Below are 133844 nucleotides of genomic sequence, written 5' to 3' on the forward strand. Positions count from 1 at the left end.
GTTTGCATTAGTATGGAAAGCTGATGACTTGTTGTGCACTGCTGTGAATACATGAATAAATAATGAGGATATGGAGCACTGTATAAGCTGGTGTGGAAATTAGCTTCTGCACTCTGTTATGAGCTCAATCTCAAACAGACTAAATCCCCCATAGAGCAGAGGCAATAAGAAGATGGGTTTGAGAATAAAGAGCTTCAGTGATGTAGACAGCCTGTGTGTTACAGTGCTGCCAAATCGAAAGGTGCAGCAAACATTGAAACCGTGGCGAAGCAAACCTGCCAAAAGACTTGACAGCCGTGACTTTTAGCTGGAGTTCTGACGTCTAATATTTTAAGGTTTGAACAGTTGTCACCTGAGCATGTGTGTGGGAGTGTATGTGTGGGAGTGTATGTGCATGTGTGTGTGTGTGTGTGTGTGAGAGAGAGAGAGATTAAAATCCCAGGCTCCTGACATCAGCCGTCTCACAGGTGGGAAGCTTGACAGGGTGTAACGGCTGAGGTCTGTCTGATCTGAAAGAAACCAAAACGAAAAATACTTGGGGGGAGAAAAAAAAAAAAAAAAAAACATTTTTCTTAATCGCTTTACTTAGGGTCTGAAAAACAGCTCAGCCTTTATAAATGTAATCTACTTGACATTTCAGACGACATGAAAGCACAAAACCACGTCTCATTACAAGCTCGCGTTAAATTAATATAATGTCACAATGAAGCAGAAACATACAGACGCTAAAACTACAACAGAACTTTAAAAAACTGTCAACTTCACTAAGAACTTGGCTGGCTGCAGTGTTCACCGCATGCCGTGCATCAGCTGCATATATAGACATATCATGGGATCACCGCACAAAGCCACAAACAATAACCCACACAATTGAATGGCTTGTCATGTAAAAACTCGTTTTAGCAACACTAACTGCATATATGCGCATGTAATCTACTTATTTACTTACATATGGATTCATTAACGTTAAAATAAGATTTTTTTTTAAAAGAGCAATGAAATGTCGTGGTGTGGCTTTTTAGCTTGTCAGACTGAAACAGGATTAAGCTAGCTGACGTTAGTTCCTCGTAGGACAGAATGAAAGTCAAAGCTGCCACTTACAACAATGACACACCGACTTTGTGCGAATTATTCCTCAAACTGTCGCCAGTGAAACACCGTCGACAGCTCCACCAGCGGGTTCAGCAACTACACTTTAAGCGAAATGTATTGTTTCTGCAGTATTTTATCGCCGTTGTTCGCCAGGCGTCGGTGCAGCTTTTCGCCTTCTTTCCTGGAGGAAGTCCTTTGAAATTTGGCGCGCCAGTCCTGGGGCTTCGCTGCGCGAGAATCTACGTCATGTCCTGCTCCGCCCCGATTGGCTCAGGGCCAGGGCGCCTTCAGCGGGAGCAGGACAGGCGGGCCTGTGTGAGGGACAGTGGGACACACAAAAGGCTACATCCATGGGCACAAGTGTCAGAGAGCTGCACACAGCTGCTGCTAATGCTGCTGGAATTGATGTAGCAGGCTGGTTCAGTGAAGGCAGTATCACACAAACAGTTTCACGCTGAAAATGCTCAGATTTGGAATAAATGTTTGTAAATTGATAGTTTAAAAAGTCTTAAAATTACATCTACTCGTTGAAGAATCTGGAACCTATCCACATGCAAATGGCAGGACACTGAACCCCAAGTTGGTCTTGCATGGCAGCTCCGTCACAATCTGGAATCATATGCATTACTCTTAAAAAAACGGCCTTCTTGGGTCAAACTTGTTATTGTTCACAGTAAAGCTCTAATTTCCAAATGAATTAACAAGCAAAACACATTTTTGAGTGGAGTGGGACCTCAATATTTGGATTCCAATAAAAAAAAAAAAAAAAAATACTTTTTTTATATGATATGAGCAGAGTAGCAGCATGCAAGTTCATGCTGACATTATAAACTATATTTGACAAGTCCTTTTAAGTTATATGTATTATTTTTTACTTTACTGTATTTTAAATGTGCTCTGGATTGGCTACAGACGGTGGATTGTGCACATAACAATACTGGCATTACTAACTTGTTATAGTGTATTTGAGGAGGGGCGTTTATTATCATTTCATTGTTTGTTTATTATTTTATCATGTATATTAGTTGTGTTTTTATTATGAGAGGGGAAAGCGTACATTGATGTTTCTCTTAAAATATACTGTTTGGTTATTGTTCCTATTGGTGTCTGTTTGCGCTCTGTTTATCATTCACTGGCAGGGGTGCCACTCTCTGGGCAACATGTCTGAAAACTTCCTCTTCACTATCACCAACTGTCTATACACTAAAGTAAAAGCACTAAGGCAATGTTAGGTTCGCTGCAATCCCTCACTTTGGCCACAGACAGGGGAGTTTATACTCTACAAATCTATTCTCTACTTGTGAAAAAAATGCTACTAGCTAGCACATCTGGGCATACAGTACTTACAGAGCTGAAATTTGTCTTAAAAATGGTTGAAGACTGAGATCTTCTCTTGACTATTTATTAATTTTAAAAAGGCAGTCCTGGCATGCTTGCTAATCCGTCAGTGAAATTCAAATGAAAAATACTTGAGTTTGTATTAATGAAATGGAAAGAGCATCAAAAGCAGATACACACAAAATAACAATAAACCTTTCGATCCACACTCTGTTGAAAATCCTTTTAATTGGAATTACTCATTCATTACAGAAAAAAAGACAAGCTTTATAAAATTCTTTGTAGGATGCCAAAAGGTCTTATATAGTACCGGTATATAAATAATCATTGATTTATTCTTCAAGCAAACAAGGGGGTGTGGCTATTTGTTCATGGCAGTGCAGTGAAGTATCGTTAAAGTCAATGATTACCTGGAAACATGTCAAATGAGACCTGATATCTTAGATATGAAGCATTCATGTAATTTCTTTCAAATTGAAAGCAACAACCAGTAACAACATGCAGACAAACCAATGCCCAGAATTTCTAATATCAAAAACATATACTGTAATGTCTCCTTTCAACTTTTCTTTTTTCAATTACAGCCTAAACTTGCACTTGCACATCCTGAGACATTCACACTTCAATGTTTTCATATGTAATGTACTTGTTTGATCAATGATGAAATATAAACTGAATTAATCTGGATTTCACTAAGTCAATCAAACCTCAAACACAACACAGAAGACTGATCTTTTATCCAAGCATGCAGAATACTAGCTAAATAAAGAGTTATGTTGGGCTGAAAATCAACCACAGAAATGAATGGGGGAAAAAATGGAAAAGTTGTTTATGTTGCCTTTTTTGCATAAGCAACAGCTGTAATATTGACAGTGATAATACTTCTCCTGCCTGAGTTATGGGCTAAAACAACTAATAGGATCTAGTTTAGCCTCAAGAGCCATCCTGACTCTGGGGTTTCCCAAAATTATTTTACAACTACGAGAGTTGTATGTTCTGTGGAGAAAGATTATGTAAAGTGTAAATCACTATAGATGCAAATAGCATGGCATTCAACATGTGAACGTAATACCAAATACGCATAAAATAAACCTGCAATGCAAATTTTAATGCCCCTTAGAATGATAAATGTTTGTTGAAATTATTGAATAAACATCAATGTCAAGTCTGTGCATATTATACCAGAAGTGATGTTAAAGGAGAGTAGGCCTACAATACATGCCATCTGATTGGTCTTACAGTAAAGATTAGTTTGTCCCAGCAAAGATGCCTTTGATGGAAAAAACAAAACATGAATGATGCGATATAGTGAGCCAAAATGTTTACAGTGATTATTTTTTAGGTGGAGATTTTTATTTCCTCCAGAATTATGTGAGTACCATAAAACACTAAGAGCAATACTCAGATACAATGCAATAAAACTAAAAGCCAAATGGAGACTTCAAGTCAAATCATATTTTTTTTTATTGCAAAATATGAATGGCAGCAAATACTGTAGCTTCTACTGAAGCAGAACAAGCTTTCTTATTTTGTGCTTACACTAACAAGACATAAAGATCCACTCTATGGATAATTGGCAGCGAAATCAAAAATAAAAAAAAAAACACACCACTATTCTCCTTTAACTATCACTTTGAGAGGTGATATTAAGTGAGTCAGGAGGCTCATGGGAAACCAGGACCAGACCTCAGTGACAAAATCAGGATGGACTCAGGAGGCCAGCATAAAAATGCAATTCATATTATTATTATTATTATATACCATATTATGACTAATATCAATATTAGCTATCGGCATCACGGGTGCTGTCCCACAAGCAATCTACAGGTCAGCATGCTGCAGTTACACTAACTCTTAGGTATACACTGGGAGCGCAGATATAGGCTATAATATCATTTCATCACATCATCACATTAGTAGCGAGAGTCGTCTTTATGGTGCTAGGGTGATGCTACAAAAAGCTCTGACAAAGACATGTATTCAAGCGTGTTCATTCAAAAGAGGTGCCTTTTTTTCCTCTCCAGTAAATGCACGAGTTTAGGATGAGCTACGTTTGTCCCAAAGTAAACACAATGACTATATGAAAATTATTTTTAGGAATGTGTTTTGTTTTTTCTTGTAAAAAAAACATGTGTTGGGAGTATCACAGTGGCAACAGGCGTGTGACTACAAAATAATTTTCAAGCAGACAGCGTGCAATGCATTTCTGATTAATTCTCCATGTAGCCCAGAGGAGGAGTGCTGCTGTGTGTTTCTTACTGTATTTCAGCTTAAGAGTGCCAAACATCAGTGCCTTTTTCAGTTATTTTCTCCAATTATCTGTCACGAATCAAAGATAAGACTAAATTCAATTACGGCAGGAGCCACTGAGCTGCACTGGAGTGAATTCAAATGAATTGTTCTCAGTGTCAGAAATTGCAGTTGACAGTACTTCTGATATTTTTGCGCTAAAGCAAATTTCTATTATGATCAGAGGTATCAGCAAACTGCGACACTGCAGACATCATTTCATGCTTTTTCATTACATTCTTTGGAATTACAGAGAATAGTAGATTAACAGAAGATTGAATCCACCAGAATTGAAAGGATGTTTTATTAAATCTCGCCCTACCCACACACGGATCAGCACTTCTGTTCTGACAGGCTTTGTGAATAGCGGCTCTGATGTGTAATGAAACAGAAAACCACAGACAAGGTTGAATGACGGAAAGTGAAATCCTTTCATTAAGCCTTCATCAGCTGTTATTATTCCAACAGGCACATGCTGAAATCCAAAGAAGGCTCGTGCCCCTTCACCCTGCACAATGCTTAAGTGTCCTCCAACAGAGGCTTTGCAATGTATATTAAGAATGAAACATTTCGTCTTCGCTCAAAACAGCTTGATATATTCACAAAAGATCTGAGACAAGCAGCGTCGCCAGTTTCTAAAATACAGTATCAGTGTATTTAAATGTGAAAACTTCACATTCCACTGAAATCATGAATTCATTTATCAAAGTTGTTCTGTTGACCTCTTTTCTAGGCAGATTAAAGCCAACACCATAAGCATTTTTGTGGATATTATTTGACTTATGTGTGATATCTGGCTTTACAGAGGCCTGAATGTCTTAAATTTCTTGGTTGCTCCATGCATCTCAATGGGTGTAAACCAGTGAAATGTGGATCTAAATCTTTTCACCCATGCGACATGTTGGTTTTCAGCACTTTTGTCTGTCTTGGTCCTGCTATACGACAACCTGGTTTTAAATGCAACAACACTCTTACGGTGTCAAACAGTGCACCCCTGAGGCGACTACAGATACTCCAACACTGCTGAAGCAGGTGTTGATGAAAGGATTTCACACAGCCTCACTGTGACCAAAATGTGTAAACATGACAAACATGAGTTAGACTAAGAGTCTTCCCAGCTGAAAGCGTCTCCAGCACTATGGGTTTGTTTTTTTGTTAAAGGATCAAAGCAGCGTTTTGATAGTGTAAAATCTTGCATAAGCCTTGCAATAGAAAACCTAATATGTTCACACTATTTTTTTTTTTTTTCTTTTTTATACATGCATATCTTTATATTTACAACAGTGGAAAAAAAACTGTTAGGAGTGACTGATTCCTCTTTCCGGTGGATGTTAGTGATATCTCAGTGCCATTATAATGAATATTGCTTAGATTTAATTGAAAATCAGTCAATCCTTTGACTATCAATTTGTCATTAGTCCACCTAACCTTCTTCTCAGAGCATACTTGAATCAACCACAAAGTCAGTTTTGGGAGCCTTACTGTTGCCTCTTTGCATTCATATACTGTATATACCTAATCAATATATATATATATATATATATATATATATATATATATATATATATATATATATATATATATATACATTTTACTTCTGCAGTCAATAAAGACTCCAACCAAACTACATTGTCCTAATAAGAAGGGAACTATAGTCATTTTGATCAGATCCATATATTGCATTTACAATTGCTGCTACTTATTTTTTTTTATCCTTTTTTTAATTACAATGTGAACCTTTTTCTTGTTTCAAAAGGATCACATGTTAAATGTTGTGCTTTTCTTGTCCAGACACCAAACACCTGTGTCTGTCTGTCTGACTGCTTGCTGAGGTAGCCATACTGCTGACAGCTGTCAATGGCAACAATATGAGGGACATCTAAATGGGATTTTAGGGACAGTAAGCCCTGTAATGATGAGACTGTCCTCCCCTGAAAATTGACTCCATAAGTTGTTTGTACAATCGCAATTACAACCCTTATTTACTTTTTATTGTTAGGCGGCGTCACCCTCTAGTGGCCATAGTAATTGCGACGGGAGCTAAGCAGGAAATATAAGAGCACCAAATTCCCCATAAGAAGAAAGGTTGGGGTGGTGGTTTCCAGTAAGTGAGAATGCATTTGACATGGACAATCTCCTGCTGTGTGCAACATGTGTGAAAGGGATACTGACTATAAACATACCTGACTATGTTTGGACCTGATATCTCAGACACTGTCTGGAGTTTATATATGAAAATGGCAATTTTTGTTGCTTCAAATAACCAAATTGTTACGTTTAGATACGAGGACGGAAAACGCTCCTATGTGTCGTATTAGAAGGTAGGAATGAACAACCTTTATGGTCGTATTGTTTGGAGGACTTGCTGGTTGTGATAAAGACAACTGTGTTTTTGGTGTGTTTCAGTAGGTGAAGTATGTGATTGATCCCCCAAAGGTGTAAAAGTGCTGCACTTCGGTGTGCAGCTAGCACAGATTGTTTCGGCCCGTGGAGGGGAGGACATGTTTGGTTTGGACAAAGTTTCCTCAGCAGTGTGAGATGTCTCGCTCTCATTCTGTGAAATGTCTTTCATGTAAATTAATTTCCTGTGACCTGAATTAGCCCACAGGCTTCTTCCACAGCAAGGAAAGGGAACCAATTAGTCAAAAGCAGTTGTAATGGCTGCGAGAGTTTAATTTAATTCACTGTTCATGCTTCTCTTTAAGTATCTTTTAACTTATGCCACTGTTTCCACTCTCTCTCATCTGTATTTTTGTGGCATTACTCATCTTGTCTTTCTTTGACCGAATGTGTTTATTGTTGTTAAGTGTGTAATTAAAGATGAACAAAAACCGTGACTACAGATATTATCCAAGGATGACATTTAAGAGCTACCTGTGGTACATCTGCACCACCATCCTCTGTCCTTTTTAAAACCCACACATGCTTTAGAGCTCTTTACAGCAAGAAACATACAGTAAGAACTAGAAGTTATTGGGATTTGAATGCCCTTGACTCAATAAAAGGCATAACCTGGTCACAGAATATAATGAATACTATACTAATACTATTTAAACTGGAGTGGTTGTAAACATTTGACCTTCCTATACCATACATACTACACACTATTACTGGTACAGTCAATAGTAGCATGACTGAATTGTATGTTGCACAGTTGGTGGGGTTGAAGTCATAGAGCACAAGCAGCAAATGTAAGGACTTACCATTTTTGTACGTTATTGATATTAACCGTTCATTCAGAATTTTTTTATACTCTTTCTCATTTCCTATTTTTCCTGAGCTGGAAGGAATCACGTCTCCATGCAGAGCATTGACTGTCTAATAGTGTTGGTTGCTTGTATGAACCCCGCCACACACACACCCACACACCCACACACCCCTTTCATAATCACTGTTATTCAGTCTCATCCCGTTGGGGCTGTAGGCTGCATCGTTATCTTAGATTGATCCGACTGCTTTCCAGTCACTTCATTTTGGCAAAACAACTGGGCTACAATAATCAGAGCTCCGTCCGACGGATGGGAGCTGAGAGGAAAATAGGACGCTTTAAATCATGCAAGTCATTTATCTGTTCCCCGAATAGTCGCCTGTTCAATCTCTGTCGTCTCTTTTATCACCGCTCCTCACTCTATGGTGTCCGTGAATTGGTCCTTCTGAAAAGAGACCAAGAATCCAATTATGTTCTCGGGAGTTGTTCCAAAAGTCCCAGGAGTGATGCACAGTCTTCTCCTAATTTTATTTTGCACTGTTTGCTTGTGACAACTCCACTCGGGGAAAAAAAAAAACAAAAAAAAAAAAAACAGATGAGGATAGTTTCTACAGTTAGCCATCGTTCTTGTGGGTGTTTTATCTAGAATTTATCATTAGTGTATGAGTGACATGAGGCGGACGTTTCCACAGGTTTCTTTAGATTACGCCTTCAAATGTGGGAGACGTGACACAAAATATATGACAGAAAGGAAAACAACCACTGGAGATGAAGTGGTGTTATTCAATCTACAGAGCTTGCAGGTTTTTCAGCAAGAATACGTTAAGGGTTTTCTCATGGATATCAGAGTGAATAAGTGCTGAGACAAGGAATTGTGTCTGGGAGGCGGAGACGCCTTCTGACAAACTCGTATTGTTAATAGAGTCTGTGTGTGGGTGGGATGAAATGCAATCATCGCAGTGTTTGTCTGATGCTGTGAGAGCAGACAAAAGTGCTGTCAGAGGCAACGCACTGAGATTCGACTTCATACAGGAGAAGCTCTTAGCTGTTGCTGTAAGTAGCCTCGGTCTTAGAAATTATTGTCTGATTACTTGGAGCGTGCTGACTCCACCTGCCAAAACTGTCAGGCTCCTGTAATTATTTTTGACAACGTTCAACAGGTGGTGAAATAATTTGATCCCATTTAGGTGTTTTCCTGAAAGTGCTGAGAGCATTTTCCCTTTTCACATGATCATAACTTCCCTTTGAGCCGGTGCGTCTTCGGCCCGTTGAAGCTTGCATGCAGTCAGTCTACTCTAACGTCAGCATCTTCCTGTAGATTTGAACTATATCTACTTTAATGTTTAATTTAAATGCATGCATTTTCCATATGCACAGAATGACTTTGTTCTTCTTTTGATAGAGCTAAAGGTTGACCTTTCGCATCCATTTTTTTCAGTGCTAAGTGCATTACATTTTGTATTGTGCATTTTGTGCAACTGCCTTTTTTATTTTTATTTTCTTTTAGGCTAAACTGACATCTGAATCCAGGCATGAATATTTTGTCTATGATGTTGTTTTAAATGCAGTGTTCAAGGACTTGGTGGTGTTTGGATATGATAGACAGAGCCAGATTATTGTGGATGTCATTACTGTATGAGGACCATGAGTTAAAAAAAAAATACACCCTGGTGCATCCTCTCAGGTGCTCTGAGCCAATTCCTCCTTCTGCCCAGCTTCTTCGCTCTCAGCCCCTCCCTCCGTTTTGGCTAAATCCGACCCAGCTGTGCCCCCGGAGGCCGCTCCTGGCGAGACAGCACCGTGCAGGCTGCCATCGGGGGTGGCAGCTGCAAGTGAGCGAGGATTGGAGGCAGGGCTGGCACTCATGGCGGAGACAGGGGTCTGGCTGGCGCTGAGGTCGCTGTGGGGGGCCACGGTGGCCTCCGGGCTGTCGATGTGAACTTCTTCGGTCATGGCTGTAGGAAAGACGGCATTCAGGAGGGGCTTGTGGGAGGCGTAGGTCATCGCATCAGTGTCACTGTCCAGTGGGAGGCCAGAGTGTGTGAACTCCACTCCTGAGTCACTCATCTCCAGAAAATTGTCTGAGGAGAGAGTGTGGTAGCGGCCCGGTTTGGACACCTCGAGGCCCTACGGAGAAAAGGGGGAGGGGGAAACACAGGAGAGGAGAGATGTAAGGGGAGAAGACAGGAGAAGGAGTGAGGGTCAAAGGAGATGAAAGGCGCAGGGAATATGAGATTACCAAAGACAAGGACAAGAGGAAGGAGAAAAGGAAGAAAAGAAGAGAGTAGAGGAGGTATAAACACAGAAAAAAAGATAACAAAAGGGGTGCAGAAAGAAAGAGAAGCCAGGACAAGTACAAAAAGGAGGCGGGAGGAGGTGGAAAGTGAGGGGAGGCCCAAGAAAAGAGAGAGGGATGGGACAAGACGAGTACAAAACAGATTCCCCCAACAGAGTGGAAGAGGTGGAGAAGGATGGAGGAAGGGAAGTTAAAGACATGGTAAAAATTGAGGTCAGGAAAAAGCAATGTGAATAATTAATGCACGTTTCTAGGACCATATTTATAGATTTACCTTCCACTCGCATGTAACCAGCACTACTTATGTTCCTTGTTACATGGAGACACGATGCATTGCATCAGTGAATTTTTCATGGAGCTATTTTGTTGCGCTGGTTTTCTTTTGCACATTACCATACCATTATCTTTGCACTACCCTCATTCCCACCAACACCTAGTCTTTTTTTCAATCTGGCTTCCGACAGAAACACTCAACAGAAACCGCTCTTCTTAGAGTGTCCAACGATTTATTAATGTCCTCTGACATGGGTGAATGCTCGGTTTTGGTGCTGCTAAACCTTAGTGCAGCTTTTGATACAGTGGATCACAAAATCTTGCTTGAAAGACTTAAACACTGGGTTGGTATCTCAGGGAGCGACCTGGATTGGTTCACCTCCTATCTTTCAGAAAGATTATTTGCACTTTAACTTGCATATTACATTGATATTGCACATATTCAATATATTTTCTGTGTGTATATGTATATATACGTCACTGTATATCTTCCCATTTATACATTTTCTGTGTGTGTGTGTGTGTGTGTGTGTGTAGCATGTAGGGGGCTACGACTGCATTTCATTGCGCTACACTGTAAAATGACAATAAAGCTGAACATTGACAACAAAACTGTACAGTACAAATCTGCAGGAATTAACTTGAAAGGATAAAAATCGGATTTGTACTAAAGATACAGACTCTAAAATGTATACCAGACTTCTCCATTAAATATGGACACCACATGTCATTAGTGAGACAGAATGGATAGTAGGCCTAATTTAAAACCTGCTAAAACATGTAAATAAAATGTGTCCAATTATAACCAACCTAGATGTCTGGACATGTTTAAATCAACAAATCTGGGGGAGCTTCTGTAGTTTCATTCTGGTCTTCCTTGTCAGAGTGCACATGATGCCTGCTGAATATCTAATCAAACAGCTCAAACAACTCCCTGAACCTTGACCACTTTACTTTCATTACTCCTCTTTATTTCAGTTACACAAAAGCTCCTTCCTATAAACTTTAATCTAATCTGTTCCACTACTGAGTCTAGAGTCTAAGGTTGATTGCCTTTTAATTACACTTGGCATTGATGTGGTGTGTGTGTGTGTGTATATATATATATATATATATATATATATATATATATATATATATATATATATAGTTTTTTTTTAATTAGGTTAGACATTATTCCAGAATAAGACTTATTGTATCCTGTACGTTATCAAAATAGTCATGCAACTTAAAAACCCTGCTTGTTTTGTTGACCTATTAGCCTGATTTCCACTTCCAAACAATCTGATATAGTTGGAGCTTGGGTTGTTGAGTGATCTGTGTCAAAGTAAAAAAAAAAAAGTACATTTTGCTGCTGTTTTTTTTTACCAAAGTGGCACTTTAAGTTGTATTTTTTTTAATTGTTGTGGTACGTTTAATACGATAATGTATTTGAATGTAATTTTAATCCCTCTGTGAAAAAAACATCTTCTTGGTTCCACCACTGACCTTTATGGTTACCTCGGTGCTCTCCGTGGGCTTCTCACTCACAGACTGCATCAGAGATTCCTCGGTGAACCTGTTGTAAGCCTCATGGACTACCTGCAGACCCACACACAGGAGACATGTCAAAATTTGGCCACAACAATGTAATGTCCCAGCAGCTGAGCTTTTGCAAACAACTAGTCATGAGAAATACATCATACACTGCTAGAGAGGACATAAACACACACACACACACACACACACACACACACACACACACACACAGAGAAAAGGCACATGTAACTGCACAGAAAGCTACTATAAGATATTGAAGGGGAAGCTTGTGTGACATGACTGAGAGGCTGAATTATTTGTCTGGGGCTAGAGGTTGAGAGGACACAGAGCCAAAGGGGCTGTAATCTTTAAAAAAAGTTGGTTCCATTGAACTGCAAAAAAGACGGCACGAGGGAAGGTAAAAGATAGATGGAGAAAAGATGCACTCGGTTGGAAGAGTAAAAGTTAGAGAGGAGCAGAGGGAAGACCAAGATGGATATGTTGAAGAAGAGGTAGAGCAAGTCGGAGGAAAAATGGGAGTGAATAGAGACAGGTTTGAGAGAATGAGGGTAAGAGATAAAGTGAGGAAGCTGGGAAGGGAAGGTGTTTAACACTCCAATACATTCAGGAGGAACTGACATTTAGTCAGCTGCATGTCTGGTGATCAATGCCAACACTTTACCATTTTTAGTGATCTCCATTTATTAGCTATACCCGCTTTCTTTTCATTTTTTTAGAGGGTCATGGGGGACTCAGCCCATACCAGCTGCCACTGGGCGAGAGGTACACCCTGGAGACAGGTCGACATGTTCTCCCCGGGTGCTCCGGTTTCCCAGCCCACGGAAAGAACATGCAAACGCCACACAGACCTTCTCGCTGTGAGGCGACAGTACTAACTCTGGATGTAAAATACTCTAATTCATTTGAAAGTGAAAAAATGCACATACTGTACCAGCTCAATAAGTTGTGAAATCCTATAGACCTAAATCTTGCAGGGTTTTTTGTACAGGTTACATTTGACACAAAATATACAATAAAGAATGTGCTGTTGTGAACTAGAAGGGCATTCTGTGTCATGTGATGTGTAATAGGTAAATGACTGAATTAATTCATGCTTTGTCCCCAGAAACGGTTCCAAAATAAAACCTGGACAGATCTATAAACTGTGTTTATGTATCTGATTTTTAATATACATCTATAGCCACACAAAAAAAACTATTAAAGGGTTGTTGACTATATTCTGTCTGGTAAACATATACTGTGCATTATGTTACGTGAATAAAAGCAATATAAGTTAGCAGGAAGCACCAGATTGGCGAGAGAAAAAGAGGAGGTAGGAGAAGTGTAAGTTTGATAAAAGTCCTAAATTGAGCAACACAGAGACTTTCAATGAAAGAATTAGAAGGAGAGGAAAGGAAAGAAAAGCAAGATAAAAAAGAAAGTAAGATGATGAAAGACGTAAATTGGGGCAGCAATGGAAAGGTGGATGGAAAGTTAGACTAATGGAAGAAAATAAGTAGGATGAGAAAATGGAAGACACGGAGAAAGAGCAAGGGACTCAGGAGCAGAGAGAGAGAGATTCAGGTGGAGAGGTATGATTGATTTGAGTTTGATGTTTCTTGGGGTTAAGTCCCTACAGGTCGCTGACATCATCTCACACATGTTCTCTGTTCTCAGATCCACGAGGAAATCCATAACAACATCCGTCAGAGTGACCGACATCAAGGGCAGCTGCTGTCATCTCAACCTCCACTGTCGACACACAAACACGCATAAGAAGTTCCCATACACACATGAAAATTTAGACGCACATTATAAGCATTTGCGCACACACACACACACACATACACACACACACACACACATTGTTATGTAAGCATATACAGGAACACACAAGGATACAGAAACACACACACAAACAATACATGTACAGTACACATACAGTAAATGAGATAAACGAGGGATTATGAGCTGCTGATTTTACATTTATTGTATACTGTTCACTAGTACGTATTTATAGTGACTCCAGTAGGTGAAATAGTTTAAAATCTTAACGGGCACCTGGGTAGCTCACCTGGTAGAGCAGGCGCCCATATGCAGAGGCTCAATCCTCGATGCAGCGGCTCATGGTTCGGGTCCGACCTGCGGCCATTTGCCGCATGTCTTCCCCCCCTCTCTCCCCCCTTTCCTGTCTACAGCTGTCCTGTCTAATACAGGCTAAAATAATAATAATAAAAAAAATATCTTAAGAATTTCACTCTCACTGGTATCATTTTTAACTTTTAAAGAAACACTAATACTATTCAAATTAAGTCTTATTTTAATGTTTTCATTTTAATATAGTGTAAAATAGAAACTACTACTAGTCTTGGCAGGGAATAAAGAGTACATTTTATTTAAATACTAGTCTGTCACTATTCATTAGCTAATAGTAAAGTAATGATATGAAAGAAAGAAATGGTCTTTTTTGTGTTAAATAACAGCTACTAGTGAGTACTAAAAAGCTAATAACTAAAAGGTGTTGGCCTATTTATATGTAATAGTAAAAATGTACTTTTTTAGCCATGCAGCATGGCTCTAAAGATGACATTTTATACAGACATTTATGGTTTACAGAAGATGAATCCTACTGACTTGTGATCCCTTGAAAAATAGTAAATACCTTACTAATGTAAAAAAAAAGAAAAAGTAGCCCAACTAATAACCTGAAGAATAGTTATTAGTCACTAAAAGTTAAGTAATGGTGTCTTTGGTTTCTGACATTTGGGAATAAATGTAAAAACAGCACGCCACAGGGGAATAGTCTCAATGTCATGTCACATGTGAATCTGTTGCTTCAAAACTAGAATATGAACACATAACTTCTAAGAAACTAGACAGACACAAAAAAAACCATGACAGCACACAAAAACACTTTCTGGGCAAGTAGGTGATTACGCAGTAACAATTCTCCAGAAGAACACAGCTACTGTGCATCAATGACGGTTTAATAAAGCCTACTCATACAGGTTAATCACTACTGCCCTTAACACATACAACACACGCAAAAAACCAGCACAGACACCCACATATACACATAGGATATTTACCTTATAATCAGCCTACACAATGAAACATCGAAGTAAGAAATATGTGCATGTGTGTGCGTTGCTAGCTGAATCGCCACATACTGTATGTTAAATACAGCAGTGACGCTACATGTCGGCACTTATAACTAGATTGTTTATGAGTAACTGCAGGTCTACATCTGAGCCGTTTATCAGCGAAGAGAAAAAGAAAGAAAGAAAGAAAGAAAGAAAGAAAGAGAAACAAGAAGGGAAAGCAAGAAAGGCAAAGCAGAGGTGGCACACATGCCATTAGTGTGACTTTCTCTAATACCATTGCTCAGCTGCAGTTACACACACCAATACATAAAGGAGAGCTAAACCATCTCAACAGGTCATTTAGTCTCTACACTTAAGTTTAAAATCTAATTTTCTTAAAGCAAGTGAAAAGCTCTGGTCTCCCTTCTCTAGTTTCACAAACTGACAGGGAGCCAAACAGATTATCACTTGTTTTGAGAAACACAAGATTTTAGTAGTAAATTATTGGATTGAATTACTTGTTAAAATGGACATTTTTGCAGTGTGCACCCCGACCTGGTTCAAAGCCATATCTAAAATCCTGGAAGACAGATTGCACTGTTGACCGAGCTTGTCAAACCAACACAGTTTTGTCGAATTAAGTACTGACATATAACTGGCCTCCTATGCTCTTTACCATTGATATGGATCTTTACATCTAACCTCCGTTCAGAAAGCGCGTTTGCCAAGATGTTGATTTTTTTCCTTCTTACACAGGCTACTGCCAATCATTTTCAAAGTATAGTATATATTTTTAGATTGATTTTATACGTTTCTGGCCGCTCTTGGTTTCTAGTTCCACACTGTTTACATGATATCTACTTCATGAAAGAAATAGAGCTATCTGACCCTCACATACTTTATACTAAAATATACTAATACATACTTATAGTCTACATAAAAATCATTTGAATATTGAAAATTCTGTAAGGATTCCAGAGACAGCTTGTCCCAAGTTGTGGTGCCAGATCCACTTCAGGTAATTCATTGAGTTTTTGTCAAATTAGGTCTTCAATCAACTTCAGCCTGTTCATTAAGATTGATAGCAGTTTCTCCTCAGTGTCCAGGATTTATTTAGTGTGACGGTGCTCAATCTCCTTTAATGGATTTGTATAATCTCAAGAGCACCACGATTTACAAAATACTGAACACACATTTCTGAAACTGTCACCAATAATCTTCTCACACAACAGCAAGTTGATCAAGGAACTTGTTTGCCAAAAGAGCAAAGTACATTTCGCTAGACACCAAAGGTAGAGCAGAAAAAGATAAAGAGGCCAGAACACAATTCTCTCACCAAGAAGAGGCTCCGTTTGAGGTTCCTTAAAGTAAGAGGGAGAAACGTAACGCACAGGCAACAGCGTTAGCTGGGCCACCCAATCAGAGACATCCAGCTGTGAGCTTAAAAGGCCTCATTTCCAACAGCTATATTTTCAATTCACTCAAACTGAACCAAGATGCACATCATAAAAACATCACACAGTTATCAAATATAATATTAAAAACAAATACCACACAACCCTGGATGAGGTAGATAGCTGTATGGATAATTAAATAAATAAAAAAGGTTAAACATGTATCCTACAAATTCAGCAAATTGTCTTTGTGTTGCAATGAACTGTAGTTACCCACCCAACATGTAATGCAATCTTACATTTCATGCAATCATGAGAATAAGGAATATTGTATCTAGCTGTATCCTGCAAAATATCTGAATGTGTTTCTATTCCCTGAATGTGTTTTTATATAGGATAGAAAACTGAATCCTGGGCGACATTACAAATACATGGCAACACACATACAGTGACAGGGAAGAGGGAGAAGAGGGAGAGAGACAAACATAAGTAACATTAATGTGACATCACACACAGATTTTACATCACACAAACTTGTTCAAAACCGTAAAGTTACAATCACGACGATCTCTGTTTTGTCTACTTTGGCAGCACCTGTGACGATAAGCGATAAGTGCAGGTGTGTTTTTTGTCGTTTGCGGTCGTCGCCCTTTCTTTGTTTAGTCGGCCATAGTGACTGTTAACTTGCAACGCTAGCAGACAACGGAAAGAAACAATACGCCGCTTTACACACACAAGTGGGTTGAAGAGCAAGTCTGTTGCGTTAGCTCCGCCTACCCTCTCTGGCGGACCAACCACTGCTGGGTGAAAGAAAACACGTCACTACTTGTGATTTTTTTCCCCCGGAATGTCGCCACAGACACCCAGGTTGTAATACTGCGAATGGTCTTTCAACAACTTTGGACTCAAAGAGAGCTTTAATATTCTAAGTTAGTAACATGACATATTGTCTAAACACTTTGAGTCTCTGCAATGAAATCAGTCTCTGGCTCATTTATCTGTAGTGGGTTTTTCATTAAACTGGTTTTAAAGATTATTTACTGTGGATGCTGGCGAGAAAGGGGGTTATCTGTCAGCTATTTTAAAGGATCCAATAATTCATCAAGTCATTCATTTGGGAAATAATGCTCTGATTATTAGTTTAGCGAAAGCAATATAAAGATAATGGAGTTTGTTTAAACTGATTCCAAATTAAAGAAGTCTAAAATAACCATTGATTAATCAGTCCCACCATTTAATTACATCAAAATGATTTCTTTCATAAGATAAGACAGACCTGACAGACGGTATTATTATTAAACCGTCATGCAATTGATCTGGACATATTTCTTACACCATTTGGTGCTTGTATTAAATAACTATCCCTGGGTGAAGCGATCCATTTCTGAGCCTGATGTTTAGGTGTTTTCTATAGGTGAGTCATCTGTTTGTAATGTTTTTTTAATTGGTCCATAAATTCAGTTGGTTAACAAACCCCAACTGGGGACGCAGAGTGGAGGGTTGTGTTGACAGTCAACTCCTCTAAATCATCCACGCGACCAGTTAATCAGCCGGTATTGAGCAGGTGAATAGAGGGAGAGCATTGATTTTAAATTGCAAATTAGAAAATGATTTTTCATTTTTCTTCTTATGCTCACAACAACCTTTGAGGGCAGTCACAATTCATTCTTAATGAAGAGTATTACAAATTGACATTGTAAGAATGAGAGAAATGGTAATGATGGCACATCAAAAGGCTTTTGTAGTAAATCAACCATTTTAAAAAAAGACACCCACTCTAAAAGCCAACATTACAATAAATCATGAGTCTTTGTGTGACAACACAGGGTGCTGCTCTATATTCTAGAAACATTCAGTGATTTGTATTACACAAATTGATAAGATGCATTTTCATTTGTCAACTACTAATGAGTTGCCTGTGTAAAGGCACGCTGCAATGTCAGTCTCAAAAATATCTGGTACCAAAATCTTGTTATTGTCTGCGACAGATATTATCCCTCACTGCCGGGCTTGAGACTGAAAACTTGCGCTTATACTTTATTAAAAAATGAAAAATGTGACAATGTCAAAATGTGTGAAAATTGCTTACTGTAGCTCAAAGCTTCCACACTTGTGGCCTTATGTTTCAGGCTTATGTATCCAGCATACAGTCACGTATAGTCACGTTAATGAGCAGTGCCAGAGTTATAGTGGTTTACTTTAATCAGGCTGTTCTCATTCACTGTTTGTACGTAATGCACTCCTAGTATTTGTATATAAACCACGTCATTGTGAGCCAGGACGAGCAGGGCTGCCTCTAAGGAAAAAAGTCAGGCGACGATAAAGAGCAACAAAGATCTGTGAGGGAGGAGGGATGGGTCAAACAAAACCAGCCTGTTCTCATGAACCATTCGTTCAAAAAGCTACGAAAAGTTAAGCACTGTAATCATCATATCATACGGACCCGTTCGTGAGAATGCGTTGACCCAGGAGGCCGCTGTTCGTGTCCCGTCTGAAAGCAAAAGTTAACTTTGACTAACGCAATGTAGGGCTTAGCGATGGGGTATGTATTTTTCTTTTTAGTTTTTATTGCAATGTCGAAAAACTAGCGACAGAACTGCGTTACGGCAATATTTACATCATTTGGAGAACGCTTCACATTCTGATCCTTGCATGTTGTGTTCATTTTGCTTAATAAAATGAAAAAATTATCTTAATACTATTTCATTTGTCAAGTATTTCATTCACACATGCATGTGGTAATTTTATATAGACTATATAGTGAATTACCAGAAAACACGCTATATTGTGATATACAGTATATATCGTTATCCAGACATGAAATGATCTATATCGGGATAGAAGATTTTGGCCATAACACCACGCAGAATAATATAATAACAAAAATAATGATCCTCTGCCATGTTGCTCTCTTTATTTTGGCTCTAACTATGTGTGTCAGGTCCAGCACTGTAAGGGAGGAAGTGGAGCAGATGACCACAGCAGGAACATAACCCTCCTCGCCCTTTTGATCATTTCCAAGCCACCAAACACACACCTCACTCTTCCCACGAGTCACAACTACTAATTTTGCCTGCAGGCCCACTGTTCCACCAGAGCCTTTTCCTATTCCTAGCACAGTGACCCTACAATATTCCCCCATCACAGAGAAATGAAAAATGATGGCAATGTCCTATAAATGGATGTTACCTGTCTGAAAGCTTCGCCGTCTCCCTTGCCGGCCTGCTGAGCAATGAGGATCAGCTTCTTGTTCTTCTCGTTCCTTTTGTGCATTCTATAGACACAGGACAGCAGGCACACCAGCAGCATGAAGGCGATCACGCTCAGCAGGGAGAGGATGGCTACTGTCAGGGGAGGCAGCTTATAGGCTGAGACGGAGACAAACAGAGAAAAATAATAAGCCTTCTGTGACTGCAGAACCCATGTTTTATCTACGTTTCTTGTTAAGACTGAATCTTGTTTAAATTAGTAGTTTCAAAGTTAATGTTAATTTGCATTAAAATGTTGGTTATTATCTAGTTAAAGACTATGTTTTTTTCCCCCCGTACAGCTCTTAGGATATCTATAGCATGGCAATCTTATATTAGACTGATTCCATTGTCTAAGTCAGTGGTTCCCAAAGTGGGGTTCAGGGACCCTTAAGGGTTCCTAAGGGGTTGAGGGGGTTCCAGGGGTCCCCAGCAAAAAGGGGAATAATATATTTTAACTATAATACCATCCATAAGTAAAACAATGACAGAATGTATGGCTATGTTGGTCATGGGTTTCATACACTTTCTTTTTCACAAATAATCCCATCATATGGGGGACCATGGGATGAAATCTTATTACATTTTTGTGTCAGTTTAAGGTTCCTTGACATGAAAGAGTTTGGGAACCACTGGTTTAAGTCCCTTTTATTTTGTTATCACTCATTCATTGGCAGCCTGATGCCGACCATTTAAAATATAAAGCAGAACTATGGCTTTTACTTGTGTGTATTTCTAAGGTTGGGTATATATTTTTTTGTATTTAAATGAGTAAATACAGAAAAAACAGATCTATGGCACACAGCACATATGTGTCAACATCTCATGGTGTTGCACATCCTTCAGTGTGTTATTGCTATCATGGCACAGTTTCATTATTTTCATTTATGACTACCGTAAAGTTTAGTTCAAATAAATCGCTCTATAAAAAAGGCAATATCATAAAGCACTAAACTGTGTACATTGCTCCATCTTTTGTTACATATTATATAAAGTAATTGCCACTAAGTTGTATAAAGCCTTTGGTTGGGTGTGGAGTTAAAAGTTAAAAGACAATATATCTGGTTCTGCTGCATTGATTTTAATACCGTCTATCGTCCAACAATTTTATATGAGTGAAAAGCTAAATCAGTGGAGTACCATTTTAAAAGATGATCATGATCTTATTTGCCTCAGAAAGGCTCTGAATGTACATAAGCTCTGGTTGGCACTCACATAGGATGTTCCAGCCTGCATGTAGCTGTACTTTATTACATGCTTTATTGCAGTTGCACTACTCTGACTAGCACCAAATGTTCCCTATGATATAAACGCCTTTATTAAACAATCTACAGCTGATTAGAGGCTCTTTACATGAGAAATGCAGCTGATGTAGGTTAGTTTGTGTAGCAGTTGTTAGACGGTTGTTGGGTTAAAAAGCATGAGAACATAGAATGCATTAGCTCATAATAAAGCAAGATCAGAACTAAATACAGTATGTTGATCAATTAAATGTGAATTTGATTCATACCTTCTACCTCTACGTAGACATGAGCCACGGGAAACCCAGCCTGGTCTGTCACTTTGAAGACACCCGAGTCTGCCACTTGGACCTTCTTTATGCTGAGCTCTGATCCCTCCACAGTCAGCCTGCCCTCCAGCAGAGGGTCCAGCGGCGTCACCAGAACCCCCTGGTCCAGGATGACCCGGTCCTGATTGCCTGATTTGGGCCTGTAGACAATGTTAACATTGGCATAGTGCCGGTAGAGTTTCACCTTCAGGTTTTCTCCATGGGAGGGATGCAGGAAGTTCTGGTGTTCTGTGGAGAGAAATAGAAACAGATGTACACAGTATACAATAGCTAGCCTAGCAATGTGGTTATGCTAATGTTGACATGTTTCTAGGGTTTCCATTGATTCAAGCCTTTTTGAACCCTTATTTCCCAGAGTGTGGCACATGTGTAACGGTTACAGTACACATGTCAGCTAATAGCAAAAGATGCGAGTTTTTGCGACAATAGCATAAATTGCTAGAAAAATGCACGTAAAGTTGCACCGCCACCTTAATATTGTGGACAGGCCAATATGCGCATTTCCACACCTTGCAGATGTATTATTAATTAGGTCCATATGTTCCATTTTTAGGCATGTTAGTTGTATTGAATATAGCATTTAGTTTAAACCACCGCCATGAGCCTAAGTCTTGTTTAAAGCCAAGTTATTTTTTAGCTTACAGAAACCATTGTATCTCAGTTATCAGTATTAGTGTTAATATTGTGTTGCCTAACCTCCATTAAAGTAAATGTGTTCTTGATATATTTTTATCTTTTCTGCTGCAGCGGCCAAGTATCCCTGCAGGCAGGTTTAACCTCATTTTAAATACATGAAATAAAGTCGTATGACCTTCTCTGAGATTAAAGCATTAAGATATTTAAAAGGTAATACACTCAAGAATCAATAATGTAGGCAGTAACACTAGGCCAAGATAAAAAATGTGCAATGTGAGAAACACAAAAAGCCTAAAGCCGTTTGCATTTTGATGATAAAGGTATAGACAACTAATACTTAGTGAGAACTGTGTAGGCTTATATCAAAGGGACATTTTCTTTCTAATTTAAGTACATCAACACTGCACATAAATCAGTCACCCTGCGATGCATCAAACACCAGCATACACAGACAATTCAGTCAATTAAAGTGGAGAGGAGGCAGCAAAGCTCAATACCCCCTTTACACATACATGGTTATTTTGAAAAACGGAGACATTTCCCTTCGTTTGTGCCCTTCGTTTACATGCAAATGGAGAATTCGCCTCTGAAAACGGTTCTTTCTAAAAACTCCGGCCAGAGTGGGGATTTTGGAAAACTTTGTTTGCACGTTTGCATGTAAACTGAGACAGACGGAGGTTTAGGCAGCCAAGGAAGTGAGGAAGAGAAGAGAGAGGAAGCTATTCGTTGCTGTTGTTGCTATTTTTGGGATTCTGATTGGCTAACGTGGGCTTGAGCTTCTCATTACACTGCCTCCTACAGGTTTGGCATGCTCTTGACGGCATTGAGGGCATACATACACGGGTACATGTAAACGTACACTTTTCTGAAAACTGACAGCTGTGCATAATGTTATTTTTGAAAACGGAGTGGTTGAAATGTCCGTTTATGAAAATAGCCGGCCACGTGTAAATGTAGCACAAATCTCTCATCACCTCTGACATTCAGACAGTTCCTCCTCTTGACTTTGCCCTCATGGTCCAGCACTGTAAAGCTCCCCTCGTCCGTCATCCTGACCGAGTGCAGCGTCACCTGCTTCTCTGACACGCTGAGACGGCCCACATAATCTGGCAGCACCGCCGTCTGGTTGTACAGCACCACGGGCGGAGGCTCTGTTGTACCATGTACACTCTGATTGGCCTGAACCAGACCGGGCCTTAGAATACAAGAGAAGAGAATAAAATGTTACTTAAACTAACACATTAGCAGAGAGTGTAAATCCTATTAAACCCAATCAGTGACAGTGACAGTGAGTCACAGCAAGTGTTTTACCTCTAATTGCTGATTGAAAACACCTGTTGTGACATCACTGATTGGGGTGTGGTCAGAGGTTTGAATAATCAGCAGAGCAACAGCATTTTTCTGTCCTATTTATTCATTTTAAGACCATACATGAAAATATTGTTACATTACAATGCAACAGATGTATTGAATATAGGGCGTCTTGGCTTTAAATTTCAATTAAAACAGCTAAATAAGCTGTAATAAAAATGACTCCATATTGAATATTGATTATATTTAATATAATAATGAATAAAGATTACTTTTTCTGTTTAACTGACCGTACCTGAACTCCAGAGTGATGGGGCCTTCCACCTGGTTGAGATGGATGTAGTAAGTATCTCCGTACTTCACCACTTGCTCCAAAGAGCAATCTGATCAACAACACCAGAGGAAATAAGCGGGACATTTGTCAAAGAGCCTGCAACTTTGTTATCATTGTGTGTGTGTGTGTGTGTGTGTGTGTGTGTGTGCGCGTGTGTGCACGTGTGTGTGTGTGTGTGTGTGTGTGTGTGTGTGTGTGTGTGTGTGTGTGTGTGTGTGTGTGTGTGTGCGTGTGTGTGTGTGTGTGTGTGTGTGTGTGTGTGTGCGTGTGTGTGCGTGTGTGTGTGTGTGTGTGTGTGTGCGCGTGTGTGTGTGTGTGTGTGTGTGTGTGTGTGTGTGTGTGTGTGTGTGTGTGTGTGTGGGAGTGTATGTCAGAGTGAGGTTGTTTGAAAATGCTCTCCCTGTGTAAGTGTGTATATGGGTATGTGTGTGTTAGGTGGATGAAAGGGAGGGAATGGCATATGGAATATTTATTTTTATTTATGTCACTATTTATATTTGTATCTGTTTTTATGACTGTTTTGTGTTTTTGCACCTTGACCGCCCGAATTTCCCTATTTTGGGATAATAAAGTTTACCTTGACTCTGTTGTTGAGCAGAGTATCAATGGTGAAATGGTTTTTATGGTTGGTTGTTTTGTTCCTTATCTTCAGACTTTAACATAATCTAATCTTTCATAACTTGTGTGATAGAAATACTAACCTTAAGCAACATACGATTTGCTCAATTATACGTGACTTTTGTGATAAAGCAAATAGATAACTTTTTTTAATGACCATATACAGTAACACGTTATTTAACATTCTTGTAGTCCTTTGTGTGTCCTAAATATTCCATTTGATACAGCATATTTGCTAAGCATTCAGTTGCTATAGCTACGCTAAGTAGACTTCATGCTGTTGATCAGTGTTGTAATGTAACGAAGTACAAATACTTCACTACTGTACTTAAGTAGAATTTTCACGTATCTGTACTTTACTTTGTTATTTATATTTCCGGAAACTTTTACTTTTACTCCACTACAGTTTCTAAATAAAATTTATACTTTTACTCCACTACATTTCCTCTAAGCATCTTAGTTACTCGTTACTACAAAATAAAATCAGAAGTAATTTGTTACACTGGAAAAAAAAGCAGGTTTGGCGAATCATTGCTCCTAAATTGCCAAGATACTGCACACTCGATTCCAATTGGTGACCTAATGCCTGTTTGTTGCCAAGTGGCAAAAAAAAAAAAAAACATAGGCCAAAACTAAAGAAGAAGAGGAGGAAGCAGACTGACTGATAGTGTCATGGAAGCACCTGGTGCAGGCTCTGCCGCCATGGTAACAGACGATGATCACCCCGACGACAGCGGTGATGATAACGTTACACACCTTTGGCGATAAAGTTCATAATCAAAGTTTTTTTTATTTTTACTTTTACTTCTAATACTTAAGTACATTTAATATCATAAAATTACTTTTGATACTTAAGTACAGTAAAAATTAGATACTTTAAGACTTTTATTCAAGTAATATTCTAAAAGGAGACTTTTACTTCTACCAAAGTCATTTTCTGGTAAGATACTTGTACTTTTACTCAAGTATTGCTTTCAAGTACTTTATACAAGACTGCTGTTGATCCAGAACAGAATTAAGCTAGCTTACTAACTAGCATGTTACTGTATTTTCCATAGCTAAGATTAGGGCCACTGTTCATCTAATTAGTACATACAAAATTTATGATGAAATAGGTTTGTACAGTAATTCTTTCCACAGTTCTGTATACCTTTATTTTCGGTATTTCTCCAGAGAAGACACCAACGTCTTTGTATAAGTTGTTCCTCTCACACTAGAGCAGTTTGTTTTTAAAGCTGTACTACTATCCAGTGCCAAAACTGTGACTGTGAATTGTTGAGTCTCTGTAAATTATAAAGTGTGGTCTAGACCTACTCTATCAGTTAACCCTTGTGTTGTCTTCCCGTCTACTTTTTTTGGGCCTTTTTTTATTCATGGTCAATAAACCTAATTTAAAAATTGAATGAAAGTAATCATTAATGTTACCTGCGAAGAATGTGAAACGTATTTGCATGCATCCATGTACTTTGTTGGGCCATTTGGCTGAAAGAAACCAAATTTTCTGATACAAAAAAACTGTTGAAGTGAGGGTTAGGGGTCCTGAGATAACTTCTGTTATGATATGACACTATAAATAAAATGGGATTAAATTGAACTGACAGACAACCGCTAGGTGGGGAAAACACTTTCGGTAACACTTTACTTGAAGGTATCTACATAACACAGTTATGACACTAACCCTAACTCTAACCCTAACCCTGACCATAACTTGTCATGACGAAAACCGAATGACACTTACTAAAAAAATGTTTATGACTTGTTTATAATGTTTATGACACGTTTATGACAGTGTCATGTCACTCTTATGTAGATACCTTCAAGTAAAGTGTAACCACACTTTCTAACGCTCGCCCCACCTCTGGATAAAAGTACAGCAGACATCTTACCCCTGACAAAGAGGTTGAGGTGCTTGGCTGTGTTGTTGTTGTTGGTGTTCTTAATGATGTACTCCCCCTCGTCCTTCTCCTGCATGTCCTCCAGCACCAGGTGGCCCCGAGAGTTGAGATGGCCCCGCTCGGTCACCACCACACCTGCTCGCAGCAGAACCACCTCAGACGACTGGTTGGTCCTGGGTTTGAACACTACCTCACTGAGGTTCCCAGGCGGGACGTCGATGTGAATGTCCTCTCCAAAGAAGGCTGTCTTGTCTTCCTTTTTAACTGATAAAAATGTTTTATTAGATACGATAGACAGCCTGCTATTCCTTATTCGTTTTCTCTGCCCGGATTTGTACCTGATCACATTATCACTATCTTTCTGCATGCATATACTCTATCTATTAATCTGTTAATTCTCAAAAAGCATTCCTAGACATGCACTGAAATCCAAACAAGCATGCCATTTTACCTTTCAAAGATGTTGACACAACTGTGGAATAAAAGATAGAAGTTTATTTTAAAAGACATCTTTTTGTACGTGTCAGCTGATTTGTAAAAAAACAAAGATCTTAATAAGTCAGTTACTTTGTTCTTATTAAAAACCACTTCCCCAAAAAAAGCGTTTGAAATGTAAATGCAGCTAAAAACAGACCATATGTAAATACAATCTGACTTTCTCATAAGACACAGAAAGAAAAGCAAATTAGTGGAAATTAATAGATCACAAAATAATTTAAGCAGCTTCCTTTGGTGTGGTTTTCACAGGATCTGTGCGAATCATTCAGTTGAAACAAGCTTTGAAGGAAGTTTTTTTCAGCCATTCATTTATCCAAACCCACTCCCCCAAGTGACTGATTAAGTATGTGCTTACCGGTGCAGAACAGGGCGCTAAGCACTGCAGCGCTGATTACTTTCATCTTGAATGCTCGGTCTCTGGAAGAAAAAAAGGAACCCACACACATTACAGATCAAACTAAAAAAGCATTTCATAGCATGATTATGGCATGATCACGACTTTCTAGAAAGAGATATATCTGCCATAATAATTATTATTTTTATTTGACATAAGAATAGATTAACTTACTTAAGGTAAAGATGTGTTGCTAATTTGGGTGTTTAATTGAAAAACACCTCTGCTAAGTAGGAATATGCCAATGTCAATCTGTGTCCAAAAAATGGAAGAGAAGTCCCCGCCAGCCTCCTGCTCTGCACCACCTGGCTACACTTTATAGCATTTCACAAATGAACTACCTACTTAGGGCTGGGCAATATGTCGATATTATATCGATATCGATATATGACGCTAGATATCGTCTTCAATTTTGGATATCGTAATATCATGACATGACACAAGTGTTGTCTTTTCCTGGTTTTCTGCATTACAGTAAAGTGATGTCATTTTCTGAACTTACCAGGCTGTTATAGCTGTTCTATTATTTGCCTTTATACACTTAGTCATTGTATCCACATTATTGATGATTACTTATCAAAACTTTCATTGTGTAAATATTTTTGTGAAAGCACCAATAGTCAACTCTACAATATCGCCACAATATCGACATTGATGTATTTGGTAAAAAATATCGGCATATTTGATTTTTTCCATATCGCCCAGCTCTATACCTACTACAAATGAAATACCTAAGGGAGAGCACTGTAAAAAGTCCATGACAAGAAAAGCTATAGCGCTGCTTTAAAGTAAAATAAAACTATTAAGCCAAGTTTTATAAAGTCTCTTCAAAGCAAAGAGAGTCGTGTGTGTGAGTCAGAGACATGGCCCTGTGTGTGTGAGCTGAAGAGCAGCTTTCTTCATCTCCTGTCGATCAGATCTCCACTCTCGATACATGACCACAAACCAGAGAGAGACATAAAGCAGGAAGAGGAGCGGTAAAGAGAGGAAAGAAGAAAACAGAAACAGTGATGGAAGAGACTGTGCACCAGAGAGTACAAGAGAGAGTAGGAGCAGGAGCGTAGCACAAAATTCTGGGCCCTGTAGAGAGGCATTCTCTTTGGGCCCCTCTCCGCATCGACAGCTATTCATTCTGGCATTCATTCTCATTTGTCTGGGTCCTCCTCACATGAGGGCCCTGGGTACTCAGTCTGCTTTTAACCCCCAGTCCGACATGTCCGATATGCATGTAGCTCCGTCCGTAGGGATTTGGGTTGGGAACCGGAGGGTGGGGACCATGTTACGGAGTGTGGACTGGTAGCTGGAGTGGTGCCAGTTCACCTCGTGGGCACTGCCAAGGGGGCTTTGAGCAAGGCACTGAAGCCCCAACTGCTTGGAGCGCAGACTACAGCAGTCCAATCACTCTGGTATCTCTCCAATGCATGTGCATGTGTGTTTTGTATTAACGGAATGAAAACATTGAATTTCCCCAAGAAGAATTAATAAAGTACTTCTTCCTAGGAGTACACGGTAATCCCACTGGGACGATGAGATGGACAGCGGCCAGCTGACATGAGGTGACTCTGACCTTTCACGTCTACTGCACAGGATTAGACTAAGCAGCAGTAGCACGGAGTTATTAAGGTGGGATAATTAGATGGATAGATAGTGGGAGAGACAGAAAGAAACAGCTGGAAAGAGAAGATTTGAATGGGAAACAGCATTACTAACAACATCCTTGCCAAACATGGTCAACTAGTTCTGAAAGTGTGAAATTACAGAGCAGAAACTATGGATTATGGACAATGGAAGCATTTCCCAATACAACGAGACCACGACAAAATGACTATTTACCACAAGAGTGACATTCCTACATTTCCACTATTGTATCTTTTGCAAGTAGATACTTTTCTCTTCTACAAAACTTGTTTTTCATGTACCTATATAATACTGTACAATACTCACATGTAGCCTACTGTATCTTACAAAGTTACAATCTTTTAAGTATGATTTTGGCTCTTCATATTTCCACTGTGTTAGCTTGGTCAGGGCCCCGTTGTGAAATCAAACAAAACAAACATTACTTAGGTTTTAAGCAACAAAACGACTTGGTTAGGTTTAGTAAAAGACGTGATTTGGGTTGAAGTGCTAACATTTGTGTAGTGAAGAATGTTATGTTAGGGACGTTAAGTAAGAAAGTTAACTTATGTAGCCTACGAAACTTTTAAAAAACTTGACAAAATGTTGACATTTGGTTTCGCACGTGACACAAACTACAGTCTCCAGGGTTAAAGTCCTGTTTGTTTGACTTATCCACCACTCAGAACCCTCATGCAGAGTTTTTTTCTTTTAATACTAAGATGTTGTATAACTAAAGATAGCGCATTGCACGCTGCCCCAACGGTATGAAACGGTATGAAACAGTACACACTTCCTGTCTCCTAAGTGGGCGCGGCCTTATTTGTAAGTGTAGTGAACATCATGTAGATGGATGAATAGTTATATTTGCATAATGTGTTTCACATTTTCTTTTACTACATTATTTACACAGCTAAAAGCCATATTTAGTATGACAAATGATTATGTTCTAAACCGTCTCTGATACTGCTCTTAGTATAAGACCGTCACTTAGGTGAAAACTAACAAATCAGAGTTTTCCGACATCACTGCAGTCTCAACAACAACTATACGGCTGATTTGAGATATATATATATATACATATATATATATATATATATATATAAAAGGTTCCGAAAATCTAAACATTAAAATGGGGTGTTGCTCATGACTGCTCCCTAAATTGCTTAACAGGCTTTTTGAATTGAGTCGAATAATATATATATATATAAAATATATTATTCGACTCAATTCAAAAAGCCTGTTAAGCAATTTAGGGAGCAAAGGCCTGTTGAGTATATGTTTTCACTAAAATGAGATCACCGCCATCTTAATATGTGCTGTATTACAGATTTCATCCTGCAAAAAAGTTAGCAAATGAATATGAGTTATTTTCCTGATTGTATTCACTGCAGCATTATAGAATAGAGTGAATCACTGCATCTTTAGACTCTGAAAGAGAGAACAATATCAAAAAGCCATTGAATTTCTGCCAGCTTCTTCAGATGGGGGATTAGAGTGCTATTTAAAGAAGAAAGCCCATCTACTCCCATGCAAAGTGACTTTCCAAACGACGCCCTAGCATTAAAGTTGGCAGAAAAACTGCTCCAGAGACTTCCAATCCCTTAGCAGAACACAGTAATCACAGCATATTTTCTAATTGGTGCCCTGTGACGCTGGTTAGAATCCTCTCCTACAGAGCCATTAGCATATTGCATGTGTGAGTGCTCGTGCCGGAGTGCTAGGAAGAAATAAATCACAGGTTGGATTCACTGATGGAGTGAACTATACATCTGATGAGAAAATTAGAGGTTGCTGCTGATTATATACAGGAAAGGTCATACTGCACTCATGCACATATATTCAAAAACTGACATGTGAAAAATTTATTGAGCGAAGTGCAGTCAGAGTAGTGGTTATGTATTTAAATAATACAAAAGAAAGCCATGAAGAGGCCTATCATTACCAACCCCATTACAACCCAAGAAGAAAAAGTCTGCTGTCCCTAAGGGAAACTTTAAAAAACTTATAATGTTGATATTTGGTTTCGCACGTGACACAAACTAAAGTCCCCAGGGTTAAAGTCCTGTTTCTTTGACTTATCCACCACTCAGAACCCTCATGCAGAGTTTTTTTCTTTTAATACTAAGAACTATACTGTACATCGGATGAGAAAATTAGAGGTTGCTGCTGATTATATACAGGAAAGGTCATACTGCACATATATATTCAAAAACTGACATATGAAAAATGTATTGAGCAAAGTGCAGTCAGAGTAGCGGTTATGTATTTAAAGAATACAACCGAAAGCCATGAAGAGGCCTATTATTGACAAACTTTCCCCCATTACAACCCAAGAAGAAAAATTCTGCTGTCCCTATGGGGGGGGCGTTAGGAGTAAACACAACACAAATTAAGACATGATTTGATTATTTGAATTTGATCAAAACTGAAGCGATGATGAGGATTACGTGTTTTCATATTCATAAACATTACACAGGCTGTAATTAAAGGAGACCATTCTGAATCACTAATGTTACACCACTGGGTGTCCTAACTGAAAGCGTCAGCTAGGACGCCCGAGATAAGGATGTAAACATTGTCCTTTGTCTGAGGGTGTGATGTCCATTTTAAAAGTCTGACTCTAAATGGGGTCACTGCTCTCCTGTCACCTGTTATAACCAGTTAGATCAATCTTCCTGTAGGAGTCACAGCGCTGACTGAACTGTGTGTGACTCATCCAGCAGCCTCCCCGTAGTGAGAGGCGCGGAGGTTACATCTTTCAGGCTGATGAGATCAGCCTGACATCCATCCTGCCTGACGGACTTTAAAGAGCCTTTTTTTGCCCTCATCTCTCCTCTCCCACACAAGCCAGGAAGGCGGTAGCATCGTGCCTCCATCCTCCTCTTGTTACAGTATTGTCTCTCTTATCTTTCTGCTTCCCTGTGTCTCTCTCTTTTTTAAAACATATTTTATTGAAAACAGAATCAAGTTTTGAAAATAGACATTTTGTACAGTTTAGATTTTAAACAGAAAATGACAACAAATATACGAATGAAAAAACCACACAACCCACCCACCTCACCTTGGCTTAGTTGGAATCATACGCATACATACAAAATATAACAGAAGTTAGTCTGGTAAGACTTGCAAGTCTGCGAAATATGATAGAAAAGACCGCCATATATGAAAAAACTTGTCAGTGTTTGCTCTCATCGTGTACTTCATTTTCTCAAGTTTCAAGAAAGTGTCTGTGCTCTCCTGTCTCTCCTTTGAAACACTTCTGTCTTGTTCTGCCTTGTCTTCCCTTTATTATCTTCTCCTTAAATATCCTTCAAATTGATATGATGGTTCCTCCTTGTTCTTGAACTTGTATTATTCAAAAGCTCTCTCCACCATTGCTGCTATCGTCTAATTTCATTAGCCAGAATTTAAGTCTAGTTAAAAACGCTAATTCAGAGAATCTCTCGTGGGTCTATTTATCCATTTTTAACATGAAAATAGTCAAATTAACTTAGGCTATTTCAATAGAACCTAATCTAAATAGCCTATACTGAGATCAATGCACCTTAAAAGTGGGTCCCCTCCCTAGACCTGCTTGTCCCCTGCCCCTTCCTCTTCTGCCCCCTCCACCCACACCATGCAGCTCTACCCCCACTCCCCCTCCCCACCTTTTACGCAGCCCATAAAGCCAGGAGCAGCTGCTGGTGCAGCCCAGGGTGTGTCACGACTGGCATGAACGGGGGCTGTCCCAGTACGGGGATGTCCGGATGATAGATGGGGAGGGGAAATGAGAGTGAATTAATGAAGAATGAAAGAGAAGTTGGCTGTGGATTTATAACCACAGTCCGACAATCTAATGCCACAGTCTGAACATAACATACTTGGTATGTGTTCTCTCTGTCTTTGTTTCATGCTTTCACATACATCAGTTGTGACGGTTTGGACACTTGCCATACCACCAGTGAGCCTACAAAATGCAGTTTTAGCTGAAGATGAAGCAAAAAACATTACATATCGAGGTGGACGAGATATGTTACAAAACAAATGGCATCTTATCTTACCTATCTTTCCCTCTGAGATGACTTGGTTTATTAATTTGTCATAAGATACCAGGAACTGTCCTCATTCAATACTCTCTAAAGACTCTTAGGTGACAAATACTTAGTCAGCAGCTCGAATGTGTGCCAGTACATTGCATAACCATTTCCATCGGGATGGACCAGAAAATAGCCCTCAAGTCAGACGGGTATATCCCGAACACAAGACGTGATAATGCACCACAGCCTGGGCAACATACAGTACATGCACTCATGTCTATATCGTGCTTTAAAACCACTTGGTGATCCGATTAACAGCATCAGAGTGTACATACTGTGTTAATGTGAGTAGTCTCCTACATAGCAGCAGAAAGATGAATGCATTAACGGAATTAACACAACTGGTAGAAGGAAGGAGGCCATGCAGTCCACAAATACCTTATTAACTAATAATGTCTCGTCTGAGCAATGCTTGGATTCCTGTCTGAAAACTGTGAATTGCGTCATTTTTGCCGAGCAATTCAGGAATGTTACCCCTCTGTTAAATGTCTGGAACCCGTTAATTGTTTTATTCTTGTGTGATTGCTGCCATCCTGCATGCCTTCGTTTCGTTGCTGTTGGTTACACGCCCTAAATCAGCCGTTACTGCCGTTTATGGGACCGCTCAACACAAGCACAAATAGTCAAACAGCGAAGGGAAAACTGCAGAACTTAACCCACTACCTTCCCCGTTTGAACAAAATATTGAAAAAAGATCAATTGTTGTAATATATAATTATAATTGGATGATGGTAATTACCTTCGTCAGTCCTCGAATCCGAAAATCACAGAACTGGGAGGGGCTCAGGAGTGATGGCTTTCTGGAAATCTCCTTTTTTTTCTCTTTATTTCGCTAATCTCGTCCACCCCATCACCCCCTACCCGACAACAACAGACTTCAATAGGGGCCAAATCGGGAGTAGCTGAAGAGTTTCGGTTAATGTCGGGTATGTGGACCATTTGAGCTCGGCGGTCCTCGGGAAGCTCCGGTAAGAATCGTCATTTCTGGCGCGGAGCCACAAGCAGCCGCTCTGCAGTTTAAACTCAAACGAGCATTACATATGCACGACTTCTCCATTCTGTTGTACATTTATCCGGTGAAACAGAGGGGTGTGGGGGGGGGTGTGTAAGTCTTACTCCTCTAGACTTACACACAGACGTCATCAGTCTGTGATCATCCCAAAGTTATGTCATCATCAATTGTGAGTTGTAGTTTTTGTAACTTTTTTTGTGTAAGTGGATGAGGGAAAGTGGGGTCGACCAGTCAGTTGTTTTGCACCATTACATATTATTACATTCGCAGTGTATGATGGCAATATCAGCAGGTAGTTTTCCTACTTATATCATACAAGTATACACTGGTATTATCCTTGCGAGATTAATTAAACGAATTGGAAGTGAACATTTGGAAAAAACATGGAAGAAAATCGGTCACCTTCTTCAAATGTCTTTATAGTGCCCCCTGTTGAAGAGAAAACTCTTTTCTTCTTTCCACTGCCTTCTCCAAAACAAGGGCAGATATTTCATCTTACTTTTGGGGAGGGACTTTCTCAAAAGCAATTCCTGAGAGAGACAGCGAAGGTGCAGCCAAAGGTAGTTATCTCTATCTCGCACAAAAAGGAGTCTTAGACTTATTATTATTATTACTCATTCAATTCAAGCAGTGCAATGCCTGTTCGAAATGTGTCTGTTCAGAACGGGCCGACTGCTTGGCCTCAGGTGTTGCTGCTTGCAGCTTTCTAGAGAATGATGATTCTGCTGATCCAAACAACTTCACACTCGACGCTGCACTTCCTCAGGTTCTCAGCAATACACTCGCCAAGTGTTAAGTCGATTGGATAAACGGTTGCCAAGAAAATCAAAAGACAGACAGACAGATACTTCTTCCATTATAGTTAGACTTGCCGTAAAATGACAGAGACTCAATATCAATAAATGTTGGTGTTTAAAATGATAAACAGATTCATCAGTAATGAAAATAATCCTTAGTTACAGCTCTAAAGTTTTAGAGACGGTAAAGATGTCAGAAAAATCTTCTGCTTGCTTTCAGACCTCTCACTCCATTTGTTGATATCATAAGAAGTTTAACGACTTCTTTGGAAGCTCATACTAAAAAAACAAACACCCCACAAACACACTTAAAGCTGTTATCAATAACAACAGTACACATGTATTTTTTTTCGACAAATGCCATTTTATTTTTTGCAAATGTTTCATAGTCACAAGGATCGCACAGGAATTAAAAAAGGTACTAACACTAACAACAATAAAGCACACACACAAAATGACAAAATGGTTGAGGATCACATACTAAACAAATGACTTCGGTTTGATTTGAATACATACTGTAGTGGCTCAGTGTGTGTAAACATTTCTCAGACTGTCAAATTGTGCACTTATAAAACTGCAAATTGGAAAGAATAAAAGCACCCAGCATTTTTAATTTTGGAATGTGTTTCAAAAAGCCTTAATAATTAAAATGTTTAAAATGACTTCCAGACACCACAAGGTCCAACGATAGAAAAGATGCTTCTAGTTAAGATGAGCTCATCAGGCCTTTTTGAGTCGAACATATCGGGGAACGGACAACAGATCAAGACCTGATCTGGGCTCAGGACATTTGCAGTGTGCGATCCTCCTCATGACGTTGGCTGGCGTCTGAGAATAATCCTTCTACTGCTGCTGTTGTGATAAAACAGTGACAATGAATCTCGGTAAAGTTGATTTGTCTGTCAGGAGTTCAATGAAACACACCTCTGAAAACTTTACAGAATTTGAAATTACGGTTACGTGATGTTGAATTGGTTGCAGGCTCTGCAACAAAAAAACTTGTCTTAATTATATCTATAACACAGATAATGGGAAGTTGTAAGTGAAGTTGTAAGTGATAGGTGCCTTCAGCTGATTGAGACACGTTTTCTTCTCCATAAACAGTTAATATCATGAATGAACTATTTCCGTGTGTCTAACAGAAATGCAAAGAGGGTCTTTTACTTGGATGTTGACTTAGAAAAACCCTGATCTCTGGAATTAAATTACTCTGCCAGCAAAAGACTGAATCGCACCAGAATGTGTTCTCTTATCTCACCCACAGTCTTCAGAAAGACGTGACAAAGTCAGTCAGAATGTATTTCTGATCAATCTACTTTGAGTATGGAAACAGTCCCACCTACTACCAAAACAAGTCACATTTATCTATGAGAGAGGCTCTTCAAAGCTGATAAAAATGGCAATAAACACTGAAAAAAACAATAAACACTGATAATGGCATGGTTTGAAAAATGACTACAGCCACAGTTATAGGGATTCTAACACTTGACTTTCTTTGACTTCACCTTAAATGCTTTAATCCTGGAATAGCTGCTAACTTACTACATCACTCACTCTATTATCAGTGAAGAAGCACATTGATTACATTTTCTGTCTGCAAAATACTGTTTCTCGTGCAAGATGTAATGTCAATAATACTGTATTTGGCAAAAAATGACAAGCTTGTTTGCATTTCGGTGTGAATGAATGTAAGTGTAATATTGCATGTCCTTTAACCATTTAACACTTTTGTTCAAGGTGGAATTAATGCTACAATAAAAAGCCGCCGCCATGATTACTTCATTGATTCTGTCCCTCGTAGAAGTTTGTTTTCGAGTCAAATATAACCCTACGTGATGAAAGGGAAGTGTAAGAAGTGCTTCTGTTTTGTGCATTTGCTGCAAGACAAGATCTTAGTGTAAAAAAAATTGAAAAGATTTTGTGAGGCTAGTCTTGGTGAAACCGCCCAACATGGCGTCACAATAAACTGTAAACCATGGCACATTAGTTTGGTCTTGTCATTTTGATCCTGTTACTCTTTCACTTCTCTGCCTACATTCATCTTTTATTATTTTGTCTTCACATAGTTTCCATCCTCCATTAACCAATTCAGACTCCCATACTTCTCTAACCAGCCTTACTTATCCAATCTGCCAAATTCCTTCATTTCATATCACAATATTGTTTCTTTTTTTCTAGATTTTTTTTTTCTTATTGGTTATTATATTCTCCTTATTCTCCAGCTCATGTTACATCATTTTCTTGTTACTTCTTTAGGCATCCTCTTCCACGTCTTCCTCAAACTCTCCCTCCTCCTCGGCCGTGGCGTCCTGGTACTGCTGGTACTCGGAGACCAGGTCGTTCATGTTGCTCTCCGCCTCGGTGAACTCCATCTCGTCCATGCCCTCGCCGGTGTACCAGTGGAGGAAGGCCTTGCGGCGGAACATGGCGGTGAACTGCTCAGAGATGCGTTTGAACAGCTCCTGGATGGCGGTGCTGTTGCCGATGAAGGTGACGGCCATCTTGAGGCCGCGTGGCGGGATGTCGCAGACGGCCGTCTTGACGTTGTTGGGGATCCACTCCACAAAGTAGCTGCTGTTCTTGTTTTGGACGTTCAGCATCTGCTCATCCACCTCCTTCATGGACATGCGGCCGCGGAACACGGCGGCCACCGTCAGGTAGCGTCCGTGGCGGGGGTCGCAGGCAGCCATCATGTTTTTGGCGTCAAACACCTGCTGGGTGAGCTCTGGCACCGTCAGGGCACGGTACTGCTGGCTCCCCCTGCTGGTCAGAGGGGCAAAGCCAGGCATGAAGAAGTGGAGACGGGGGAAGGGCACCATGTTGACGGCCAGTTTCCTCAGATCAGCATTGAGCTGGCCGGGGAAACGCAGACAGGTGGTCACGCCGCTCATGGTGGCCGAGACCAGGTGGTTGAGGTCGCCGTAGGTGGGCGTAGTGAGTTTGAGAGTGCGGAAGCAGATGTCATAAAGGGCTTCGTTGTCAATGCAGTAGGTCTCGTCTGTGTTTTCTACCAGCTGGTGGACGGACAGCGTGGCGTTGTACGGCTCAACCACTGTGTCCGAGACCTAAAGATGAGAGACGAGGAACATCAAGATATAGATTACATATATTCTACACATATTGACTTAGGCATGATTTATGGTTTTGCAGAGGCTTCACGCAGAGCTTTCCCCGTAGCCTACGTAAGTGGCCTGAAGTTTATACTTGTGCGATGGTGTGTGCGTCGATGTCTTTAAGAGAATAACAGGGCCGGCGTGTGTGTGTGTGTGTGTGTGTGTGTGTGTGTGTGTGTGTGTGTGTGTGTGTGTGTGTGGGGAGTGTGTGGTATAGAGTGAGAGATTGACGGCGATTAGCTTCGGAGCGATTACCGACTCTAGAGTCTCATAGTGAGAGAAACAAAGTGTCTCCTCTGTGCTTTCTGACCACGGTGGGAAATCTGTAGCAGAAAAAGTTAACCCTCTCCTTGATTTCATGTTGTTTATGGAGAAGGAGAACGGGGAAATGAGTTGGGGGAAACGTCATAGTTACATTTTTCGAGAGGTGCACGTCAGGCTACGGCAGAGAGTCCAGCATAGGGTCTGCGTCTCCACGTACCTACGTACGTAGCCACGGCGTAGATTTAACGCTGAAGCATAAATCATGCTTTACCAATCAATAGATAACTTTTTTTCACCCCACAGATCAAGGTTACAATACGATGCATGGGGTTGTTTTTGCAACTGAGAACCATTGTTTTACTTGTAGAGTTTTCTGGCTGTCCGCATCTATTTTATACCGTTCACTGACTGAGAATAGTGCTGCAACCTCATAAGGCACTGGCATGATGTTAGACTGCTTTACTTTTTCGTTTTTACATTTTGATGGGCCTTTGCTATTGCTGGACTTACCAATAAAGAGCATTACATGTAAACAAAACTACTTATTACTTAGTGTCAAGTTGGCATATGCTTTAATATCAAAATCGATAGCAAGAACTCACAGGATAATTCACCATTCATAGTAGAACAAGAGACATAAAACTTCAACTTTATATTATGTCTCTATCAGAGTAGCAATAAATAACTGTATTAATATTTTATTCTGATGACACATTAAAGTTTTTATTGTATACAATGGTACAATAGTTGATGCATTACCTTTGGAGAGGGAACCACACTGAAGGTATTCATGATGCGGTCAGGGTACTCCTCCCTGATCTTGCTGATGAGCAGGGTGCCCATGCCGGAGCCGGTGCCTCCTCCCAGGGAGTGCGTGAGCTGGAAACCCTGCAGACACTCACAGCTTTCAGCCTCTTTTCTCACCACATCCAGGACTGAATCCACCAGCTCGGCCCCCTCCGTGTAGTGACCTTTGGCCCAGTTGTTTCCTGCTCCACTTTGACCTGGGGCATTTAAAAAAAAAAAGAAGTATCTTTTCTCAACAACCAAACGAAATTCCATTTTTGATGATTAATGTTGAAATGGAATAACAATAAACCAAAGTCAACAATGAATAGTTCTGAAGCACCCTACAAACAAGTCAAAGTCAATGAGTGAGCTGAAGGCCAATGTGGTTTTTTAGACTGTGAGTTTATGGTAGGAGTGGGCTCGTTTGTGCCGTATGCCATATAAAGTAGAGCAAAAGGGACACCAAGCGTTTATCCTTTAAATTAAGTCCAAACCATTGTGACAGCAAGCTTCCAAGTGTCTTTGGGCATGCTCCATAACTGCTGTTTTTTATCCCAGCATGACCTCTGACCTCCTGTGCAAAAGAAGGCCGCATTAAAATATGTATTCCAGTAGCATGTATTCTTACCAAAAACAAAGTTGTCAGGCCTGAAGATTTGTCCAAAAGGTCCAGAGCGGACTGAGTCCATGGTGCCTGGTTCCAGGTCAACAAGGATGGCTCGGGGCACATACTTCCCACCTGAACACACACGCACACACACACACACACACACACACACACACACACCATGTGCTTAAGAAGGTATTAGAACTGTAAAATCAAACTAGAAAAAAGTTGAAATGTACAGACAAATTTAAAAGAGGGTGTTATAAGAACTGTTGTAAGCCGGGTTTCTAACCCTGTGATGCTACAATGTAGGCTGCATTGTCCACATCACGTCCATCAACCCATATTCGACAGTGGATCCTGGCGATTATTTTTCACTTCATCAAATTATTTACAGGCAAGAATGCTGTGAATGTCTCACTCAGTTGCTGTTGGAAATGATGACAGTGTATGGAAAAGTTTAGTAGAGTCAAAAACTCAGGTTCTCACTGTACACAGTGTAACAGCTGGTGTATGGATGTAGCACCGTATGTGGCCACTAAGTGGAGAAACATTAAAAGCAGCTGTCCAATTAAAACACTCTTAACAGTTTGTGTTGGTAAAATGAACTATATCGCAGCCAAATTAAGCAACCATATGGCATTTTCAGGTCATTTAAAGTGCTCATATTATGCTCATTTTCAGGTTCATAATTGTATTTAGAGGTTATATCAGAATAGGTTTACATGGTTTAATTTTCAAAAAACACCATATTGTAGTTGTACTACACATTGCTGCAGCTCCTCTTTTCACCCTGTGTGTTGAGCTCTCTGTTTTAGCTACAGAGTGAGACATCTGACTTCTGTTCGATCTTTGTTGGGAGTCGCATATGCACAGGCCTAGGTCAGCACTACAAGCTAGTCAGAAGCAGAGTATGAAGGCGTGCCACGCTAGCAGCTAGGCGAGCATTATAACGTGTTACAAAGTGACGCACATTCGTCACAGAAGTAAAGGCTGGACTACAATAGAGCTGTTTGGAGCAGTTTGTGAACAGTGTTTTCTGTTGGAGATGGTAAGTCCCTTTGGGGTGGACTTTGGGCTTTTTCACTTTGTAAACCTATTACATGCACAAAAAAGATATATAACACAATAAAGGAAAGGGAAAAAGCCAAAAAGCATAATATGAGCACTTCAATAAGGCTACACTATCTACTTCTGTGAACTATTATTGAGGCTCATCCAATTCCTTTTTTGAGTAATATTGTCTTACAATATTGTCTCTCAGGTGTCAGCTTCAGTTTTTCTTATGTTCTTAAGCTGCTGATTAAACCTGTAGTATTTAGGCTTCTCAAACTTCAGACTGTCATGTTACATAGTTTTACATTTGACATTTAAAATGTATAACTTTTTTATTATTAATAGCACAGTGTATGTAGCGCAGTAAATGTAACTATAATATCTTAACAAAGGTAGTTTTGTCTGAAAATCTTCCTGTGTTAGTAGCTCTTTGAGGCAGTATATGTCCATCATAATAAGAATAATAATAATAATAAGAATCTCATCATGTGAACAGCACATAGCAAATGTGCACATCAGGTCTGTAAATGTAACGCTTTTTTTCAATTAGAATAACATCAGTGTATCCTGGTTTTAAAGCGGTAGTATTGTATTTGCATGCTATTTGTAGCAGCTGTAGTGAGTCAGTTTCACCACAGGGGGGACGTCTCCCCTCACTTTGTCAAACACAGACTTCAGTGAATGCCAGGATCTACTTACCAGTGGCCTCGTTGTAGTACACACTGATCCTGTCCAGCTGCAGATCGCTGTCTCCATGGTAGGTTCCTGTTGGGTCGATGCCGTGCTCATCGCTGATCACCTCCCAGAACTAAACACACAAACACACGGACCAATACAGCATCAGTTAAGATGCACTGTACTGTAATAATAATAATAATAATTTATTTGATATAGCACCTTCTACAGACAGAGTCACAAAGTGCTTCACACAATAAACATTTGTTAAAATACAGTAGGATTCAAAACAGACAATAAACAAGCAAAAACAAATACAATACCAATGAAGTTAAAAGATGAAAAGACTAAAAACCCCAAATTACAAACATGAGACAAAAGCGAGTTGAAACAAGTGTGTCTTCAGCTGCTTTCTAAAAGCGTCAACCGAGACTGCAGAACATAAGTTAATAGGAAGGGCGCGCCACAGAGTCGGAGCTACCACTTCAAAGGAACGGTCACCTTTAGTTTTCAAACGAGTGCGTGGGACCACCAGTAGGCCTAATCCCTGGTTAGAAGACCTGAGGGACCTGTTAGTAGTGTACGGATGGAGCAGGTCAGAGATATAAACAGGGACCTGACCATGCAACGCTTGTAAGAACAAGAACTTTAAATTGGATCCTGAACTTGATCAGAAGCCAATGTAACAAGGATAAAACAGGAGTGATGTGCGACATCCTGCTGGACCTGGTCAACAGCCTTGCAGAAGAGTTCTGGACCAGTTGTAGACGGTCCTGGGAAGACTTGCTGAGACAGGTGAAAAGGGAGTTGCAGTAATCAAGCGGGATGATATAAAACCATAAATGATCATCTCAAGTTCACATTGCGAAACCACGGCTCTAAGTTTAGCAATGTTTCTCAGTTGAAAGAAAAATGTGCGGGTTAGTGATTTCATATGTTGGTCAGGAAACATATTATGATCAAATATAACACCAAGATTTCTCAGTTTGGACTGTACAGCTGAATAAAGGGATCCCAAAAGCTGAACAACCTTGGAGGCTGTAGTATCCGGAGCAACAATAAGGACTTAAGTCTTATCTTCATTAAGCTGCAAGAAAGTGTTTGCCATCCAGTCCTTAATGGAAGACAAACATTTGAGCAGTACTGACACTTTGTTAGTCTCTTCCGGATTAAAAGAAACATACAGCTGGATGTCATCAGCATAGAAATGATAACAGCTATCTCCAAATTGCCTATTTATGTGGCCTAGGGGAGCAACGTTTTACGTATTTACAACGTAAATAAAATCAGACCTAACACAGAGCCCTGAGGAGAGAAATAGGGACCAAGATACACAGAAAAACATCCATCTGAAAGATAAGAGGAGAACCAGGGTGGTATTGCTATTTACAAAATGTGTGCTACTGTGTGTTTAATTCAAATGATGCAAAATCAAACGCAGTCACACACAGATGAATGTTGATTTATAAGACACTCAAACTTTATGTGACCTACATCTAATCCATCTTCAAGGGTTGACACTTAAAAACAATCAATCTGTCACTGGGCTTGGAACCTAAAACATCCATTTGCAGCTTTAATTATGATAAAATGCTGTGTGGAGTTATTCAGTCACAGTTCTGGAAACATGGGTTAGAAATAGGTGTCTTTGTGTACTGATAAAGGCCATAAGTGCAAGTCAATTTACTGAGGGGGAAGAAGAGAGGACTCTGTAGGATTCTGTCCTGTGTGCTTCCCAAGGATACGCTATCATCTGATTGCCTTTTGCAGTCACAAGATCCCCTAAAAACAGCAACATGTTCTGTAAAACAACTGTTGCTTTCTTTTAATCTGGTTAAAAAAGGTTATTTGCGGTCTACAGTTACCTTGCTCTGAACTGCAATCTGGCTCTCAGTATTCTCCGATCGTCATGCTGCTTAAAAGCTGCATTTCATGGATACACCCTTATTGTTTCATGTATAATTTGTTATTTCTAACCCAAAAGCTTTTTGAAAGACACGGTGTTCTTTGATCCAGATCACAAGGCACCCGAAAACAGCTCAGAAACAACTGTCTGCATTTGATGTATATCGTCGGCTAGATTTCCAAATTACCCATATAAACATGTGAAATATCTGTATTAAAATGACAGCAATGGCACAGCCCTGATCATAAAGGAGAAAAAGAGAGTTTCAGAGGTTTGAGACCAAAACAATAGACACTATGTCACAAGAGAAGCAAAGAAGAGGGCTACAACTGATAATTATTTGCATTATGGATTAATTTCTTAATAACAGATTAATGGCATACACGTTTTAGAAAGTAAGGAAAACGTCTCTTGTTAGTCCAATGAACAGTCAAAAAACCCGTATATATATTCAGTCTACCGTGTGATAGAAGACTAAGTTAACCAACAACTATTTATCTTAGAAGCTGGAAACAGCAAATATTTGGCATTTTTGCTTATAACGGACTAAACTGATTGCTGAAAAGTTTTCTGTTGAACGGCTTTTCAATTAATTGACTAGTTGTTTTTTAGCATGCAGAAAGCAAAAATCTTGAAATGTAGTGTTTATGGAACATAAAAAATGGCTTGACCTTTTGTAGCCTAAAACACATACTGTACATCTAAAAGGAACTGATGATAACACATGTCAGTTAAGTTCACACCTGTTATATTATCTACCCAGGAGGCAAAGACCAGAGGGTTCTTACAGCAAAGGAACACGTTTAGCTTCAGTAAGAGGCGGAAGATGTCAGTGAGAGCAGAGCTTTAGCAGAGGATTCAGGATTCAGTCGGCCTCGTTTCGTTTCTACATCAACGCCAAACTCAGTTAAGATACGAGCACAGACTGTCACACCAGCTCAGTCAACTGACCCTAATCTGTGAGTGTGTGTTTAAGAGGAAAAGGGGGAGATAAGCAGAGGGAGGTTGGCACGTCTGTGTCTCTGTGTGTGTGTGTGTGTGTGTGTGTGTGTGTGTGTGTGAAAGAGAGAGATTGGTGGGCAAGAAAATCTCATTTTTTAATCTTCACTACTGTCCCCTCACCATCTTTGTCTATTCCTGAATTCATTTAAATGATAATTTAGAAGACTAATCCCTTACAATTACACAATATGGCTAAATATACATTGTGATGTACACTGGGTTAAATAATAGCACACACAAAACACTGTATCACAGACTTTATATGTGTCACGGTTTGAGAGTTCAAAAGGAGGACCCAAAAGCAGAACAGCCAGACAGGTTGGCAGAACAAAAAAACAAGAACACTAGAAACACTTTACACTAGGAGAGCCACTGAGAGCCAGGAACAAACACAGACACAATCCGACACTGAAACAAGGGAACACCGATTAATATATAAAAAGAAAGGAGGATGGAAACGAGAGACAGGGGACCTCAGGGCTGATGAACAGGTGAATCAGATCAGGGCGGGGCAGACAATCACAAAGGCGGGAAAACACACAAGGCAGGATGTAACAAATAATGAACAGAAAAAGGATGAGAGTTAACACACTGTAATGCAAACCTGTCAAAGTTATCCAGCTGCAACATCACAGACCTGAGCAGATTTTGGTTGGAACTGTAGATTGGGGTAAGTGGGTGAATTCAAGCAGAGTTAATCCATTGTGAAATGAGGATGACCTCAGCCTCACTAAATCCTCTGTAAATACACGTCTTTCCTTATCAGGGCCATTGGGCAGTGGAGTTTGAGTCACCCCATATGGGGTTGCCACGCCTCTTGTTGCCCCGCCAAGAACCCCCCCCCCAAACACACACACAGGGAAAGTCTGCTGGATGAGTGCGTAATGGCCCAAAAAGATGTATATTTCTTAAAGCTACACTGTGTAAGAATTTCTCCCATCTAGCAGTGAAATTGTATATGACAACCAACTGAATATTACTTTCTAGCCCTTCCTCCTACGGTGGCCGAACCCAAAATGAGCACTCTCCATCGTTTACACGCAGCTGTTCTAGCCACTCCAATATTAACTTTGGTCTTGTTGCTTTGCCTATCGTCGTTTTAATTCTCTTTCTGGCGAGTAATCTCCCCCTTGCATTCGTCACGGTGCCAATAGGTGTGAGAGGGCGAAATGCGGAGGTATGTCCCTCTTTGGCTAGTGTATTTTAAAGATGGAGGCGCTACATGGCTGCCGTCATTCGAGCGGGTCGCTCCTATGTATTCTGAATGATTCTGAATGGCAGATTCTACGCTTACGAGAATACGTTGATTAGTTGGTGGAAGTAATTACACATGAATGAGTACATATTTGTGAAAGAACAAAGGGGTTTTCGCTAAGACCTTCAGACTGATTTTTCTGTTGCAAATCATTCAATGTTAAAGTCCTGTTTCTGATGTGTACATCTGATAGGCAACACGACACATCTGGACTCCATATAGAAGACCTTCCTCCACAGCGCTGTGGAGGAGGGTCTGGCTAGTCCACATAGCATTCCGGGATGGGAGCAAAACCTGCTCTGGTTTATTGGCATGTCTTTAAACCAATCACAGTTGTCATGGGCGGCGCTAAGCTCCGCATGGAAAATAGCCTCGGGAAGGAACTTGTTTTGGTGGAACATGTGTACGTTCGAAAGTTGTTTTAGTCGTGCGACAGAAAACTCAGATAGGACAGATAGTCTAGCTAGCTGTCTGGATTTACCCTGTAGAGATCTGAGGAGCAGTTAACTATAGTCCTCAGAAATCCACCGGAGTTTAGAAATACAACACAAAGAAAGCAGAAGGAAACGGACATTGGCGAAAAGACATGCATCCGGTGGAATTTCCTGCGGCACTGGAGCAATCCCGGAAGTAGAATGTCGAGGATAAAAACTAGGCTGCAAGTAATAATCATTTACATAATCAATATATTCAAAGATTATTTTCTTGATTTATCGATTCAAAATAGTGAAAAATGGCCATCATGAATACCCAGAGCCCAAAGCGACATCCTCCAATTTTGCCCAACCAACAGTCCAAAATCCAGATAACATAAGATAAGATGGCAATGAGAATGACACCCAGGAGAGACAGGTAAGAGTGACAGTATAGAATCAAAACAAGATAATGAAAATATATTAAATACATTTCAATAAAAATAGAGATTAAAACATTGAGCAGCTAGCTACTGTCAAAAAATATAGATATGCACATATGTAGTCTATCAATAAGCAGTCTCAATCTATGTTCATATTTGAGAAGCTGAAACAAGCAAAGATTTGGCCTTTTTGCGGGAAAAAAAAATTGGAAACTATAATCAATTAATTTACCCACTTAGTCATTATATCCACATTACTGATGATTATTTAACAAAAATCTCATTGTGTAAATATTTTGTGAAAGCACCGATAGTCAACACTACAATACCGTTGCAGTATCGATATCGAGGTATTTGGTAAAAAATATCATGATATTTGATTTTCTCCACATCGCCCAGCTCTATAATCAAACATCAAAATAGTTGCAGAATGAATTGTCTTTTGATTGATTATTTGTCTAATTGTTGTAGCTCTATATTTGTCTGACTGTTGATCTCTGGGAACTTAAGTGTAGAAACACCACAGGACATTTAGGGCTAAATAATATACAGCAAAAATTATGATAAAATAGAACTTATTTTGCAGATAATCACTTGACAAATTTGGTTCCATGTGTTTTTGGATGTGCATGTGATGCACTGACTGGGAAAGCAGCTCTTTAAATGACCTCATCTGTGCTTTCAGAGCAGACACTGGGACACTTGTTATCTTCCCCCCTCCTCCCCCCTCCTGCTGCGTTCCTCTGCTCCGCCTCAGCAAATTCTCCTTTCTTTTCACCCTCTGGCTTTTTTTCTCAGTGACAAAGAGTCCGGCTCACCAGGCAGCCAAGACATCAGCTGGCCCTGTGCGTCTGGCCGGCTTCATTAATCATGAATCAATGACTTGTGTCACTTTTCTGTCAACATTTCCAAATGTGTGAATTGGTACTGTTTTCATAGGCAAGATATGACTACTTCATATCCCAGAAATACTGCATCACTTCAATATTTCTATGGGCTGTTTTTACATATTAGTTATGGAGGTTTTATGAAATGGGTGTAGCTGTAATTAACCTTTTGTTATTGTTTATTATTTTTATAAACCTTTATTTAACCAGGTAAGTCCCATTGAGATTACAAAATCTTCTTTTCAAGGCAGCAGCTAGCAGCAATAAAAATGATATTGTATTTCTAACTATAATGTAAGACTTACAAACAAGCCTGCTTATATTCTTGTTGTGATACACATTTTGGAAGACCTTACTGTACTTTGTGGTACTTTTATGACCCAATCACATCACTGATATATTTAAACGGATTCATTGTTTCTGTCTGGTGCTTACAGATCTTTATCATCCACTGTTACAATAGGACAAGGTAGTCTGGTAATACATTTGTGCAGTAGCCTTATAAAATGTATCATAAAAGTACAAAATGTATACATTTTTCTTTGGATGAGAGGTAGCGTGCACTAAGAACAAATTAATTGGGTGCTAGTTAGGCAAGAAAAGTACCAACTTACAACTTGAAGACACTAACTTATGTAATGTATCTTATGAGTACAGAGGCTATGACGTTCTCTTGTTCAACATTGTGGTGAACTACAACATGGAACATTTACTTTGTCTGAAACAAAAAAATATATTATAATAATAGACATTTTAAACAAGTATTCAGCTTTGAGAACTAGTAAACCAGAGAAAGATGACCACATCGAATGGTTGACTGAGTCTATAAAAGCAGGAGGATGGAGTGCAAACAATAGGGCTGCATAGTTTCTGGTCCCGTTATGTATTTATTTATACAAAAAGAAATATATATATATTTTTGGTGTTTTGTTTTGTTAGATAAAAAAATTAAGCAATTGATTTTTATCTTTGTAAATGAATTCAATTCTTTTTTGAAACTGTCAAAACACACAACAAAAGAAAGGCCTCTTTAGAAAAAAAAAAAGTTGAGAATGAAATGCTTAGTATAACTGGAAAGAAAAACTTGCTTGCTTATTAACCACAACAAAAAAATAGTTAATTTGTTGTCACTTCTTCTTCTTCTTACCTTTGCACCAATCTGGTTCCCGCACTGGCCGGCCTGGATGTGCACGATTTCCCTCATGATGGATGGTGGTTGGTTGGTGGTGAAAGTAAAGCGTTGGCAGAGATCAAGAGGCGCTGCTGACCTACTGACTGACACAGACAGACAGAGTCGACTGGCTGCAGACAGTCTGCACTGCTCTGAGTCCTACGGGCGGGGCTAAAGTCTGTTCACGCTCATGATTGGCTGCTGGTGTTAAAGCCCCGGTGCTGATTGGCTAAAAGGGAAGATTTTCTTTGTCTAAAGGGGTTTCCTTGTCTCAAAGGCAAGGACAGGAAGAGAAAAAGGAGTGCCGGGTTTTGTCATCACTGCCCCGTTGGAGCTCCTAAATGTAACAATGCAGAATAGAATAGAATATAATAGAATAGAATAGATACAGCATAATTCAATCAATATTATCTTATGTCTGTTTAACGTACAATAATAGGCCTACTACTTCTTCAATATGTGCCAACAATAGGGACATTTAAGGAATAGAATAGAGTAACAGAACAGAAAATAACATTAGTGTTGCCATAATACAGGAAGACTAAATACAGCTATTATCAATCAGCATAGTTTAAAGAATGAGTTATAAGAATCTAAGTAAATATAGATACAAGATAGTCCTGTGTTAATGTAAAACAAAATTTGAAAATATAGTACATTTATAATAAATGGTCTGTGACCTGTGGGGAAATTACTTTCAATGTATTATGAAATAGGATATTCTGGATTATAGGTGAATTTACTTTTGATAAAAAAAGTATATTTTGATGCTAATACTTTTGTTTATTGATTAAGTAGAATTTTGAATGCAGGATTTATACTTGTAACAGAGTATTTCTACACTGTGGTATTACTACTTTTACTCAAGTCAAATATCGGACGGTGTATTCATGGCAGTTCCCCACCACGCCGCTAGATGGCGGACTCACACAGTTTGAGTGATGGGCATGCTCAATAACAGCCGCTGAGCTGATGGTACAGCTCGAATCTAACCGGAATATCCATCCGCTGGGCCAAAATACATTGATTTGAACCCTTTTAACCAAGACAGACCGCTATTTATCCGGTCATTTCCACCCTACTCCATCTAAACCACATCGTTTATATACTAACCGGTAAGTGTGTGGCTATATTAAACCTCTATGCACTATCTACATCCATTCTCGATTGTAAACACAAATGTAGGTACTAAATTGATGGAGTTAATGGATAGATGAGAGTAACGTTACACATATATATATATTTTTAAAGCGATTCTTCCTTAATAAGTGTCTCTAATGTGCGATGTTGTTTGTTATTCTTGCGGATTTAACTGCGCAACATTTGGGTAAATAATTAGATTGTATCCCTGCTGGTCTGCTCTCTGGTTACCATCACAACCCTCCCTCCTCTTTAGTCATGGGAGTCATGGAGTAAACATAACATACACTGTTAACGTTACTCGTTTTTGGAGGCCTGTTATATTTAAAATAACATAATAAAGTAAAATAAGTAGGCCTATATATGTGGTACAAGTAGGCTACATGCAATTCCTTTATTAGTGGTGTGTTTGTAAGGTGGGACTTTAATAGTGACTGCTTTTATGTATTATTATTCCTCTACTTTCTTTGGTTTTTAGTGTGAAAGAGGATAAGCAAACATGTTCTACACCTGTGGTCCCAACGAGGCTATGGTGGTGTCAGGTAAAATGATGGCCTCTAGGCTGGAGACTACTGGCTACATCAACTTTTTTTCAACTTTAACAAAAACTAATACAATACCATAATCAAAAGTTCATCATTCTCGTTTTTCATTCATTTCCATCTCTTATAATGCTGTCATTCCAAAGTGGACAAAATATACAAATTATTTAAAAGCATCTAGCCTACATGATAACCTATTTGAAAATGTCACATTTTTGTAAGCAAGGCTTATAAAATAGGAATTACTCAATGCTACTTAAGCAGTTTTTGGTTGAATATCTAATTCTAAAGTGAATCATGCTACAAAACCAGAAATTTGAAAAAAAAAACTTGATGTTGCAATGTTTTGTACATATCACACAACCTCAGTCATCTGATTTGAGGCTGTGCTCGGTCTCTCATCTCTCCCAGGGTTCTGTCGTTCTCCTCCACTGATGATACCCGGAGGCCGAGTGTTCGTCATCCCGTGCGTCCAGCAGTTACAGAGGTTGGCAAACGTGAATGTCCACTGTTGTCTACAGATCTTTACATCCTGACGTTGCTGCTTTTTAAATGACGTTATTATCAGATGTACAGCAGATGGCAAACGTGATAAGGTGGCAAAAAGCACTGCCGCAACATTAACTACAAATACAAATTGGAAAGAAAAGAGTAACTTTACACTAAAGGATATTTTAATACAAAGGTAATAAATCCTAGAGCTGGGCATTATGGAGAAAATCAAATATCCCGACATTTTTTACCAAATACCTCGATATCTATATTGTGCTGATATTGAAGGGCTGACAGTTGGTGCTTTCACAAAATATGCACATAATGAGATTTTTGATAAATAATCATCAGTTATGTTGATATAATAACTATGTGCGTAAAGGCAAATAATAGAACAGCTAGAACAGTCCGGTAAGTTCAGAAAATTACATCGCTCTACTGTAATGCAGCCTTTAAAACCAGGAAAAGACAACACTTGTGGCATATCAGGATATTACAACATCCAAAATGTAAGACTATATCTGCCGTCTCTCCCTGCCTCCCTCCAGGATTTCCCTGAACACTCTGACTCTGAATGTGAAGAGTGATAAAGTCTACACCCGCCACGGGGTGCCCATCTCTGTCACCGGGATAGCTCAGGTCAGTGTGCATCGCTGCAGAGGGAGCAGCAGGAGGTTTAGCTCAGGAGGACAGGTCTAGACTAATGGACACAACTGAACATGGCTGTGGCCGGGTTAGCTCATTTGGTAGAGCAAGCGCACATATGTAGAGGTTTACTCTTCGACGCAGCAGCCACGGGCTCTCTCCCCTTTCATGTCTTCATCTGTCCTGTGGAAATAAAGGCCTAAAAATGTTCCAAAAAATAATCTGAATAATAAAGATGTAGCTGCAACGTTTCTGTATCTACTCAGGCAGGTTGCCCATAATGCAATCCACATCTCTGAGTGTGTCACGTTTACCAAACAAGACAGAGTCGGCATAGATAGAAAAATGTGCCATTTCCGCCATTCACATTTACATGCATGTATTTACTGAAGTGAATCAATCAGGTCTGTTGTAAAATATCAAAAATCTATTCCTATTAAAATATAGTTTCAGCCACATTTGACAAACAGATGTCTAATCATGTGAAGATTGTTTTGATTTTTTAATATCAGAGTGTCAGATATTCATTTGCTTACAAAACCAGCTGCTGTTTTGCTGGACTCTTCTTAATGGACATAGGCAGTCTTGTATAAAGTACTTGGAAGCAATACTTGAGTAAAAGTAAAAGTATCTTACCAGAAAATGACTTTGGTAGAAGTTAAAGTCACCTTTTAGAATATAGCTTGAGTCTTAAAGTATCTGATATTTACAGTACTTACGTATCAAAAGTAATTTCATGATATTAAATGTAGGCTACTGAACTATTAGAAGTAAAAGAAAAAAAAAAAATACTTTGATCATGAACTTCATTGTGGTTTCCTTATAGTAAAGCATAATGTTCAGGGTTTCCACACCATCTTAAACATCATATCTAAGTCTGACATCAACAGAGAGAAAAACAGAAATAGAATTTAATTTTTTTGTGAGAAAGAATCTTTCACTCCAACGTACAAAAAACATTTCTTGCAAGTAACGAGTAACAAAGACGCTTAGGGGTGATGTAGTGGGGTATAAGTATACATTTTGTTAAGGAAATGTATCGGAGTAAAATTATACATTTTATTTAGGAAAAGTAGTGGAGTAAAAGTAAAAGTTTCCAGAAATATAAATAACAAAGTAAAGTACAGATAAGTGAAAATCAGAGGCGATTCTAGGATCAGACCTTTATTCAGCCCCTAATGAGAATGTGACACGGATATAGTGCATGCAAAAGTGTGCCATGAAATAACCAACTTCTTCTCTGGGGACTACCAACGTTGAACTTCACAACCGCACTCCTGCTCTCCCTCTGACAGATTAGATAGAGACTCAGCCAAAGGCGGGAGTCTGGCACATCCACCTCTGATTGGCCAACACTACATTTCTGTTAACCCTTTCCTTGACTGGGTTACAGGTGCATAGCATCGGCGAAAGACACACAGGATATTAAACCTGTTTCAAACCCTTTGAACCTGTAATTGTTTGTCCTCTGTCAATAACAAACAAGTTTGCAACTCTAACTTGAAGCACCAAAATTGATAAAAAAAAAAAAGCTTTTTATTATTATAATTTTTAGGGGGGCTGAGATGAAATGTAAGGGGGTTCAAGCCCCCCTGAAAAGGGTTTAAAATCACCCATGGTGAAAATTCTACTTAAGTTCAGTAACAAAGTATTTGTACTTTGTTACATTACAACACTGGACATAGGGAATGAACCCAGCAATGCTGTCAGTCTGTCACTGTCGTCACAACAGCCAACTAGCAGCTGTTTCTTACAGATGAAGATCCAGGGTCAGAACAAACAGATGCTGGCTGCAGCCTGCCAGATGTTCATGGGGAAGTCAGAGGCCGAGATCGCTCAGATCGCCTTGGAGACGCTGGAGGGACACCAGCGGGCCATCATCGCCCACCTGACTGTTGAGGTAAGGATGGGGTGGTTGATCGTTTTGTCGTTGGATTGACTAAACTTTAAATTCTGGCGTTTTAAGTTCAAGTCGGTAATTAAACCGTGTTGCCCTGAAATAGTGTCAACTTGTCTTGTTCGTGACAGATTTACATGACAAATATTAATTTAGTGAGTTTTAGACAAAAAGAGAGAAAACGTTCATGTTTAAAGGTACACTGTGTAGTGTTTGAAGTATTTTATTAGGTCAAATCAATGTCTTCATTCATAAATATGTCCTCATTGGTGAAAAATTACCTCTGTCAATGATCTGACTATATCCTCATAAGCAAAGAATTTTCTTATCTGTATTTACATCTCTCCCTCTACTTTGCAGAATATGCAGGTCATTAACTGCATATGGACCAAAAAAAAACAAAAAACTGATAGACTATGGGGTCAGAGGTGCTTGCAACTGACATTTCGAGTGGGGGGGCGGGACATAGCTAGGCGGAACGAGGGAGCGAATACCATTGCAGTATTGATTAATTGGAGCCCAGACGCAATTTTGTAATTTTCTAAATTTCTGATCCTCTGAATAAAAACAGAAAATTGGAAAAACAGTTTAAAGATCCAATTTTTTAATTTGTCAAGGCGGAAAAAAAATGAAAAATTGTATATTTGAACCCATTTTTCTTTTTTTCCAAATGTCCATTTGTGCTTAGAAAATTGAACTGATAAGTGTTACACTGACCGTCACGTGACTGAAACCAGCTGAAACGGAGAAGGAGATCAGTGAGAGGCGCTTGTCACTGCCCTGGCAAATTTGAAAGCCTGCACTGCACTTTAGATCATAATGGAGGATCATACTTAATGCCGAGCCACAGGAGAAGGAATCCCCGTCGCCAAAAAAGCGAAAATTGGAAGACCTGTTGTCATAGCTTCTGGGTACATAACAGCTACCGTAGTTGCAACATGCATATGAAAAAGCGAGGTGCTAGAGAGCACTATTCATTTGAATGCAAAATACAATTTCACAAATTCCTACACAGTGTACCCTTAACGGTTTGTTTATGTCACATTGCCTTCCTGACTGTAAAGGCACAGATGCTAATAACAGGGCTGAGCATGTAAAACATATCTAACTTGTATTGTTTTGATTCTATTTTGACCTAGAGAGACAGTAAATACCACATACCTCTTACAGGAGATCTACAAGGACCGAAAGAAGTTCTCGGAGCAGGTTTTTAAGGTGGCGTCCTCTGACCTGGTCAACATGGGCATCAGCGTGGTCAGCTACACGCTCAAAGATGTTCACGACGACCAGGTAACCGCATATCTTCAAACAAGTATTTTTCAATTATTCATTTTCTAGTCTATATCCACGACGTTTTTTTTGTCCATTACCTTCATCTTTCTTTGTGTTGTAATTTTAAACTCCGGTGGATTTATGAGGACTATGGTTAACTGCTCCTCAGATCTCTGCAGGGTAAACTCAGACAGCTAGCTAGACTATCTGTCCAATCTGAGTTTTCTGTTGCACGACTAAAACAACTTTTGAACCTACACTCGTTCCACCAAAACAAGTTTCTTCCCGAGACTATTTAGCAGCGGCACCGTGGCTCCGTCCGGCGTTTAGCACCGCCCATGACGATTGTGATGGTGACAAACCACAGCACGTTCTTTTCCCATCCTGTGTGGACTAGCCAGACCCTCCTCCGCCACGCTGTGGAGGAAGGTCTGGCAATGCGAGACTAGTCATTTTTCAAAAATGGAACAAAACTTTAACATTTATAATTTGATGCGTATTTAGTGAGTTTGCTAGGGTCTCTAAATTCTTTTTTAACAAATTGATGACCTTCTAATTCAAGATAAAAAAAAATTATATTGAAACTGTACACAAAAGAACGACGCATGCCATCGAGATGCACATTTCTCACTTCTGTTTTTTATTTTCTGTTGACTATAGAAAAAGCTGCGATAGCTACATCATGTTAGCTCAAAAATAAAAGGGATTTTCTGTATCTTTGATTCATTCTGTTTTCTCTCATCTCTTTCTGGTACTCAGGATTATCTGCATTCACTGGGGAAGGCTCGAACTGCCCAGGTTCAGAAAGACGCTCGCATTGGAGAGGCCAAGAACAAGAGAGATGCTGTGATCAGGGTGAGATATATCACGTTGTCTCCCTCCCCCCAGGATGTTGTTATTCCTATGAAGGTGTCTCATTTCAACATAACCATCGGGCAGCGACAGGGTGCATTGGAAATGACGATCAACTTGTTTTTAGAAGTCTGTTTTTAGAGTAAGTCAGTCACATAGTTTGTTCTACTCAGTCCCCAGTGGTATTTATGATTGCTCGTATCTTAAGCATCTTCATCCTGTTTATTCTATTTTCAAGACTTATTCCCACTGATCCTTATTTTCTCCCTCCTTTATCTGTTCCTGTTCCTGCAGGAGGCTCATGCGATGCAGGAGAAAGTCTCGGCTCAGTACAAGAATGAGATCGAAATGGCAAAGGCCCAGAGGGACTATGAGCTGAAGAAGGCTGCCTATGACATCGAGGTCAACACAAAGAAGGCTGAGTCAGAGATGGCCTACCAGCTGCAGGTACACACGGGTGAATACGAACTGCATGACCTGACCTGGAGCTAATATTTTATTTTATTTTATAATATTGACTGACAAAATATAATATGCACCTACTGTATCTTCCAGGTAGCGAAGACGAAGCAGCTCATCGAGGAGGAGAAGATGCAGGTCCAGGTGGTGGAGCGGACGCAGCAAATCATGCTGCAGGAGCAGGAGATCAGCCGCAGGGAGAAGGAGCTGGAGGCCAAGGTGAAGAAACCGGCAGAGGCTGAGAGGTACCGTCTGGAGAAACTGGCCGAGGCTCAGCGGTGAGTTGCAAGGGCTTGCTGCGCTTCCAAAACAACAGGGCGGTGTTGTGAGAAGGCAGGTGGGGAAGCAGGCTTTCAGTTTTTAGTACCAAAGTTTAAGGCCCCTGTCTTTGCAGTACGTTTGCTCTTGTTGATGTGTCCCGAGGAAAGATGCTGAATTTCCTGTTGTTTGGTGGATTGCAGAAACTTTTATTTTGTATCGAGCTTTTATCTGTCAACTGCTTACCCTCCTTTTTATGTAAGCAAGTAGGCTTTCTACAACTCCTATTCACACAGATAGATAAGGTATGTCATGGTATGGTTAGGTAAATTAAAACAAGTAGTGGAAGAAGTACACTAATCTTTTGCTTAAGTAAAGGTATCAACAACAGAGTGGAGAAATACCATGTTACAGTAAAGTAAAAGTCCTGCATTCAAAATCTTACTTGCGTAAAAGTACAAAAGTATTAGCATCAAAATATATCTAAATTACCAAATGTAAAAGTACTCACGATGCAGAATGGCCCATGTCAGAATAATATACAGTATATTACCGTATATATTATTGCAATATAATTATTGATGTATAAATGTTCCACATCACTTTAATGATGTAGCTGGTTAAGGTAGTACTGATTTGAATTACTTTATTTTATTCCAGCTAGAGCTTTACCTTTTCTTAACCTACAATAAATACATCATCAGCAGCATCATCATCATCATCATCATCATCATCATCATCATCATCATCATTTATTTGTTGATTACATTTTGTAATATTGATCTGAATCTGGAAAGTAACTACTTACTAAAGTTATCAAATGAATGTAGTGAAGTAAAACAATACTTGCCTCTGAATGGAGTGGATTAGAAGTATATGGTAGCAGAAAATGGAAATACTTATGTAAAGTGCAAGTATCTCAATTGTTCTCAAATACAGTACTTGAGTAAATGTACTTGGTTATTTTCCAACGATGATTAAAACAAGACAGGTGGAACTGTATGCAACTTTTTACAGCCACTGACAAATTGTTTTTTTAAGAAAACAATCCCAACGTATCATAGTGACAGAGTGTGAAAATCCATTAAACATGATACTGTGCTTCTTTTGATGATTAAAGGTCCTATGACATTTGGCTTTTTGGATGCTTTTATATAGGCCTTAGTGGTCCCCTAATACTGTATCTGAAGTCTCTTTTATATAGGCCTTAGTGGTCCCCTAATACTGTATCTGAAGTCTCTTTTATATAGGCCTCAGTGGTCCCCTAATACTGTATCTGAAGTCTCTTTTATATAGGCCTTAGTAATCCCCTAATACTGTATCTGAAGTCTCTTTTATATAGACCTTAGTAATCCCCTAATACTGTATCTGAAGTCTCTTTTATATAGGCCTTAGTAATCCCCTAATACTGTATCTGAAGTCTCTTTTATATAGGCCTTAGTGGTCTCCTAATACTGTATCTGAAGTCTCTTTCCCGGAATTCAGCCTTGGTACAGAATTACAGCCACTAGAGCCAGTCCCACAATGAGCTTTCCTTAGGATGTGCCATTTCTGTGTCTGTAGCTATTGAGGAGGAGAGAGGGGGGGGCAAGGTGGAGGGTGGGGGTGTGGCCTTGACCAACTGCCATACTTCGCTTGTTTGCAAGACATGATGTCTTTCTCTTTCTCATGGGTGGGCCAAATGCTCTGGGCGGGCAAAGCAGAGAAAGGGGAGGTAACCTTGCTCCTTATGACCTCATAAGGAGGAGATTCCAGATCGGCCCATCTGAGCTTTCATTTTCTCAAAGGCAGAGCAGGATACCCAGGGCTCGGTTTACATCTATCACCATTTCTAGCCACTGGGGGACCATAGGCAGGCTGGGGGAACTCATATTAATGTTGAAAACCCTCATAAAGTGAATTTTTCATGCCATAGGACCTTTAAGTGAAAAAAGAGATCAGACTCAACTCTGCCGCCTCTTGTAGTATTGATCGTGATATAGTAGTATCATTCACTCTTGGCTGAACCATCTGTGGTTTTCTGTCTGAGTCCGCTTTTTCTTTCTCTCTCGCTGTCCAGTCTTAAGTTGATCATGGAGGCGGAGGCCGAAGCCGAGTCCATCAAGGTGAGTCACAGATCATCACAACAACTGATTCCAAACTCAGCTGTCTTTAGTTTTTCAAAACAGTTTAAAAAATGAAAATCAAGTTAAGAATTTTTTGAAATATTGGTCTTATGCCCACAAACGTTCTTGTGTGTATGAGTCGCAAAGTATCTCAGTTGGGAGTAGTTTCTCCTTAGTGTTTTCTGGAAAAGTACCCCGGCCGTCCTCTTGTCTCCTTCAGATGAAAGGTGAGGCCGAGGCGTTTGCAGTGGAGGCCAAGGGTCGAGCTGAGGCAGAGCAGATGGCGAAGAAGGCAGAGGCCTTCCAGCAGTACAAGGACGGAGCCATGGTGGACATGCTGCTGCAGCAACTACCTCTGGTGAGAGACAACATAGTGTGCAGTCTATAACAGCCATTTATACCTTACATACTGTCCTAATTACGGCTCATAATTCACTCTATTTATCTATTTCTTTTTCAAACACATGAACAAAAACATATTAAGGATATAAATTGTATCAGTAAAGTATCATTCTTCATTTATTTTCTTTGGAGTGACAGTACAACTTTTTTTTGAAACGTGGGAAATTCAAGCACTGCTATTTTAATTTCACATTTTAGAATTTGAAGAAGAAAGCGTCAGAGAAAATATACAATTATATTTAAGTTTGTAAATGTTTTAACATTTGTATGTGGGTTGTTTGATTTGGTTACAAATCCATCCCTGGGTTCCACTTACTGTCCTAATTACAGCTAATAATTTGCTCTATTTACTGCACCTTTTTCAAAGCCATGAACAAAAACATATTGAGGATATAAATAGTATCAGAAAACAAAAACAAAAGTATCAATGGTAATTTGTTTTCTTTGGAATGACAGCACAACGTTTTTTTTTTTAGAAACTTGAGAAATTCAAGTACTGCTTTTTTAATTTCACATTTTAGAATTTAAGAAGAAATTGAAATTGTCATCGGTCATAACATTTGGCAATATCCGTCTTTCACCAGATGGCAGAAGAGATCAGCAGGCCTCTGTGTGCAGCCAACAAGGTTACCATGGTATCCAGTGGAGGCGGGGAGGTGGGCGCAGCCAAACTGTCAGGAGAGGTGCTGGACATCATGGTCCGCCTCCCTGAGGCTGTGGAGAAACTGACTGGAGTCAACATCTCCCAGGTAACACAAACACTATATAATCCTGTATTTCACTAGACTCGCTGACTCTGGTCTGCTGATACATGTCATGTCAAATGCATCATGGACGATGCATGAAGAATGCATATCACAGCTGCATTCATTGATTATTTTTGTTGCCAATTGAAGGCAGAAGAACTCCAAAGCATCCTGGCATTTTATCACCTTATTAAATTCATATGGATAATGTGTCAGCATTAACAGTTTCATAGATTGAACATCTAGCAGCTTTTCTGTCAGCTAGTTGCTAACTCCGACATTTGGTGTTGGCCCGGTAGCATACAGTGGGTTTTATCAGAGTGGGAAATGGGGATGATGAGAGCAGTGAGAGACTGAACCAGACCGTGAATAGGCTTAAAAGCTTTAAGTTAAGCTATAATGCTCTGAGCGTTGACGCCATTTATTAATATAAAAAAATGGAAGAACTGAACTTTAAGAAAAGACGTCCCTCTCTTTCCCTCTTGGTTGTCTCCATTCTGCAGGTGATCTCTCGTACAGGCTGAAGAGAATCAACCAGTCTGATGACCGGACAGATCCACTCCCCCCCCTTCCCCCTCCCCTAGCCTTATCAGCCTCTCTCTTCTATTCCCATTTCTGTCTCGCAGCATCCGGTCAGCTGTTTCCCCCCCATGTAGCTCTGTAGACATCTTGCTGTGATGTTTCTGTGTTGTGAAAACACGTACACTTCCTTTGGTCACTGATACCCAGGTCTATCTGGGCTAAAGTATTGTACTCATCCGGCTACAGTTACAGTTTTTATTTCAGTTATTTGTTTTTATATATTCCCCTGGTACTGTATTACATTCAGCCTCAACACAAAGCACTGAAATTACAATACTTTCCACATATTTTCTTTAAAAGAAATTCAGGCCTGTGACTTAGTTTACATTGGCTTGACCCGATTTTTAAATGCATCAAAACAAGCAACAAGTAACTGTAGCCTCTGTGTGTCCAGTACTTTTTACATTTTCACTTTCTTCTCTCTGCACTGCACGCTAATGAGAGTCTTTATTCGTCTCCTTTTGTCTGAGTCTCTCCCTGCTGTCTGTGTTCACTTTTACCTCCATTACTGCCTGTCCACTGCCTCGCTGCCAAACCGTAAGTGCATCTTAACATGAATGTTTAACACCAACACGCATTCAAAACCTTGATTTACTAATGCTACTATCATTGCATAGTCTAGACCAAAACCACTGCCTTTGGTTTGAGCTATCACTCATTTCTCATCATGGGATTCTGATGGAATTCATATTTAATTTATCAAGAGGGATTTGTCAATCATTTTGACTTTTTAATCTTTAAAGTTGTCATGGATGGTTGCAAATTATGGTAATCAAAATTGTGATGCCATCTGTAAATCGGTATGTCATTACTATGTCTTATATACTGTATATTTTTTACATCTGTCATTGTTTTCTATTTTCTATTTGTGTGTTTTCCATCCACAATAATGTCTTCTAGTCTTTTCCTGCTGAATCAGTGTTAATACTTTGGGAATTTTTGGAAGATTATTTTTTAAGGACCCTTGCATAAGGCATACCAGTATAATATAGTATATCAAACATTAAAACCCTGTGCAGCAGCCCCTTACCCCACTTTTCTGTGATGTCATGCAAAAATATTAACAAATGTTGTCCATGTTCACTAACCCGAACCCACCTTTAGTTCTATCTACCCTAGTCTATATCCACGACGTTCCACTTCCGGGATTGCTCCGGTGCTGCAGGAAATTCCGCCGGATGCATGTCTTTTCCGTTTCCTTCCGCTTTCTTTGTGTTGGAATTTTAAATATGGTGGATTTCTGAGGACTATGGTTAACTGCTCCTCAGATCTCTGCAGGGTAAATCAGGATAAAGCTAGCTAGACTATCTGTCCAATCTGAGTTTTCTCTCTCACGACTATCTTGCAGCTGCTCTGTGCGGAGTTTAGCACCGCCCATGACGATTGTGATTGGTTTAAAGAAATGCCATTAATCCAGACCATGTGTTCCTCCCATCCCCGAATGCTGTGTGGAGTAGCCAGACCTTCCTTCAGCGTGCTTTGGAGGAGGGTCTGGCAAAGCCAGACTACATATAACTTCAGGTTCTATACTAAGCACTTCCGTATTAAACAATTAAAAAAAAAATTAAATAAATATTTATCTAACTGATATTTTTATATATATCATCAGAGCACTGCAATGGTCACTTTCTACTGGATGCTTACAATGTTGGCAATTCAGGAAATTCAGCTCAATTTACTGTTAACCTTTAAAGCTCTTAATTTATAAATCATAATGATATGAATTATGTTATTTATGATGAAAGTCTATGACTTATGATGACATTTTCAATGGATCAAAAGCAGTTTTTTTTGTCATAATCTAATGCTGTAATGCCCATCATAGGTAAAGCCCCCTCTCCCTGTCCATCATTAACAGTGGGGTCACAGGTCAGGGATTCTGTCTTTTCCCAAGGACACTTAAACAAAAAAAAAGGATCTAGGCCAAAACAGGAGCTTGAACCTGGATCTTATGGTTCAGGTTCCTTTGAGACTTTGTCACCCTGTAGCCCAGTGATGCATACACTGTACTAAATGTATACAGTAAGTAAAGTGGCACCATTTATGTTATTATAGCAAGTTATGTAGCAGCTCTAATAATAATCTAATAATAGGTGTAGCTTGTAGAACTAAAGGTAAATGTGGTGCAAAGTATAACTTTATTATGGTAGCAATGGGAATACAACAGTCTAACTGTGAGATAACTGTATTGAAATGCTGAACTATGTATCATTATTGTTGTTTTTCAAATGTGATGCTAAAGAATCAGTTAGGTTACTGATTGTCAGATGATGTCAGCTTGTACTTCAGGGAAAAGGATGTATTGAGATTTGGTGGTCAGAAATAGAGATCATTTTTCTTTTCTTCATTTTTCTCTAGTCAATCTTACTGTATTGTGTACTGTGCTTATGTGTTGTTATTACTTTATGATACAAAGTTAATATCAAACAATCCATTGTAAGGAAGGTAAAATCTCTTGCAGTGTATATTTGTGATTTATCATCTTAAGAGTCAATGCATCTGTCACGCAGAATGATACGCTAGTGAGGGTTTAGCTCTGAAGTGTTAGTGTTCCTAAAACGTGTTGCAACTTGCCTTATATCATAACCCTAATTACACTGTCAACCTCCATCACAAGCTCTGGGGCAAAATGTTGATTTGTATCAGCAAGACGTCAAAAGGTATTTAAACATTTAGGAATCTTTAGATTTAGACATAGAATTGCATGTCTGATTTAGTTTGACTGAGCTGTATGATGTATAAATGTAACCATAATGGTCCTTTTATTTCTCCTCCATGATACACCTAAACACCTAACTGTTTGTCCGTCAGTCACTGTGTTTTCTGCCCTGCTGATTACAGCACAGCCAAATCAAATGTATTGAAATAGTTTTTCTGAAGGTAACTTTAATTTATTTGAAGGTTATTTTGCATGCATATCCATACCTGTCAGTCCCACTTTAACTGTAATTTATTCTTGCATATGTTTTAAGTCAGGACGCTGTACTTTACTGTGGAATTACCAAAGTAGGAGGAGATTTTTTTCATTAGCTTTAGAAAAGGAAATGTGATCTTTGTTCCTCTGAAATTCTGTTTTAAGTGTAATCATACTCTGAAGTGGCACTACGCGTGGATATAGATGTATTTATACAGTATATATATATATATATATATATATATATATATATATATATATATATATATATATATATATATATATATATATTTGATATTTAATGCAGTATCAGTGTAGCACTGTTAGCTTCACAGGTCACCATTAACAACTAACTTTTACTAACAGCAGTGTTTCACTATAAATGTATTTACACTATAATCCATTTTGAAGAGTTTTGTGTTATTTCAACTCAGCAGTAAGTTCGGCCAAGGATAATGGCACTTTGTTGCTTTTTAATTACTGTCTGTGAACTTCAGCTTCAGATTTGTTTTTTATGGAAATTGTTATTCTACAAAGCTCTACAAATTAAAGCTGTCATTAAATTGCCAAAGGGAAACCATATATGTCCTTTACTATTTCTAAAAACAGAATAATTATATCCTATATTTAACTGATACATGTTACTTATTAGTCTTTATGTATTCCTGTTTAACTCATGTACTTCTGTTTATACATTTGACTTGTGCTTAGTTTAAGCTTATCTGTGCCAGTTTTTTATTTGTTTTCATCAGTGGGCACGTTGTGTTGAATTGTAACAGCATAATGTTTATATGGAGAAGCTGTCACATGCATGGCCTAATAAACTTTTTTTCCTACACATTTTTAAGGTTTTCCTTTCATTGATCTGTCACTGAATGTTGATTTTAGTTGTCTAGTTCACACTTGCACTTCCCTGGGAGCTGCAGTGTTCTACTGTTTGCACTGGGCAGCTCTATTGGAACACAGTGCCTTGCCCAAGAGTAAGTTGCTGGCGCAGTTGTTCCTGTTGTTGAATCTCAATTTATTTATTTTTGTCTAGGGATTCAAACTAGTAACCATGTAAACACAGCCCTTGTTCTCACCCTAATGCTAAAGCCATGATAGCCAAAGTGGGTCATTTTCTGTGACATAAACTCTATATCAGCTGATGCGGACATTTAAGCTAAATGCAAATGGTAATTAATACTATATAAGGATGCAAGAACACTGCAGCAAAGGGGTATTTTTAAATGGTGGCTATTTAAATGAATTTGAGAACTGCATATGCTGAATTATATATCCATATAGTGTCCAATCTAAGACCAAAATTGACATATTAATTGTTCATCTTAGTGATGTATCTAGTAACCACACACTGCAGGATCATTAATACACCGGAAATCACTGTACGGACGTTGGAAGCTGTGTCAAGTTAGCTAGAGATAGCCGAACTAGTGCAGGAAGTAGGAGGATTTTGTCTTCAAAATTAAGGCATAAACCGCCTGAGAAATACAGGCATTTACCGGTATGTGTATAGAACAAAATTCAAAACACTTTGTTGAACAACAGCCTTCATTACAAATGGAGAGCAGCACCTGCTGACAAGTAGATAATCAATATATTATTTGCATAAATGTTCTCAGGTTAAAGATAACTGACAATTGTTGTATTTTATTACAATGTCCACTTGTGTCGCGAATACATTTTAGAATTTAACATTGGTACTTTTTTTTTTTTTTACTTAAAAGCAATGGCAGTTATCAATATGGGTTTTATTTTTAAAAGACACAACCGGAAACGCAACTGTTTACCTCTGACTGACTTGACTCTGCTGAGGAGAGCTGGAGGGAAAAAAAGGAAAAAAAAACGAAGAAAAAAAAGCCATATCTGAGGGGTTTGAGGGGAGGATTTGCACAAAGTTTCCCAACTGTCCCGACCCGAGGAGGCTCCGGGGGGGTTGACTGGGAATCGATTTCACCGGTAATGAACACAGGAGTTATTAGTCCGTTGTTAATTAACTGTTTTGTTCAGTGTGTCTGAGAGCACCGTCGTCCCAACCGCCGGAAGTCTGCATGAAGCTGCGTCTCCTACAGTAGCGACGGCGTCGACGTTTTTTTTCTGTCTTCGTTTTTTTTTTTATTCGAGACTTTTTTTTTTCTCTTTTTTTATTTTCTCTCAGCGAGATGAGCAGGGAGTGAGGAATGGAGGCGTAGCGAGCAAGGCTGTTTGTATTTACTTAGCGGCAAGCTAGTTAAGCATATCAATATACAGGCCTCCTTGTATCTAGCTAAAGCAAGCCAGCGAACAAAAGGAGAAAATTAATGGAGGCAAGTTAGCTAGCTCCCCCTAGTCTTGTTGCGTTAACCAGCTAACGCTAGCCATGTTTGTTTACAACCCAGATATCTCATTAAGCTCTTGGCAGCTGGTTAGGTGCAGTGTAACACCTCTATGCTGAGTGCTTTGCAAGGGGCTTCCTGTTTTAAATGATTTATGACAAATTCGTTTTAACAAGAATTATAATCTATCACTGCTAACGTCAGCCCGCAGCTAGCAGTACAACAGTTTTGGAGCCAGCTAGTGTCCTTCGTCAAACATGGCTCTCAGAGCACTAAAACATTGACTTTGTATTACACTAATAATGGCTCTAAATTGTCAGATAGCTGCAGCCTGTGGAAAATTAATTAATTTGCCTTAGAAGCTTGTCCAATCATGTATTTGTAGATAGTGGAGGGGGGAGAGGAGGCTCACGAAAACAACATAAAACATGCCTTGAGTTATGCACTGAATGTTTTGCATGAAATATATCGTTACCTCAGTTGTTTCAGAGTTTAACGTTATTTTATAAGTGTATTATGTTGTTATGTTGAAGTTAATTTTCCATGGGCATATACTCCCCTAAAGAATTTAACAGTTATTAGTTATACTAAATATCAGTTCAGCATTACTAATAATAACATGCTTGCTTTTCTTGGTATGTGAGCAATGTGGCTATGCATGGCATTCACAATCTTCACATGCATACAGAAAACCAAACCTCAAAGCGTATTTCACGCTTGGTCTGTAACAGTAGTAGAGTATGTGGAAATAAACTGCAAATGCATGCCAAAATAGAACAATGAAACTATGAAACTTCCCTCTTTGTGCTACAGAAAACATGTTGCCTATGTGTCAGTGGGAGATGATCGGGAAACAGAAGATCAGAGGTTTGATAATGAAAAGATAAACAGTAGTCTTTTAAACAGTGAGTGTTGTCTTCAACAAACCATATGCATTCTCAGAGAGAATTATTTTCAACCCCTACTGTACTAGCATCGAGTTTGGAAGGACATGCCTCTGTGTTAAATTTTCCAGGCGATAAATAGTTACATTTTGACACAGCATTGGGTTGCACTCCAAAACTAGACTCAACGCTGATGAAGTAACCACTCAAAGATTGTGTAATTTGTTAATCGCAATGCAAACTGTGTAGGAGACTAGTGAGGAAGTGCATGGGCTGTGTTACAAAACATTATCAAAAGCCTCAAAGACTGATTATCATCATTTCTCAACTCTTGTCTCTTCTATCCTCCTGTAGATTTTTGTTTTTTAAATATTCATTCCCCCCCCAGGGATTGAACATCTTTGACTGATTCCTTTCACATCCTCTTCTCTGTAAATATGGTCAAATATGATTTAAAAAAAAGAACTGAACATCATAAACCTAAAAGCATTTGCCTTCAAACAGTCAGTTGTGTGACAGCCATCTTTAACTTCTGGACTGGAATCCCTTAAAACAATGGTTACTTGCCTAGCAAAGTGGCTGATATAGTAGACACCACAGTTTACCAGCCACAATTAAAATGTAGAAGCATACTGTAGGCTGATAGGGCTCGTACTCAACACTGATCCTGAAACCTGTTCAGTGTCTCAGCAAACAGAGGAGAGGATCGTAGATGGAAACAAACTAAGATGATTGAAATGCAGCCACGCATGGTCTCGTTTCACATGAAAGTAATAAAATTAAAAAAAAATAAGAAGGAGGAAGAGGAGGAGGACAGGTGTTTTCTAAGTGTGTTGCTTTTTAATTACAGAAATAATGGACGATTCCCATTTCAACTCATCATACTTTTGGTCTCCCGTCCCCACTGTACAAGGACAGGTAGAGACAACCTTATTGTTGGAATTGTCTTGAAATACACATGGTATAGTGGTATGTGCTGTCAAAAGATACCCAGGAGGAGATTATCATACTGACTGTTTATGGAAGTACTTCAAACATGACATAACACCAGACAATCGTTTGACCCTGAACATGTAATAACACAACCGAACAATGCTCGCTTAGTCAGTGAAGTTGGCTTAATCTCACATAAAAGTTATTTGAACATGAGTTCTTGACATGGGGAGGGTTCACTCGATCACATGATCACTCCTGTCCCTCTCATCTCTTCAACCCCTCTTTGGTCCCTTTTCTTCGGTTCCTTTTTGCATCTCACATTGCCTTCGTTCTCTCTTCTCTCCCATTTCCTTCTCATCCGCTGTCTTCTCCCTACATGGATGTAACTCATTATCAACTCCCACCCTTCGCCCTCCCCATCCTGCTGCTAACTTAAACTTTTTCTACCACCGTCTTCCCCCCGTTATCCCCCTGCTTTGTCTTCTTCCCCTTTCTCTTCTTACTTTCTTTGGCTCTTTATCACACATTTTCTGTGTTACCTTTTATTGCCTCACCCATCTTCCTTGTCGCCTCCATCACCTCCGTCTGCTCCTGTTTTTTTGCCCTTGATTCCTGTTCTCCACCCTTGTATCTACCTACCTTTCCATCCTTGCCTCTTTATTCTCTTTCCTCCTCTTATTTCCTTTCTCTTCCTTTTCATCTTCTTCCAATCTGCCTGGCCTTCCTACTTCATACACATGGCTCACCTTGTTTACCGTCGTACCACTTCACTTTTCTTCTCCTTTCTTTCTCTCTTTCTTTCTTTACACCTCACCTGTCTTCCTCATCTCTCATGGCCTCCTTCCCCGTGCATTTCAACCTTCATCTTCCTTCCCTGTTCTCACTTCCTCTTACCCTACATCTCCCAATGTTTTATCCTCACCCATCTCGCACTCTTTTTCTCTTTATTACTTCACCCTTCCTCCTTTCATTCCTCTTACCACCGGCCCGCCCCTCTACTCATCCCTATCTAGATCGAGAACGCCATGTTCCTGAACAAGGCAAAGGAGCAGCTGGGTCCAGAGAAGACCAACGTGCCCTCCTACTCTCACTCCTCTGCGTCTACCACCTCCTCCCCCCACTACCCCACGGCTGTGCTCGCCCTCCCTGGCTCAGTGGACGCAGGGTCCGGGTTGCGGTTGGTCCCCAAACAGGAAGGAGGTGGGAGCACAGCAGGACTAGGTGGGGCTGGCGGCATGAGTGCGCTCGGGGGACACCTGCACCAGTCGCACGCGACCCAGAACATCACCGTTGTGCCTGTTCCCTCGACAGGTATCATGACTGCAGGTGAGTCTTTTTTTTCCTGCCTAATCATGGCATCCACCACTCCATTTTACATTTCTGTATCATCATATCATATTTGTTTGTTGGAATCACTATAAGATGGGTGCATGTGAGTCAGGAGGAACACCATAAATATTGAACTGCAGCTGCTACAAATCTTGATCTAAACAGTTTTCCTTCTATTAATAAAAGTCTTAGGGCCCTATCTTGCACCCGGCGCAGCGCAAAGCCCGACGCAAGTGTCTTTGCTAGTTTAAGACCGACACAGTTGTCAGTTCCCCGTCCAGCACCCGCGTCGTTTAAACAGCAAATGCACCTGAGGCCATTTTTGCGCCCGTAGGCGTGCTGGTCTTACAGGGAGGTGTGTTCAGATGCATTCTTGGCGTGTTGCTATCTTGAGGCAGCGAGAAGTGATCGCGCCATTGACCATCAAAAACTTGGTCTAAAGTCAACAGCGCAGCATTTCATTGTTATTTTAACAGCGAATTAGTAAAATGCGCCTAGGCTTATGCATAGCACGCACACACTATGCTTGTTACACACACACGGGGAAGTGCAGCAGCACACAAACATGCAAAAGATTACAAATAAAAATATTAAGGTGCAAATCGGCCATCATACTAGCAATGCGCCAAGGTACAAACGCGCCTGGCTTTTAAAGGGAATGGGAGATGACACTCTGATTGGTTTATTGCATGTTACACCCAAAACACACCTATGAATTAATGAAGACACTAAGTACAACTCTTTTGAACCATGCGCCCTTTTTTTCCGAAACTAAAACTAACTACTAAACTAAACTAGCAAAAGTGGATTTGGACACGTCCTAAACGCACCTGCGCCAGGCGCTTAGATCGTTAAAATAGGTCTCAGTGTCTAAGGGGCAGTCTAAGGTATATAGGTTGTTAAAGAATATTGATCTGAATCATTTGTTTACAATTAAGCATCATGACAAGTCTGTTAGTGCTGTGGTTTCGACCCTTATACCTAAGGTATAAGTATTTATATATATATATATATATATATATATATATATATATATATATATATAGGCTTTAAATATTGGTAATGAAGGTTATTTGGACAGTGTACCTATTGCTAGCTGCTTTTAGTAGGAATGGTATCCTAATGTAAAATGTTTGTTTTGACCAACAGCCAGATCACAGTTTCTCTTTTCCTCTTAGCCGGGTTAGTGATCACCACCCCTCAAGGCACACTGGTCCCCACTGCCTCCACGCAGTCATTTGTAGCTGGACACCCCACTGCCACTACCATGATAGTATCTGCAGTGCACCCCTCACATACAGGTAAAACACAGGCGCAGTTCACCGTCACTTCAGTCATTTCAACGTGTTATGTCAAACAGCAGTTAGTTAAAAACATGGTATAATTATGTCAGAGTTCTTTTTTACACACCTTTTTGTTTGAGGAATATATTAGCTTTTTCAGCAGTGCCTTGCTTTGCAATTCGCACAGTAAAATTCACAGCTAAAACCTGCCCACTGTACACATCGCTGGCCATCAAGCCGCTCTAGTGGATTAGGTGGGACTAAGCACATCACTCAAGGGCACCATGACACAAACTGATAGAAGAGAATTGATAGAATTATTATTAGTTTGATGTAATAAGAACCTGTTTTTCTGCAGTATTTTGAATTCACAACACATTTCCTCTCCTGAGGTGATTCCAAAATGAATCAAAGGACAGACACACAAATCTCATTTCATTTGAATTCTTGTTTTCCACCCACCATTTATTTATTTCTGACTTTTTCTGTGTTGTGACATTCATACAGAATGCAAGCGTACACACACGTGCATGCTCTTTTGTAAGATTTGGTATTGCTCCTGACCAAGGCAGCACCCCCATCATAACAACTCATGTATGTGACGTGTGGGACCGATTTTGTCAGATTTTTCCATGTAATGGATGCTGTCTTCACACGGCACTCACCTCCTTTCCCTTCCTTTCTTTTTACTTCTCTCTTGTTTCCAGAGAAGAAGCAGGACATTGCTATCCCTCCTGCAGTTGTCATGCCCACTCCATCAAAGCGAGGCAGGAAGAGCAAACAGATGTTGGGCAGAGTGGGTGGGGTCCTCCCTCCAGGAAGTGATGCACTAATATTGGCACACCTCGCTGCTGGTGGACAGGTGAGGGTCTGATGTATTCTTTGATTATAGTCGTTTGACTTTAGCTGTCTACACAACATGGATTGTCGATGTTTGTGCCTTTAATCATAACTAATATGTTGTTGTTGTTTTAGCACCACAACGCTGACCCATACGACCTGTCAAATGATGAGGATGAGCATACCAACAAAGATGGACCCAAATCCTACAGGTAGTTGAAACCTATTCAGAGAAAAGCATTGTTGTTTTTGGCATCATAGATTTTTATTGAACATTTAGAACAGGTCACCTGCTGAAACAGACACTATAGACTCCGTTGTCAGCATCATTTCAACGCTTCCCATTCTTTTCTATGGGAGCAGCCATGCAATGCATTCTGGTAGCGTCGCAGGGACTTTGGAGAAGCGGGGCTTTGAGTCACCGGCTCCTCATTTGCATAAAGTTGAATCCAGGCAACTTTATGCAAATGAGGAGAGGCCGGCTCAGCTCGATGCCTCTAAAAAGCTGACGAAAATCTTTTAAACTGACCTTTGTCAATCTGAAATAAAACAGATTCAGCTACTGCATAGCCTATTTCTGGATTAAAATGTTTTCAGAAACACGTTTTGGTGAACTATTTCCGTGAAATAAGAGATTGTATTCCGAACGAGCCGCCATTATGGTCGGTTTTGAAATCAGGAAGCAGCCAGCCCCACCTGTCGCGTTCGTCCAATCAGCTGCAGCCATCGCGGTTGTAGGAGGGGGTTTTCTTTGCTTGTCAGTGGTCATTAAAGAGAAACTGGTGGCAAGCCCACTAGTGTGCAGTGCTGGGAAGTGCTATAAGCCTACATTAAATCCCAATGAAGGTTCTCTTCTCTCTCTTACTCCTCACTTGCCAAGGTGTCGAATGTGTGCAGTGACGTTCTTCAGCAAGTCAGACATGCAGATCCACGCCAAGTCCCACACAGAGGCCAAGCCCCACAAGTGCCCCCATTGCTCCAAGTCATTTGCCAACTCCAGCTACCTGGCCCAGCACATCCGCATTCACAGCGGGGCCAAGCCCTACACCTGCACCTACTGCCAGAAAACATTCAGGCAGCTCAGTCACCTACAGCAGCACACACGGTACTGGACTGAGTGGTGTGTGGGTGTTGGTGTGTTTGTTTGCGCGCCTGCTTGTGCTTGTTGTTAAAGCACGTGTGTTGGCCTGTGTATGGTGACTGATGAAGGGAGGAAGGGGTGGTGAGTTGGGGATGTGTCAGAGTCTTTTGGGAGAGTGTTGACAGTTCAGAAATATCTGGTTACACAGTCTAAATGTCACCTTTGAAGGTACAACAATTGTAGGAAACTTAATGTATTTATCAATGAAGATTGGTTCCTTTCTGGTGATTAATGATCAGGACAGGACGGCAGCTTAATCATTCAATTTAACAGTTGCTTTGATCACTTACAAGCCTTTGCGGAATACAAAAGAGCCCGGGTTGATGCATGCTACAGCGTTTGGTAGAGGAGGTCAACTTACAGTTCCAGTTACCACCGAAATCTACCTCCGTTTAGCAGGTGGTGGCGTTAACTTTCTCATCCTGATGGTGATACTATCGCAAGCTTGGCTTATCATATTTATTCTATTTTCTCTGGATCCACCTCTGCTTTCACACAACTCCTTCAAAGATCCCCTCTTTTGTTTGAGGCACCTTCTGGAGACCTTTCACTTTTTTTTTTTTTTTAACCATTTCTGATGTTAAACCATCTCCATTAAAAAAGCAGTGAAAATAGAATTTTGGCTAAAATAACATTGAGGAGATAATGGCACTGTTTACAAATGACAAACCTGATAAATCGTGAAAATGTTGTCATCTGGAGAGTCGAGGCCCTATTTTGCACCAGGCGCAGTTGTCAATTTCACGCCCATCGCCCACGTCGTTTAAATAGCAAATGCACCTACGCCCATGGGTGTGCTGGTCTTACAGTGAGGTGTGTTCAGATGCATTCTTGGCGTGTTGCTATCTTGAGGCAGCGGGAAGTGATCGCGCCATTGACCAACAAAAACCTGGTCTAAAGTCAACAGCGCAGCATTTCATTGTTATTTTAACAGCGCATTAGTAAAATGCGCCTAGGCTTATGCACAGCGCACACACACTATGCTTGTTACACACACAGGGAAGCGCAGCAGCACACAAACATGCAAAAGATTACAAATAAAAATAGTACGGTGCAGATCCGTCATCATAATAGCAATGCGCCAAGGTACAAACGCGCCTGGCTTTTAAAGGGAATGGGAGATGACTCTGATTGATGAAGACACTAAGTACAACTCTTTTGAACCATGCGCCCGGCGCACGGACCCCTTTTTTCCGCCGTCAAACTAGCAAAAGTGGATTTGGACACGCCCTAAAGGCACCTGCCCCAGGCGCTTCACGCCGTGCACTTAGATCATTAAAATAGGGCCCTAGGTCTGTTATTTTAATCATACAAGTGTGAGTATACACATTGTGTACTAACTGTGTATGATAATTTCCTTTTTTAAGACAATACAAGCTCGTCTTTGCCTTTGCCATTCTTTTACTGCCCTGAGTCAGCCCACATGTTTTATACACCCTCATGATCATATTTCCAAAACAGATAAAGCTTGTATTACACGTAAGTATGGTGACGATGCCGTCAAGACTCTGATAAATGTTTTAATTTTACATTTGACCTTGTCATTCAGCTCCCATATGTTTTCATTTCCCTTATTGCCATGCCCTGGGGCTTCTTGGGGATTCAGGCCATTCATTTTAAACAGGAAGATGCGCTCCACTGGCCTGCCACTCATCTTGAATTTACATTTCAATTTGGCTACAGCAAAGCCAGACATTCATAGACACACTCACACTGCACTCAAAGCAGGGCACAGCAATGGAGAGAGAGACTGCGAGAGAGAGAGAGAGAGAGAGAGAGAGCGAAAGAGAGAGAGAAAGAGAAAAGCATGACTGTGCCTGCTGTATGTTTTTGTTCTGTGTTTTCACAACTCAGACACAGCACAAAGAGCACACTTTCAAACCTAGTGATTTATGATCAACGGATCCCAGATCCTGTTAACTTTAACGCATGATTTGGTCTTCAGTTTATTGTGAAGTTTGGTCATGCTGTAGTTTAAAAATCTCTCGCTGTTTCTCTCTCTGTTTCTCTCCCTCCACCTCCTCACCCCTCCAATCCTGGTTGCCCGTGTTAGAAACCACACTGAGGCCAAGCCCCACAAGTGCCCCCACTGCTCCAAGTCGTTTGCCAACTCCAGCTACCTGTCCCAGCACATCCGCATCCACACCGGGGCCAAGCCCTACGCCTGCTCCTACTGCCAGAAAACATTCAGGCAGCTCAGTCACCTACAGCAGCACACACGGTACTGGTCCGGGCTGGGCTGGGTGGGTCTGAATGGCCGGTTGTGTGTTTATGTGTGCATGTATGGGGGCAGGTGTGTAGAGAGTTGACATTGTGGTTGTTTACATCGTTTTGCACTTTAGTTGGTGTGTGTGTGTGTGTGTGTGTGTGTGTGTGTGTGTGTGTGTGTCTAACATCTCTCAAATTTGGGGGGCATGCTGTGTAGTCGAGAGGTTTGTCACAGTATCTTTTTTTTAATAAATCAAATCTGAGTTGCCAAACTAAGACATTAAAGTGGCTTCATATCGAAAACAGGTTACCTATCAACCACAGCCAAAACCTGGTTTATAGTAATTTCCTGCCTTGGCTGGCTTAATGCTGTGCATTTTTTAATGATGCCACATTTGCCAGTCCAGAGCCGTGTTCCACATCTTCTTGCCTAATCATGGGTAAAGTGTGTCTAAAACCTTTTAAGGGGTACAAGTGACCACGGATGTTTTCGCAACTCCAATCTATACACGTAAAAATAAAACAACCTACCAAAAGGAATTGCCTTTTGGGGAAAGGTTAAGTAGGGGAAAGCAAGGGATTGAGCTACTAAGCTATGATCTTATTCAATTAAATAATGCAATTAAAATACCCTTAATATGTTTACTTTAGTTGATGTGATAGATGTCTAAGAAGGAATAAGCACACTGCATTTGAATTGGCATAACACTGCTGTATGTACAATATGTTGAAAACATGAATGCACCTCACTCGTTTTCATTTTCTTTCTCCAAGTGCAGCAGTATAGTATAATGTATATTGTAATGAACTAATGGTGTGCCTAACTGTGATTTTTCAGGATTCATACCGGTGACCGACCGTATAAGTGTAACCATCCTGGCTGTGAAAAAGCTTTCACTCAGTTGTCCAACCTACAGGTAAACACATTCACAGGTTTGATTCTTGCTACTGACCTGATGGCATAGTAAGACTTTGATTTGCCTACCTGTTCTTTCTCTTTGTTGGCAAAAACGTGAACTTTATATTTAGGTTCCATGAAAGCTTCGGAAAAAAATCTGTCTTAAAAGAGTTTAAAATGTTTCCAGTGAAGTCAAGATCAAGCTATGTTCTTATTGGCCCATCAAATTATTTTTTCCACTGTTTGAAGAATAAAAGTTTGTTAAAAAATATAACATCAAATGGCTCTTAAAGATATTTTTGTGGTACTGTCAACATCAGATTTTGAAGCACTGTGTGTTTGGAAAACATTATTTATTGATTGATTGATTGGGCTAATGTCAGTAATTCTTCTCCCCACAGTCTCACCGTCGGCAGCACAACAAAGACAAGCCGTACAAATGCCACAACTGTAACCGTGGTTACACAGACGCTGCCAGCCTGGAGGTGCACCTGTCCACACACACCGTCAAACATGCCAAGCTGTTCTCCTGTGGCCTCTGTAACCGTTCCTATACCTCAGTAAGCTCGCAGACTTGTCAATCACACATCAGACCTAATATTCACACAATGTGCTGACTCTGGTCTTACTCTGACAAAAGAAGACGCATACGGACAGAGTTGACAGAATATACAGGATTAGAGAATGAATGTAGTTCTGACATATTGTCTTCTACTTCTCTCTCTCTCACCAACTCTAGGAGACGTATCTAATGAAACACATGAGGAAGCACAACCCCGACCCGCTAACAGTGGCAGCGACAGTAGCTGCTCAGCAGGCCCAGGGCCTTACGCCAGGCGGAGGCAGGGGCCGAGGCCGCGGCCGAGGGAGAGGTGCTGGTGGAGGAGGTGTGGGCAGAGCGGGCCAGCTCCAAAGCCAGACCAACCCTAACAACAACACCCAGAACCCTAACCCTGGGCCCCCAGGCAGCTACCAGCAGCCCACGGAAGCTGTGGTCCAATGCCCGTTTGACCTGCACCAGTACAAGACGGTGTCAGCCGGCGAGATCCAGTACAAACCAGTCACTGTGGCGGACCTGCCAGTGGCCCACAAAGACCTCTGCCTCACCGTCTCCACATCAGCCATACAGGTGGAGCACATGAACTCATAGGCTGCGTCTTTCCGCTCTGTTCATGGAATTACTAATTGCATCAGCAGTGTAAAAAGATCCATACAAGTAAAGTTTAACTGTATTCAGTATTATAGTCTTCTTCAGCAGGGAAAAAATGGCTTATAGGGTGGAAAACTTTACCAATGTGATGTTCAAATACAGTATACAAGTAAAATTCACCCAATGCCAGGTCTTTTCCTTCGTTCTAAGAAGCTCTAATGCCGAGTACAACATTAAATTACTTGTTAGAACACAGATATTTTACAATGTGCTTCTCGATTCCTGAGCCCACTTGTGCCAAGGATCTCTTAGTAGAAATGCTGGTCTAGGACACACTGATAAAGTAGTTTATTATACCTCAGACTGGAGCCACATTCCTCCAGTTTGTGAAGACTTAAACAAAACATAATCTGGATCACTTTTGGCTTTTATATCATTATGAATGAGATAGTAATTAAATCCAGACCTGAATTAATTCACCTTTTTTCTCAACTATAGGTCAATAGATCAGTGATCAACTTACTTGCTTTGTAAAACACACTTAACACACTGATCCAAAACCAGCAGTCCTCCTCGGAGTATTTTGATAAAAGAGGCTCACTGGTGACCCTTCTCTGTTTTTTTTATTGCATTGTTTGCAATAGGCACCATTGGAGGATGAAGATGTAAAATTATCTGTAAAATTAAAAATGACACTACTCTCTGCACAGTTACGGTCCAGAGAATGGTGACATTTTTGAACACAGTCAGATCACATTAATCTGAACATACTCCATTATTTAGTTCAAGCCAAAACGAGGGGGAGAAACAAGACAAGAAATCAATGAGGGAAGACTGTAGGGAAAGAACTAAGTAAATAAGTTTGAATTTGGCTTTTGAATGACATCTCTGACAACAGAGAAGAGGGGCAGGAGAAAGAAAATGAGGTATATTATTGGATCGGGCTAAAAGCTGGGGCTGAATCTCAAAGTGTTCACTTTATAAATCACAATGTCCTTATTTACGCTCACCTCCCCTCAGACAGTGAGGCGTTGAGGAACCAACTTTGTCGGAGCCCAAAGTATTGATCAAGAGAGACGGACCTGTTCAAGAATGCACTAAATACGAATCTGCAGCAGAGTGAGATGAAAAAAATAAGAGAGAAAAGGGGGGTTTGTGGGGTGGGAGGGATCATAAAGAAAGCACTTGATGAAGCTTGTACTTCATGTCTATGTTTGTCATTATTGTACTTTTTTTTTTTTTTTTTTTTTTTTTTTTTTAAATATATTATATGTATGTATTTTTCTACCAACCGAAACGTGTGAAAACTCAGAGAGAAAGCAAAGTGATGCATGAATGTGAAGGGAACAGAGAGAAAAAGTCCTAACAGAGTTTTTTTTTTGTCCTATTTTGTTTTGTTATTGTTCAAAGAAAGACAGTCTGCTATTCTCCAATAGTAGTAAAGACAGCCCAACTTGTTGGAAATAACGATTGTGTGATAAAAATGGCTGATAGGTACTGTTATCAATCTTTTTTTAAAAGAACTTTTCATACATATTATTACTACTTTTCATTATACCTATTGCAAATGTTATCCACATTATCGATCTGAGGCATTATTGTATTGCAGTATGCTGTACATAAAATAGATAGAAAAGACTTTTTCATCTGTAAAAGGGAAGTACGTCCTGTGTTAAGTGTATATGAAATCTAAAGGAACTCAAATTAACAAGTACCAAATCACTGTCTGTGTCCCAGGTCACCTTTAGTGCTGAATGGACCATAACCTCAATGTTCAACAAAGTCTGCAAATTTGGATTAAAATCCAGGCCTGAGAAAATATTTGTTCTCTTTCTGTAATGTACGATGACTTAACATTTCCTGTAGTTTGTACCACGCTCGCCCGTTGCACGTGGTGATATTCATTCGAATTATGATGTAACCTGAAATGGTTTCGTCAAGTTAACATGATGTTTAATTTGTAGGAATCATTAACAGGGACTGTTGTTAGGCTTATTAGACAAGATTGTTGTGGCACTGTGCAAAAGTGAACTACTGCAACCTAAAAAAAAAAACATGAAACATGACGTGGGACGGTGACCTGGGACACTGCTGCCATGTTTTTGTGCATAAGCTATCTCTACCCAATCAAAATGTTCAAGCAGTCTAACAAATGGCTGCTTGTCTTCATGTATACTCTGTGTATTCCATTGTCTTTTTATGAAAAATAACAGATTCTCAATATTCTTGTTATTGTTATTACTGATACTCCTAATTACAGTGCAGTTATTAACTGCCCTCTTATGCTACACTCTTGCAGACTGTATGCACAGTTACACCTTTTGCTCATCTTCCCTTAAGGAGAATAAAGTTGGAAAACAGTTTATGATGAAAAAAACACAATTGTCAGATTTTTTTTTTTTAAATCAAGACTGTGTGGTACTAATACGTATGTATATTTATATGTTTTGTTTTTTTTTTACTGATTTGATCAAATCTGAGGCCCAAGTTGTGTCTGATTTTTTTTTTTTTTTTTTTTTGAGTAAGAATTGTAAACGCCCTGTTGAATTGACACACAAGATGAGAAAGATCACTTTTTTTTCTGAACAGGTAATAAAGTCTATGGTTACAGCCTTGTGATTTGGTCATTTCAACAGCCAGGGGCTCAGTGGAGTATGGTTGTTCCATGGTGGTTAACAACTGTTTGGAAAGCAGTTAACAATGTAAGGGGATCCACATGCTGAGAAGGGAAGAGTGTCCAAGACAATAACTTCCACAATTAAAGTTAATGTTTGGACAAGTGAAATTGTGCTGTAAAAGAGAAAGAAATATATATTTTTATTGGCCTACCAAACACAGTGAACCACCAGGTTTGTTATGAAGAAGTGATGCAGTGTCTCAGTTTAGCAGAAACGTGGTGTTGTGAAACATTTTAACAGGTTTGAGGGATTATCAACACTACTCTAGTGTAGATCATCATCTGCTATAACATTAACACGCAAATATCTGATCAAAGCCTCTGGAGGTTTGATATTTTGTGTCGTGGTTTATGTAAAAGCAAATGAACTACAGATAATTTACTGGCCTAGAAAGCAAGTAAAGAGCTGGCATAAACACTACAGCATGCAGGCAATGTAATAAATAAATATATATATATATATATATATATATATATATATATATATATATATAAGCACACCCCATTACATCAAGAAAGCCTATTCAATGTGAAAAAATAAAAAGCCAGGATAGTTATGTAAAAATGTTTTAGAAAGATGGTGTAAGTAAAGGAGGGAAGATTAAACATTCCGATTAATGAAATGATTCAATAATAGAAATTATATAAAAGAAGAATGACTAGTGAATCTAATTTCATTAGTGACGTAGCTAACAGTGTAGCATCATCGACTAGAATCTAGAATAGCTGTGCGAACAGCACATCAACTGTCCCACCAGAGACAATAACACATTGGATCACTGCTACACAGTTCTTAAAGGGACATACCACTCTGTTCCCCGCGCAGCTCTTGGTTGCTCTGATCATTGCTTGATTCATCTCATTCCCACTTGGACGGTGACCTGGACGAACTTACTGACACTGTGACATCCTACATTAGTTTTTGTGAAGGAGTGTGTGTGCCACTGCCAACAAAGACTTTCCGCAACTTCAACAACAATAAACCATGGTTCACTGCAAGACTGAGGCAACTCCGCCAGGCCAAGGAGGAGGCCTACAGCAACGGAGACAGGACTCTGTATAAAACACTCAGAAACACATTATATTATTGTTATATTATAACTCATAGTCCCTTTCCCGACCGGAGGGATTTTTGCAGTTCCTAGAACATAACGTTCCTAGAACCCTTTTTTTCTCGTGTTATGACTGGACCAATTTGGGGATTATTAAGTTCCTCTGACTGCAGTTCCTGTAACTCTTTCAGCTCCTACTTCAGGGCCAGGGTCTTTTCCCTTTTCCCTTTCTCCTGCGCAGCGTCAGCAGGCTGGCACCCAGGCAGGAGGACCTGTGATCAACCCTTTTTTAAAGATGTGTGTGTGTGTGTGTGTGTGTGTGTGTGTGTGTGTGTGTGTGTGTGTGTGTGTGTGTGTGTGTGTGTGTGTGTGTGCGTGTGTGTGTGTGTGTGTGTGTGTGTGGTTTCTGCACTTAAAATAGTAAACTTAAATAGTTTTGCCGCACATATGCACTTGTAAATAGTTCATATGCACATGTAAATAGTTATTCTTGCACTTGCACAACTTTGCTCATGATGCCCATTCAATTTGCCAGTGTAGGCCTTTTGTGTTCAAACAGCCATCTAATCACACCTGTTGACATTCTTGTGAAATTTTTGTGTTATCATCACAAAAGGTCACTCCCTTACCCCTCCTACCAGTTCCTATGGCCAGTGCGAATGCAAATGGATAAACCGGTTTTGGGGGAGAGAAGTTAGTAGAACTGAACCCCCACCACTCACCTGGCTACCCTACAATTCGGACAGCTGAAAAAAATCATTGGTGCCCCCCTGCCCTCCCTCCAGGACTTGTGTACACTGGTAGGACCAGGAAGCGAGCACAGAACATCACCAAAGACCCCACACATCCTTTTGCTCATCTTCCCTTAAGGAGAATAAAGTTGGAAAACAGTTTATGATGAAAAAACACACAATTGTCAGATTTTTTTTTTTTAAATCAAGACCGTGTGGTACATATGTATATTTATATGTTTTTTTTTTTTGTTTTTTTTTTAACATCACCAAAATACCCCACACATCCTGCACACACTCTCTTTAACCTCATCCCCTCTGGCAGGCACTACAGATCCCTGTGCACAAAAACAACCAGACACAAGAACAGCTTCTTTCCTACTGCCATCACTCTACTGAACAAGTGGTCATCCCCACTTTGGCCACTCACCCACTTCTCTACATATTACATACTTATCATTCCAATATGCATCTTGCACACTACATTGCACTATTACTTTTTGCACTCTACATCCCACACCATGTGTACTTGTCTTGATATTATGTCTTATTTGTATATTTGTATATTATGTTGATATGTGCCTATATGTATATTGTTGTCTCTATTGTACAGTATGTGTCTATATTACTATTTGTCTATGTGGGTGGTTGACGTTTTAGGCTGAAAAAAGTTTTTGAAAAAAAAATCAGATATTAGGCATGGAAATCACTTAGTCCTGTTGTACTGACTCTCCCATTCCCATAAATATCTATGATATTTTAGATTTTGTATTGGAATTCATATTTACTCACTTTTATGTGAGTTAATGTATCATAATCTTCTATCATTACTTCATCAAGATCTAGCATTTCCTTGTGCAAATGTATTATATTTTACAGGATATTTTTTTCATCAATACACAAAGTATAAAGCATTTGTCCTCAATCTTTCAATAGGCTTCATATTAATTTTGACATACCTTGATATAAAAGAGAGAAAATGCTTGTGACTTTTACTGACCCTATTTCATAACTGTTCCATTGAGATTTGTATGATTTAGACCCCAAAAGCCTTTTTATTTTCATAATTTCTTGATGTCACACCAAATTATATGGTGTCACGCCATATGATAAACCACACCACATAACAATCTGTTAATGCAAAAATGTGTATTATATGTATTTCACAAACAACAAAAGACAGTTTAAGACAGGAATATCACGTAAAGGTTCACTGTTAAAAATCACAACTATGTAAAACAGAATGCCACCAAATATTGTATAGCACTTGGGTTCCCTGGTTCAAAATATTATGCCTGGACTTTTAAAACAGCAGACTTACAGGTAGACATCTGTGGTATTAATATGTACTTAAATAAGGGGAAAATATATTAATTAATTAATTGGTTTTATTCAAAATCAAACTTTATGAAATGGGCTTGGGACAGTCACACCATATGAGCTTTTCCTGGTTTGGCTGAAAATTGTGAAAAACAGGAATATGACCGGCATGAATGGTCTGTATGTTAATATAAAACAGCTTTTATGAACAATATAACCACATTTATTTGCAGATTAGACATTTCGTTACTTATGTTTGACACTCAGGACCACAAAAAGGCCATGTCACGTCAACCAGCCATGTATTAGAGAGTTAACACCTACCGAAGTCAAATTCCTTGTGTATGTAAGTAAGCCAATAAATCTGATTCTGATTCTGAACTACGTGTATCCCGCCCAAGCGGGACACTCCGTACGCCGTACCAAGCATACATAAAGACGAAGGCGGGGTCTACGCTGGCTCAACCAATCACGGTAGCTTGTCCGAAGAACCCACCATAACAGTTTGATTTCAAAATTTTAAATTCAAACGGCCGGAGAGCGGAGACAGACAGAGGATTGGAGACAGACACCCTTTTTCTAAAACTCAACTTTAGTTAAGGTAAATGTTTTGATAATTTTTAGCCAATTGTTTCGTTCATCTCGTTTTAAAGGGGGGTTGTAAAACTCTGCTCAGTAACGATACAAAAACGATAGTTCCTGTAGTTTAACGTAACTATTGACATTTTATGCTGAAGCTAACGGCAACTACTAGCTAGCTATCTAGCTAACGTTAGTGATAATAACATGAACGTTGGTTTGTCAGTCAGTAACGCTAATGGTTGTAGTTTTTCCTGCTTCATTGTGTTTCCCTGTTTCCTGGCGGCTGTTTCACAAAAGCAGAATTTATAAATCCAGGATAACCGGTAAAGCTTGGCTTGACCTAGCTAGCTAGTCTAATCAGGTTGGAAAGGACCTTTTTTTTAATCATTGCTGGGTATTTATTTCTCAGAGAAAGGGATGCTTATGCTAACGTTACCTCTAACTCAAATGTAATGGTAATACAAGAAAACCGGGGATAAATGCTCCTGGTTGAGATTCGTGTGACATGGAGATGTTGATGTTTTCTGTAATATTTTGTTTTTGTTTTGATCATATTTACCTCTTAACCCTCAACAGATCATGTCCCGCTTGCCAGTTAGTGCAAGTAAGAGGGCTCTTTCCAGCAGCAGCTCAGAGAATGGCCAAGACTTTGGGCCTGCTCAGGTTTGTACTAAAATTCATCTACATCGTTTAATTCTTTTGGCTTTACCCGTAATTCTCGGTCTGTCAGTTTTATTCTGCTGCTGAACCTCAAGCTGCTCTGCATGTAGCACTGCAAAGTAACCTGTTAAACAGCTCATAAATTCCGTCACACAGATGTTGGCCTATCACTTTTCCACATAAAATCTTAACAGTAAAATGGAGTTCTTCTCTTGGCCATGAAGCCAATTGTAATGTAATTATGTTGTACACTGTTAAGGCATGTTAAACAATTACACAAACATGTACACTGTAATGTAATAAAGAAGGTTAAGTTGTTGTTGTGACAGTGTCACATGGTGTTGATTAAAACTAAACTACAGTATCATTTTTGTTGGTGCTGTTTTATCAGGTTGCATTCAGTTGTCAAGCATTCATGTTGTTGACTCTATAATGGGAGTCATCAATAGAGCCTATATAATAGACTTGGTAATAGACTTGGTAAACATTTCTGTGTCCCTAAAATAAAAAGTAGGTTATAGTTACAGCCCCAAAAGTTGAAATATTGCTCTAGTTTTATGCTGGTGTTTTTTGTGTGTGTGTTTGCAGAAGAAGATATGTAAGGACAGAGAGACTGTTAAACCACGTGCTGCAGCTACAATCGTCGGTGGTAGGCGACCCGCTGTTGGACCAACCAAGGCACCTATTTGTAAGTCACTAGCTCTAACCTTTTAGAAACGAAAAACCTCTATTTACAAAAGTCAGAATGTAACAATACATATGAAATAAGGATCTATTCTTGAAAAGTGTAATCAAACGCATTATCAACCCTTCAGACAAAATCTATACCTCTCTTTCTCACGTTGTTCCCCACACAGCTAGGCCAGTCAGAGCTGGAGGAGCTGCCACTGTGGCTGTTGGTCCCTCCAGAGGTAAGATGAGCTGTCTGATTTGGTGATGGACAAAAGTGCATACGCTGCATACATTTCTGTCAGGATTTCAGGGAATGTGCATTTATTGAGCAGTTTATTTTGGGTATTATATGTAATGTAATTGTATACTTTTTATTGATCCCCTGTGGGGAAATTACAATGTACACTGTTTGTTAGAAATCCCTACACACAGGCCAATATAGACATAATTTCACATGTGGCATAGCTTACGAACTGGTAGTAAGAAAGTGCAGAAGTGCTTTGGATGTATCATAAGGCCGGGGTTTTTATCAAGGTAATAGATTCTGGTGTTGCATGAATGATTTTAACGTGATTTCTCATGTATTGTTCTTAACTATGTTCCTGTTCCATCAGGTGTCCTGAAACAAACGGTTGCATCCACTGTCCCAAAAGCAGGTGAGAGATCAATTCCACGAGGTTCTTGTTCCTTAGTAAATTATGACACACATTAAAAGTGATTTCATGTTTGTAGATAATGTAGTTAATGGCTTTATTTATGAAAGAGGAGAACTAGAGCTAATTGTCCTTTCTAACAAATGAAAAACCATGATTTGAAGATTGAGTGTAATGTAACTGTCTCTATGGAATGGCAAAACTGTGGATGACTGATTTTAATTTTTTGCCAACCTGTGGGGGGGGAGTTTTTAATGAATGTAGGATGAGATGTTCTCCAAGTGAATGATCTTATTTAGAGTAGGCCTTTTTCACAGCAGACACTTTTCACAGGTGTTACAAATAATATAAACGATGGCTCTGCTCTATTAAAGTGTCCTGGTGAGCCAGCATGCACAATACCAAGACTCAGCCACCATTCATTTTATATTCTTAACATCTGTGCTTTTCCCGTTGTGGCATTTCAAGATGTATTATGTAGAAAAGGCTTGTTCTGTAGTGGCCTGAAAGGAAGACGTGGGAAGACTTACACTTGTAAATGATGCTGTCGCGTACAGGTGTGGGTGGCGCCACCAAACGGCAACCATGGGACCTGAAGGGCAAGGTCAGCGACATGGAGGGCAAGGTCCGTAACTTCCAGACCAAGATCAAGTCTGTAAACCAGGAGAATGAGGTTCTCAAAGATACAGTGGTCCAGAGCCACACAAAAGTGGTTGAAATGGAGAAAACTCTTGCGAGGCAGAGGAACCAGATCAGGTACAAGGACCTTTTCATTTGGATAAAATTCATCATATTGTAGCGTTCCTGATTTGACGTTGGAACGATATTAAATGTCCATTTCTTTTCTGTGATTTCAGTGAGTATGAGAAGGAGCTGCAGGCGTTGTTGGGAGTCAGAGATAAGTTGGAGAAAGTGTCTGGAGACAAGAGCCTTCTTGAAAAGGAGCTCTCCAACTTAGAGGGAAAATACAAGGTGATGGAGACTCTCCGAGACAGCCAGGAGACAGAGCTGCAAACTCTCAAGGTATAAAGTCTGCTGCTGGAATAGCAACTAATACTGGTTATTTTGGGTGTGGTGTCAGAAGATGAAGAAGACATACCTTTTATTAATCCTGCAAGGGGAAATTCATTACATAATATGCCATTTGGCTAATTTTAGTGAAACTAGTGCCATACTAAGATAATTTAAAAAGAGATAATATGATGGCCATATTTTGGAACAGACACAATTTAGCTGTATCTTTGTCTTCTGTCTCTTTGCTGTCCAGATGAAGCTTTCAGTGCAGGAGTCGGCTCTGGCCCGCCTGCAGACGACCCTCACAAACACCGAGGAGGAGGTCTCCCGTCTCAAAGACACCGTGGTCCAGCAGAAAGATGAACTTCATGCCGGGGAGATGGAGCGCAGGCGGCTCCATAACACCATACAGGAGCTCAAGGCAAGTTACAATGTGGCGTAACAGCTCAACGCAGCCCAGTAACGGCACCTTTTAAAGGCCTTTCAGCTATTCCATGAAGTTCTTTCCCTTTTTTTTCTTTGTGATTTATTTTTGTACTTTGTTGTGTTGTTAGCACTAGACAGCCAAATCCTTGTGTGTCAAACAACCAAACAAATGTTACTCCTCTCACTGACTAATAATTTGTCAAACTGACTAATTTGTCCATCTGACTAATTCAGCAGAAATTCTCTTTTCATGCAGGGCAATATCAGGGTCTTTTGTCGAGTGCGCCCACTGGTGGAGGGAGGCCTCAGTAAGCACATTCAGCTCCCGGCCAGTGACAACAAGACAATTACACTGGCCAAAACAGAGGAGGTGAGAATCCTGTCGGCGTATCAGATCTATAAATAAAGGCATGTTGTTAAAGTTGCAATCTTAAAGATCTCCTGTTTGTTCTCTTTGGAGGCACCTTTGGCAATAAGTGGTAATTGCAGTTGTTTTTGGATCTTAGTTGTTTGTTTTTTTTTAACTCTGCGCTGCTTTTGATTTTTCCCGAGAATGTCATAAATCTCTGCCCTTTTCTTCTTTTTAGTCTCACACAGGCAAAACGTCTGATACTCAGAAGAATTACAATTTCAATTTCGACCGGGTGTTTGGCCCCCAGGCTTCACAACATGAGGTAAACAAATAAATACAAACTGTTTTTTAAAATAAGATGCACCTGAATAATTTGTGGCTGTTATTAAAAATCAAGTTCATGGTGATTTTGTGAACTTGTTATAGGTCTTCGAAGAGATCTCACTGCTGGTGCAGTCAGCATTGGATGGCTACAATGTCTGCTGCTTTGCCTATGGCCAGACAGGAAGTGGAAAGACGTACACCATGGAGGGAAGCGAGTACGACGACTACAGGGGTGTCATTCCCAGAGCTGTGAAGCAAATCTTCAGAGCAGCAGAGAAACTGGGAGCACAAGGCTGGGAGGTTAGTGTCTGACGTCTCTAATGGAGGTCGTGGTATTCTCCTTTGTCACTTTGGGGCAGCAGTACAGCAACAACATTGACATATCACCTTTTTATATTGATATGCCGCTGACTTGTCAGGAAACTGTTCAGGGGCTGATATACATATAAAGTTGTTACAGCGCAACATTTTAATTTTGTGGCGTGTTTGTGGCCACCTGATGAATGTAAGACCAACATTCATTTTTCTTTTAACTCTGTTTTTGGTATATCTGTCTCTTTAGCTGCTAAACGCTCCACTATGTATGTTAACTAGCTAGGTGGTTACTGTGTCGGTCTGCTTTTTGGTGATGAAAAGGTAGTGTACAGCAAGTTTTTAGAGATTTGTCTCTGAAAACTGCCTTCTAATGTGGCTCAAAACGACGCTATGAGAGCAGTCAGAGTAAACTAAAACGGTAAAGTTGTGGCCGGACAGATGATTATTCTCTGTAGGTTGATCACTACGAGTGACCCCCCCCCCCACACACACACACACACACACACACACACACACACACACACACACACCCTTTCACATTGTTTCCACATTGTCATTTCAAACATTGTTATAAAATTATAAACGATATCTGCTTTTTGTCTTGATTTCAGGTCTTTACTGTATTAGTTACTTGGTAATACTTTGTTTGTTTGCTGTTTACATCGTCACATCGCTGTAGATTTATTCTGTGTGCCACTGCTGATGCCAGCCACCAAACCAAGGGTGGTCTGTACGTTTAACTCCACAAACGTATATCTCTTATTTGCACTCTGGGACTGTGGCATGTTTGTTTGTATCTGTGGAGGAGATCCAGTATGACTAGGGAAAGTGAACAATGTTATTAAAGGTTGTAACCATTTCTGTTTTTATCTCAGTTTACCTTCACAGCCAGCTTTGTTGAAATTTATAATGAGACCCTGCGAGACCTCCTCTTCACCGGCAAGGCCAGCAAGAGGCCCGAGCACGAGATCAGGAAGTCGACCAACAACGAGGTGACGATCACCAACCTCACCTACCAAAAGGTGTCCAGCGAGGATCAGGTACAGCAAGCACATATATATCAGTCGCTTGAGTTACTTAACCAAAGAAATACTCTAGTATAATATATATCAGTTAACGATGTACGTGCCATGTTGTTTATACATTCTACTTCACAGTAAATAATCTATATGATCCCCTCCACCTGCCAGGTTCTCGGCCTGATTATGCTGGCCAATCAGAATCGCTCCACGGCCCAGACTGCCCAGAATGACCGCTCCTCTCGCTCCCATTCGGTCTTCCAGCTGGATATCGAGGGAGTGAACGTTGGCAGGGATGTCAAATGCAAGTGTGAGTATAATCTCGCTAATTATGCCTAAATCAGAAATGTGGTTTCACTTGTGTATTTAGAATATCAAAAAATCTGTGGTTAAGATGGGATATCTTGTTCAATTGTCTGAAATTGCTGCCATTTGTGCATACCTGATATGTGCTCTATTTATAAGGTTATTTTATTGTATATGTTTTTAATGTAGTTAAACCTGCTTTTTTCTTTTATTAAAGATGTCATTTGTTTGTTTTTGTGTGCATAGCCACTTTGTGCCTAGTGGACTTGGCTGGCAGTGAGAGAATGCTGAAGAGCCAGTCTCAGGGCGAGCGTTTTAAAGAGATGACGGCAATCAACGGCTCCCTGTCCAACCTGGGCATCGTCATCAGCGCTCTGGCCAACAAGGTCTGTAAGCAGCAGCCTGACTGAAAAACAACAATGCTGAGTTCAGAGAGGCTGTGAAGATAATACGGTTTATTTACATGGTACAAAATGCTAAACATTCATTTTGTTTCAGTATTCATTTTGTTTGTGACATAAATTGAATTTGTGTGTGTTCCAGGAGAGCTACGTTCCATACAGGAACTCCAAGCTCACCTACCTTCTGCAGGGCTGCTTGGGGGGAAACAGCAAAACGTGAGTTCTTCATCAACATAGCCTTGAGATTTCAGCAGATGCTGTGTTATCGTTTCTTCACAGTAAGGGGTGTTATCTAAAATTCAGAATATAACCACCATATAGCTGGTTACCTTCCAAATCAGGGCAGACAAATTATAACTCTGTTAGCTTTTTGCTGGTTCTTCTTACCCAGGGAAACTTATTTAGGAAAGGAGGGCTTTCTAACTTTTTAATACTTATTGTATTTCTGTTCTCCTCATTCCAGCCTGATGTTTGTCAACATTGCCCCAGAGCCGGACAGCTTTGGGGAAACCCTCAACTCCCTGAGGTTTGCCAGCAAGGTCAGTTGCATCCATGTTTGTTTTAATGTTCCTTCTTGATGAGACGGCTGGTATAAGATGACAAGAGTACATTGAGAACATGATGTGAAATTGGAGATAAAGTGAACTTATGTTACTGTATTAGCCAGGAAAGCAAAGAGAAAGTTGTTTAAGATACAGTTCAATTCTTCCTGCTTCTGGATCAAAAATGCCCCATCTAGCGATGTTCAACAGTTTTTTTTATTTTTTATTTTTTCTTCAAGTCTTCATCAGTATTACCATTTTCCTCAAATGTATTTTCCACCATTTCATTGAAATCTGTTGACTAGTTTGAACAAAATGACAACTAAAATGCTTTTAACACTGAATATGTCCCAGTATTAAACAATCTGAATGTAGCATTTCACTGTACCAACTTGGATTTTTGACATTTGATGTTTTGTGTTTCCTCTCTCTTTACAGGTGAACGACTGTGTAATTGGGACTGCAAGTGCCAACAGAAAGTAGACAGTGCTTAAAAACACTTTTAATTTTCCCATACTATTTACCAAAGTGCTCATATTATGCTCTTTCCCTTTCCTTTATTGTCTTATATATCTTTTTGTACTTATTATGGTTTATAAAGTGAAAAAGCCCAGAGTCCAAAGGGACTTACCATCTCAGACTGTTCTGTTGGTGTTTTACCAACAGAAAACACTGCTCCAAACAGCTCTATTGTAGTCCAGCCTTTACTTCTGTGACAAACGTGCGTCACTTTGTAACACATGTATAAAGCTCACCTAGCTGCTAGCGTGGCACGCCCTCATACTCTGCTTCTGACTGGCTAGTAGTCCTTACCTAGCTACTGCATGTGTGACTCCCAACAAAGATGGAACAGAAGTGTGAGGCCTCACTCTGTAGCTACAACAGAGAGCTCAACACACAGGGTGAAAGGAGGAGCTGCAGCAATGTGCAGTACAACTACAATATGGTGTTTTTTTAAAATATATGTAAACCTATTCTGGTACAACCTGTAAATACAATTATGAACCTGAAAATGGGCATAATATGAGCTCATTAATGTAGATAAGATACTTTTATTTCTGCTCAATGTAATTGTTTTAATTGGGTTTTTTTCTATCTACTCTCTGGCCCAACAAGAGGTAGAAATAAAGACTGTAAATGAGCTTCTTATATTTCCTTTTGCGTGTTTATTTTAAACCATTGCAAACTCTTTTGTTAACCTAAAGCATCGCATGGCAAATCTTGTATACTCTACTGAAACATTTTTCCAAACCAAACTACAGTGTTACCTTTTGGGATTGTGTGTTATACTGACGACTTCTGATATTGGTTTGAGGAGTCTGTCACAGCTATGACACGTCAACCCCGGAGGACAGACAGTAAATAAGATTAAATGAGGTTGGTTATATGCTACATTTCTAAGACTTTATATTAAAGTGGCAAAGGATGGATGTTCATTGCTTAACCAGCATGGCGGTCTGTTTGCTTCAGTCGCAGGTTGTATACATTGGACATGATGTACATCACGGTCATGATTATTCTTTTTCTTTCTAGTTTTACTTTACAGTAGTTTTTAAAGACTGCATGTAAATATATCAAAATTATGGGAATTAATGTTGCGCATTATGCAACATATTTACAATGTATGTTAATGTTCTGAGATAAAGAAAAAAAACTTATTTTAAATCATATTGTTTAATATTGTAAATGATACAACGATATATTTAAATATCACAATGCTGTATTTAAATGTGTTCATTTCATTGTGTATTTTATTTATTTTTGTCGGCCAAAGTCTGGCTCGTATGTCTGGAATCCTTTTAAAGGCGACGCGTCGCTGTCTGCCGCTGCAGAACAGATCAAATGGGGAGAACATTCTCTAAAAATGGTCCCCAAACTTAAGGGCCAGCATAAACTGGCAGGACACACTGCCGTCAGCTCGGACAGAGACTGTACTTCTGAAGGCTGCACTGTCAACTAAAGCGGTGAGTTTAATGTCCGCAGCGGCTCATGTTTTTTTTTTTTTTGTTTTTTTTTTGTAGCCAGCCGTCTGAGCTAGCTAGCAGGCTAACGTCACATCTGTAACGGTATGACTAGAGTCGGAAGCTCTGATGGACTGCAACTGTTTGCTGTCTGAAAGCAGAAAACGACCACCAGCGACATTTTCACAACAACGCCAGTTTGAATTTTCAATCAACAGCTTTGCTTGTAGCTTGCCAACTAAAAGTGTGTTTGTACTCCAGCTGTTGATTTTTCTCATACACTAATACAACACAGCAAGCGAATATAAGTGGTGTGGTGGGGGGCTTTTTCCTGTTCATTATTGACGTGATGTGTTTTTGTTCACTGTAAAATACAAAATTACATTGTTGAAATTAGCTTTTCATAACTATCATTATGTTGTCAAAGAGAAATCAGCTCACGTGTCATGAGTGCAGGGGTAGCCTGATATAACCCACACGGCGCATGACATACAAACATATTCGATGCATAGAACTAAAATTGCAAAAAAATATATACTGTGCAGCGTTTGGGTAACCTGCAGCAAAGGCTGGCTGCACAAAGACACTCTGTGACTGAGATCTAACAAAGAGACTTCAAACAGACACTTGCACAGGGCTGTCTAGTTCTTGACTCTCTCAAGTAGGACTCATTTGCAGTGTATTCTGGGTAAATTAAGAGTGTGTTCTAGTTAACAATGACATCAACTGCTTCCTTGATTGGCAACTGTTCCCTTTGCATTTACCATCTTATGCTACATACTATGTGATACTGGATAAAGATGTGATTACACACTTAATTGCAATATTAATCTTGGGGTCCTTTTACAGGTTGAGAATTAGTCAGGTTGAGTTATGCTTAATAAACCAAATTTGGATAGTTTGAAGAGTCAATCGAACTGGTACATGTGTTATTGAGTGGTGAGATCAGAATTACAGCTTCATGTTTGCTCAAAATTGTCTAGCCTGACAAAATCCAACTTGGACATAACTGGAATTGAATGCATTACTGAGGGGTTGGATTTGATCTACCATCAGTTCTTTGCCAGAACTAAAACTAACCTGCTGGGTTAGGGTTACCTACCAATTGTCAACCCTAGAATAATATCGATATTGAGGTATTTGGTGAAAAATATCGTGGTATCTGATTTTCTCCATATCGCCCAGCCCTAGGTTGTATTATACATACTGAGAGGCGTTTCTAATATTTTGTCCATCCTATTTATATTGGAGTGTAATATAAATAGATTAAAACACTACAACAGCACCACAAACTATAGCCTCCAAAATGATAATAAAGTTTAATCAAAAGCTGCAATAATTAGTTGACTGATCGATCAGTGGATTGATAGATTTATTAATGATTTCTTTTGAGTCATTCTCTATGACAAAAAAAAATGCCCAAATTCTCTGATGGCAGATCCTCCAATGTGAGGATTTCTTATATAATTGTATACTAAATGTTTAAGGGTCTTGGACTGTCGGTTTGATAAAACAAGACATTTAAAGATGTTCAACTCTGGGAAACGAAGTTGAACATTTTTCTCTATTTTCTGATGTTTCATAGTATAAACAATTATGATTGATCAAGAAAATAATCAACAGTAGTGATCAATAAGTAGTTTACACCATCTCAGCATTGATATAGACTCTCTGTTCATGTATATTGGCCATCCATTGACTTACTTGCACCTCACTACGTGCCGGCATTTGTAATGCCCACTTATTCTGCACTTTATGTAGACTTTTGTATTCTGTATTCTTGTACTGTATTGAATGTGAAACTATTTGTTGTCTTGCACGCCTACGCTTGTCTTGGCCAGGTCGCCTATGCAAATGAGAACCTGTTCTCATAGGGCCTACCTGGTTAAATAAAGGTTAAATAAAAAATAAATAAAATAAAAAAAAGAATAATTAGTTTCAGCAGTAATTAACACCTTTATTATTATTATTATTATTATTATTATTATTATTATTTATTTTATAAAAGACAACACACATTAATCAACATTTCTGTAAATGTGCCAGTGTTAGCCAGCCGGCTAATTTTCAACTGTAGTCCTTTGGCCAGATGATTTTAGACCAGAGCAACAGGAAGCAGCAAGACATTAGCACAGGTTAAACTATACAGACAGAAGTCAACAAGACACCATACAGACCGCTAGAGCAACAAATAAGCTTTGTCAGTTAGCCATGCAGCGCTACAGGAAGCAGCAAGACATTAGCACAGTTACACATCAACAGTATCAAAACACAGGACACTGTCCAAAGTGTCCAAAGTGTTTTTTGTTTTTTTTTGCATCCTCCTGATTTCTTTGTTGGATCAACAGATTCAGTTCACATGGATTATCATAAAGGCAACATTCTGGTTTAAAATGGGGGTTAAACGATCCCCAAGAACCATAAAGGTCTGTGATAAGTGCGTAAATGAGAATTGCTGCTAACACGCCCATCCCGCCCGCCGCCATTTTCCCCATGGTAATGGTAATGGTAAGGAACATCATAAATCATATAACAAAAACGACCTACTTTAACAAACTGCGAGTATCTTGCTTACTGTATTTTAGGATTTTTAAAATACCCTGAATTCACAAAGCACGTACTAAGTAAAGATTAGTTGACAATGGCAAAAAAAAAAAAGTAATTTAACTGCCAAAACTGGGAGTCATGAAAGTGTTTCTACCACCTAGATGCAGTCCCTGCCCATGGAAGTGGGAAGCAGCAGCAGCTCTGCTCCCAGCGACACATCTGGCCCGGTGGTGCAGGTGTGCTTCCCCAGCGCTCAGGCCTCGGTGCTGGACAGCCTCAACCGGCAGAGGGAAGACGGCCGGCTATGCGACCTCTCCATCCACGTCCAGGGACAAGTGTTCAAGGCCCACCGCTGCGTCCTGGCCGCCTCCTCACCTTACTTCCATGACCAGGTGGGAGTGTTATGCTGCTGATGTTTTTTAATCAGCATGAGCACATAAAAAAAAGCTACATGGAGTCATATTCATTAATTTCTGATCTGGACCATGTATAAAATGTTACCCTAAAATCAGTGGTGTAGTCTAATGTATTGTAGTGGGTATACTGTATATGTATGGGCCTATATATATGGGCCAGGATGGGCCTGGGGGGGGGGGGCATATCATAGTAGGGGGTTTGGTGTCCTCCCCCAGGAAAATTTTGAGCGTCAGACTTCTTTTCCTGCATAATGATACACTTTTATGCACCAATTTCCGGTGGAAATACCTTTATTTAGCCTATACGAAGAAAAAAAAACACAGATGACAATTCAAAATATATCAAAATTATAATGGAAAGTATGTTGTTACATGCCATTGCAAATTTTTAAGTGGGTATATGGAACTCCTGGATCTTTCTTAGTGGGTTTACTGCGTATACCTGCGTATCATGTAGACTACACCACTGCCTAAAATCAGATTTAGAGGCATGCAAACCGCTTCTACTACATGCAGCTTGTATATGAGAAATGATATTGAATTGTGCAGCAGCTGTCTCAATTTTAGGACCTATGACAGTTTGGTTTAGCCAGACCGAGCATAGAGGATTTTGAGACACAATAATGGATATGACTAGGGATTCAAAGGGAGTTAGTTGGCTTGATTAGTCTTTGTGGATGCATCACACTTCGTCAACACTCGGTATTTAATGCAACCAAAAATGTGTTGGAAAAATCAGGGAGAGTGAAGTCGTTAAAACTACATTTAACACATTTCTGACATCGCTGCCAATTTATATTATCAGGTATAGGTGACATCATTTTCATTTTTTTCACAAGTTTATTATACTAGATCTACAAGATCTAAGTTGTATGTCTCTTTAAAAGAGGAGTAAATATACATTGTAAATGATGGTCATAAATACTTTATTGCTGCAAAACGCAAGTTTAGATGTGCCAGAGACATAAAATCTGTGTATAATGGGTGTAAAATGATCTGCTTATTATTATTTCTTTGGAAGAAAATGAATAAAGAGCATAGTCTAATAGATATGAAGAGTCATTCAGATTAATCAGATAAAAGAACAAATTTAGAACTGAGAAAAAAAAGGCCTGCAGCGTGACAGCAGCTCCACACAGACACTTCAATTATGTGTCTGTATTTCTTGTTTTTTTATGTTTTAATTATTCTGTTCCAAGAAGGTGTTACTCAAACTGCCAAAGACCAGTTTTACTGACACTTGGTGGGAGGTTGTTTCAGACCCCAGTTACCTGTCTGAGGGGCTGGCAAACAGATTTACAATTTACAAATACTTCGTTACTGTACTTAAGTAGAATTTTCACGTATCTGTACTTTACTTCGTTACTTTTACCCCACTACATTTCCCCCTAAGCATCTTAGTTACTCGTTACTACAAAATAAAAGAAGTTTGGCGAATCATTGCTCCTAAATTGCCAAGATAATACATGCTCCATTCCAGTTGGTGATGTGATGCCTGTTTGTTGCCAAGCGGCAAAAAAACAACAACCATAGGCCAAAACTAAAGACGAAGAGGAGGAAGCATAATGACTGATAGTGTCATGGAAGCACCTGGTGCAGGCTCTGCCGCCATGGTAACAGACAATGACCACCCCGACGACAGTGGTGATGAAGAGAACGTTACACACCTTTGGCCATAAAGTTCATAATCAAAGTTTTTTTTTTACTTTTACTTCTAATACTTAAGTACATTTAATATCAGAAAATTGCTGTAAAAATCAGATACTTTAAGACTTTTACTCAAGTAATATTCTAAACGGAGACTTTCTACCAAAGTCATTTTCTTGTAAGATACTTGTACTTTTACTCAAGTATTGCTTTCGAGTACTTCATACAAAACTGTTGTGATGTATCATTGTGTCCTTCCCCAGGTACTACTGAAGAACATGTCCACGGTCTCCATCCCGGCGCTAATGGACCCGCTGGCATTTGAGAGCGTGCTGAGCTGCGCCTACACCGGTCAGCTCCGGATGCTGCGCGAGGACATCGTCAACTACCTCACGGTGGGCAGCGTCCTGCAGATGTGGCACATCGTGGACAAATGCACCGAGCTGCTGAGGGAGGGCCGGGCTGCAGCGGGAGGAGGGAGCAGTGGAGGAGGAGGAGGAGGAGGAGGAGGAGGCGGCGGCGGTGTCCAGGGTGAAGCCAGTGTCGGAGGAGGAGGTGGAGGCTCAGCTAACCTCGGATGCAGCAGCAGCAATGGTGACGGTGTGGCAGGCGGCGGTATCGGAGCTGGAAGTGATGGTGATGGGGTTGTCGGAGGAGGTCATTCCCAGGTGGTGGGGTCCAACGAGCCCCAGCATGGCCCCCAACCCCCCAGCCGGCCCTCAGTGAGTGAGAGCCAGTCTCCCAGCAGCACCAACTACTTCAGCCCCAGGGACGGGAGCAGCTTTGGAGGAAGCGGTGTGGCCGCAGCGGGGGCTTCGGTGGACGGGGGCGGGGCTAGCAACACCCCCAGCTACTGCACCCCATCAGGAGGGGAGGAAGCCTTCCTTATTGAGGAAGAGGAGGAGGAAGTAGAGGAGGAAGAGGAGGAGGAGGTGGTGCTGTACCACCACCAGAGGAAGAGAGGAAGAGGAGGAGGAGGCAGCGGGAGGAGGAAGAAAATGAGCTCAGCGTCAGAGCAGGAAGTTGGGGTCAGCGACAGCTTTGGCGTGTCCTCCTATCAGGTGTGAGCAACCCACACTAACACAAAAGTTGTATTTTCATGAACCTGCAGTTATTTCAAAGATCAACTTTGTTTTTATATTTAATATTTTTTCCAGTCAATAATTGATGTACAGTATTTTCATCAGCATTGTCATGAGCAGAACATAAAGTCATAAAGCAACTTCCTAAAGATGAAACTCACTGTATTTTGTTTTTGTTTTCCAATTGGCAATGTAAAAAGTAAAAGGAGATTATGTATTATTTAGACAGAGGTTATTTATTGTATTATTATTATTTTGATTTTAAGCCAGCAGGAGCTCTGTTTTGACACGAGGAAGATTCTGAAAGTACGCAAGTTTTCACTGACAACAAAGACTCGATGTCCCTCATTTACTGTATTATAACGTGAAATGTCTCATTTGAAAGGACGGGGAGGACTCGGCGTTGCCGCTGCTGAAGCGTCCCACCTACAGCCAGCCCAGCATCATGCCGCGCAAACAGTGGGTGGTGGTGAAAACCGAACGCATGGAGGACGACGACCTCATCGTAGTGTCCGGGGAGGAGGGAGGAGAAGACGAGGAGGACGAGGATGAGAGGGAGATGGAGCTGGCCAGAGAGAGGGAGAGAAGCGACTTCAACATCTCCAACGTTAGGAGCCTTTCAGGCGATCTGGGAGGCCGAGCTGAGAACGACCTGGACTCACAGGTGAGCTGAAGCCTGTTTTAAAGGGTTTTCATGTGATTATCACATCTTTCTACAGTAAATATTGTGATAGCAGCAAGTTTTTGTTTGTAGAAAAATGAGACAGACCCGGTGCAAACTGATGCTTTCTACCACCACCAGGGAGCGCCAATGTTGCATAATTTCAAATTGTACACAAATAGTTTGAAACAGTTTCTTTCTTAAAACCCTTGTGTTGACTTCGGGTCACATTGACCCGTTTTAAATTTTTGTTTTATATCAGAAAATATGTGACGTAGAAATAAGTGCTGAAGACTGTTCAATTGTTCATAAGATTGTGTTCGGCATTATCCTTCACCAGGAGAGAAAGGTCTTTACAAGAGGGGAATGAAAATGTGGACTGAAGTGAAAAATGTACTCATTTCGAGTTTACTGAGTTTTGTGTTTAACTGTGAATTTTTGTCTATTTGTGTGTTTGATCCCTGCTGTGAAATATTTGTATGTTTTGTATACGTGGAAAACATATATGTGGGGCGCCTGGTTAGCTCACCTGGTAGAGCGGGCGCCCATATATAGAGGTTTACTTCTCGGCGCCGCGGGTTCGGCTCCGACCTGTGGCCCTTTGCTGCGTGTCGTTCCCTCTCTCTCTCCCCTTTCAAGTCTAGGCTGTCATTTGCAAATAAAGGCCTAAAATGCCACACACAAAAAAAACAAACATATATGTGAGATGTTAAATGCTAATGGGACAATGCTGAATGGAATCAATTGAAAAAAAAAAAAAAAAAAAAAAAAAAACGCTGAAAATGTGTAGAAGAAAAATTTTAAATGTTGGAAAAAGCAAAAACAAACTGAAAAAAAAGCGTCAAAAACGTCGAAAAAAAAGTGTGTTTTTTCAAGGTTGACGGGAAGACAACACAAGGGTTAAACTGAAATACAGCAGTCTGAACCTGGGTGATGTGCAAAAGAAATATATATATATATTTTTTTAAATTTGTGCTGCTGTTGCTGTGCTCCCCCTTGTTTTTCTTCTCCCTCTCTACCTATCTCAGGTGCTCCTGATTCGGCCATTAGTGGGTGGCTCCTCCTCCTGTACATAAGGAAGGCTGGGAGACGGAGATCTCTCCCTGTCAGACTGAAGCAGCCCTTGCACTAGTGTGTCTGTTCCTGTTGCTTTCTTTCTGTTGTTTTTATTTCTTTTGAGGATGAAGGTCTGGTAGTGTAGTTTTCACAGCTTTGTTTCTTTGTTAATTTAGAGACTATTTTGATAGTTTAGGGGGGGGGAGTTCTGGGTCTCAACAGCCCTTTGTGGGTTGTCCCGGGCCTTTTCCCTTCTTTTTTTTTTTTTTTTTGCCAGACCACCAGACTCCTAGCCTGGTTGTCACCAGACCCTTCTCAGTTGTAACTGTGAGTGGGTCTGGGGAAGGTTCATTCACAGCCCATTTCCAAAGGGGCGTCACCAACGGACGTTGCTCAAATGCCTCTGGGCGCAATTGGATAGTCCTTCAACCAATCAGAGCGATGAAGGAGATGACGTATGCAGAGAAACGGAAAACATCTCAACCAGCGAGCATGTTGCGCTATTGTCATCATGTAAAGCCCGCCTCAACGGTTGTGATTGGTGCCTCGATTTGGAAAAATTGGAAATGGGCTCTTGGCCAGACGGACTTGCAGAGCAAATCTCAAATTTGCCGGAAGTTCGTCAGGGTTTTCCCAGGCTACCAGACTCCCATAGTTTTGGTTAAATTTATTATTATTTTATGTGAATAAATTTAATTTATTTTAACTAATCTTCGGGAATGGTGTCCTTTAATATGTTGACGGTTACAGTTGACTTGAGTTTTTCTGGTGTGGCCGTAACAGCAGCATATTAGACTTGCACTGCACATTGTCTGTCCAACATGCAGGTTTTGAGGACTCTGTGCGGTTCTATAGAGAAGTCTGTGTAAAATCCCTGAAAAGTATTTCTAAATCACTAGTTTGAAATTTTGCAAATTGTCCTGATGCAGCAAAATCCCGGCATTTTGCATTAATCACAGATCTAAAACCAGATTCTCTGTCTGTCGCCAGGTGGACTACTGCCATTCTTCAGAAGACTACCTCAAGTTCGAAGGCAGTTTAATGGACCAGACTTTAGTGCAGCACCTTCATGACAGTGCAGCAGGTCAGAGCCAGAGCGCTAACCGTGCTGTTTCAGCGCTGCTGGGCCAGGTTCAGTCTGCAGCCTCGGCCCGGGCCCAGCTCTTCCCCCTGGACATGCAGGGGAACCAGATCCTCCTCTACAGCCAGGCGTCCGGACTCTCTCTGGACGCCGCCGCCCCTCCCCTGGGGATGGCAGGCGCCATGATGGGAGGAGCCTCTTTCAAAGGTCCCGGTCTGGAGCACGGTGCGGTCCACCTCTCGGCCCAGGGCGGCTTGGGAGCCGACGGCATGGACAGTGGGGGGATTGGAGGTGGAAGTGGTGGAGGTAACAGCGCTGGGGGTTCTGGGAAAGTGTTCATGTGCCACTGTGGTAAGACCTTTACCCACAAGAGCATGAGGGACCGCCACATTAACATGCACCTAGACCTGAGGCCTTTCCACTGCCCCGTCTGCGCCAAGAAGTTCAAGATGAAGCATCACCTCACGGAGCACATGAAGACGCACACGGGCCTCAAGCCGTACGACTGCCTGGGCTGCGGCAAGAAGTTCATGTGGCGCGACAGCTTCATGAGGCACCGCTCGCACTGTGAGAGGCGCAGCGGGCTGGGAGAGAGCGGAGAAGGCGGGAGCAGCGGCGGCGAGGGAGGGAGAAGAGGAGGAGGTGAGGATGGCCCAGATTTGATTTCCTCCCCTCACCTCCTCCTGTCTGCAGGTGAGGGAGGACAGGGCAGTATTCTGGGCGGAGGAGGGAGAGGAGGAGTGTCAGTTTCTTCTCCACATCTCTCCGGCGCTGTCATGTCACCGCAGCACACCGGCGTCTCAGCCACGGGAAGTAGCAGCAGTAACAACAGTGTGATTAACAGCATGGCCGCCGCAGGGTCGCTTCTAGGAGTCGTCTCCCAGAGTCCCGGTCAGGGATCTGGGATGTTTGCTGGTCTAGGTTTAGGTCGAAGTGTGTGTGATGAAGACGTGTGTGAAGTCAGTGCCAATGACAGTAGCGTGACTTAATGCAGAAGTGTGTGTTATGTCCAACGGGTGCCTCTTTCTCAGCAAACAGTCGTGCTTCTCGTTCCTGCTGCTGTTTTTACAATAAAGTAAACTTGGAAGAAGCTCTTCTGAAACACTATAACTGCCAACACTCAGCATTTCAAGCAGGAAGTGTGTACTTTGTCAAGAGTGGGGGGAAAAAGGCAAAGCTCCCGTTGGACACACACGCTGAAGAACCTGTAAGTATTTAACAGAAAAAAAGGGTTCTTAAAGCCGTGAGGTCATGCTGATGCCATCTCTAATCATCCATAAATATTTTGGAAACATGCCTCCTAAAAGTGGCCTCATTAAAAATGGACCTTTTGTCTCAGTGAGTAAGCTATCGTTTTAAAGTATCCGAGATGTTATAGTCGAGATTATAGTTTTTGGTTTTGTTGGAGACTGCTATGCGCGTCGAGAGGAAACCAAAAATGAAGAGACAGTGCTTCACTAACTGTTGCTTTCTGTGACAACATTATATGGCTGTTCTAAATTGCTGTGATTTTCTGCAGTATTGAATTGTAATGTATCACTGTCATGTGATTAGAAAAACACAAATCTGCAAGATAAAATGTACTCAACACATAATTCATAGTCCAACTAAGAAAAAATGTATCTAAAGTTGCAGATTTGTGTTTTTTTCTTCCTTACTGCATCTAGCAGTAGTGCAACAACTTTTCCTCAGTGTCCCACGTAACAGACTTACTGTCAGCACTGCCATGTTGATTTAGATGATACTACGGTGCTGCTTTGCCTGTAGCCCGAGCTGGATTATTACAGTAAAGGCACAATCATTTATCCTCATCACACGTGAACCCTGATAGATCCCAGACAGATGTTTACCAGACAGGAACAAGTTTTGTCTTTTTGCTGCTTATTTACCTTCTGTTTTCAAAACGTAAAGGTCCATTATGTAATATATTTACTGTATTTAATCAAAAAAATACCAAAATATGTCATCAGATATTGAGGAAACATGCTAAGTTGAAATACTATCTTCTATGACAATGCTAAAGACAGTATTTTCTTCTTTAGAAATTTCCATTGTGGAACGGAATGTTGAAACGCAAACACGCAAAAACAACGGGCTGCAGCGGAGGCAGCAGCAACTAAACTACCTGGATTAACAGAGTTATAGTCATTCTACCCAACCTAAAAAAAACTCGGCATTTTCTAAACAGTTGCATGACTAGAAACGTGGTAAAAAACCTGAGTAAATATTGGAGATGCATTTAAGAGATGGAGACAGATTAGAGCCCAAAAGGATGCCCACTTGGCTAATTTTCCTCCTTAACAGGTAAGCATTGAGCTTCATTAATTTCTATCACGGCTAACATAGCAGGAATGGGCATTTTCAGTTATTTCAACATTAATGTGCTCGCATTAAATTATATAGAGTAACGTTAGTCGAGGTAGTTACTCGCAAAAAAGTGAGACCCCACCGGTGAAGTGATCCCGACTGGTGCTAACGCCGCTATGCTAACACGCTAACCGCTAACGTTACCGGAGGACCAGGCAGGCGGGCCAGCCACGGCTGCTTACAACCACCGTGACGGACGGACGTATGACAGAAACCGCAAGTTTAACTTCCTCATAATGGAAACATGCAATAAAAAATTGGTAAAACAGCCGTGTAGCCTGAATTGTTGGTTTGGGACACAATTTATGTTCTCTACAGGTCACTCTGCAATGTAACTATGCTATCTTATGGAATATTATTGTAGCTAACGTTACCATCGCCAGACTTAAGGTGATGTTGTACAGTAAAATGATTTCCTCTTTGTTACAAACTGGCATGCAAACATAATGTGTAATATACAGTGTATAGCCACGCTGTATATAACGGTTCTAGAAAGTAGTAGTACTGAAAATCTCCCCACCGTAGCCGACAGGCGGTGACTGAGACATGGGCTGTTGCATTGACGTTTGGCCGAGAAAGGGTGGCTGTCGGTCGGGCACAAAGCTCCGCAATGTCACGGTCTTTTGCCACCTGGCAAGCCCGTGAACTTCGACGCTGGGGCAAGAGTGTAGAGGAGAGTCCGGTGCACTAACTATTTCAAACGCTAGCTGTCAGTATTACATATTGGACCTTTAATGTTTTGTTGTTGAAGTAGCAAAAGATGAAATTGTCAAACTATTTTTCAATATCGTTCAACCCTACACAAACACGACCTGTAACTGATAAGCTGCAGAAGTTCCCCTCTGGAGCTTTTAAAGCATGTAGGTGATTATTGATTAATCCTTTCAGCAGTAGAAGTAGAAAGTAGAATGCTTTCAGTTTTGCTGCTGTTACCTGCTTTCACTTTCTTGTTATTCACAGAGTTCTCGTGCTTTGAGAAGTATATTATTACTGTAAATATATAGAAATATATGTCCTTTAATCATCAGACTTAGAACAAATACTAACTTGTAATACTGATGCGTTTGCTGCCGTTTGATCTACTTTGGAATGAGTTAATCAGTTGTAGAGAAAGTATTTGAAAGTGTTCTGCACTGGGTTCCCCCAAACATCATAATAACCTCCAGTGTATCTCCTTGACAATGATGGAACAAGGTGGTCTTATCTAAGCTATACAGTGTATAGTGTGTTTACAAGTGTACCTCCTCTGAACGGTTGACAGAATAGAAGTTATGGGCCACAATGAAAAGAAAACCTAATTTCTCAGTAGCTGTTATGCCACATATTTCATTTACTTTATTTTTGTGGAATTATTTGTCTTTGGATTCAGATATTTTCCACCGGTGGATTTTTATTTCTGCAATCATTCTCAAAGCATCATTGAGTCATGCAGGTCCTCACCTCCCAAAAGTTTGTAAATGTTGAGAGACGTTGTTTCTTCATTGAAATTAGAGAAAAGCATCGTTTCCCTCTCTGTTCACATTAATCAGCGGCGGTGGTTTTGGTTTTGGCCTCACACCTGTTCCTGTTTTGGTCCCAGATGTGAATGCGTTAATAGTGCAAATACTTAAGTTTAAAACATTGGCTAAACATTGGTTTGGTTCAAATAAATCTAAGTTTTCTGAGACGTCCAGATCGATAGATGAAGATTTCAGGTAGAGTTAAGGTCAGCAATGTTTTGATTTCACTTTTTGGAACTGTCCGATTCCAGGAAAATGCCTAAGTAAATATCTGACTTGTCAAACATCCTGAAGATGTATTATCAGTAGTAGTTTTGGTAATCATAAACTACCAATTGATTTTTTTTAAATAAAGTGTTACTTTTAGTTCTAGTAAGTTGCAAAGGACACTAGTCATTATTTTAGACACACGCACATATATATATATATATATATATATATATATATATGTGTGTGTGTGTGTGTGTGTATATATATATATATATATATATATATATATATATATATATATATATATATATATATATATGTGTGTGTGTGTGTGTGTGTATATATATATATATATATATATATATATATATATATATATATATATATATATATATATTATTTTAAAGATTATTTTTTGGGCATTTTTAGGCCTTTATTGACAGGACAGCTGAAGAAATGAAAGAGGAGAGAGAGGAGGAATGACATGCAGCAAAGGGCTGCAGGTCGGAGTCAAACCCAGGCCTGCTGCGTCGAGGAGTAAACCTCTATATATGGGCGCCCGCTCTACCAACTGAGCTATCCGGGCGCCCTATTTTAGACATGTTTTAAACATTTCATTTGATAGTCGTGTTAATCATAATGATAATACTAATACTATATACTACTACAGATAATATGAGTTACTTGTGGGATCTCAGGACTTGGAATTGCATCGTTGTTCTCTCACAATAAAACAAAAATGAACTTGCTCTCAAGATGCCAAATTGAAATGCAGGTTGATCTGTCCACTTTGAGCCTGACAGGAATGTTGCGTCATAGTTTCTCTTCAAGTACCATATTCTCTTCTGGGCCCTGCTGTTGTTAAAATACATTTTGAGTTCTGTGCTGTATCCATACTGGGACCATACTGAACATCAACCAACTACTGGTACACAGTGTAGATACTTTCTGCTTTGGTTTTTCCATTTGTACACTCAGTTAGGTTCTGCTTGTATAGGAGGTTGTACTTGTTGCCATACCAACATTTTTGTCAAACAGGTTCAGGTGCCTTACCAGTACGTTGACTTACTTGCTCAACACTTATTTCTATTTGTGCTAATCTAATGTTACAATGAAAACAACACATAACAGCCTAGAAGTAACACGATTTAAAACAAATGTATACAGGTGTTGTAAAGTATCTTTGTACCACGGAGTTCTTGTTACCTAGTATTGGGACACTCTAAACATAGTTCAACAGTTTAACCACCATTATCTATGTGTGCAGAATATATTAAACTGGAGGTAACCATAGCAACAACACTAATGCTCTACACTAGTTCAGTGTGTCAGTGTAGCTGCAGCACAGGACAGTTTGTGGTGGAAGAATTATTATGACATGTCATGCATGACCTCTTAGACATTTTTACCTGCCTACGTAGAGCAAAGAGATAAAGGATCGGAATGTTTTACCTTCTGTGAAGGCCGGGTTTGGACATTTTTATATGCAGGTTTTGGAGCGCTGACTAAATGAAAGGACTTGTTAGCTTTTGTATGTGTTCGATGATCTGTGAAGTGTGACCTCAAGTGTTTCCTCTACGACTGCTTCAGTCGCGTTAGTTTGCTCCTCTGCTGAACAGCTAGAGAGAAAACACTGGATGTAAAAGCAGGGGATGTAAGTGAACAAGATGAGCACATTTATTTTTATGTTTGTATTCCTCAACAAACCAAACACATGAAGAGACAGAGGCGTTTTGTGTTCAGAGAAGGCTCAGTCGGAAACATGTGAACTCTTGGTCGCTACTTGTGAAACCAGTGTGATTTCTAAGCAATGGAAGACAGAATCAGTTCTACTTTTTACACCCAGTAGTTGAAGACGTCTCCTCTAGTCAGCCCTGATGTCAGATTCTGTTATGAATTAAAATTCCTCAAATAATCAATAAACCTCAACAACACTTGATGGAAAGTATACAAAACCATATATATATATATATATATATATATATGCTGTTATAATTTGATGTTTATATCACCTTCACATCCCTTATATTTAGAAATGAGCAGAATAAGTGTCTTTTTTTGAAAGAAAAACCAAAGAGAGTTCACATTTTCTCTAATTGTTTAAGGCCCCTTGGTGGCTGCGGGGCCCTATAAGCACCCTGTTATTTCACAATGCCTTCTGGTAAATAAATTAACATGATGGCTGTGTCTCCAGCAGCTCTGCAGCTTCACCTGCTGCTGCTGCACCTAACACACTAAACAGTTTCTGACAAACAACAACTGAAACACCCTAAACTACAACCACATGGTTTCTCTTATTTTAAACGAGTGATAGAAGAGCCAAACATTCCTTAATCAAGAGAAAGTAAAGCTGGGAGGATCTGTGTAGAGAGCCGAAAGCTGCTGCTGAAAACTAGACAGAGGTATTTCAATTATTTTTGTACATTCCACAAACTGTGTTACACAACTTCTTACACATCTTCTGATTGACCAGATGATTGTTGAACAGAAAATGACAATATACGTTTTTATGTAAATCCTGAGTGGTACTAATAATGTAATAAACTACAGTACATCATTATTCACCTCTGCCCTGTATCAAAATGATGGATTAATAAATTATTTGGTGCAAATGATGGATTTTGTCTGTCTCTAATCTCTGTTCAAGTCTAAAAAAAAAAGACTAAATCTTGGACATTTTTTTTAAAGACCAACAGAAGTTACGCAGGTTTAAGCCTGATTTTTAACTGTGCAGGTTAAAGAGCATTTGCAGGGTCTAAATGCTCAAAGAAAACAGCAACATTAATGCTATTAATTGGCAATACATAAATATTGCAATGCGGCAAAGAAACTACAACTACAGATGCCACGATCCAACTTTTCCTTTCTCTATACCACAACTCTGGGTGGTGATGGCGTAGTGGATATGACACATGCCTTTGGTGTGGGAGACCCGGGTTCGATTCCCACTGCGATACATCAACCAATGTGTCCCTGAGCAAGACACTTTACCCATAGTTGCTCCAGAGGCGTGCAACCTCTGACATATATATATAGCAATTGTAAGTCGCTTTGGATAAAAGCGTCAGCTAAATGTAATGTAATGTAACTCAGGATATCTGCTGATACCAAGTACCAATATGATACCAGACCCTCTTTTATCCAGATTTAAAAATCAGTATACCGCACTGTGTGTAACACATCAGAACATTAGGTATCGTGTAACGTGTTAGGTAACATGAGGCCAAGGATTGCTATGATTATTTAGTTTAAGAACTAAGTCAAAATCCAAATCAGCAACCCAGAGGCTGTATAAAAACATATCTTTTATTTATCAAAAATTAAGAAGAAAAATTTCACAGTGAATGATGGATCACTCCTCTGCATATATGATGCCCGATAGATCGTAGCTACATTCCAGGACTAGCCTACAATTTCGTGAAATTGAAATGGCTTTTTACCCCCAAAATATAATTTTAACCTGTGGTACAATTAAATAAAAATGGGATTCCGGAGGGAAAAAAAGTTGAGAAATTACCCTTCGACAAAAGACTTCTATCAACTGTAACAGTGCTCAATTATGGAGGGACCAGCCAGACAACTAGTTATAATAAAGGACGCATTATATACTGGTCGTCACACAAATAATCTCTCAAATGCTGGAGATCTTAAGTGCAAGTTGCACTTAGTTGCACTGTGCAACAATATTTAACTACAAAAAATAAACAAACTTTATTCTAAATGTAAAATCTAAATTTTAACTAATGCTAAATTTATCTGAACATGCAGTGTATCGACAGGAGGAGACAGAAATGTAATAGCTGCCCCAACAACTCTGAAACATGTTTTGTGAATCATTGCAGGTCAGACTAACATTTCCTTCTAGTCATTACACTCAGGTGTTCAGGATCCTTAACTGGGTCAGGTTTGGTTACACAAAGAAAATGGCATTTATGGTTTGACTTTTTTTTTTTGGATTTATACAAATAATTACTGTGGGGAGTTGTGATTTGGGCTGGGCTTAAACTGGGGGGTAAATAAAAGTAGTTATTGTAGCCGGGCAGAGGCAAAGGTCAGTGTCACTGGGACACAAGTCTGTTTGAGATGCAGTGAACGAGCTACTTCAATCCTAACTTCCGTTCTCTCTCTCTTTTTTTTTTTTTTTAGCTATCTGGAAACTATCCAGCTATCCTGCAGCAGACAAAAGTCTGAATAAAAAATAGAAACGTACTTTATTAGAAACCTGAAAATAGAAATACGTTTTGAGGGGAAACATAAAAAGAAAACATTAAAAGACGTCAGGCTCCAATGTCACTGCTGCGGTCCACACATCTTGCTGACAGCGGACTACAAACCACCGCACAGCTCAGCATCAATGCATCATAAATAGCGAGTAAAACAAAGTCCTCTCAAAATACCTTTATACAAACCACTACCTCCACTCTCTCCTTTATGAAAAGAAATGCATCTATAATATAGAAATGTAAACAAACTGGCAGTGAGCTAACGGAGCCCTTGCCAGTCGAGTGTCTGTGAAAACAAAACTCCCCCGTCTGGGCCACGCGTCGGGCTGCACGGTACATGTTTTCAGGCACTGGGTTCTTACCTAAATCACACTAACACAAGTTCAAGTTGAGGGACAATCACCCCAAAATAAGTGTTTTTAGCTCTGCGTTCCGAGAAGCAAAAAAACTCATTTCAACGCTACGACCAACTGAAACGTTGCACTGAAGGCAGGAAAACACGGTGACAGAGCGTTTGCCTGCTTGGATCGTCCAATAGTCATCTTTACCGCAAAAAGAGAGAGACTTCCGAGGTCAACATCAGCCAACGTTTCTCTGGTCAGACTAAAGGACAGCTGTATTCTCTAGGGAACACAGAAGAAGAAGACCCCTTGATTTCCCCCCCCCCAAAAAAATAATATATATATATGTATTGTAATATGTAATCAAGTGACAAGAGGTACTAAATTCATAGTTGTTCCTGTTTTCCACAGCCAAGAATAGCGTTGTAGTTTGGAAAAATCATTTACTGTTAAGATCATATTTATAACAGAAATTTCACAATTGTTGTTTGGAGAAAAAAAAAAAGTATGACATTTTTTTTTTCTCTTCTTACAAAGCCAGCAGACAAAGACAGTCCTTTAGAAACGCGTCCTCTCAGGAGACCTGTCCCAGAATCCAGGCGAGATGTGGAAGAGTCTCGGAGTTCAGTGAGAGGTCAGAGGTAAAAAGGTTATTCTGAGTCTGATAGGACGATGATCTCATCAGGGTCACACTGGGTGGCCACGTTGACCTGGAAAACAAACACACACACACACACACACACACACACACACACACACGGACACACACGGACACACACGGACACACACGGACACACACACGGACACACAGTTTTAAAGAAAATCTGAATTTATCACCGTTTAAATTTGAATAATAAAACGGGTGAAAATTGGTTAAACTAACTCTCGGAAGTAAAAATCTGTTTTAACATTTATGAAAATTATATTTATTAAAAAAAAAAGATATCACTACCATTATTTAATTTTAGTCTTAATTTGAGGCAGTCTGGAGCACAATCATTGGCTGAAACACATTATCTCCAATTCTGTTGTTTTTTTCTTCCAGAAGGAAGCATATTCCGAGCTGTCCTCGCTGTGAAAAAGCTCCTTATTTGCTGTAAACTTTGGTGGAGAACGTCTACTTGCAGCAGGAAACAAGTTTTGGGTCGACAGGAAAATCAAATCTGCGTGAACATCAGTTTAAACTGATTTGTTTCTCTTTAAAAAAAAAAAAAAAAAAAAAAGGGGGGGGTGGCCGGGTTGGTCAGTGGGTAGAGCAGGCGCACATATATTTAGAGGTTTATGCCTCGACGCAGAGGTCCAGGGTTCGACTCCGACCTGTGACGATTTCCTGCACGCCTTCCCCCTCTCTCTCCCCTTTCTCACCTGTCATGTCCATTAAAAGGCAAAAAAGCCACAAAAATAATCTTTTAAAAAAAGGAGGGGTATTTTTTTTGGGTGACAAATCAGTAATAAAAGAGCCTCAAGTGACAATGTGATGCAAGATAAGATTCTTATGGAAAATCATATTAGCTAATGTAGCTGATGTGACCTAGATACAGCTGAGAAACACCTGTATAACATACTGTGTCAACAACCTGAGGAATTATATATTTTAGTAATATTATTCAGTTAAATACATTGTAAAAGGAGACAAGGTTGTACACTAGATCAAATCTAACTCATTAAGAGGTACGATTTTACAAATTGACACAATTGTAAAGTCAGGATCTGCACACATGAAATGACCAGATTTAGGTTTTAAAAAGTTGCCCCTATGTGCGGAAATATGCCATTTATACCCGAAATTCCTTTTTCTCTGTGCCCCCACCTTGTTTTTCTTTGGAGGCGGTGTCGACTGTGAGCTGCTGACTATTTCCTGGGTTGGTGTGTCTGCTCGGGTCGACTCTGCCTGCTGCGGAGAATCGCAGCTGAAAACGCCCATTTCCAGAGGGATATCCACCTCACTGAGGGGGGGGGACAATGGTTGGATGCAGAGTGGGGTGGAGGGAGAAAGAAATGGGGAGAGAATATAAGAGTTAGAAGAAAATCAACAAAAACCGAATATGATACAAACAACTTTAAATGTATCCAAAGCAACATCATTATTAATCAAAGTGTACTACGGCTTTAACTAACATTTTATACGAGCCTCGATCTAGAACTGTTTTAAAGTGGCATTCCAAATTTGGATTTGCCATTTCTTGACTAAGGAGTCCCAGACTAAGTTAAACAAACTTTAAATCAACCTTTTAGTCTTTGCATGTTAGAGTACGTGCACACAGCACTAGTTTGAGGGTGCTGAAACCAAACTAAAAAGAGAACTAAAAGTCCATAATTTGGTGGAAATCAAGAAATAGAAATACAGATGTCTGGTTTTGTTGTGAAGGGATTGTTTTGCTCTTGTAAGTAAGTAGTTGTCTGGCTAGTCGCTGATTACCGAACAAATCCTTGTTTCCTCATTCCCTCCATTCTGCTACATCACACAATACACTGCGGTGTTTGCCTGGGCTACTACCTAAACAGCGCCTGCTCATTTCTTTGTATTCATTTTTTATCTTACAGTTTTGAAGCTGGTTGAAAAATATTTTGGCCGATTTTTTTCAGTTTACCAGCCATTAGTAGCTAGACCAAAAAGTTAATTTTAGACCCTGTTTGCATTACTCATATTCCCATCACAATATCTTATAAATGTATGTCACGTATTGTCCATGTCATGCAGCCAATAATGCCTTCCAGTACCTGTCATGGATGAGTGTGTGCTTTCGGGAGTTCCCTGGCGTTACTTCCCCCCTCTTCCTCTTCCTGCTCCTCGTGGTCTTGGGGCTGGGCGGCGGCGATGACGACGTTCCATTGATAGTTTGTGTGTCGCAGTTTTCTACGACGACTGCTGGCGACAGGGGCAAAGACACTCCGTTGGCCGCTGCTGCGGAGACGGCGGCGGCAGAGTCCTTAGCAACGTTGCTGGTGCTTACCAGCACGACTGGAACATGATTGGAGGAATCCACGGGCTCCTCTGATCCTGCAGGTTTACCGTTAGACAACGGCGTCTGGCTGTCTGTCTGCGCTGGCTCTGATTGGCTGGGGCTCTGTCTAGGGGAGGGGAGGGCAGACAGCGGAGGGATTAGAGACTCGCTGTCATCAGAAAGAGGACTGAGTCCACTTGTGACTGGCTCCTCGTCCTCATCTTTGGCGCTTCCTTCTTCCCCTGGAGACACGCTTCTCGTCTGCTGATCCGTCTGATCCTCCTTGTTGGTACCGTCACATGCTGGTTCCGCCTCGTTGCTGTCGTCGTCATCGTTCTCATCATCGTCTATAGAAAGGGGGAAATTAATGCAACAAACGAATGATTTTACCGATCAAGTGAGAGAAACTGCTACCTCATAATGAACATATGCAATTACAATTACAACAATTAATCGCAATTTTATCGAAATCGCAATATGAACTAGTGCAATATCCAAATCGCAGGGGGGCGCAATATTGGGTGAAGGCAAAATATGTGTCAAACCATTCTAAAATAAAGTATTGTGGTGCTGCAGAGACATCCTGGCCTACAAATCGTTTCCTACAGACTAAAGAAAAAAATCTTTGTTTGGTACAGATCCTCGCAAAATTTTTTAAATATATTTTTCAATGAAAATGAGAATAATGATACAAAAATGATCATTCCCTCCAATATCGTGAATCATATCGCAATTGCAATATCAGTCAAAATAATCGCAATTACATAATTTCCTCATATCGTGCAGCCCTAATATGCAACAGAGCTGCCCAGGAGATACTCATCATCATCACCAATGGAGACGTTCTAAATAAGACTCTATATAACCCAATACCATCTAGAGAATCGTGTTCAAAACTAAACCAAAATATGTTTTAGAAACGTGCTGACATTTTTTACCAGTGGCAGGAAAACCAACACTAGATTTACCATCAAACTTCAGAATTTTAAAAAAAGAAACCGAAGAATGATTAACTCTGCTCTGACCTGGTCCATCCTGCTGCGTGCTGGCCTGGATTTCTTCCTCGATGTCTGGGTCTGACGATTCATCTTCTTCATCGTCATCCTCCTCTTCTTCTTCTTCCTCCTCCTCCTCCCCCTCCTCCTCCTCCTCTGCCACTCCGTTCACCACTTTTTTTGCTTCTCCATTTTCTGATTTGTGCACCTGGAAAATACGGCGCGGGAAGGTCGGACAAGAGCAGATAGCCAGGGAGAGAGGGTGAAAAATGGAACGAGAACGAAAAAAGAAGAAACTAAATAATCGTCAGGTCATACATTAATATTCATAGCATACATCACGTTCTGGTGTTAAGTGGAACTAAATCATGCTGCACTTCAATTTCCTGTTTTCCAGGAGAGAAAAAAAAAGTTGTACGAGTTTTATCCAACAGCTGACCATTTTCCAAAAAATTATTGTTTCTTTTTTCCTATCGTGTTTTTCTTCTAGGCAGCTACTGGTTTACATTTATTTCTGAGAGGTATGATTTATATATAAATTACACAATATTGTTGAGAGGGAATGCAGTTGAAAAGCTCAGATGGATCAAACTATTCTGCCACTACGGTGTAAGAATGTTTAGAGTGAAAGATCTGTCATTTAAGACATGAAATGTGCTGAAAGCAGAAGATGCCTGTGATGGCTTTCCTCTCATACCTCTTTCTCCTTGCTGTCTTTCTCCAGTCGTTTGGCCCGTTCGTGCTCCTCCGTGTCATCTTGTTTGACGGCAAACTTAGTGATGACCTCTTCCAGACGGGACAGAGCCACTTCTCTGTTCGCCCGAAGCTTCCGCAGCAGTGACGGGTCCGCCAGAGCCGGGTCCGTGGCTTTAGAGGGTGGTGCAGAAAAGAGAGGAGAGCAAAGTGTGAGTAAAAGAAAAAGTGATATCACTAAATTCCCGAGGGAATGTCTGTCTGTGTTTTGGCCTGTGTGTTGGTATCAACTGCCCATTCTGACAGCCGGGCCGGCTTGCCGGGGTTATCACGGCTACAGGGGACAGGCGTTTTCAGTCATTTCAACATTTGTGTACTCGCATTGAATTTTATAGAGTAACGTTACTTGAGTTAGTTACTCGCAAAATATTTGACACAGCCAGTAAAGTGATCCTGACTGATCCTGGCTAACGCTGCCAAGCTAACCCTGCTAACTGCTAACGTTATCGAAGGACCAGGCAAGCGAGCCACGGCTGTTTACAACGTGTAGCCTGTTCAGCGGCCGTAGCCGACAAACGTTGAGTAATTTTAAGCCAAGAGAGGGGGGCTGTAAATCTGTAGAGAGGACCGGGAGTTTTGCTGTTTTTAGCGGTTGTTTCCGTAATTTTAAGCCGAGGAAGTGTGTCTGTCAGTGGGGTAGAGAGGACGGCGAGGTAGTGCCGTTTTTAGCGGCTGTTGCCATAATTTTAAGCCAAGAAGGTGTCTGTCATTTGGGAGGGAGGACAGCGAAGTAGGGGTGTTTTTAGTAGCGTTTGCCATAATTTTAGTCCAAGAAAGTGTGTTTGCCAGTTGGGTAGAGAGGACAGGGGGTAGTTGTGTTTTTAGCGGCTGTTGCCGTAATTTTAAGCCGAAGAAGTGTGGCTGTCAGTCAGGTAGAAAGGACGGCGAGGTGATGATGTTTTAGCGGCTGTTGCCGTAATTTTAAGCCGAGAATGGGTGGTTGTCAGTCGGGTACAGAGCTCCGCGTGAGCACGGGCTTTTATGACTGTCAACATAGCCAGCATCTAACGTTAGCTACTCCGCTGCGCTGTGCTGTGTCTGGCTATGTGAGACTAGCGTCTGGCAACATTGATGCTGTGTTCTCAACCTGGCAACCTCCGTGAACTTTGAGTCTGGGCAGGAGGGGGCGGGGGAGACGACTCTGTCCAGTATTTTGAATTTGGACTGCAGTAACTATTTTAAACGCTAGTTGTCGGTATTACATATTTGACCTTTAACAGTTACGTTACATAATTTTTTACATTTTTGTATACAGCCTTTTGTATACTACCTGAAAATATCCAAAAGTTGTTTAAATAAGAGAGCCAATGACTTAAAGTGAAGAAGGGTTGTTAATCATTGCATTTCATATAAAAGTAATTTATGGCACAGGAAGGAACTGAAAATGAGTAGCTGCAGTTTCAGCCTACAGCATCTCTCTTTGTTGAAAATCTTTTTGGTATGATTCTGTGTTAAATTCTTGTTTCTATTAGTTGGAAATAATTGCAGTTTTAATGTATGACAGGCAAAGAAAAGGGTCAACTATAAACACTTTCAAACCCTTAAAGAACTGACCTTAAAGGTCTGTTCTTGTATGTTCAAACCAGAAAAAACTAAAGGTTTATTTTTGGTGTATCAACTATGTATTTGTGTTGACAACCTTAATATCTCTGGCTGAAGCCTTACGGGGCATTCAAACCAACAAAAAAAAAAATGGTCTGGTGATTTTCCGCCGGGTTGTGCGGCGGGGGAGTGTCAATGAAACGGCCCGTTTGTGTGATGTCCTGTTGTGTTATTTAAGCCCACCAAAAAAGCACAAGTAGATATTTCACAATTACTGTTTTCTGTCAGATCGCTTATAGATAAATACTTTTCCGACCACACATGAAAGCAGCCTTATTTCACAGGAGAGAGTGAAAGAAAAGAGGCGAGTGAGACATAGCGAGTGCTTTGTTGTTGCAGGAAACATTTAGCTATTACACAAACTCCAGAGCAGTTCAGTGCTTGCGTTTAATTTTTGACCATCATAGAGTTTTAAAACTTTCTTGTGGCAGCGATAGAGGCAGTGATGTTTCCTGTTTACTGTACGGGACTTTCACACCACCTGAAACCATAGCTTAAAACACAAATACAAGTCTGATCTCTGGTTATATGATTGGTCACAGCAGGATGATGTGGGGTTGCGTTTCTCCAGAAGTTGAGTCGGTCTCTACTTTTCGCCGCAGCCTAAACGCACTTCCCCAATTTAAAATGAATGGAAAGCCCTGTGTTTTTACTGGACCGTCGGACGGCCGACTCAGGCAGTCTGAACGCGGCCTTACCAGGCTTGTAGGGGTCAGTGAGGCGCGAGCCAAAGTTGTACACCAGGTCCAGGTGACGTCTCTCCTGGATTTTGCTCCCGGTCTCCCTGAAAGCCTCCTGGGCGTACTGGTTCAGCTGTTTTCGGCTCAGGGACAGATTGTGGCGCTCATTGGCACGCAGCACCTGCTGGAGGATGTCTGGGTAATCTGGAGGGTTCCTAAGCGCCTCAGGACTGTTGATGAAACGCTCAATCTGACACGAGGAAGGAATGTGGGATATAGGATCAGGATCATATCAAATTCCCCCACATAAACAAGTTTGTACTGTGCTCTGGGTGTTTTTGTAAACCTCAATAAAAAGTTCTAATAATCCGGTTCATGCGAGATCAAGGTTAGAAAATTAACATTCAATACCAAGGAGAAAGATTGACACAACATTGAGCTTAAAATCTTTGATTTCATTAAAGATAAATTAGCTAACACCATAACAAAACCTGCATTTTATTATATTCAAGCATATGAGACGAGTAACGAGAAGACAGCACTGTGAGTGAGTGAGAGGTGGCGGTGCTATGTGGGCACTGAAGCAGTGTGTGTGTGTGTGTGTGTGTGTGTGTGTGTGTGTGTGTGTCTCAACTCATGTTGGAGAGAAGAGAGAGTAACGATAGTGCGGACAGTGAGGATGTAAACCGTTTCATAATATGTATGTATCGCAAAACACTACTCCACACCAAGAAGCGCTCAAGATATGCCTGAGAGGGTTAGAGGACACTACTTATATCTACTATGGGGTTACAGTAACCCTACAGGAATTATATTGTAATTGTATAATTATTGTAATCTTGTGTTCATGTTGAGAGTCAGACGTGCAGTTAGTTCTGGAGTTTGGAGCAGGGCGTAGATAAAACCACCCAGTCACACGATTAGTAAACAAAGTTTTAAACTACTCTACAACTAGCTCACCTTCCTGTTGATCTCAGGATAACGAGTGCCGCTGTAGCGGATCTTCTGCTCAATGACTCGGCCTGTTAGCGTGCTGCAGTTCTTCAGTTCACACAGCTTTTCATAAATCTTCATCATCTGGAAGAAGAGAAGGATAGGGCAGAAGAAGAGGTGTGACTAGGTGTTTACACAAACTGGCGTAATGGTTGTTTTTACAGCTTTGGGCAGTGTTTATAACCAGTGGACACCCACGCTGCATCAGATTCCAGTCTAACCTTGCGTTTGAGCTTGTGTTCCTGGATGTATAGGGAGTCCTCAGTTCCCAGGTCGTCCAAACTCAGCTCAGCCTGCTGCAGGCGACAGATCTCGTCGTTGTACACCTTCAGTAGGTTCTCCAGGTACGCTATCTGAGAGAAATCGAGGAGACGTGTTGAGAAAAGACATGAAGGGTTAGGCGTGTTTGCCTAGAGAGATACGTTTAGGCGTATAATAACCCTGGTTGTTCTTTACAGTCTTAAGTTGTATGTCAAGAATGTCGTAATGGGTTAAAGGTGCTCTAAGCGATGTTGAGTGATGTCACTTCTTGTTGACGTTCGAAGTATTGTCAAACAAAACGGAGGCTAGCTCGTCCCTCCCTCCTCCTCATCCCATCCCCTCCCCCTCCCTTCCGTGCACTAACCCCCCCAACCCCCACCCCCCAATCATTCTTGTCAGTTATTGGCTGGAACATTGTTTGTTATGTTTGGTGGTAGAGGTTAGCACAGTTTGTTTTTGTTGCCGTTTGTGGAGCCTGGGCTGTCTACAGAGACCGCATTTTTTTACGGTGTGTTCAGGGGACAGGCAGCTACCAGATAGTGAGGAGATGTTTGCTGTATGTGACAAAAAATGCTGTAGCCTAAAAAACGTGACATTGCTTAGAGAACCTTTAAGGGTTTTTCAAGAAAAATCAAGCCTGCACAGTAAATTGAATTGAAATGGGAGCATACTAATCCTTACAACCTTTCCTTTGTCCTATTTATCTACCCGATTACAACTTTAATCACTGACTCAATTTATAATGATGCATAAAGTGTTTTTTTGTTTGCCTTTATTAATGCTCTTTTATTATTGATACTTGTATTCTCTTTCGCTATCTAACGTGTTTTTTTTCTGTTCTACTTTTATAAAATAACACTTAATTAACACTAGGGATGTAACGATTACCGGTGGAATGGCAAACCACAATAAAAATGTTGACGATAACAATTGCCGTTTTCATTTTAAAATATCATTATTATCGCGGTGGATTACCACGGTGTGGAAACCGCGTGTTTAATCCTTCCCAGCTTCATCCGAGTCTCCTGAAGTTACCGCGCAGGCGCACGGCGTAGCCTACAACGTGCGTTTCCTGAAGTTGGAATCATGGCGGAAGGAGGAGAGGACACCTTTGATGTTAAAAGTTGCACTTTTGATAAGGTTTTGCCTATATTTTTGTAATATAATAAACACTGTTACACTTTTTTGAAACTATGTCAGCTTGTGTCGGCCTATCAGTGCTTTCTGAACATATTGAACCGACTTTTAAAAATACAGCGATAATACCGAAAAACTGGATAATTTTGGTCACTATAACCATGAGGTTAAATTTTCATACCGTTACATCACTAATTAACACTGAGGAAACTTTAGAAAAGTGACATACAAATAACAATTTTACTTATAAGAATCAGCAGCGTTATTTAAAGATCATTATCAGCCAAAAACAATACTAATCACATTTAGTAGTGTTCAACACTTACCTGTTTCCTGGATGCCCTCTTTGCCTTTTTCTCTGCTTCCTCATTATTGCCATCCTGCAGCCCTGAGGTGGAAGGCTTATCCTCCGCTGTCGTATTCACTCCTTCCTCTTCCTCATCCCTCTTAACTTCAGCCTCGTCTTCCCTTTTGGGCGCAACAGAGACAGAACTTGATGATGAGGTAGAGGGCCCGGGGTTAACCTTGGTGAGGGTCAGCCTCCGCTTGGCTGCATGCTGCTTGAGTGCAGTGCACAGTTCACTGATGTAGACAAAGGTTTTGGAATGGTTGGCTTGGGCGCGAGTCAAACATCGCCCCAAGGTGTTCCTGAACTCCACGGATGTCAGATAGTCAGGGGAGGCCTTGGTGTGTTTGGTTTGGAGGAAGGCCAAGACCTCGGGGCACGTCTGGGTGAGAGCTGAGCAGTGTTCCACAAACTAGGAGAAAAAGAAAACACGGAGGATGAGAAGGCAAGGTGACAGAGCTGGGACACAGGGAGACAACCAAATAATAAGTACACACACACACACACACACACACACACACACACACACACACACACACACACACACACACACACACTGTGATTCAGGTGTTTCCAGGTCACACCCAGTCACAATGTATTGTCAATATAATTACAACTCTCTGGTATTACGACCATTGTCAATAGTTAACATGTACGTGTGCACATCTACAAATACTTTATGGGGTCAGGTGCTGCTGGGAACAAAGATCAATGTAATGGAGAGCAAAAATTATTAGCACACTGGAATAGTTTCATGACTTCTTCAAAACAGAGCTTTTAATTCCAGCGTGTATATTCATTTTGATTTCATACAGAAAATAACAAAGCTACCAGCCAAAGGAAAATATACTTTGGACTGGACATGTATATTTTGTCTAGTGTTTAACCAGTGTTTAAGCAGAAAACCAACTATAATTTCGTCATATTTCTAAATAATAATCTTTTTGAAGAGTACAAAAACACTGTTAAATGGCCAACCACTTTGGATGAAACACTCAGTTTGTGCCCCTTAATATAAGCTCACCTCAGCGAACAACTTTTGATTCTCTGCCTGCAGAACATGAGTCAGCTTCTTCGCTGAGGCAAAAGGGGACTGGGTAATGTGGGTAGGGGCAGGCTGCGGAGCTTTGATCGGCGAGACATGTTTGGCTTGATGCTTAGAGGACGAGGCGGAGGTGGAGGCAGCACAGGAGGGTTGAGGACTCTCCTCTTCGTCGTCATCATCAAGGACTATGATCTTATCCGCCATCCAGGAAGGGGCAACTGCCATCCAATAACGATGGTGCTTTCTGCTTTCAGAAAAATACAAACGGGGAGAATGTCGATCAGGCCTGAACTGAAAGATCAAGATGTCAAAGAAGCAGTAGGAAATCTAACAATATGAAATTGGCAGTGTTCTAGTGAGACATGAGTGATGCTGTGGGTTCAATGATGACCAACCACTAATATTTTGTTTTAATAATCTAAATCTGGTAGTAACTAAAGCTGTCAATAAATGTAGTGGAGTAAAAAGAAACAATATTGGATTTCAAGATGAAGTGTAAAGTAGCATATAATGGAAATACTCAATACACGCACCTCAACTTGTACTTAAGTACAGTAAAGTTACTTAAGTAACGATATTATTTCTAGTATCACTAACGTTAAACCAAAAGTTCCCATACTTCCCGCCCATGTTACTCCCCGGTATTAACACTCTGAAACACGGCCATATGCTTGGGAATTTAGCCATGATGAGCTAATACTGCTCCTTAATTCATGTTATGATGTCTGTGGTTTCAGAAATGAAACTAACAGTCAGGCATCAATAAGGGAAATTGAGTATTATTATGATGTCTGTGGTTTCAGAAATGAAACTAACAGTCTGGCATCGATAAGGTAAAGGGAATAGCGACACGATCGAAGCTTGATAAAAAGTAAAAAAGGCCACGTAAGTGTAACTTAATGTGGCCATAAACCCTTTTTCTGATTCTGGTAACGTTAACAGATAGGGTAACATTAACTTACAGTTGGCAAATTAGCTAGACAAAAGCAATCGTTAAGAAAGTAAGCTTTGCACTATCACACATTATGCCGCACTCACTCACACATACCCACCTCTTGTTTATCAGCTGTTTAACGTGACGACAAGAGAGGATAATGTTCCACCACGATGCACCATTAAAATTATGTTCTACTTAGCTGACGTTAGCGTTAGCTGGCTAGTTAGCATTGTGACCGAAAAGTAAGCGAAGTAAGAAAATAACGAGACATAAGAAAAGCCCGCATGTTGTTTTTTATGACACAACTTACTAGACGAACAAATCCGCGGTACCGTTTATGCCCGTACTTTCAATCGCGCAGACTTTCTGTCTACCAAACGATGCTTGTAAACTTCGCTATGCTATTGAGCGGTGATCGAAACCTCTTTGTCGAAAGTGTACCCGCTAAAGTCATATCAGCACCAATGCCTCTTCTGATTGGTTGACAGATGGTTTACAGTCAGTAATGTCGTTAGCCATTGGGTGACTTGCTCTTCTTTTTCTTTGGGTTGTAACGGCGGCTGGCAAACCCTCTCATAGGTGCATTACCGCCTACTACTGCACTGGAGACCAGAACATAGAAATATGGTCAGGGTACTAAAGTATAATCCGTTTTTCGTTTTAAACCAAAAACGAAAAAAGGAAAAAACGGGTCGATGTTTCGTTTTTTGTTTCAAACCAAAAACGGAAAAACAAAACTATGAGCTCCGTTTTCTCGTTTTTCCAATGTCCATACAAATTAAAAATTAACTGGAAAACTGCTCGTTTTTCAACTGTTGTTTTTTTGTTATTCATGTTTCTGTTTTAACCCAAGAGCGAGAATACGGGCTCATTTTTATAATGTGCATAATCATTGAAAATCTGATGGAACACAGGTCTCGTTTATAATGTTATTTTGGTCTTACATGTTAAGATCAAGGTTGACTAAAACCAATGCGCTCTGGACAGGAAGTAACATTAACGTGTCAAAATAAAAGTATGAGAGCTGTAATAACTGCCAGAAGATCGAGGAACTTTATGAAAACATTGTTTGCCTGTAGCTTGTCAGATTAGGCTAAAGTTAGCTATTTAGGGTTATATAAAGTAGTTAATTATTTAATAATAATTTTAAAATCACATGAAATCTACATTCATCTATTATTAGCCTATGTGTGGCAGTTATTGACTAGTTACTCTAATCTTACACCAGCCAGTAAAAAGGCATCTAACACTTGTGTTGTCTTCGGGTTAAATGTGTCGTGTTTTCAAAGTTTCTTATAAGAAATATGTGTTTCTTTCTTTTTTAAGATTTTTTTGGGGCATTTTAGGCCTTTATTTGTATAGGACAGCTTAGATTTGAAAGGGGAGAGAGAGAGAGGGGGGAATGACATGCAGCAAAGGGCCACAAGTCGGAGTCGAACCCGCGGCCGCTGCGTCGAGGAGTAAACCTCTAACCAGGCGCCCAAAATATGGGTTTCTTTCAACCAAATTAACCAAAAATAACATGCATTGTTCCCTTCCATGCTCTTCGCAAGTAAATTAATATTCACAACTTTCATAAGATTCTGGGTGTTTTATTCAATGTTATAGCAGTTATGGTCTTTCTGGGCGAATTTTGACCTGGTAGTGCAATAGGGCACTATTGAGCTTTACAGAAGATAAACACACAGGACACACGTGCATATTTACAAGTATGTGCGCACACACACACACACACACACACACACACACACACACACACACACACACACACACACACACACACACACACACACACACACACACACACACAGACCTACCAAGAGCCTGGGTCTGTCCAAGGTTTCTTCCTAAAAAAGGTGTGTGGTCTAGACCTACTCTATCTGTAAAGTGTCCTGAGATAACTCCTGTTATGATTTGATACTATAAATAAAATTGAATTGAATATACCAGTCTGTTATAATCCAAAACAACTAATCGTATATCCTCATTTTATTTAGAAATTAGGTATAATTCATGTAAATGACGTCTGTTGACCATGAATGCAAAAAATAAGTGTAAAACTAATGAGTGGAATGAAGTTGGATAAAAGGGGTAACCCAGAATTGAGTGATTAATTACTTCATGCTTTATGAAATGGTCAATTTTGTTATGCCAATAACATTTATAATGACCCAATTTATAAGACAACACAAGGGCTAAACCACTTGACCACTTAAATGAAAAGGCTTCTTTTTATTGCAACTCTGCAGAATATTCATGTGACATGGTTGACCAACTTAACTGCCATTAGTTTTGAGTGTGATGAAGAACTCTTGCAGATACAACTGGGCCACATTGCAAACCTCTCATCATATTAGTGAGGAAGCTGCCATGTTGCTTCTCTCATCCTGGTCTCCTCAGGCTCTGCAGACTGGACCACACTTGTGGTTTACTGCTAGAATATTACAGTAGGCCACTTTTCTGATTCAGATTTGCCACTTGAGTCCACAGCACCATACAATATATAATAAACATGCACCAGCCTTTGTGGAAGTGTATGTTCTGAGAGAGAGAGAGAGAGAGAGAGAGAGAGAGATATATATCTTGGTTGTAACATCAAACATTTGCATGATTCTGTGCCATCTGCTGCTGCTCCAACAATACAATGGCAGTACATATTTATATTGCTTACCAGGGTTCCAACCCAGTACCTTCTTGCTGTGAGGCCACAGTGCTTACCATTGACCAGTCCTTATTGCAATTCAACCCCACAATACCTACCATGTATTATATTTTATTATCCAATATTGGCCAACTACTGTTTCAAGGCCTTAGTATGATCAGTGAACATCTAATGAGCTGGGAGATCCAGGCACAGGCCCAGCAGTGAGGAGGTCTACCATGCTCACCATGAACTCTGGTCCAGTCTGCAGGGCCTGAGGAGACCAGACCAGAATGAGAGTCTCTCCAGTACACATTAACTTGTTAATTTATGTTCTTCATCACATTGACATGTTCATTGGCAGCTAATGTGGTCAACCATGTCACATACAATATTCTGCAGAGCAATTTAAAAAAGCCCTTATATTTTTTGCCTTTTTTTACTGGCTGGTGTAAGATTAGAGTAAAAGTAGTCAATAACGCCACACATAATGCTAGGGGAATACAGATTTTATTTAAAATGTGATTTAAAACTTATTATAATCCTATTTATATTTTAAAACAATATCCATTCTTACTCCCTTTGTGGCTATTAATGAATGTTGCTCAATTAAATACTTTATATAACTCTAAATAATTAACTGTAGCTTAATCTGACAAGCTACAGGCAAAAGCTAAAGTACATTGTTCTTCTGGCAGTTATTACAGCTCTCATACTTTTATTTTGACACGTTAATGTTACTTCCTGTCCAGAGCGCACGTTTTTGTCAACCTTGATCTTAACACGTAAGACCAAAATAACATTATAAACGAGACCTGTGTTCCATCAGATTTTCAATGATTATGCACATTATAAAAATGAGCCCGTATTCTCGCTCTTGGGTTAAAACAGAAACATGAATAACAAAAAAACAACAGTTGAAAAACGAGCAGTTTTCCAGTTAATTTTTAATTTGTATGGACATTGGAAAAACGAGAAAACGGAGCTCATAGTTTTGTTTTTCCGTTTTTGGTTTGAAACCAAAAACGAAACATCGACCCGTTTTTTCGTTTTTTCATTTTTGGTTTAAAACGAAAAACGGATTATACTTTAGTACCCTGACCAAATATCCGTTAAAGTGGCAAGTCTTGAGATTTCAGTCCATGTTGATTTGGAATTTCAGTTTGAGTGAAAAGAGTGGAATTGAATTTGATCGAGTTCAGCAGTCTGGAGCATAGCAACAGAATGCATCTCATTATATTTTTATAGTCTGGAGCAGGGGTCACCAACCTTTTTGAAACTGAGAGCTACTTCATGGGTACTGAGTCATACGAAGGGCTACCAGTTTGATACACTCTTCTGAAATAACCAATTTGCTCAGTTTGCCTTTAGTTATATATGATTATTAATGATTAATGATACTCATCTATGTGAAGACACTGATCACGTTAATGATTTCTCATTATCAGTAATTATCAACAATGACTTAACAAGGTGGGAAACAGATAATATCAATATTCAATTTTCATTTTTAGAACAGGCCTGAGGGCTACTCATGTGGTCCTTAGGGGCTACCTGGTGCCTGCGGGCACCGTGTTGGTGACCCCTGTCTTGTTGTTGATACACGAGCTTCAAGTTTTCAGAATTGTGTGCATAGTTTTATTTTAACCATGTCGTTTAAAGTGTGAATGAAAACAGAAGTCACGCTTAGCTTGAGGTACAGTTCAATTCCAGAAACTTTCTGCCATGAAAGTTTCAATAACAATTTCGCCAAAGCATCAAAACACAATTTGTCCAACTATTCGGACAGTACACAATAACAGTAGCTAACCTGAAAATTACCGCATCAGGATGATTTATATTAATTATATACCGGTATACAGTATATCTTGTGTAATTGTGTGTGTGTGTGTGTGTGTGTGTGTGTGTATACCAGTGGTCCCTTTGTATTTTATTACTCTCAAACTTTGCAGTATGGTCATTAAGAAAAGTTGTATTTAGAACCATGTCAGCAAGTTAAAAAAAAAAACACACAGCCATTACAGTCTGGTAAAATACTTCCATGTACAGTACATCAATCTAAGAAGACACCTTTTCCGCATAATCCTATCCTAAAAAATTATATTCTGGTATTATTTTAGCGTTATTTTCCAAAAATGTGGCAAACTAGCAGGCTTGACGATCATTAATAAAGCGGAAACTGGAGGCAGCATGTTTCTAAAAATGTTTTTATTTCACTTCAAATGCAATCAGAACTTATTATAGATTTGGTTTTTTTTTCTGCAGTAGAACTATGCTTTGTTTGTACCATTTCCTTCACACGTTTATTTAAGTTTAATTTTGCATTACAGGCCGTTAGAGAATCATTACTACCAAAACGTAATGAGAGTAAAACCATGACACACAAACACACATTTAACAAAAGAATGTCAGAATATACATAAATTATATTCTCTGTATTTACAAAAACAGGATTCAGCTCATGGGTTTGGACAGTTTAGTCTAATATTAATTTTACTGTCCTGGGTCATAACAAATGAAATGATTCTTTCTCTTTCTTCAACACACACACACACACACGCATAAACAAAAGGGCTCATCTCTGGTCCTCAAAGATTTAAATATTTGGCTTGTACACCTAAGAGGAGCATCATATGGAAGCATTAGCATTTCCAACTTGAAGCTGATATTTATTCACATTACCCTTTCAGAATTGCTTAAAGTTTCAGGACATTTTCCAGTGTCCATGACAAGATACAGTATGTACACAGTGGGAGCCCAAAATGATATAACAAGTTATATCACTTTAAAGTAAAAGAAATATCCCAACAAACATGTTTAGACTGAGAAGAAGCCCCTTCAAAAATTTTCACTGTTAGACTAGCAAAACAGTATGGCTATCCCTACATTTTATTACTATTTGAGCTAAATAGTGAAAATAACGTCTAACGCAAGCAAGCTTCTCTCTGGATCTGTGGAGTAAAAAAAACGGTTCAAAAACCACATCACCAAGATACCAAAACAGACAGGGTTGCTGGTTCGGTGTCCCACCACAGCAGCTGACTTCATCATTCTTTACTTGTCTTTCTATAAGTGGAAAAAGTTGAAAGTAAGTATTGAGAGGAGACATGCAAAAAAAACAAGAGCAGCTTCAGAGTTATAAAATAGAAGTGGACGCAGAAGTGGTACATTTATGTACAGAGATTCAGAATTATAAATTGTGTAGTATTTGAAATAGTAACATTACCTTGTCTTGTTGACCAGCCCCATCGGAGCCTGTGTACAGTGAACAGACAAAAAAGTCATATACAGAAATGAAAACTAAATTGAAATATCTTAATGTATCTTCTTTAAATCGTAGTCAGTGTTTAAGGCACAGCATTCATCAAGTACTGTATGTTCTTAAAATCTTATTTAGTCCTAATGGTGAGATAGTATTGATCCTTCTTGCAGTTTTACATGATTAAATGCATGCAGACAATTATTAACTTCATAAATTATTATTTTTACTGTCAGTAAACAAGGCATTTCTTCTGGATTATTTGTTACCTGAGCCGGTGCAGGTCCAAGAGACAAACTTGATAAGACCGTAGAGCACTAGCGCTACGCCGACCATTGCCATTGAGTCCTCAATGGAGGGAGTACTGAACCCTGAAAAGAAAAAAGAATAAAATTCATAATTGATTCCCATTTATATGACTTGCATTTTTGTTGACAAGCTTGATGAAAATAATGAATTTAACCTTCAAGCCATTAATACTTTGCCGATTTTAATCCAGCTCTGTGTCATCTTATTTATTTATTTTTTTTTTTTATTAAATCAGCTAAATATCTCTTATATCCATTCATATGAGTATGATTTTTACTGGCTCACAGCATAAAATGGCAATAATCAACGAGTAACAGCCCCTCTACAGCATATGTCAGAAGAGACATAAATGTATGTATTTTAAGTTTTCCAAAGTATCATAATGTAATCGAATGCAGGGGTAGTTAATATGAAATGTTAACTTAATTAGATATCCAAGCAGGTAGAGACTTTCATTAAACATTGACACAAGTTCAACCCATTCAAACCCCATTACCAAGATCTTGATAAACGACAACACATCTCTTCCACATTACCAATGGCGTTGAGGGTCACGCTGGCCCGTCGTGTGCCTCCGAGATGGACAGCCACACAGGTGATCTCCCCTCCTCTGCCCAGGTCCAGCTTAGCCGGGTCAAGCTCCAACCGGCTGCTCTGGCTATAGGTCCCATCCCAGGCCTGCCTGTGGCCCGTAACGCTGCCTGATCCCAGAGGGCTGGACTTCCCATCTGCGCCTTTTAACTCCCAACTCAGTTCCAGGGAGAGGGGGGCAAAGCCGGACGCCTCGCACTCGACGGTCAAAGTCTGGCCAGGAACAATGAGGGGCAGAGGGGAGGGGTGGATGGAGAGGGATGGAGGTTCTGGGTAAAAGGAAAAAAGGGTAAAGGAGCAAAGAAAAGAGTAGGACAATGAGAGCAAGTTCATATAATAATCTGTAATTTCCCAATTATATTTTACTTTGTGCTCTTAATTTTTTAACAATAATTAGTTTGTTTCAGTGTTGTTTGACAGCAGATACTAAACAATGGCAGGCTATATGTGACAGTGCATGAACGCTAACATGGACAGAGACTGATTAATGGTGCACTTGAGCACATTTCCTCCGCGTAGCATCATTTCCAGTCCCGACTCGAGTAATGCTTCTGAGAGTGAACATTCTCTGACAGCAGAAGAACCAGGGTTAGAAAAATAATTTTACAATTACTATTTTAAAACATGCTTGTCTTAAAACACACAACAGAAAGTAAAATCTTTTCCCTCACCTACAATCTCAAGCTCCACTGCCACCTGAGCCACAATGTACGGCAGGTACACCGTACAAATATACATCCCGGAGTGATGCACTTTAGCCTCCTGCAGGATCAGAGACGCATTCCCCTTCTTGTGCAAACCCTCAAAGTCCAGTGTGGCCCCTTCCTCTTGTGTATCAGCCAAGCGGTCCGTCTTGCCGTCGTAAGCCAGAACCAATCGTCCGTCGCCTCTGAACTGGTAGCGCCACTCTACGGCAAAACCCGATCCAGATAAAGGCGAGGAGGGGTCAACCCAGAAGCTGCAATCCAGCAGCACTGGTTCCCTGAGTCTGGACTGCACCGAGACCGTTTTACTGGTCACACTGAGAATTACTGAGGAGACAGAGAGGAGGAGAGAGTCAAACTGTCACATATGACTGAGATGAGATCAACGTTTTTTTTCTACTTTTTCTGTGTCAATATAAAATATTACCATTGTGCTCTTTGGTTGCTGTGGGAGCACGCATGATAGTGGAAATGGCCAGCTCTTCATTGAGGCCCTGAAGGGCAGTTGAAAACCAATCAGCTTGCAGGTATGTGGGGCTTAAGGCGGAGTCTGTGAGCGGAGCAACCCATTTGAGGGTGGAGGGCTGCGGCAGGAAGGGGTTGATCTCACACTGGGGCTTCTGGACAGATCCTCTGGGAGGGTTCAGAGAGCGCTGGCAGAGAGTGGCAGCTGGGTCTGAGGAAAGAGGAGTCAGGAGGGTAACATGGATACAGTGTTGTGGTATATAAGTAGATCACAGATGCACATTTTTCTTATATGTAAAATAAATGGAATTTGACAAGAGAATGGTAGATTGATCTAAAGAGGAAGATGGTGAAGAGATAGATATTAGGCCTGATTTAAAAAATATTTGAAGAATTGAAATCACAATACTTTTTTTTCTTTTCTGATAAATACCTAATCAATTATGCTGACAAATTAGTTTAGTTTAAGCCTGGGAAAAAAAGAAAAAATTAAAAACAGAACCCATATTTATTTTATTAATTTAAAAGAGAGATGTTTTAGATTGCATTTGTGAAGAACAGTCTTTCCTAAAGTTAGGTTCCGGACCAGGAATGGGTCGCAGACCTGTTTTTCTTGGGTCAACAATCAGCAGGGTAAAATGCATAACAATGCTATGATATGTGAATTTATTTTCCTAATTAAAATAGAAGAAGATTGTTGTTTTTTGCTGCGCTGGTCTGTTGAGCTCAGATTCTGTGTGTGGACCTGTTTTTTAAACTCTTAACACATTCACCTCTGTTTTAATAACTATTGTAAGGGTATCCTTATACTGGGACCAGCCCCAAAAGTCATACTGGGGCTCAACCAGATGTGAATGTATGCAATTCAGAGATACATCATGAAAAAGTGCAATAATGCTCAGGTATAATAATGATTTTATGGACCAATAGCACTTACAGTAGGCTATATATCTGTGAAGGCTTATAATTGACCTTAACTACTGCTGGCTCTGAAATGTTAAACATTTGCGTCGCTTACTGTATACACACACACAATGAACAACAGCATGTGGACAAACACTTGTATTTGCATGCAACATTATACAGAAAGCATTATTGCACACACTCATTCACATCTAGATACAATGTGTGGTTACACATCCGGTTCAGTGTGTCATTTTTAACTAACCGGTAATAAAGTAGACTCTGTCGGGGTTGATGTCGGATGGAGCCTGGTTGAAATCTGCACTGTGGCTGTGTGCGCCTGTTCTGATGTGAAGCAGGGATTTCTCCTGGCTCGTAGCTGCAGTTAAACCTCCTCCTCGACCAGCTTTCTCCTGCACAAACCAGCACTCCAACACTGGACAGCTACTGCTGCAGGCTAGACAACAGATTAAACAAGGAATTAAAGGTATTTAGGGAAAAAAAACACTTTCAAACAGAAGCATAATAATACAATTACACAATATTGTGATATTGGAATAGATAGCATTGCGAATTCTTTAGTGGCAACACTCCGACATTCCCCTAATATTTAACAATTAATCATAATTTTGTGTATCTAGTATTCTTCCAAAAACTTATAACGAAATTAATGTACTATAGTTGCATAAAATAAGGTATGTTGCAGTAGTTAAATACAAAATACACAAGGAATTATGACTGACGTTGAGTGTAAGGCCTTGCAGGAATTAAACTATGACAAATAAAAATAGTAAAAGTAAAACTGTGAATCTTTTCGGTGCAACAAATACGTTGTGGTTGACTGCAGCGTAGTTACTTTCATTTTTATTCTCTTGCTTTTTCATGTCAATGTTTGGACTTTGAACATGAATTCTGCAAAATGGGCAGTAGCCTATTCTGTAGAAAGTCTAAGAAGGTTCAGGCATGTTTTCCAATTTGTTTATTTATCTGTATTATTATGTTTATGTATTTTGGTTGTCTCACTTCTATGAATTTACTGAGGTAAAGACACCGTGAGTTTGTTTCCACTGTTGATGCTGGGTGTAACAGTTTTGGCCATGAGAGTGCGCTACTGCAATGGACACTTCACACCAAACTCCCTTTAGAAATATATGTAGTTTAACATAAGCTACATTAAGTTAAAAGTATACGATGTATAGGAAATTACTTTAGACATTATATTACACGACTGGATCCTATGCTAAATTCGGGATATATGTTTAATGAATTATCACATACAATAATGAACAGCCTGAAATCTTAAGTTAGTTGGACTCGTATGGCACTGTCATCCTCCATTGTCAAATTATAAAATGTATTTGGATTTTCATGAAATAAATAATAAATATTCTCCTAGTGCACTACAGCCTACAACATCACTTCATTTATTTTTTTACTCCACTACATATTCTTAAAATTTGCTTTCATATGCACATATAGGCTACAGCTAACTATGACCATTTTTCCCCACAGAGTTTTGAATAGCCTAGGTCTACACGAGAAAAGGCGCATCCTACAGGTGCAGAAAAACTCAGCTGAGCCTTTTTCGTGTATTTGGACAGCAGCATAGTTTAATAACAACAATCGTCAGATCGGTAACCTTACCTTTAATGAAGCAGATTACGGTAACCAGGGACAGTTTGTAGATTGTAGAGAAGTTAGTCATGATTGTATGTCTTCCTTTGCTGTAACGTTATGGTAGTAGGCTACTCTTTGCTGCGATGGCACGAACAAAGTAGAGCTTATTGCTGGTTTTCCCCTTCAACTCCGGGTTGATTTTAGTTTCACTTTCACCAAGTCCGTCAAGTCAGCCATAAAAAAATACAAATTCCGGTCACAATTTCAAAATAAGTCGGCCATAAGAGCCACGTCAAAACATAAGTTAGGCTAGACTATATCTGAAATTAAATTGACTGGAAACTCAAAGATAAACTCTTTATCAGAACTTGAATGCAAAAACTGCCTGAAATATTTAAACCGTAGCCTACAGCAGTTCTCCACTCTGCAGGTAGATGGTAGATGGCGCCCTCTGCTGACAAAAAGGACCGAACTTGGTCTGAACCATAGGTCTGAACTTGTGCCACTACTTTTATGTGTCCTTCCTTTGCTTCCTTGATCCTTTAATCTGCTAAAGTTGTCCTGCGATTTACCACAACTACGATTGTTTAAAGAGTGTGCACAATGGAAAATGCAGATCAACGTGTAGATGGACATGTGAGGATGCAAACTTTCAGGAGTATAGGCCTACTTTCAGAGGTCAGATGAGGACAAGAGAAACAGAAACAATGAACTGACTGTACTTGAATGGATCACTCACACATACACAACCATTGTTTTAATCTACCTCTTAGCAAGATGATAAACTACCACCATTCACTTTAATACAACACATCAATGTCCTGACCCCAGAGGGCAATACTTGGGTATAGGCCCGGTTCTATGCCAGTTGGGTAGCATGTGTTTAGTGCTTTTAACATATTTAGATTCAAATTTTTATGATAAGAACAACTTTTGCATTCAATATATTCCCCAAATATGCTATTTTCCTTTATATGGTGCAGTTTCTTGTACATTTAAAGCAAGCTGGACGTACTTTATTAATGACTTTTCAGTCTAACATCATTGAAGTTTTGCTGATGTTCATCTTTGATTATTTTTTTTGCAGAAAGTGTTTACTCTGACAACAGAGGAATGTGGCAACTAGGAGGACCAGAAGCTTTGATGGCCGTGCAGGAACCAAAAGATGCAAATCATACAAGGTCTGTGTCACACACACACACACACACACACACACACACACACACACACACACACACACACACACACACACACACACACACACACACACAAATGAAACCTAACAGACTCATCACGTGATTTACCAGAAATGGTACAGAGGGATGTGCTGTTGCTGCCCAGTGGAGGAGCTCTAACACTGTTCCTGAATCCTTACAAAGTATAATATATATAGAAACAGCAGGGTTTGGCAGGGTGACATAAGGAAGGCGTTAATCAAGTTGCATTCTGGGAATGTTCTTTGTGACTCACTGCTTCTGTCTGTTACAGATAATTAGTTATCTGGATAGTTTAATAAAACAATTCATAGCCCCAAAACCTTTATCTTCCTATATTCTTGTATCTTCTTTACATTTCCATTGAGTAAAATAATAAGGTCTGTGTCTTAGAAATCAAATATTGATGCCTAATATGTGGCTGCCAGGTCAGAGCGAAAGAGTACTTGTGCATCTGCCTTTTCAAAACAACAAAGGAAGAAACAAAATGGTACCACACTGGTGTTCTCAGAGTGAAGGGTGTGGCGTGCTGTAGGCATCTTAGGAACTGTACAAAACCACACAGCGCTGTGTCTTGCAGAGCTTTGCTATATTTTTTCAGTGTAAAAAAAAGGAACAATTATGATTATGAATTTTAAAGAAAATGCTCTTTGATTCCTTATTCTGCTGTGAGAAACATTGCAATTGCAGATAATGCTTTGAATCACCAGGGCTATAGTGAGTAGGCTATAGTTTTGATACTTCAAGAATAGTTTTGCTTAAAATACTTTTGCTTTTATTTGAGTAGGATTTTGAATGCAGGACTGTTACTTGTAATGGAGTATGTTTTAGATTGTTGTTTTGATTCTTTTATAGCATCTAAGTTCTTCTTCCACCACTGCTGTCAGGTTGTTACTGATCAATTCTTTTAGTTTCATTTCTTCAGCTTTGATTACTCAATAGGTCTGTTCAGAACAAGTTGCAACATGAAACCTAGTTTATGCAACTTTGTCTTGTCTAACTGTCTGGCTAGCTTGGTACAGTGTATTATGGTCAGGAAAGCCCAAATTATCTGCAAAGGACATCTGTAAACATGTCCATGGTGAAGTTAAATAACATACATATTGTAACATAATTGTGTTACAATTATACATTGACTTTACAAAACCTACACTTATTTGATGAAGTCACATTTAGGATTATTATGATTATTATCACATCGTGGTTATGTTAGTATATGTACATAAAACTTGTGTTGTTTGTCTCCTGTTTTTTGATAAATTAATAAAAAAAAAAGAATCTGGCTAAATTAAGTTTGGCTGATGTTGCGTTAAAGCGGAACTAATCAACAACGGAGTCTTTCTTTGGTTGTTGTAGGCCTTGTGTTTCCGGACAAGTTAGTTTATTTAGAATAATTGAGATAGGCCTTCATTCATTTATAACTAATCGTAAGTAATAATATATTATAGCCTACTCATATATTTAGAGCTTATTTTACAAATAGCCTAAATGTTGTTTACCTAATGCCCTCTAACCATTATCTAACCATCAACAAGTACAGACTCCTAACATTTGTGCAGAGAAAGTCATGAACCAAAGATTTTCAGTTTCTGACAGTCACCCCAGAGCATTTCAGCCGGTGTAGTTAAAGTAGTTGCTTTGTGTTAGATTTCCATCAGACACTTCTCCTACAGGAACTTTGATGAGCACATTAGGTTCATATCTGTCTGTCTGACATTATGTATCATATCCATTTCAAATTATTTTGAGTTTTGCTCGCTTCACAGCAAGACACTTTATCAAGTTGTTGTTCTAGATACAGTGTAAACAGCTTCACAGTGTTGATCAAAGGTAACTAATAAGATTGTCTGTCTGAAATATCACCTGTATTTATGCACATTTATATTTTGATGGTTTCACACTTTTTCATTGTTGATACATTATTGAGATATTACTTTTTACGCTGTTTATTTATGAATGCTTATTTATTTATTTGTCTGGACAGCGTGAAGAGGAGGGGGAACACAAAGACTAAATACAAGAGGTAACGAGGACTAACAAGGGGCAGGTGATACAACAGGTGGAACAAATCAGGGTGGGGCAGAACAATCAAAAAAGGCGGGAAACAAACAAAGACAAGAAGTAAACTACAAGACAAGGCAGACAAGACAGATTACAAAATAAAACAGGAAACAGAAAATAAAACAAGACAAGACCGAAAATCACACAAACAGAAGGAAACAAGACATGACAGAAAACCAGGCTACAAAAAATGACAGACACAACACCAAAACCATAACACCACCGTTGGTAACGCCCCTTTGGAAATGAGCTGTGAATTAACCTTCCCCAGACCCACTCTCAGTTAGAACTGAGAAGGGTCTGGTGTCAACCAGGCTAGGTGAATATCTGAGTCACTCAAAACACTGTAACACTCGTCCATAACATCTTCTTGCTGATGGAAATGTAGCTTGTTTGCAATACAAGAGAAGGGAACAGGGAAGTTTTTAAACGGCAGTGCTCCCCCAGCTCCCAAAGCTGAAGTAGCACGCTGTTCTTCTGGACATGAGTGATGTCACTGGCAGTAAAGCAGATTTTGCAGTTTTGTCCAGCTGAGCACCCAGAGACACAGAAAACATTGGAAAAAAACATCTCTTTTAACACCATATACCTTATTTAGATAGAGATAAGGTTGAACATTGCAGAAATTTCCCTTTTAAAACTGATTACATTAAAATATTTAGTTTTTTGGGGTTTTCTTAATAAGGAATAGGTTGTTTTATGTTTCATAATATCTATCTACATTTGATCTATTTTCTACAAAAAAATCATTTTAGCTGAGATTCAAAAACAGTTGTTTCTAGCTTATCAGCACAGACATTTTCTGTGTGAATATTTCTGTGTGAATATTTCCTGCTACTTTTTTGCGACAAGTGAGGTTTTCTGTCTTACTTTTTGTA

General features: G+C 39.9%; 9 protein-coding genes and 1 long non-coding RNA gene across 24 annotated transcripts in view; 4 read left to right on the forward strand and 6 right to left on the reverse strand.

Annotated features, from left to right (window-relative positions):
• The window catches only part of tcf19l (transcription factor 19 (SC1), like), a 10788-nt gene extending 9437 nt beyond the window's left edge, over positions 1 to 1351 (reverse strand). The window contains exons 1-2 of the mRNA XM_031295580.2: positions 1102 to 1351; positions 1 to 509 (exon numbers count right to left, since the gene is read on the reverse strand). The exon at positions 1 to 509 is cut by the window's left edge and continues 527 nt beyond it. The gene's annotated coding sequence lies outside the window, so the exon portion shown is untranslated. The remainder of the gene's footprint in view (positions 510 to 1101) is intronic.
• A 5081-nt stretch (positions 1352 to 6432) lies between these two features.
• LOC116047073 lies at positions 6433 to 33747 on the reverse strand. 4 transcript variants are annotated; one of them, XM_031295576.2, is made up of 10 exons: positions 33431 to 33747; positions 26957 to 27018; positions 26555 to 26575; positions 26095 to 26367; positions 23552 to 23639; positions 22920 to 23140; positions 21250 to 21537; positions 19681 to 19859; positions 11985 to 12077; positions 6433 to 10054 (listed from the first exon to the last, which is right to left on the reverse strand). In XM_031295576.2, the coding sequence occupies exons 2-10, from the start codon at positions 27000 to 27002 to the stop codon at positions 9608 to 9610; spliced, it is 1656 nt and encodes a 551-aa protein (XP_031151436.1). In that variant the 5' UTR covers positions 27003 to 27018; positions 33431 to 33747; the 3' UTR covers positions 6433 to 9607. The 4 variants fall into 4 exon arrangements, with proteins under 4 accessions (XP_031151436.1, XP_031151437.1, XP_035847178.1 ...); XM_031295577.2 differs by lacking the exon at positions 26555 to 26575; XM_035991285.1 differs by lacking the exon at positions 26095 to 26367 and having other exon boundaries at positions 33431 to 33746.
• Positions 33748 to 35237: 1490 nt separating this feature from the next.
• Positions 35238 to 48238, reverse strand: LOC116047072 (tubulin beta chain). 2 transcript variants are annotated; one of them, XM_031295575.2, is made up of 5 exons: positions 48058 to 48238; positions 41029 to 41137; positions 39295 to 39405; positions 38637 to 38881; positions 35238 to 37565 (listed from the first exon to the last, which is right to left on the reverse strand). In XM_031295575.2, exons 1-5 carry the CDS (start codon positions 48112 to 48114, stop codon positions 36753 to 36755), a joined length of 1335 nt encoding a protein of 444 aa, XP_031151435.1. In that variant the 5' UTR covers positions 48115 to 48238; the 3' UTR covers positions 35238 to 36752. The 2 variants fall into 2 exon arrangements, with proteins under 2 accessions (XP_031151435.1, XP_031151434.1); XM_031295574.2 differs by lacking the exon at positions 48058 to 48238 and adding an exon at positions 39566 to 39701.
• Positions 48239 to 49018: 780 nt separating this feature from the next.
• On the forward strand, positions 49019 to 59711 carry flot1a (flotillin 1a). Its single transcript, XM_031295573.2, has 13 exons — positions 49019 to 49196; positions 49700 to 49763; positions 50175 to 50250; positions 50804 to 50894; positions 52657 to 52800; positions 53968 to 54087; positions 54829 to 54924; positions 55216 to 55368; positions 55477 to 55658; positions 57698 to 57743; positions 57964 to 58101; positions 58730 to 58894; positions 59395 to 59711. Exons 2-13 carry the CDS (start codon positions 49721 to 49723, stop codon positions 59413 to 59415), a joined length of 1275 nt encoding a protein of 424 aa, XP_031151433.1. The 5' UTR covers positions 49019 to 49196; positions 49700 to 49720; the 3' UTR covers positions 59416 to 59711.
• A 4467-nt stretch (positions 59712 to 64178) lies between these two features.
• znf384a (zinc finger protein 384 a) lies at positions 64179 to 77981 on the forward strand. Of its 9 annotated transcripts, none has more exons than XM_031295565.2 (12): positions 64183 to 64346; positions 65516 to 65569; positions 66437 to 66504; positions 67536 to 67848; positions 69030 to 69152; positions 69842 to 69996; positions 70110 to 70186; positions 70855 to 71079; positions 73169 to 73336; positions 74162 to 74240; positions 74623 to 74781; positions 74961 to 75371. In XM_031295565.2, exons 2-12 carry the CDS (start codon positions 65521 to 65523, stop codon positions 75369 to 75371), a joined length of 1827 nt encoding a protein of 608 aa, XP_031151425.1. In that variant the 5' UTR covers positions 64183 to 64346; positions 65516 to 65520. The 9 variants fall into 9 exon arrangements, with proteins under 9 accessions (XP_031151427.1, XP_031151425.1, XP_031151429.1 ...); XM_031295568.2 differs by having other exon boundaries at positions 64194 to 64346; positions 65516 to 65607; positions 74961 to 77981; XM_031295566.2 differs by lacking the exon at positions 64183 to 64346 and adding an exon at positions 64387 to 64693.
• On the reverse strand, positions 74303 to 97023 carry LOC116047070. Its single transcript, XR_004104308.2, has 3 exons — positions 96922 to 97023; positions 90483 to 90489; positions 74303 to 74313 (listed from the first exon to the last, which is right to left on the reverse strand). It is a non-coding gene; the product is annotated as an uncharacterized LOC116047070 (long non-coding RNA).
• On the forward strand, positions 81641 to 89176 carry kifc1 (kinesin family member C1). Its single transcript, XM_031295572.2, has 17 exons — positions 81641 to 81752; positions 82310 to 82396; positions 82982 to 83081; positions 83251 to 83304; positions 83680 to 83721; positions 84276 to 84474; positions 84576 to 84741; positions 84986 to 85153; positions 85415 to 85528; positions 85746 to 85832; positions 85937 to 86134; positions 87025 to 87189; positions 87340 to 87478; positions 87721 to 87860; positions 88018 to 88091; positions 88339 to 88414; positions 88856 to 89176. The coding sequence occupies exons 2-17, from the start codon at positions 82313 to 82315 to the stop codon at positions 88898 to 88900; spliced, it is 1851 nt and encodes a 616-aa protein (XP_031151432.1). The 5' UTR covers positions 81641 to 81752; positions 82310 to 82312; the 3' UTR covers positions 88901 to 89176.
• Positions 89349 to 101075, forward strand: zbtb22b (zinc finger and BTB domain containing 22b). 2 transcript variants are annotated; one of them, XM_031295560.2, is made up of 5 exons: positions 89349 to 90381; positions 93087 to 93317; positions 95252 to 96049; positions 96456 to 96734; positions 98778 to 101075. In XM_031295560.2, the coding sequence occupies exons 2-5, from the start codon at positions 93087 to 93089 to the stop codon at positions 99855 to 99857; spliced, it is 2388 nt and encodes a 795-aa protein (XP_031151420.1). In that variant the 5' UTR covers positions 89349 to 90381; the 3' UTR covers positions 99858 to 101075. The 2 variants fall into 2 exon arrangements, with proteins under 2 accessions (XP_031151420.1, XP_031151422.1); XM_031295562.2 differs by having other exon boundaries at positions 93093 to 93317.
• Positions 101076 to 106232: 5157 nt separating this feature from the next.
• daxx (death-domain associated protein) lies at positions 106233 to 119796 on the reverse strand. 2 transcript variants are annotated; one of them, XM_035991467.1, is made up of 11 exons: positions 119318 to 119796; positions 118245 to 118512; positions 117201 to 117632; positions 115698 to 115829; positions 115444 to 115560; positions 114502 to 114733; positions 112146 to 112315; positions 111479 to 111656; positions 110230 to 110800; positions 109319 to 109454; positions 106233 to 108218 (listed from the first exon to the last, which is right to left on the reverse strand). In XM_035991467.1, the coding sequence occupies exons 2-11, from the start codon at positions 118488 to 118490 to the stop codon at positions 108159 to 108161; spliced, it is 2274 nt and encodes a 757-aa protein (XP_035847360.1). In that variant the 5' UTR covers positions 118491 to 118512; positions 119318 to 119796; the 3' UTR covers positions 106233 to 108158. The 2 variants fall into 2 exon arrangements, with proteins under 2 accessions (XP_035847360.1, XP_031151423.1); XM_031295563.2 differs by having other exon boundaries at positions 118245 to 118509; positions 119318 to 119795.
• A 4245-nt stretch (positions 119797 to 124041) lies between these two features.
• tapbp.1 (TAP binding protein (tapasin), tandem duplicate 1) lies at positions 124042 to 130081 on the reverse strand. Its single transcript, XM_031295559.2, has 8 exons — positions 129719 to 130081; positions 128340 to 128531; positions 127134 to 127382; positions 126674 to 127033; positions 125948 to 126271; positions 125372 to 125473; positions 125070 to 125098; positions 124042 to 124909 (listed from the first exon to the last, which is right to left on the reverse strand). The coding sequence occupies exons 1-8, from the start codon at positions 129777 to 129779 to the stop codon at positions 124898 to 124900; spliced, it is 1329 nt and encodes a 442-aa protein (XP_031151419.1). The 5' UTR covers positions 129780 to 130081; the 3' UTR covers positions 124042 to 124897.
• Between the last annotated feature and the right edge of the window lie 3763 nt (positions 130082 to 133844).

This window comes from Sander lucioperca, chromosome 14 (genome assembly GCF_008315115.2).
Source record: "Sander lucioperca isolate FBNREF2018 chromosome 14, SLUC_FBN_1.2, whole genome shotgun sequence".
In the NCBI taxonomy this organism is placed as follows: domain Eukaryota; kingdom Metazoa; phylum Chordata; class Actinopteri; order Perciformes; family Percidae; genus Sander; species Sander lucioperca.

Bases quoted from the DNA above. Each gene is read 5' to 3' on its own strand.
- LOC116047073 (XM_031295576.2), bottom strand. From the start codon at position 27,002: ATGAAAGTAATCAGCGCTGCAGTGCTTAGCGCCCTGTTCTGCACCG. The intron at 21,538-22,919 runs GTGATGAGAGAT...TTCTCTCCACAG, and splicing joins GAACTGTCTGAATGTCAGAG to AACACCAGAACTTCCTGCAT. The intron at 12,078-19,680 runs GTAACATCCATT...GTGGGTCTGCAG, and splicing joins ACGGCGAAGCTTTCAGACAG to GTAGTCCATGAGGCTTACAA.
- kifc1 (XM_031295572.2), top strand. From the start codon at position 82,313: ATGTCCCGCTTGCCAGTTAGTGCAAGTAAGAGGGCTCTTTCCAGCAGC. The intron at 83,082-83,250 runs GTAAGTCACTAG...TTCCCCACACAG, and splicing joins ACCAACCAAGGCACCTATTT to CTAGGCCAGTCAGAGCTGGA. The intron at 87,190-87,339 runs GTACAGCAAGCA...TCCACCTGCCAG, and splicing joins AGGTGTCCAGCGAGGATCAG to GTTCTCGGCCTGATTATGCT.
- daxx (XM_035991467.1), bottom strand. From the start codon at position 118,490: ATGGCAGTTGCCCCTTCCTGGATGGCGGATAAGATCATAGTCCTTGAT. The intron at 114,734-115,443 runs GTGAGCTAGTTG...TCCTCGTGTCAG, and splicing joins ATCCTGAGATCAACAGGAAG to ATTGAGCGTTTCATCAACAG. The intron at 108,219-109,318 runs GTGGGGGCACAG...TTTGTTTTCCAG, and splicing joins CGCCTCCAAAGAAAAACAAG to GTCAACGTGGCCACCCAGTG.
- znf384a (XM_031295564.2), top strand. From the start codon at position 65,490: ATGAAACTTCCCTCTTTGTGCTACAGAAAACATGTTGCCTATGTGTCA. The intron at 65,608-66,436 runs GTGAGTGTTGTC...TTTTAATTACAG, and splicing joins AAACAGTAGTCTTTTAAACA to AAATAATGGACGATTCCCAT. The intron at 71,080-73,168 runs GTACTGGACTGA...TGCCCGTGTTAG, and splicing joins CACCTACAGCAGCACACACG to AAACCACACTGAGGCCAAGC.
- zbtb22b (XM_031295560.2), top strand. From the start codon at position 93,087: ATGCAGTCCCTGCCCATGGAAGTGGGAAGCAGCAGCAGCTCTGCTCCC. The intron at 93,318-95,251 runs GTGGGAGTGTTA...GTCCTTCCCCAG, and splicing joins CACCTTACTTCCATGACCAG to GTACTACTGAAGAACATGTC. The intron at 96,050-96,455 runs GTGTGAGCAACC...CTCATTTGAAAG, and splicing joins TTGGCGTGTCCTCCTATCAG to GACGGGGAGGACTCGGCGTT.
- flot1a (XM_031295573.2), top strand. From the start codon at position 49,721: ATGTTCTACACCTGTGGTCCCAACGAGGCTATGGTGGTGTCAG. The intron at 49,764-50,174 runs GTAAAATGATGG...CATCTCTCCCAG, and splicing joins CGAGGCTATGGTGGTGTCAG to GGTTCTGTCGTTCTCCTCCA. The intron at 58,102-58,729 runs GTGAGAGACAAC...GTCTTTCACCAG, and splicing joins TGCTGCAGCAACTACCTCTG to ATGGCAGAAGAGATCAGCAG.
- LOC116047072 (XM_031295575.2), bottom strand. From the start codon at position 48,114: ATGAGGGAAATCGTGCACATCCAGGCCGGCCAGTGCGGGAACCAGATT. The intron at 39,406-41,028 runs GTAAGTAGATCC...GTGTGTGTTCAG, and splicing joins GTACTACAACGAGGCCACTG to GTGGGAAGTATGTGCCCCGA. The intron at 37,566-38,636 runs GTAATGCATCAA...TCTCATCTTTAG, and splicing joins GTGTGGTTCCCTCTCCAAAG to GTCTCGGACACAGTGGTTGA.
- tapbp.1 (XM_031295559.2), bottom strand. From the start codon at position 129,779: ATGACTAACTTCTCTACAATCTACAAACTGTCCCTGGTTACCGTAATC. The intron at 126,272-126,673 runs GTGAGGGAAAAG...CCTTTTACCCAG, and splicing joins AGTGGAGCTTGAGATTGTAG to AACCTCCATCCCTCTCCATC. The intron at 125,474-125,947 runs GTAATGTGGAAG...TTTTCTTTTCAG, and splicing joins CGTGACCCTCAACGCCATTG to GGTTCAGTACTCCCTCCATT.